This window comes from Anas acuta, chromosome 3 (genome assembly GCF_963932015.1).
Source record: "Anas acuta chromosome 3, bAnaAcu1.1, whole genome shotgun sequence".
In the NCBI taxonomy this organism is placed as follows: Eukaryota; Metazoa; Chordata; class Aves; order Anseriformes; family Anatidae; genus Anas; species Anas acuta.
Genome location: NC_088981.1, coordinates 63,635,828 through 63,769,937, shown reverse-complemented (window position 1 = coordinate 63,769,937; position 134,110 = coordinate 63,635,828). Strand labels below are relative to the sequence as shown.

General features: G+C 40.0%; 2 protein-coding genes and 1 long non-coding RNA gene across 4 annotated transcripts; 1 reads left to right on the top strand and 2 right to left on the bottom strand.

The window, feature by feature from the left end:
* The first annotated feature begins 17,380 nt into the window (after positions 1-17,380).
* TPD52L1 (TPD52 like 1) lies at positions 17,381-72,575 on the top strand. Of its 2 annotated transcripts, XM_068677533.1 has the most exons (8): positions 17,381-17,518; positions 38,343-38,458; positions 44,263-44,411; positions 55,416-55,517; positions 61,918-61,932; positions 64,611-64,649; positions 66,553-66,613; positions 70,762-72,575. In XM_068677533.1, the coding sequence occupies exons 1-8, from the start codon at positions 17,500-17,502 to the stop codon at positions 70,891-70,893; spliced, it is 633 nt and encodes a 210-aa protein (XP_068533634.1). In that variant the 5' UTR covers positions 17,381-17,499; the 3' UTR covers positions 70,894-72,575. The 2 variants fall into 2 exon arrangements, with proteins under 2 accessions (XP_068533634.1, XP_068533635.1); XM_068677534.1 differs by lacking the exon at positions 61,918-61,932.
* A 2,586-nt stretch (positions 72,576-75,161) lies between these two features.
* Positions 75,162-84,745, bottom strand: HDDC2 (HD domain containing 2). Its single transcript, XM_068677535.1, has 6 exons — positions 84,604-84,745; positions 84,261-84,382; positions 83,244-83,346; positions 80,860-80,928; positions 76,505-76,643; positions 75,162-75,301 (listed from the first exon to the last, which is right to left on the bottom strand). The coding sequence occupies exons 1-6, from the start codon at positions 84,664-84,666 to the stop codon at positions 75,207-75,209; spliced, it is 591 nt and encodes a 196-aa protein (XP_068533636.1). The 5' UTR covers positions 84,667-84,745; the 3' UTR covers positions 75,162-75,206.
* A 995-nt stretch (positions 84,746-85,740) lies between these two features.
* On the bottom strand, positions 85,741-102,443 carry LOC137854289 (uncharacterized). Its single transcript, XR_011095072.1, has 4 exons — positions 100,484-102,443; positions 99,986-100,036; positions 89,172-89,918; positions 85,741-87,219 (listed from the first exon to the last, which is right to left on the bottom strand). It is a non-coding gene; the product is annotated as an uncharacterized lncRNA (long non-coding RNA).
* Positions 102,444-134,110: the final 31,667 nt, after the last annotated feature.

Genomic DNA, 134,110 nt, shown 5'->3' with positions numbered 1-134,110 from the left:
CTGGAGAGAAGATAATGGGGGCGGGGGAGGATCACTGGAGTGAAATACACAGCTTGAGGTACATGCTAGGTGCCTCTTGGCAATGATTAATCTGTCTGCTTTCTCTCTAAGCCCCTCCAAAACAGCCCAGACTTGCAACCAAATGTCAAGGGCATCATACTTGAGATTCATTATCTGCAGGAATTTTAGCGTGCAATCTACAGTAATGAAAGGATGGTCAGGAGTCCAAGCGAGGTAATATTCCTACAGCTGAAACTGAAGTTAGACTTGCATCTCATTTGCAGTCTCAAACTGTTCGACAAGAGACAGAAAAGCAGGTTTTGATTATAAATCTGATACTTTTCTAATAGGACAAATTTGCTCTCCAGAAATTATAGAAACACAGCCATAACTTTAGATACTTCCCTTCCAATGATTGACAAGTACTTTTGTGGGTGCTTCAAATAGTGAGTAAAGGAAATAGATGTGTAATGATAATGAATGGATTTATACCTACTTGTAAGAAATTACATTTAACTATTAATAATTAAATTAACATTCAAAAAACTTTGAATAAATCCATTTGAATTTGTCACGTGTTTGCTTAGTACTTTGGTTTTAGCAGCACAAACAGGCACCGATGTGTTGGAATGCAGGACACATGAAATACTGGTTAATGAGAACAGAATTAAAAAGAAGAATTAGCAGCCCCATGGGTAAAATTGTCATGCTTTGGAAAAATCAACATCCTCATCAACCTATCAAGTTTATTTGGCAGGGTCAGCAAGTATGCATTTAAGTCATCTTGTTTATATACCCTATTTGGATTTCTAAAATTCTTTGTTGGAGTTCCTCAAATGAAACTAAGTAGATGTGGGCTAGAGAAGAGTATCTCATGTGGACATCGTATTGTCAGAAGATAAACAGGGCAGGAGTAAGTAGCTCTTGCAGTGAAGGAGGATGTCAATTAAATTCTGCAGAGATCTCTGCTTGGATTTGGCTCTCAAATACATTTGTAAAGCAATCTGAAGAAAGGGGCAAGTGATGGGGTAACAAAATGCTGATGACTGAGAGAGTAAAGATGAGAGAAATGATCGACAATGCTTTTTGACAACAGTGAAGTAGAGGAAGGCTTGCACCACTGAAATGACACAACTGATACATAATTATGATTGTATGAAATGGCTCTGTATTTGAGTGTAGCAGCAAAGATAAACTACTGACGGTATTCCTTTATCAGATGAACTAGGAAGCATCAAATGAGTCTAGCAGGAGTTGTTAAAAAGAAAAGATCAGTCTTTATGCAAACAGCAAAAGACTGATGGAATTTTGTACATGTTGACATGGACAGCAGAACAAGTTATAAGAGAAATCTGTGGCAAGTCACTGTACAGATATCCATTTTTGACTTGAGTGTTTGGGGGCCTGGACAGGAGCGTTCAGTTGTGTTAACTTGCATGCTTTCCCAGACATCTAGTTTTGCTGTCAGAGGTAGGATGTTGAGCTCCCTGGATCCAGCCTAGTATTTCTAGATCATTCTCTTTTTATCATTATAAAAATGATAATGACGTGACAGTAACCTACAGCAGTTATCCATTGGGCATGGCCTCCCCTATCCTACTTGCCTATGGGAAACACTATCCCACTTCTCAGGCAGACATGCTGACACATAAGACACTGATTTGCAAAGTTGAGAAGTGGTTTGAGCCTATCCACTTTGTAGTGTGCTGTTCTCACCATCATCTCATTTTGTGTCCTGATCTGAGCAATGTTTTTGCCTCAACCTAATTTTTACCTAGGTTGCCCCCTTAGCCTCTTTTGGATCCACTCATCACCTCAGCCTTTCCCAGGCTGTTTTTCTCCCTCCTCCGTAACAATTACTCTATTGTAATATTAAATGATCTGAAGCCAAGCTTTGTTTTCATTATTCCTTAAGAGTGATAGACTCATCCAAGTCCATGTTCTGTAGTGATTTACACTTCACCTCCTTGACCTACCTGCATATAAGTAATACTGCTGGTCTCTAGAAGCCATTGTCTCTTAGCTGCAATTTTAGATGCCCACTGTTCACTTTTGTCTACCTTCTGTCTCATCAATCAGATTTTATTTACAAAATGAAGATTTCTATTTTTTCATGTTGAAAAATACTGGACACTACCCAATCTCCTTAATGGATAGTAGGAAAAGCAAAGTATATCAAAATGAAATCATAAAGCCAATTAAGACTAGAAAGAATCCTTGCGTGAGTGAATAGAGAATGCTCTGCTGATCACTCGTACACTCTTCATTTTATGATTTTTTTTTTAGTACATTTATAGTGCATCTAGTTGCCTGCATGGTGGTTTGGGGTGGCTCGTGGGGGTGGGTAAAGAAATACTACGTTAGTGAAGGGTAGCATTAAGTCTGAAGTCTCACTGTGGATGGATTTTAATGATGATACTGGTGACACGCTGTCTTCTGAACCCTGGTCCCAACAACACTGCATGACCCAACTCGTGCTACCCATTGCCCTTGGCAAAGCTGACAGATGTGGCCACAGGAATGCGGCACCTGTAAAGAGCGGGGCAGAGCCAGGAGTTGCCAGCAGTGGCCAAGTGGCCACACCACCCAGCCTAGGCACCCACTGCCCAGCCTGGCTCCCAGCCGCGGGGTGCCTGCTGCTTCCTGGGGACTGCCCAGGACAAGAAACCCGAGCTAGAGAAGGGAGGGCAGGGTCTGGTGCAGGCCCAAGGCTGGCTGCAGCCATTCAGTGTTCCCCCTGTGACAGGAAGGCCTCGCCACCCCTGAGGGGACCTTGGCCCAGCGGGTTTGGGGTTGGTGAATGCAGCACAGGCCTGGCCCTGGGTTTTACCTAGCTGATAGCTCCGCCCTGAGCTCCCTGCCTAACCCAGGAGATCTTCCCCATCTGCCCTCCTCCTTACCCCATCTGCTTGGAAACCTGAATGCAGATTTTATTCTTTTAACTCTTATCTTGTCAAATATCAGTAATGGGAGTCTCAAGTGTTCGGTGTGTTGCACCAAAATAACTTTACGAAGCAGAAAACGTTTAAGCCTGTGAACTGCTGGAAAGGCTGCACATATGCTGCAGCAGCACACTGCTGGGGCAGGCCCCTTGCTTCTCAGAGCTTCCCTCAAGGCTTCTTGATTTCAACTTTTTTATTTTCAAACAATATGTACTGTAACTTTTAGTTTTACTATATGTTTATTATTTATTAAAAGTACTTCTAAAAACATGTCTTTGTCATAATTTCATGTGGTTTTTATGAGGTGGTGGACAAGTCAAAGCTCATAATATACTGCCTAGTGGCGCAGCTTTGCCAAATCAAACATTAATTTGGTATAGCTTTCGAATAAAGCCTTCAGTGTTTCTGACCTGCAGTGTCTGCCATTGCCTTTTTTCTCAAATTCCTTTACAACAAGAACTTTATGTCACCACTCTTCTTACAATGATATTTTTACAGAACAGGTTATTTAGATGACAGGCAACATGTGGCCTCCATTTAACTATCATTTATTAAATCATGTTTATCTGCTATCTTTCTTATAGCAGTAAAAGGAGACCAGACAGAGAAAAAAATGACTTTTCTTCACCAACAATGAGCATTCGAGGACTAGACGTGATTATCATAACTATAATTCATAAACACTGATCTTCTACAGGGTTCCCTTGTGAGCCTGTGGCATGCCTCTGCCTGAGCAGGGGATAAGCAAGGACCAGCTGCCTTTACCAAAGCTATTAATTCAGCTGATAGCCTGACAGATGAAGAGTGCCCCAAAAAAGGCAGCTGCAGTAACTGCTCTGGTGATGGCTGCCTGTCCTTAGCTTCCATTTTCCCTCACCACCTGAGGGGTCAGCATGGGCACACAGGAAGCCAGAGATGTCATGTTTTCAGACCACTGTATTACATTATGTTTTCATATATAGCTAGATAAAAGTTACAGACTGGTATCATTTTTCATTCCTTGATGGTTTAGCATGGTACATAACAAAATAATCATTATGAAATAATTTCACCATTGTTTTCTTACCCATATACTTTTCTAGCTGTTTGAAGTCATTATTATTTTGCTAGTTAGCTCATCTCAATGGCAGTCTTTGACACTGAATTATCTGCATTCTAGTGTGGAAATGTATTTATTTGCTTAAGCAGTTGCATTTTTATATAACTATTATCCACTACCTTTAATATAAGAACAAGAACTGGAAGATTGTTGTGGATGTGAATATACAGATACTTTAACGTGAAACAAGAACTACAAAAAGGATTCAAAGTTATGAAGTTGGTGGCAACAGATGATTTCCAAGAAAGGAAAATGACTGTTGTGAAGGCAGATCCCATAAAAATTGTACATTGTTGTTTAGGTTAGAGACCAACCATATTAGACATGAAAAACTTAACACAACTCACTGATGAGAAGCAGAGACCAGCCATTGTTTCTGCTGGTTCTGCTGGTTCCTCCACTATAATACATCCTATATGACCTTATTCCTCCTCATTAAATCTCTAAAACCTGACAGTTCTCACCTGACACCATCTCCAGCTGAGCAAGAAGTAGCAAGTGCTCTACCTTTTTCAGAAGTATATATGTGCCAGCTGATCATCTAGTACAGCTCTGCTGGTTGCCAGATCAGTTTTCAGGAGTGGGCAGGCTGGCTGGCCAGGTAATGGTGACCTGGTGCTGCAGTCTTTCTTTCTATTGAAAGCACTCCTACTATAGTCTCTCGTGCCTAGGTACTGATTTTTCACAAATCATGTAGGAACTTGACACCTTCAAGGTTCGTTATTCTAGACCACTGTGCAATGTGGTGTTACAAGCCCCATTTCTTTAGAATCCCAAGGAAATATGTAGATTTCCATACATGGTCTTTTTCTGCATGTATAAGCATTCCTTTTAACCTTGGTGTGAAATTTCGTTTTTTGAACATTAGCCCTAAAGCATAGAAATGGTAATTAGATCATTGAAAATATGCCAACTGTGTACTGGATACCACTATGACTGGTGGGTATGAACACATATAAAGATGAGAAGAGGTAAATAGAAAAACACAATGAGAATAAATCCTTGATCTAGGAACTGAAAAGTATAGATAGCTTTGATCTGATCTTTCACAGTTATGGAGGCTATTTCTTCAAGCATAGGGTCTGAATATATCAAGAATCTCCAGTAACAATTTCTGGAACTAGAATTTTCTAATTCCTTTGTGGTGCTTTGGATGTCACCAGCCAAAAAGTTGCTAGAGAAAGATATCAAAGAAAAGTTGGTGATAAAATATATATTTAATTTATTATTAATATTTTTCTTTAGATTTAAGCAACAACAAAATTGAAATCTAGGTAAAAAATTAAAAGTTGCTTAACAAACTTCACTTTTAGGCATCATTGCACAGACTAAAAGACCCATATATTTTCAGCCATGGATTGTTTCTGAAGCTGAAAAAATAATAAAAGACTAAAGACTCCAGTCTTCCCCTGGAGTATATCTGTTGTCATAAGCATAAATGTTACAAACAATATTGCCAACATGTGTTTTTAAATTTCCTTATTTTTTTTTCTGTCATCATAACAGTTTCCTCTGAAATTTTCTGATGCTGGAGAAAGAGACAGATTTCAGCTATCTCCCCTGATGTTCTCTTAAGGCATTTCTCTCATTAAAAGAAAAACCCACAGTTAATTACTAGGGACTTAAAGACACTGAGGGAAAAGCAATAGACCAGCATAGCTAAAAATGAGCAGTTATTTTCTTTAGCTATGCCCTTGTAAGTGCTCCTTGTGGGCATTCTGTTCTGGAGTAGTTACTTTATCTTGGAAATATCTTGGAAAAATCTTTATTTTTTATTTTTTATTTTATTTTATTTTATTTTATTTTATTTTATTTTATTTTATTTTATTTTATTTTATTTTATTTTATTTTATTTTATTTTATTTTATTTGTAATATTGATCCTGAAGCAAGTGCTCACTTGCATGTTCTATTTCAGCCTGGTGACAGTGGAATTATTAGGTGACGGTAGCCTCACCCTTCATTTTCACCTAGCAGTATAGTATCCGCAAAATATCCAAGAATCCACCCATGAGCCATGTGGTCCACTTAAGTCTGTTCCCTTACTTAGGAGGGTCTTAACATCAGTAAGGAAAGCAGATCACTTTCAAAAGCCCCAATATAGTTAAATATAACTATATATGGAAAAAGCTTTCTGATTCAGTCTGGTTATGTTGGCAAAGATATGAAGCCTTAAGAGACAAAACACTTCATTTTGCTAAATCTGTCATGTTCGTGCCTGCTTATTTTATTGACAGCCCACCATGCCAGAAAAAGGAAATGATCAAGTGGGTTAAGAGACGTGACATGAGATTTATTGTGTGTTAGTGGTTTACATCATGTTTAAGTGATATTGTATGACACGGTCTTCTGTTACCAGGCACTTAATGAATTTGTGCAGGAGTTAACGAAAGTTAAAAATGAACTAGTAGAACAGCACATCAAGCATATTTGTTATTATAAATCAAATTAAGGAATTTTTATGAGACATTCTGCATGTAATGAAAAGGAAAGAATGCAGCCATTTCACTGAATAAGGATATTGTGCTCTTTGCCCAAGAACAGAAAACTAAATTGGAGTAGACATAATCACTGGAGTACTGTTCAGAAATGCATTGAAATGGGATAGTGTCTCCATGCAACCTCAGTGGGTCTGATGGATGTGAGGTATCTTTGAAAAGATGCCACGTACTTGGAAGCCTAGCATCAGCTTGTCTTTTTCAGGAATGCTGCCCAGACTCACAATTTAAAGGAGAAGGAGCTGTTTGAAAAATGTTGGGTAAAAGCATACATCTTCAACAGATTTTGTAAAGAGACTATAATTATGTTTTCAAAATAGATTTTAGCCAGATGCATACTCTGCATTTTATTGTGCATGAGTTCAAAGGTAGCTGAAGTTAGAACTACCTCCCTTTTTTATGCATAACTGAACAAGAAAGATATTTTCACCCACTACGTGTTTCTGTTGACTTTCATTGGGGGCAATGTAGCCCTGTCACTCAATGTCCTTGGTATATTGCTGCCTCAGCACAGAGTCCATCACAAGAATAATTGACTTAGTCCATCACAAGACTAATTTTTTCCTGCTTTGCCTTTGGATAAAGTATATTAAACAGGTATTAATACAGGTATTTCTTAAGTGAAGTTTCCCAATCATTTGTGAACAAATTTTGAACAAATTTTTTTTTTTTTGGAACGGGCTGCCCAGGGAGGTGGTGGAGTCACCATCCCTGGAGGTCTTCAAAAGACGTTTAGATGTAGAGCTTAGGGATATGGTTTAGTGGGGACTGTTAGTTTTAGGTCAGAGGTTGGACTCGATGATCTTGAGGTCTCTTCCAACCTAGAAATTCTGTGTGATTCTGTGATTCTGTGAAATTTTCATTAATAACAATATCTTGTGGCAAAGAGTTGCACAGCTCAGTACATGTTACTTGAAACAGTATTTACTCATGTTTATTTGCAATTTGTGACCTTATACTAAGCTTAGTTGCCAATACTCATTATATGGGAATGGACAGTGAACTATCAGCCCCATGTCACTCGTGAGACTTCCCTGCTGTATGTAACATTTTGTATCCCTGTTCTCCCTCACCCAACATGGCTTTTCCAAGCTGAAGAATCCCAACCTGTGAGATGTTCACAGAACAGATGGTCTCACAATGCTCTTACTGTCCTTATTGCTCTTCTCCATACCTTTTCTAGTTCCATCAGATTGTTTTTGAGATAGGTGGTATAATACAAAAGGTCGATGAGAAGTACACATAGTATTGAAGTTCTGGGAAACTGGAATTTTATAATGGCTTAATCTTCATGTATGGTTGGCTTTTTTGACTGCTAATGAGCAAGAAAGTGAAAGTTTGAAAACATCTGCTGTAACACCAAGATCTTATTTCTGAATCCTAGTTAGTCTTTACTAGACTGAGAACTGGACAGGATGCTTAACACAGTGAAGAGACGATAGAGAAAGGAGGTTGTTTCAATTTCCTTCACTGAATCTTCTATTTCCCCTGTGCAAAATGAACAAAATAAGTTTTGACCATTTTTAATGAAGTTATTTGTTACTAAGTTTCCTGAAATGTAGATTATTTCAATATATATGCACATATCCTGTCTTCGCAGTATTACGATCTAAGGAATAGCTGTAATAGATTAAAGCAATTATTCCTTCTATTTTACTATTCCTTTCCCAGCAGAGATAAACCCTCTTGATTATTACTTCCAGAAGAGCAGGAAGAAACTCTGCAGTGGGGAGCTGATACATCATCTGATAAAAGGAAAAATCCTTCCAAAGAGCAGTAACTAAAAGACTGGAATGTGCTCAGATGGAAGAGAGCTTGGGTCCTTCCCAGTTCTTTTTCGGAGTTCTGATATTCTTGTTTATTCAAACAGTTTTCAAACCCCACTTATCTCTCATCTATAGGAATAAAGATTGTTTAAATGAGCGATTCAAAAAGTTCTCTTTTTACCTATCCACAGACTTTTTATACAGCCTTACAGATTTTTTTTCCAAAAGGAAAATTCCCTGCTTGTCTTTTTCTCCACCCACATTAGGAAGTTAACTCATCGGAAAAACTTCTAGCCTGCTTATTGACATTGTGGACATATACATACAGTAAAACTCAGACTGAGCAATTTGTTTTGCTTTGAATGTTATGCAAATTAGTAAAATAATGAAATAACATATTTCTTATGTGCAGATTATTTTCCCCTCTAGGTTATATCTATATTCTTATTACATGTTTTAGTATTCATTAAAATATTAAAATATGTTACTACATAACTATTATATGTGTATGTATGTAATTTGAATCCTGTTAATTGTTGAACCCTTTTTTTTAGTCGTATCTATCTGATTGCACTACATTTGTAGGGGTTATGTTTGTTGTCCCTCGTGTTTAAGCAGCAGCTCTGGCAACAAGGCTGCATCGAACTGTACGCTGAAACATTTATGCTAACTGATCCTCCCCACCGCAGATGACCTAAGGTTAGGCCAGCTCTATTTATTAGTTGAGAACAGAAGCTTTTCATGTCAGTGCCTATTGCAAGTGCGAGCCTGAACTGAGGATCCTGTCTGAGCTAAGCAGGGTGGATGCTGAAAGGCAGAATTGGGTAGGAAAGTAGCAACAGTGGAGGTCTTGCACTGAACAGACAGAAGTGTTCTTTTAATAAAATGCAGAGAAGTAAAGCCTCAGGGACTGAGCTTGTCATTACTACACGCTGTTTTCAGCGCAGCAGATTGAAAAGCAGACCTACCTGAACAGTTAGAAGCTGGAAGCGAGAACTGTTTTCCAGGAAAACCTGCCTTGAAAAGTGCTTTGTGTGCGTGTCAGGGTTTGGGAGGCAGTAGTGTGATTTTGCAATTTGATTCTAATTGTGCTCTGGCAGGCTTGTGTGTCTTCAAGCTCTTGGGCTGGGGCAGTGCTTGAGAACAGACACATTTTAATATGGTTCAATTAGACTTCCATGAAGCAGTTTAGTCATACAAAAGTAGCAGACAGATACAGTGTGTAATGGTAGTGAGAATATTGTGCTAACGTATGTTTTGCAGATACTCCAAAAGTTGTGCAAGTTATTGTTGTTTCTGAATATGGTTTCTGATAACAAAATCTTAAGTAAATCAGAGTAAAGATGATTGCAGACACATGGCTGAGACACCTCTACCTTAGTGGAGAGGTCAGAAAGTGCAGTCATGCATCCTTTTCCCAAATTGCAGTAAGTCATAGGTCTTATCTTTCACAGGTCTGATAGACAATTTCACCTTGTGTATAGAATGGTGCACACACATCTAGGCCTGCACCTGAGTGTAAGTCTTTTTCAGCTAGACAGCATCCTAACATCTTCAAGGCATCCTCAAGACAGTAGCCTTCTGCACCTTCCTGCATTACATTTCTTTGTTTTCCTTCATCTGCACTCACATAGCTTTCACAGTTTCCCTTTACAGTTATTGTAAACATGTTGTTCATGTTCTACTGAAGCAGAGCAAGCCTGTGGACACCTTTTCTCTTAGATCTAATATAAAAAAGCTATGAGTAGCAGAACCTGGGCAGTCTCTTTCCAGTAACATCTCCAAAGAGCACCCACCCTACAGCAAAATGTCAGCTTGTCCATAAATCCTGCCTCCAGCCTCCCTAACATGAGTACATACAAGATCCTTCTCTTGCTTCCATCCTTGCTGTCTTTTTTAACACACCCAAATCTTACAAGACAAGCATGGATCCCCACCCATACCTTTTCTAATTACCACGACTGTTGCTCTTCTAATGCTGAATTGCCCCTAAACTCTAGTACCGCTCACTGTCCCATATCAAATCTATCCAACAGATTTTGCTAACCAAGACTAAGAGCTCCCTGAAAAATCTTGCTCTGTTCTCTTCCAATGCTGCTCAAGCTAATTGCTAAGCCAAGGACTCAGAGTCAGCCTCCTTCCACGGGTGAGTCAAGCTGCCCAGGTAAGTTTATTTTGTCCTAGACTTAAATATAAATAAGAGCCTTGCAAATGGTGAGGACATGATGCTGATCTTGGAAATGAGATGATAACTATGTGGTAGACGTGCTGGCAGGGATGCGTATGAGCAAAAGGAGCACATTAGAGAGCTGTACGTGCCTGGCTGTCATTACCTACTGGATGTAAATACCCAGTCGGTGGGGAATCGAGAGGGGGAGGCCAGATGAATCACTGGCACACATACCCATTTAAAACAGCTTTCAGTGCTAAAGTTACAACAGGTGAACTGTAATGCTAAATCTTTAAATACCCATGATATCAAATGATAAGTGTATGTTTCCTACAAAAATGAAATACGACTCAAGCTTCAACTTAAACTGTATTTCAAACAGTGACTCCGTTTGTAAAGTGTGTTTATAGCATTGCTTAAGAGTGTAAAACATTTAGCACCATCAAGTGGTAAAACGGTGTACTGCTTATTCATAACAGTCTTGATAAATTAAAAAGCAGGCAACCATATAGTTGAATATTACAAATATGCCTAGAGAATCTTTGAATACAGTTTACTGAGGTTATATGAAGAAGTTCCTGAGCTTTTCTCAGAAAAATTTCCTGATTTAAATACTTGTGCTTCCAGCCAATCTAACTTGGATCAATCATTGTTTCAGCTTTAATGTATTACAGTATTCAGTATTGGTGTTTTTCAGCCTAAAGGCCTGAGGTTGAGTTTATTTACAGGTGATCAACGTGGAAATAAGGTTTGTTAAGCTGGTATCGATTTCTCAGGTATTCTGCTCTTTGTGATGCCTTAAAAATGAAGTTATATAAAATGGGAACAGAACTAGTAGCCTAATGGTCATTAGTCTCAATTTTTCCCCACTGGCCACAGAATGTGCTTGAATGCAGACAGCTACTGGTAAAGGACATCGGTCTGCAAAAGAGACAACTGTAGACAGACAAAAGGAGTAGAAATGAAATATAGAATTTAAATCAGCACAGTTAATTTGGCTGCAGAGGAATAACAACAAAGTCCTTTGCTAGACCAAACCCAATTCTGAAATCTGATGAGATTTTAAAGTATGCAGTAATCATGAATCATTTCAATTAGCACCAGCCTGGATACAGGTAGCACTTAATATATGCATAACTTGATTAAAGAAATAATTGACCTACCTGTGGGGTAAAATGATCTATAATTATCATGGTTGATTGTTTCATAAATGTTTGTAATTTTGTCAGTGTGTGCTTATCAAATAAGAATGAAAAAGACCTTTTTGTGCTAAAAAAAAAAAAAAAAAAAAGCTTTACTCCCATTAAAATAACATTTTTCATTTCTGAAAAATTCATTTTAATGAGAAACAGACCTTAGTGGATGAGATCACGCAACCAAAGACAAAGAAACAGACAGGCAGATCTCTGACAAGGAGATGGAGATAATTTGTGCTAGGCAGGAATTAAAATTGTGGCAAACCAACCTGAATAACAGTGAACAGAAAATCCTTACGTTACATCAAAGGTAGTTTTCCTGATATCGCTGAGTAACTCAAGGAATTTAATTGGACTGACTCCTCATGCTTATCTGAGGAGAAATATCTGATGCAGGAAAAATTTCAACATTTTGCTGTGGATATAAAAGGAAAGAAAATGATTTTTGTTACGGTTTAAATTCCTTTCTGTAAATGTACTCTTCAGTCACATAAGCACAATATCTTATTAACAGGTGAAAACTTAGTTCTCTATTTCTTATTCTTAACTCAACCTAGGATTCTGATAATGGGAAGTAGAGAGCATGCAAAGCCTTTATACACTCTTTGAAAGCTAGGCAAATCAGTTTTTCTTGTCTGCCTTGGAAAGCTTTTGCAGGAATACTCTAGGAATTGACATGCCTCATTTCAGGCCTTAGAGAGGAGAGTGCTTTATAGATCACACATCCTCCAATTTGATCCTCACATCATCGTGACTCTTCCTGCATGCAGAATTCACAACGCCAGGGAGCGTGCAGGGGTGTCACATTTATTGCATGGATAAAAACATGGATTAACAACAGGAACCTGCTTCCACTAAGAAAAACACAAAAGTACACAGACATCTCAAAAATAAAGATGTAGCCTGTGATGTAATTGTACTATATTTTGGCTTTAGTGATCCAGATAATAGGCAGGAATGTTTTCCGGTTGGTTCAGTCACTCCTCATCATGTGGCAGGACACATTTCCACTTCAGTCTGGAGATGCAGGATTTAAACCCCAGAAATGTACATTAAATCCATCAATACAGCAATAATTAAATGTGTTAGGCATTCCATCAGTATCAAGATTGCTTCAAAGAGAGAACTCCTTTAAGAGGCTGAATTAAATGCTTCCCAAACGTATCTTGTGTACCAGCTTCCCAGTGCATACATATAGATGAATGCTTTCTAATCCCATAAAGAATCTAAACAGTCCCAGTCACGAATTCCACTTCTTAGCTACATATGAAAAATAAATTGTACCCTTGCTTTCAGGAAAGCTTATTTTTTGGATATTAACAAAAAGATGCAAATAACTGTATGAGTTATGCTGAACTAAAAATCAATTGCGTTGGATCTCTTTGTGTCAGAGATTAGTTTTGACCCATTAAAATCTTAATTCTAATATGGATTCACCATTTTGCAGTATTTTTCAAAACAGCAAGTTTTTTGTATAGCAAGAGTGACACATTGCTAGGTAAATGGACACAAAGGTGGACTGAAAACTGTCTGAGCTGCTGGCCTTGAGGTGGTGTGACCAGCAGCACGAAGCACGGGGACACCACAGGACAATGGTGGTGTCCTGGGCTGCCTGAGACAGTGTGGTGCCAGCAGGTCCAGGCAAGGGATCCTTCCCCTCTAATTAGCACTATCAACGCCACACTCGGAGTGCTGCCCCTGCAGTGCTGCACCCAGTGCTGGGCATGGTGCTGCAGAACACAGCCAACCACAACTGCAAAACTGGAAAACACAGACAAGTAAGAAACACAGACACTTAAGAACATGTGCATGGGGACAGTGCAGGGAAACGCAACGGGGATACCAAGAAAAAGATGACATGAAGCAGGAGATCCAACCACTGGGGCCATGAATTGGAAGTTATGCTTCAGGTTTCACAGAGGGTGCTTGGTAGGGGGACCTTCCTCTGCCCCTAGCTGTGGGGGGAACGTACAGCTACCTGTGAGACTACTACAGGGTGCAAGCTGGGGCTAGGTGTGCTTCATTACCCTTAGGTCAGTATGCACAAAGGTTTTGTCTGCCTGAGTTAAATTGATTGGTGTTTCCTTTCTGATGTATGTAGCAGCGGTGTGTCAGTAGACACATCTATGCCACCACTTCTGTTAAAGGATATTTACTGTGCTCTCGAGGACCCTTGTGGGGACCCTTGGGGAGACTTGGGGGTCAATTGCTGGTCTGACCAGAAGCCCAGTGACAACCTGACTGGCAAACCATGACACCTACATTTTACACAAGGTGGCCAGAATACTTTTGAAAAGAAACGAGGTGACTGTAGCAGAGGTAGATGCACGATGACTGGCAGACTTGGTGAATATGTAAGTTTTCCAAACAAAGCAAGGCATTAAATACATCTTGACAGTGCTAGACATATTTTCCAAGTGTGCCTGGACCACTGATCTAAAAGGTAAACTGGGTTCAATATAATCAGGGTTTTAAAACAATCTGTAGCAGGGGACACATGCCTCAAATTGCAGACTAAACAGGGAAAATAATTTTTGAAACAACCTTTAAACAGTTAAAGCATCTTTCTGCTCTGTGAAGGTGTCTCAGATCCCCCAGGTACTGCCAGATGACACTGGATATTTATCTGTAGGTAACTAAATTTTCTCTGTATGGAATAACTCAAGTGCCTAAAGTTGGACATCTAGTGGCATTTCAGATATCTTAGGGTATCCTGCCTGTCCCAAGATGCCACTTCATAGATCTCCCATAGATAGCATGGCAGCTCTGTGTAGGCATCTCAGGCACCAGTTTTGAAGCTCCTCCCCACATTTTGTGGGTTCTTAGGTGTGTGCTGATTTTGGATGTCTTATCACACCCTTCATGAATGACTGTGATTAATCTCTCTCTCTCTTGTCCAACCTCTGTGAGTCACTGGGATTTAGTCATTGTTTCTATTTCAGATCTGACACCCATAGGTGTCAGCCACACATGCCATTTTAATAGCCCTTATCTTGATCATATTTTGCATTTATGCATTCACATTTGCTCTCCATCCATATAAAAATATTTGTAATACAATTTTCAACAGCCCAAGATTTCTGAGCTTCTATATTCTAATGTATTGTAGGCATAATGGTACCTTCTGGAAAAATTATCACCTTTCAGCATTCATAGCTTTTCTTTCCAAAAGGTTCCAAGCTTTAGTATTTCAACAATAAATTATGGTTAAATTCCCACTTCCTCAAAATTACAAATGCAAATTAGAATTCAACTCTATATAATCACTCTGCCTAAAAATTGTAGTCTGATACAATCTTCACATTTTATCTCTCTATTTTATTGGATTCTGGTGAGCTTTCTGGTGTGCTTAGCTACTTGCTCAACATCCATCATTCACCTTATGTTTTATCTAAGAAAAACTGGGAAAAAATTGAGAAGGTGGGGAAGAGACCTTCCATTGACAGGACAGTCAGAAATCTGTTGAGTGGTGGAAAAAAATATTTATTTCACTTCTAAATATGAGTTGCCATAATACTCTGTTATTGACTGTCATACTGGCCATTTATCACAGACTACCTCAATGGCTAATCAGAATATTATTGGTTATAATAGAGATGTCAGTTGACATCAGATAAAGATCTTGATCCAGGTTCTTTATGCAGCATTTATAGTTGGAAGCAGCTGCTGATTTTCTCCTGATAGCAGCATAGTGATCAATGCCAAATAGCCAATATGAAGTTAAGATCCACAGACCCCTGTTATGAGAAAGTCAGGATGTTGAAAAGAAAATTGAGCTATAGAAGAATCATACAGGCATTTTTATTTCTTATTAATAAGAAGAAAATAACTTTCTGCATATGGTTCTACCACGGATCATGCTTCATACAATGCTGAACACTGGAACAACTTCAAATCAACAGAAGGTTTTTATCTTCATCTTACATTCTGCTAGTAGCAGCTGGAGAAAATACATTTCATAGGAAGAAAAAAATAAACTACTTGAATACTTTGTCACCAGACCATTAAACTAATTCTGAAAGGAGTTCTGTAACTATTAGAACAGTCATGAAAATTTGCTGATAAAAGTGTAAGAATGTAAGATTTCAAAGACAGATTAAATCACTGAAGAGCAACTTTTTCAGGCATTTTTATTGGTTAGAATTGTTGACATCCACTTCTAGGTATTACAGGTTCACATGAAGGTAAAATAAATATATATTTTGAATGCATTCTGTATGATCTTACATGTCCCTAGCACTTCCCTTGCAGCCTGGAAGAAACTTTAGGAAACTGTGGTAGACAGATAAGAAAATTCCGTGCTGCAGAATTGCAACTTCTTAACAAAATCTTATGAATCAGGTACTCAGGTAAGAGACAATGTTGTCCCAAGGTAGATAAACCAGTATGAGAAAATTAATGTAATACATCTAGTTTCCACTGTGCCTTTGGCCCCTGCCCTGTCTTTCCTGCATCCCTGAGGAAGGGCTTAGTATTTGGTTAATGTGGTGGGCTCACCTTATCTCGGTGCCAGGCACCCACCCAGCTGCTTTCTCACTCCCCTTCCTCAACAGGGCAAGGGAGAGAAATAAGATGGGAAAACAAAACAAAACAATAATGACAACAAACAAACAAAACAAAACAAACACCACCACCACCACCAACAACAAAAAAACTTGTGGTAATGGTAAAGACAGGGAGATCACTTACCAAGTAATATCACTGTTGTTATAGCCCTGTTAGTAAATCCCCTACTCAGTTTCCATCACACTTCATAGAAGTGTACTTTACAGACAAGTACATGTTGTAATTATACCAATAGTTTCACCTGTTGAGAGAAACTTCTCCAGCTGTTTCATACATTTATTGCTGGACTTGGGATTGAGTTTTTTAATGCAGAAGCTGATGGCATTTCCAAGCTCAAATCTTGTCACGGTAGGATGTCTCATTATTTGAAATGATACGAGTACAGGAATTCATTCTTCTGACAACCTCTGATATGCTTTCGTAAGTGCTAAATTCCAGCCTAAGGAGATGTCAAATCACAATGAAGAGAGGCTTGCCTAGAGAAATTAATTCATGTTTTACAATAATTCAAATTCAAAACCACCAGCACACGCATATTAAAGCAAAACATTTTTAAATATATAGAGAAATCAAGGTTGCCTTGGCCTTAATTTTGTAAATTGTTAGAAAAACGAAGCTGGGAAATAAGTAAAGTTGACACTGTGCAATGTTCTGCAGTGTTTTAAGGCAAAGGGCGTATTTTCTACCTCTTTAACCTCACTGCATAATCATTTTCTTTTGGATTTAACTTCTCTTCACCTAAAATGTTACCTGTTAGAATAAATTCACAAAAAAAATGCCGAATGCTTCCTTGGTGTCTTTACTCTCTTCCTTGGTCACTTTTGACGTTAAAGGTGTCAAGAAGCTAGGTGTGCTCAGTGTGCCCTGGAAGGCGGCTGGAAGCATCCGACACACAACGGGCTGCCCAGGGAGGTGATGGAGTCACCATTCCTGGGGGTGTTCAAGGAAAGGTTGGACGTGGTGCTTGGGGACATGGTTCAGTGGGTGACATTGGCGGTAGGGGGCTGGTTGGACTGATCTTGGAGGGCTTTTGGAACCCTAATGATTCTATGACACGGAGGCCTCGGGGTGCAGGCAGGGTTCCAGGAGGCTCCTGGGCTGTGCCGGGCTGTGCCGAGCCGTGCCCTCACAAGCCGTGCGGTGCCGTGCGGTGCCGGCAGGTGTCGCCGCCCGGCTCCGCGGCGCGGGGGCGGGGAGCGGCGGCCCGGCGCCGGCAGAGAGCCGCTGCTCGGCGCGGGGCGACGGCGGCTGCGGTGCGGGGCCATGGAGCCGCAGGCACGGGGTGAGTCCGGCCGGCAGCGGGACAGCGGGGACAGCGGGGACAGCGGGGACAGCGGGCGGGGGGGAGGCTCGGCCCGGTGCCGGGGGAGCTCAGCCCGGAGCCGCGGTCCCCACGGGGGAAGGCAGGCAGCGAGCAGCTCCTTTGGGGACTGCGGCTCTTGGGTACTCAGGGCAGCCGCTCGTCCCTCTCTGGGTGAAACTGATCGGAGGAGAAAGTTTTCCTGCCAGGTTTGAGTGAGGGGTGGGTCGGACGGAGGTGTGCTGCCTGCACAGATCTCGTTCTCCTCGAGGTCTCGGTTGTGTTTTCGGAAGAGCCCTTTGGCTTCGTCGCCCGTGTCCGCAAGCCCACAGCACTAAACAGGTGGTGGAACAAATATTTCCTTAAAAGTGGGATGCTTGGAAACTGCGTTATCTCATCTGTAAAATAAATAGGGGGAAAAAGGAAGGGGGGAGACATCTGTCTACTGAAATTAAGTGTCAAAGCATTCCTCCAGGATAGGTAAAAAGAACTGCATTAAACAAAAACAAAGCAGGCAAATGGGTATGCTGTTGTACGTGAAGGTTTTCCATCGGGAAGGTGCAGCTCCTGGTGCTGGGGAAGGAGAAGGGCTTTCTGGCTAAAGCAGGCTGCGTGTGCCATCCTCGTGGCTACATTGGCAGAATAAATAGATGTGTTGCTCGGTTCCTGGTGGTTCTAGAAGTCAGCATAAACATTATAGCGAAAGGCTGTTATCTAAACCAAATGCATCTGTGCAGACAGCAGCGGGAGATCCTGTTCTTTAAGCAGGAGCTTCGCATGGTAAAAGTTCTGCTTGTTTCTTGTTTTGTAGAGTTGGTGGAAAATGCTATCGGATTCCAAATAGCCAGATAGGGGTATATACTCATTTGAATTGCCTTTCCCTGACTAATAAGCATGTAAGTAAATATGTTAGAATCATAGAATCAGGGGGTTGGAACTAGGTGATCTTGGAGGTCCCTTCCAACTCCAGCCATTCTATGATTATGGTTGGAAAAGTCCTTCAAGATCATCTGGTCCAACCAACCCCCTACCACCACTGTTACCCACTAAACCTAAGCACCATGTCCAACCTTTCCTTGAACACCCCCAGGGACAGTGATTCCACCACCTCCGTGGGCAACCCATCCCAATGCCCAGCTGCTCTTTCTGAGAAGAAATTTATCCTAATATCCAACCTGAAATGTTCTTACTTGTGTTAGTATTCTTAATAGTCTTAGTATGTGTTAAAATTCAAGCCAATAAACGTGTCTTGCTAATCTATGTTTTGGTCAGTAGCTCTGTTACTGCCACAGGAAGGTCTTTGTCTTTAATAACTTCATATGAATGAGTATCTGAAGAGAATATAAAAGCATTTTGTGTTGCTTGGCTTCATCTAGTTAGAGATTATTAATTCCCAGTGCAGGATTTTTTTCCTCCTTTTTTTTTTTTTTGTTGGTAATCTTCAACTTAGTTTTAGTTGACAGTTGACAGAAGGGTGAATACAGGACTTTTCAAGGCTATGCAGTCAGTTCTTCTCACTTCTTAAGTCACTTTTTTTCTTCTATTTCTCAACTCTTTGTTTTATTCCTCTAGTTTCTAAGAACAGTCTTCCATTACTTAAAAAAAAAAAATTATAATCTTTCTTTGATACACTAGCTGCACAAGCTAAGAGTTTTGTAGTAGGTATTTGCAAGTCAGCAAGTTTCTGTTCCAAAATGTCCTTTTTTCCTTGTAGACTTAATTCAGCGCATGCTACTGCAGTTATGGAGCCTTTTGGCAAAAAGAGTTTAATATATATGTCTCTAATGTAGTTGAATTCAATGAAGTACATCTAAGCACCAGGCAGAAATGTGAATTTTTCAATTCCACTATGCCATTTGCAGACCACAGTTATGGGAGGTTACTAGCAAAACAGTAGCAATTTGCTTTGGAAAAAACAACAACAACAACAAACAAACAAAAAAACTGTTGAATTCAAGTAGCTGCTTAAGCAGCTGGAGAAATATTTATACATTTTAATGAGTTTATGAATTACTTCTAAAGAACCTTCAAATACCCACAGAGAAATGAATCCTGAATAGTTTGTTCCAGTGTGCTCCGCTGGGGGATTGCATTGCAATTGAAAAGACAAAATAAAATCTATACATTTGAAAGCACTGCTGAATTGCTCCTATTTAGCATTTTGAAGGCTTTCTTCAAAAGGACTTTTCTAAATAATTCTCTTTGTGCCATTTTATATCCTCATGAAGGGAGGCCATGCCTGGGTAGATCAACTTCATGTTCAGGAAATACGAAACATGGATTTCTTCAGAACAGGAAAATATGTTTTGTCAGAATTTTCACATACTGGCATGAATCAGCCTTATAAATCTTACTCCAACTGTGTGTGGGGAAAAAAAGTATTGTTCCATGTAACTGAGTCAAGGTACTGCATAGAGGTCACAGCAACTATCAGGAGGTTGTGTGGTGCAAGGCACAGCGCGTTTGCCTATGGTCCAAAGATTGTGGAAGTTAAATGCTCTGATATTGAGCTAAAAGAAATAGAGAGGTTTCATGGAGTGAAATGGAATTACCGTTATACTTAAATGTATTAAATATGTCTTGCAGCATTTGATGCCAGCTAGATAAGACAGACTACCAGGTGGAGCATATTAGTAATTAATGTTAAAATTATTTTCTAAAGAAATAACCATACCTTCTGTGTGAACAAATTCACACATAATAAACATAAATTGTACTTTACGGAAGTTGTACCTTTAAGCCTCTGGCTGCTTGTCTTACATCACTTTTTCCTCTGAATGGTCATTGGAGCTAGGTGATCCTGGGAATGTCAGCTATACTTAGGTACATGCTAAAAAATCAGTAACAATTTATTTGTTTTTCTTCTGGCTATCACGCATTTTTAAAGAGAAAACTTTGGAAGTCAGAAGAGCAGTGCTTCTGTCTGAGAGACAGGAAGATCAGAACTGTGTATTTGCATCTCTTGATACTTGTACTGCTTCATGTCTAGATTAACTCACTATCCTGTGTTGTCCTGCTTTCTAGGTTACAATTGTAAATGTCCTCCAATTATGATAATACCAGGGATGTTTTTGTCTGTCCTTTATCAGAGGATTCCATGTTACTCAACACACTGAAGCTTTGCTCTTAATACTTTTCTCTCCTTTTGCATTGCTTCTCCTTTTTTTTTTTTTTTGTATCCAGCTATAGTCTTACCTCCTGTCATACCCCCCTCGTGTCCTCTCTTGACTCAAACACTGATGAAGGTTTGAGGTACAGCTTTCTGCTCTTTGCCCTTCTACCTACTCAACATCCTTGTAGCTGTTGCTGTTAAATCTCTGGCAAAACCTGGTCAAATGATAAAATCTTGTATGAAGTACATAACATGCACAGCTAAACTGGGAACTTGCAACAAGGAAGACAGGTAATAGCTCCATTGAAAGATGGAAAGATTGAAAACTGCAGCTAAATTTCCTTTTCAGTTTTCTCCTAGCTTGCAATTTATTCTACCGTATAGGTGTTCTTTCCCACCGCTGAAAAGTATTTGCGTATCCTTGACAAGGCATCTCCCTGTCCTAGGAACTCTTCTTACAGCTGTTCTTGGCACATCAACTGCCAGTAGTTGCGCATTTTAGCCATAGTGGTGTGCCCATCTAGAGTAATATACAGTACCCATGAAGTACTGGGGTGAGAGCTGTAGTAAGGTTAAAAGTTAGACTCATCCTCATTGAGTCCTATGTCTCATAAGCCTGTAGCACTGCATTGCTTTCCTCTGCTGATGTAGCTGATGTGCTCCACCTGTGGTCCTCAGGCCAGTCACATCTGGCACATGAGGTTACAGGGCAGGACAGGCAGTACCTGGGCATATGCCCTTTGTCTGGAGCTTATGATCAGAACAAAGTTTTTAGAGCGTGCAGCATTAGCACCATGCCCTTACCCTGTCATACTGGCACATGCCATCACACAGTCTGATGGTGTTAGCCTGGTATGGTGTACAACTCCCTGGGACAGGGCATTGGCAGCTTGGTCAGCATTCTTTTTCCCTCTTGCTCCTAAACAGAATCACAGAGTCATTAAGGTTGGAAAAGACCTCAAAGATCATCTGGTCCAACCATTACCCTACTAGCTCTACCAAGGAGCGTTGACTTTTGTTCTGTGTTAACCTTTCTTGCTGGCTTGGGGCTGATTTACTGCAGAATAAAATCCCTCTACCCTGTGAAGTCCATCAGCGTATAGGTTTATCAGTGTTGATACATGAGCTGAGGCAAGGGGAACCTCAGTTTTCTTGCCCAGCAGAAGCTCCTAGTTCCTTCTGTTGGGAGCAGTGTGTTTACGTTCCCCACCTACCTTTACAAGGTTTGGGTGTGCCTGCCTCTGAGGCTTCAGCATCAAATCTGTTAACCAGGAGTTTGTGCTATCTCCTTGCTGCCTCTGGAGCTCATCATTGCCTAGTTTTGGAAAGCAGGAGAGAGGATGTACCAAAAAGGTCAGGAGGATATTGGGATAATTGGGCTGGCCAATGATAACCTGTATATATGACTGCTTGGTGGAAGTCTCAGCTGCTGTCTTAATAAGTTGGCTTGACGATGAGGTCGAGTGAAAACGATAGGGCTGTAAGTTACAGTGAGATTCTTAAATATTTAATGAGAGTGCCCAGAGCTTGAGATAATTGATCTTCTATCATTCATCCATTTTTATGCTAAATGGAGGGGAATGCATGGAATGATTTATCAGAAATAACAGATTTTAAGCAAATAAATGTCTGAAATAAAATGCAGTGCTGCTATTTTACCCTTTTGAACCTGTACTACTTGCAGCATAATGACACTTGTCACAAGAAGAGATTCTGTTCGCTGAGGCTGAGAAAAGCTGAGTGGTTTCATGCTACGCAAGAGAACTGAGAATAGAACAACGGTGGGATTTGGAAAAGAAAAAAAGACACCTCCTCTAAAATCCGTGGCCAATCTTATGAGGCATTGTAACCTTGTCACTTTTACAATGATGAAGATATAAAATGCAGAATATAGGAAACCAAACATATCAGACCTCAAAACAAGTTTTTAAATGCTTGCTCATTTTTTTTTCTCCTATACTTTTTTATTTTCACTGGACTGCTGATATGAGTCCTACTATGAGGCAGCTCAAGTACAGTCTGAGTCTGCTTTCTGTCAGTCTTCTCAAATGCATTTGTGGAGAGATTAATTTGTATTAGTTAGTATTCTGATGCGCCTTGCTGGCTTGTCCAGTACAGTACGGGAAAGTGTGGAGCTTTTAAGGAGCTGTGCTTAGGGCACATGTTGCTTGAAGCTCAAGGATGTAGCACAAGTTTGTCGGAAGACTACAGAGTGGTTGAAGTATATTTTGTATGGACATATCTAGGAATATAGATGCGGTTCAGTAGTTTGTTCTAGGGTAATCCTGAAATTTGGTTTTAGAAAAACTATAGTCAGCTTTTGTTTCAGAAAGTGTTTTAAGGGTAAAATTAGATCTTTCTTACTAATCAGAAAATACCTCTTGGAGTAATACGTAAGTACTAAACCTGGGCAGGCTAATTTTGTCTGGTATTATTTTTATCTTGTAGAAACACAGTTACAATGCCAAATTTTAGAAATGAGGTCTACTGTAGTCATACTGTTGCTCTTTAAAGTATTTTCACTGCAGCATTCTCTAAACCCCTAACATATTAGAAATAGTGAGAGGGAACTGAAAAATCTGGGTTCTAATATAAGACATTGCATCGACCTTCTCCAAAATCTTGGGCACATTAGTTGATTTGTTTGATTCACTTGCCTGGACATCTTTGATATCCATGGATCAAAGTCATATTATAATATTCGGGTAGGCTATCATTAATTTTCTGAATCCAAGTATGGTTTACTGTTGCAGGTAGATAACTGTAAAAGACACGGTAACTTGGCAAGTGCCTGTGCTGCACTTTAGCATTAAATCTACTTCTCTCTCGTGTCATGTCTCATTCCCTTTCTCTTTTGATTTGTAAAACGTTGCTGAATATTCGCAGTGAGGATCTTTCTACAAATGATATGAAAATGCAAAATAAATGCAAAGAGCTGGACATGCGTGAAGTAACAGTGCCCCAAGTACAGTCTTTATGATGATGATAAAGGTCTTACACTGGGTCTCCCATTCTCCCTCTTCTGCTTGTCACATTTTACTTGCTTGTAGGACTTAAACCATCTGGATAATAATAAATGTTTCTAAAATGCTGTTCTCGTTAATTACCTTTGTGTAGGTTTTCTTGTAATTCTTGATCTTCTTTCACTTATTCCAGTAACAAGGTGTTGTTTGTTTTTGTTTTTTTTTTTTAATAATGGCACAATAAAATGAATGATCCGCTACTGGATCCCCTTTATGTTAAGCAAACCATAAAGTTCCCACTGTAAACAGTTGTATAAAATACTAGTTTTGGACTTCTCTCCACATTATCTGTCAGGGAATATTTTTACTTAAGGCTGGTTGCTGAAAGACGTGTAATTTCTGAAGCTGGGGCTTTTAAAACAGCTAAATAAGAATAATACAGCAGTAACATTAATAAATGCAGGTTTACAGAAATAAGGGAAAGGCATGGTTAAATGTGTATGTCCTGTGACCAGATATAATAGCTTCTCTCGTTTAGTCCAGCTAATGGGCTAACAGATGGTTAGGAACTGCCTGGTCAGGGATCCAGTTCTTATGCAATTTTTACATCTTTGTCTTTTAGTCACAGAAGGAGAATCGAGGGAAGCTCAGCTAAGTAGGTAGTGGGTAGCTCAGATGTAGCTCAGATACCTTGTGTCACATCCAGAAAAGGGAAGGTGACAGCATGCCTTGAGCAGTTGGCTCTTTCTGAAGCAGGGAGGGCTGTCAGGACAAAGTGTTTGCTTCTATTTTTAGTGTTGTGTTTGGTTTTGTTTTTAATTTATTTTTTTTTTTTGTAAAGTTGCTCTGCTGTCACCATTAATTTACCTTATCATGCCATCATCTTTGCTGTCTATCAAGAACCTACTCATTAAAGTGTTTTAAAGCAGTACAGTACTTAAAATCTATAAAGGAAGACAGTCACTCTAGCTTTGTTCTAGAGGAAAAACTGGACTTTTAACATTTTTGTAAGTTAATAGAATTTAAAGTAATTTTAACAGCAATAGATTCCTCAAAATGCAAACTCATGATTTGGCATTTAGTGTGACACAAGAACTGAAGGCTCTAGTGGAGCTTTTAGCAGAGAGAGATAAAATTACACCGGAAACCTTGATACATATATTTATTTATGCAAGAATATTATTTTATTGATCTGGTGTTGGTTTACCCAGTAAAAAGTGTTTGTTCAAAATGTTTTTGTAGCAGGCAGTGCAATTTTAATTTATTTTCACATGCTTTCTTGCTGAGAGGACTACTTTTGTTTGCTGGTAAGTGAAATTATTATTTGCTTTCCCAGGCCCCCAGGGACCAGATCTTGCCAGTACTATTTCTTCGTCTTTTAAGAGCTATCCTTTCTGTTTTCTCTTTTCATTTGTATGGCCTGACTTCTGCCTTGGTTTTGCTTTAACTTGTGAAACACTGTTCCTCTTTAGCCATCCAAACATATGTTGTCTCTCCCTTTAGTAACTGTGCCTCATTGTAAAGATACATTAATAGTTGCCAGTTACTAATTTATAAATCACAAGTAAAGTATGAAAACATGGTAAAAACTACATATCAGATGGATTTAAAAGGCTGTATGATTTATATTCTGTAAATGTTTATAAATGGTGTCTGAAGGGAGCTGATGCTTTCCATGTTTGCTTCTTCAGGAAAAATGTAGGTGGGTCTGTTTATTCAGGTGTTCTGTGTTCACCAGTTTGTTCCCTGGACAATTGCCTTGTCACCTGGGTGAGACTAAGGTGGTGGATGCTTGTGGTTAAAAAAGGGTTGCTCATAACCTTCTTAAAGTTTTACAATACTTTTTCATAATTTCCTTGGAATAGTTGCTTTCAGTATGTTGTAGGTGAATTTGCTAATAATTTGTGCTGATGTTGCTTTAAGCATTTTAGGAGCTTGTCTAATTCCTCTTTCTATGTTTAACACTTTAATTAAATGTTATTAACTCCACTGAGTAGATCTCAGGTCAGTCACTCTAGGGAAAGCCAACAGATTTTTAGAGGATGACTAGTTCTTTCTTTACTGGGTTGGTACATGGTAAATTTTAATTAAAAAGTGATCAGAGAGAGTTGTATTTAAACACAAGCAGATTTTCCTTAGAGAAGAATAAAATGTATGTACATTGCAGAGTTAGAGTGGCAATTATGCCAGGAACAGAAGATTATCTTCTGTTCAAAGTATTTTAATAGGCAGATGGCAGCTATTAACTTATTATTGTGGGAGGAAGGAATCAAAGTCATAATCAGGGAGAATGATGTTTGCCATGTAATTAAACTATCTAACCGGTGCTGTACACTATTATGTGCCTCTGAGCATACTGAAGAACCAGTGAAACCATGTGGTCTTGAAGGAGTAGGTCCTTCAGTCATGTTGGGGGTCAGATTGTGCAGAAACATTGATTAGAGGGGGGAAAAATGATGGTGAAGAATGAACAATTACTTGAATGGCCTGATTTAATAATAATAAAAAAAAGTCTGTTGAATGTTGTTATTCCTGTAAACTGATTCATGGTTCAGTTTAGAAGATTTAAGTAAGGTCTTTGCAGAGTTAAATAACATACATTGTCAGGAAAGTGGAAGACATATACTATGGGTAGATAAAAATATTTCTGTCCTCTGCGGTTTTAAATTGCTTCAAAAAATAGAGAAGCGTAGATCATGACCAATGTATGCAAAGTCTGCATTAAGCAAAAGGAAAGGAGGAGTGTGTATAATGGTCTGTACCATTCCAGAGAGGTTCAACGATGGTCTAGATCCAGAACTCAAAGGCTAGTTAGTTGTGTCCATGTGAACACAGAAATATGAGGGGAGTGGTATTCTTGTTGTAGTGAAGTGCCACAGGTGGGAACTGGACTGGAGAAAGGTGAGCAAGCAAGAATGCAGTGTTAACATGTAAGATGAATAGAAATGAAGGCATGAATGGAAGCTATTAGCAGAGATGCAAGCATTGGAATAGGTTTATTTCAGAAAATGACATTGTGTTATGCCCATCCTACAACAACATCTTTAGAAGAATGTTTGTACATGTATATGAGGCAGCAGAAGAGTGCAGAAAAGACCAAGACTCTCCTTTGGTCTCTTCTCAGACTTTCTTAAGGTACAGAAGGTGCAATAGGGATGATAGCAGACAGGTAATGTGTGTGGCTTGGGGCAGAGGTTTGGGTGATGCTCTTACAACTGTGATCTAATGCAATCGTGAGGGCGTAGAATCTCTGGTGATATTCCCAACCCCCTTCCTTCTCTTGTCAATGTGCTTGCCATTACCTGTACCCAGAGCAGCTGTCAGAGAAGCTGACCCTTTTTGGTTCAGGGTTTATCTTCCCTGTTGATCCACTGTGGCCACAGTGGCTCATACCTGAGTGTGAATCAGGGACCTGAAAGATGGAGGCTGCATGGTGTGGCTGGAAGCGCCTGCCAGTCTCCGTATCCTGGCCTGGTAGGTGGTCACTCATCCTGGAAAACATCATTTGTGTGACCCAGCCTGCCTACAGAGGCCTATCTCCTGTCCTCAAACCCTACCCAAGAGAAAAGGCCGAGCAACCTGTTTCTATGGGAACTTCACAGACACCCAGGGCCCTAAGCCCCAGATGCCTCCACCCACAGGCTCACAAAGCCAACACATTTCTTGGTAATTGCGTGCTACAAAGCACTGAGTGGGCAAAGGCACAAAGTGCTGATGCCAAAAACTGTGAGGACCTTAGCATGGAGCTGAACATTAGGAGCAAAATAGTAAATACCTCATTTCACAGTTCAAGGTGCTAGCTGAAAGACTACAGGAAAAACAAATGAAACTTTGGTTTGAACAGGCCCAGCTATAAATGGTACTGTTCTGGTTGAGGAGTGTTTTGTGGGGACTGTGTCCAAAGAAGTCATGCCACTAACTCCAGGGATAAACTTGAGGTTTATCAGGTCAGCCAGCAGTAGGAATGGCTGCCTGGCTGTAAGGCCATGAATTTGCAAGCAGTGAGGTGGCACAGATTAAAGCTACTTTTCAGTAGATTTGGAGTATTTGTTTTAACAAATAATGCTATTTTAAAGGGCCTGTGTAAGGGAATGCAAGATAAAATGTATAGTTTTAAAATAATATTGACAAAATAAGCTTTATTTTTGTTGGTTTTAACGGGAGTGCCTTTCTATTGTAGATAGATGCTTCCAAGAGTAGGTCAAGTTCCTGCAGGTAAGCCTGGTGGAAGTCTGCCCTATCAGATAATGATCCCTTTGGAAGGCAAAAGTGAACTGGCACCATGTAGCTCATTGTAATCCCAGGGGGATTAAGGGTTATTACAAACCAAAGCAGGCGATGCTTAAAAACGGGTTTGTGGAAGGAAGGACACAAGAGCTGCCTGGTTTGTGGCCTGTGTTGATTCACTACTGCTTCGGGATAGCCGTGAGCTCTTATGTAGTTTAACATCAGCCTTTAAGGAATTTTGGTGGCAAGGTATGTGCCTTTATCCCAACTTTGTGGGTGAGTTATTGTCAGTAATTTATAACTGCGATGCTGCCTACTAGGCTGAGTCACAGGTCACGGACCTTTTGTGCCAAGAAGTATGCAAAAGGCAGTCCTGGTCCTTAAAAACTGTAATCTTTACTCTCCCAACATGAGAGACTTAGCAGATGTCAGGAGGGATAATTTGTCCCTTTTATTTCAGCACTCCTAATTCTGTATTTTAGCGTTTGTAAAAGAGCTGAGATTTAATCTGTATTAAAGCAATGGGAATTATGAATTTGAGCCTGAAGTGAATAAGACTCTGTCATGTACCCAGTTATAATTGTTTGCTGTGTATTTTCCATAGGAAGTTTATGAGATCAGACGTGGCATATCTGCCTTATAGGTTAAGATAGCTAGTTTTGTTTAAAAAAAAAAAAAAAAAAAGCTGCTGGCTGCAAGATTCTTCTCATTTCTAATTAGACTTCTAAAGATCTTGTTACTTATGCTTTCTGTGATCTAAAGGATACAAATTACAGCTACTTGAGGAATTTCTTCTTTAATTAAAAAATAACACTTCATCGCTTCTTGTAACACAGATACTTTGTTGGAAATTAATTGAGGAGACTCGTGTGTTTAATTATACTGCAGTTAGATTGCTATCTAGTGATACTCTTTTGCACCTGGATTTGGGAAAATACAGCAAACTGATCCTTTCTTGGGAGAGGAAGGTTATTAAATCATGCCATTAAGCTTCTGTGATTTTTGATTCAGTGAAGCAGATGTGTGAGCTTAATTATACAGTTGGTGGCATCACAGTCACTTCTGCCAGCTGAGGATGGCACCCAAGATGCCTGTCTGTTCTGAGATTGGAAAAACGCACCTCTCTGTATTTTTAGTGTGAAAGGGTGGGTTTAAAATTTTAACTGACAACTTCCACCTCTGACTGCCAGCGTTTCCATGTCATAGCTCTTATCTTCCCCTACATTTCTTATTCTTGAGTCTGATTATATATGCTTTATTCCTTCATTTGTGCTATGCAGTCTTAGAGCTTCTAGAGTACCTAATTTGTAGAGAACAAGTCTCCTTTGTGACTCAGTGTCATCCACTTTCTCATTCCCTATTATTCCATCGTGACTTCATCTTCTTTCTTTTTTTTTTTCTTTTTTTTTTTTTTTCTGTTCTGCCTAAAGAAAGGGAAGAGATGATAGCCCTTCCACTTGTGGCATCTTTTTCTCTCCCTTGACCTCATGGAAGGTTGTGCAGAATGATCAATAGAATGCACAGTAAGTGGTACAATACTGTCATTACTTTCAGTATTGACATAATAGAGGCATCTGCTGTCTTTAAACTGTTGCATTTCACAACAATTGCTTTGTATTTCCATAGCTACAGCATAGAAAGCAATGTCCCCGTTGTCTTCCCCGGGTAGACAGGATTATTATTTTATACAAAGCAAGCTAGATATTTTTGGATAAAATGCTTAATAACATGACAGCCAAACATTTCTGGATGTTTCAGCTAATTATTTTGTTTGGAAAATCAGTTTCTAGGTTGAAGCTTGGTACCTACTTTTAGTAAGTGATATGTGTATATATATATTTCTGCTATTATTGCTGTTCTCACTTATGTATTGCATTTTGTTTTTTTAGGATGATTATCAAATCCTTTACCAATGTGTGTGGCTTCTCAGTGTAGTGGTCAAGCTGTGGAGATGGTTCTCTGCCAATTAATTTTTGCGCAGGTTGTCTTCCTCCACTGGCCAACTGTGTTAGTGGGGAAAAATAACATAGTGAGATCCTCAAACTATAATTACTTTTCTGTTTTAGAAAAAAAATGAAAGTGAAGAATTAGCACATTACAACTGGCTGCTTAACCAGGGACTTCAAATAAAAGTGTTCCTTTGGAAACCTGACAGACTGTTTCATGGTTAGGGATAGATGCCTGGTTTGAGGGAGTTAAGAGATGGGATGGAAAGCCTAAGATCTGTAGTGAGCTGCTCCAGAGTGACTGAGAACATTTTTTCTAAGATAGTCAGCTGTGTCCAAGAGCTCTTGAACACCCAAAAGCTGTGCTCCCTCCTTCTTCTTCACACTATGCTGGGCCAAAAGCCCAGTGGAGAGAGGAAATGAAGAGATTTGCCCATCCATATCTACTGCTATGGGGAGCATACTTGAAGAAGGGAGATTGAACCTCCTTGCTCACAGGAAGGTGGCTTTATGCCTTTGGTCAATGTGACCAGTGTGGCTTGAGTTCTTCCCTCTCTGAACCAAGATAAACCCAGCCTCTAGTTTTATTTCCCAGTCATAGCTTCAAAACCAGTCTTCCTTCTCCTTTGAGTTCTAAGTCCTCTAGGAGAAAGACAGTCTGCATGGTAATTGTGAAGTTCAAGCAGTTTTAGACTTTTCCACAGATTGAACCAAACACAGAAGAGATCTTCCATCATGTTCTGTCTTTTCTAGTTGGATTAAATGAAAGTGTATCTTCCCATTTAGATCCTCCTGTAGTAACAGAAGCATAGAAGAGGTCCTGGAAATCTTTGCAATATTTTTTTTCTGATTTTTTTTTTTTATTTATTGTACAGGCTTCTAGGCCCCCTTTCTTCCTCCCCCCCCCCCCCATTAATCTATACATCTGGCATTAATTCTACATTATAAAGAAGATCAAAGACACTAATGCAGTGTCTGGACAGTGCCTTTGTTCTACTTACCATTTCATCCCTTTGAAGTTTTAATTGCAATTTAAATTTGTAAACAAGTTTTTTCTAATATTAAATAAGGCAGAGTTGTGCATACCTTGCTATGCTGTTAGCTGCAATGTAATGACATGGCAAAAGAAGCTGAAATGTTGTTTTGCTTAGTCCAAGAGTTACGTAATTAGAAGATGTTTTCTTCCTCTGATATGAATACTAGATAACAAGGTAGGTATGCTATTTTTAACAGGTCAAGAAACAAAAAATTCGAGCAGTAAGAGGACTTCAATACTCGACTGTTTTGTTAGAGTAAAGGATCATGTTCTATTTATTTCCCTGAAATAAATGCTGGGGAATATACACAAGCAAAAAAATTGTTGTTCTTGCCTTTAACTTTGTTGACACTGTGGTTAATACAGCAGACATCACTGCCAATAATGTGATGTTGTGTTTCTAACAAGGTCAGTGTATAAGAATTAGCCTGATAGTTATCCTGTAATAGTGCCTGTAATGTTGCCTCCCAGAGTTGAGCCTTGATTGGGCTTCTGTGTTGAGCCTGACAGTAATCAGAAGTACAGAGGAGACAGTGAGGTCTTGTTAGCTGACCATGGAGTATGATAGGTGGTAGGTTTGTAGAATAGGTTCCAAGATTGCTTCTGCTCCTTCAATGTCTCTCTGTGTGATTGACTGATTGATATTTTTTCCCATGAAGGAGAATTGCTGGGCACCAGACACAGCAACTAAGATTGAATTCAGGAGAAACACGAATGGCTTGATCTGGACAAGATAGAGTAGCAAGGAGATGCTACTAAGTGGTGTTGTGTGGACTCCCCCTACCTCTTTTCTCATGTCCAACCTGTTAGTGGCCTACTGGAATGAGACTTTACATTAGCTGAATGCTCAGAGATCAATGTGTAAAATATTGTTATGCTGGGAAAGGACATGAGATACAGGATGCTGTGAGTTCCAGTGATGGCTGGTAATCTGCTAGGTAAAGCTCCAAATTAATCCTGGGAAGCTTGCAACACCTGTGCTATGAAGTGAAGTAAAAAGGCATTCAGCCTCCCAATAACCTCTGCTATTCTACACAAGTGGAAATTTCATTCCCAGGTCCAAATCTGGGTATTGGTATGATTTTGGAATTATACCAGCTGTGCATCTGAACGTATTTAATAACCTTAACAATCCTACCAGTTTTTTATTATTTTTTTTTCTTAAACCATGGCTAGAAACAAGGCATGGTATTTGGTATTTCTTGGAAAAGTGGGGAAGGAGAGCTGGGAATTCAGCATGAATGCAATTCCTCCAAGAAGAAACACATATATTCTAGTTGGGAAAAGGAAGAACATTGGGAACGTCAGAGCAATCCAGACCAGTCTTTTTTTTTTTTTTTCTCTCTCTGATTCTGCTGTGAAGTATCCCTCAAATTAGATTTCAATCTTAGCTGTGTTCAGCTCACTCCCCATAGTGACCAATACTCCATGGCTCATAACTATGAGCTGTGCATCCTTATGAGAGTAGTACTTGTGGATGGGCTTACAGGCTTATATGACACCCTTAGAGTGCACTGGGGGGTAATAGGCTGCTTCTTGGAAAGCTGCCCTTGGAGGATAGCTCAGTCATCATCAGACACTCACAGTATTTCCCTCTGTGTGGAGGCTCTAGTTGCAAATGTGAGAGACGGCAGAATCTGTAGAGAGAAAGCAATAATTGGGAGAAATTTTCTGCTATCCTTTGCAGAGCAGTACAATGCAGAGATGCCCACAAACTCCAAACAACTGGTATATGCCTTGATCCAAAGCAGAAGTACTAGTTCAAGGCTCAAGAGCAGTATATTATGTGATGATAATATATGTGCCTGAGCTGATAAGTATCGCTAACTACAAGAAAGGAAGTCTATTGATGCAGCTGTAGCCTGAATTTAAGCTGGCTGATAGAGCCATATGTTGAGCTCCATTTCAAAAATAAATATGTCCTAATTGTAACAACTCTGCTTGTGGTAGCTGTGTAATCGATGGCATTGTGAATGCAGACCTTGACTTTCATTTAGCAGGATTAATCCTTCAGCATAATGCATTATTATGGACTGGTCTGGGGACAATCAGATGTCTTATGGTCGTAGAATTATGTTAGATTCAGGCCAGTGAAATCAGTTTGTCCTGGTGTCAGCTGGGATAGAGTTAGTTTTCTTCCTAGTAGCTGCTGTGCTGCTGGGTTTTGGAATTGGGAAGAGCACAGTGCTGATACAAGAGGGATGTTTCAGGTGGTGCAGAGCAGTGCTTGCACAGAGCCAAGGCCTCTCCTGCTCCTGGTGCTGCCTGGCCAGCGAGGAGGCTTGGGGTGCCCCAGGAGCTGGGAGGGGACACGGCCAGGACAGCTGGCCCAGGCTGCCCAAAGGGATATCCCACAGCATGTGGCATCATATGGAACAATAAAACTGGGGGTTGGCTGGGGTGGGGGTAGGGAGCTGCTTGTGCTCTGGGTGGGCATTGGTCCATGGCTGGTGAGCAACTGCATTGTGCATCACTTGCCTTGTATATTCTTTATTATTATTATTATTATTATTTGTCCTATTAAACAGTCTTTATCTCAACCCACAAGCTTTTACTTTTTTTTTTTTTTCCTGATTCTCTCCACCATCCCACTGGGTGAGGGGGAGTGAGTGAATGGCTGTGTGCTGCTTAGCTGCCTGCCAGCTTAAACCACAACGCAGTTAACTTCAACAATCAGAGTAGGAATCCTAGTAGAGTAGGGTTATTTTAGTGTGCCTACTTTTGTGAGCGTGCTGTTTTCAGCTTTAGTTTCCTGCACATAAAACCAGTTGGCAAGTTGTTAATAATAATTCTGACTAGGCATTTATTTATCACTTCATGTGGAAAACTGTTGGCTGTTGGGAAATTTTGCAACTTTGAAATTTTATGCTTTCTATCTTTTGTCAGATAGGGTCCTCGCTGGAAGTTAATGAGTAATAAGTATTTCTCTAATTCTGTAAATTAGGAGAAGGAGTAACTTACATTAACTTTATAGCTTCCCCATACTTTCAGTGGGCTGTTGTGAAAACAGAGCCTTGAAATGTTACCTGACTGGATTTGTGACCTCCCAACAAGTGGTCTTTTTGTCTGCATTTTGCACAACCGAAATCAAAGCAAACCATTCAGGGCCTGGGATTCCACTGCAAGGGAATGAGACTTGACGGGGTCTCCAGAGACTTGAGAGCAAACATGGGTAGTTTAATAGAAAATAGCCTGCCTGTACGTTGAACAAACTGTTCGTTGTGGTCATATAAAATAACCAATAAAAATGATATTTTAGTAAGCAGCTAGTGATCATTTAAAGTACTCTAAAGTTAAAGGAACAGATGGGTTTTACGTAGTGGTCAGCAAATGAAAATCTAAGTGCACAGCAAAGACTAGCATATCTCAGTGCTGCAGCCTTCTGGCGAGAAAGATTTGCCTGATATATCAGTATAGTATATATATAGATATTGATATGTTTAATTCCAGGTGAATTAGAAACCAACTAAGTTCTTTCTACCGACAAAGAAAAAAAACATGAAACAACCAAGAAAAGCTCTGTGTTTGTCTACTTGGTTGCAGCAATTTTCTATAAAGTGTATGTCTGCACATGCATACAGGTGAAGGTCTGGATTAATAAAATGCCTTTTTTTTTTTTCTTGGGCAAAGTACATAATTGCTGGAATTGAATGTACGTGGTCAAGTATAAAAATGCAATTTTATCGTAAAATTCTAGCTTTAGATGACTAAATATAGCACTTTATATTGTAGAATAATACTAGATTCTAGGATTCGGCTCTAACTGTTTAGATCAATCAGCTCATCCTTGTGTATGTTTTCATGAGTTGCTAGATTAAGTGCGTTTAACAAAATGTATAGCTAGATTAAACACACTAAATAGTATCGTACCTCGTTCCTTGATTCTTAATTACTCAGGCAGTTAATTGGAGAATACAGGAGCTCACTGAGATTCCTAATTCCATTATGCTTCTGTATCTGGTACATCTGTAACCGATGTCTGAAAGGTGTATTGCTGCCTACTTGAAAGGACCCTACAGGCAAGGTGGGCTGAATGCTGAGCTTCTTGCACAGAGCAGAAGGTGGAAGAGTGCTTTGTGCTAGCAATACTAGCAATAGAAGCTGTTTTACTACCAAAATCAAAAGTCACCCTTACTTGTATCAGTGTGAATCTCGCTGCAGGTTCCTTTTCTCCCTGGGGGCCACAACATTAAGCTGTTTTATGAATAGGAAAATCTCTGTAGCATAATTTCCTGTGAATCAAGCTAATGCTGTAGTTTCCCCAGGGGCTGTGATGAACTCCCCTGGTCAGGTGCTGTAGGAACCTGGCAGGAGGCATGCTCTGGTGGAATGGAAGCCATGGTGCTCAGAAGTGCAAACTTGGCCATTTTTTCTGTTGTAAAAGAGATACTACGAATGGCCTTTCTTCTCTGGTTTCTCTGATAACTCATAAAAGAATGAGCACATCTAGTATTCTGTCTGTCTGTGAAATCACTTTACATCTTCTCTACCACCTGACTGTTTTCATTAAGCTTGTTATAAGAGAGCTCTAACTCTGTCTGAGGTCTAACACAGGAGTCAGTAGTTATTAGAGGGGAAATAGGGACGGGCACTTAAAAAAAAGAAAAGAAGGAACAAATTCTTGTGAACCCTACTTGCAGACTGCCTTGCAATTGCTTGTGGACACTCAAATCTCTAGGGGTTAAGTTCCTTTATTCTTTATTCCTCCATTTCCTAAGCTGAAGACTAAGAGAGACAAACTAGAGAGAGTCTGTGAGGGCAGCCCCAGACACTGAAGAGATCAGGTCAGATTCAAGAAAGGAGTTTCTGTTGCTCAGGTGGGGAATAAACTGGGAAGTTCAGATGAGGTAGCACCAGAACTGGAACATCCTACCTGTGCTGATAGGCCTGCCCCAGGACTGAAGTGGTTTGTCATAAATGGTGAGGGGATACCAGTGAAGATGTCCTCAGCATAGAGTGGAGTGGCAGGTGAAGTTGAAGACTGAAAGCAGCTTCTTGGGGGGTGAACAAGAAAAAACAACCAAGGATTGTGAAGGAAAGGCAGAGACTGAGAAGAGCAATGGAGGAGTCAGAGAGTAGGTTGCTAGTAGGTTCCTTGTGCTCATGTGGGAAGTTTAAGAATTGAGATTAGTTGAAAGAAGACCAAGACACACAGTATGGTGGAGAGGTGTTCAGACTGGAAGGTGAACAAGGTGACTGAAATAAAGCCGATGCAGAAGGACAGTGACCATTAGGGAGGACTGTGGTAGAGGCTTTAGAAAGAAGGTGGAGGCTGAGGGATCAGAATAGATTTTAGGGGACTTGATGCTTGTGCGAGACACAAGATCAGAATTGTGACAGGCACTGGGTAAGGTTGCAGAGGGTCATTAAGAAGATTGACATGCATGTGCATTTTTTTTTTTTTTGAATGGATTTTTATTTCAGTAGTATTTTGAAGATCAAACTTGACCATTTGGTCTAATGAAATCTTACTCGATCTTTGGTGATTTTGGTCCGTGCTGGCTTCCACGTATCTGTCTATCCATTGTCTAACAGTTCTGGCCTCTTAACCTAGGCAATCCCAAACTAATACTGTCCCTTAAGTACAGATCTGTCTCCTTTTTAGCTTAAGTATCAGCTGGTCCTAGATCTCCTTTATCTCATGTCTTTTACTAATTCAGCCCCAAGATTTTCCTTAAGGGTTTTCAACCTTAAGCCTGTTGGCCCTAAGATTCACCCCAGTATTTCCAAGAGCTGTACTTGGACTGCTGCTCCCCCAGTCTGTGAAGAAAAGGAAACTGCTGCCAGGACCTTGGGGGAGTAAGCTTAGCCTGATTCCCATAGCAACTCTGTTAATCCTCAAAAAAACTAAATCAAACAATTGTGTTTAGGATGGAGTGGGGCTAATGAAGGTAATTTGGGAGCATTCCTACTGAATAAATATGCTTTTCTTTTGTTGTGACTTTGGCAATCTAGGATATCCTGGCAAGTTGATTTTTTGGGTAATAGCAAAGGTAAGAACTTCTTTTAAATGCTTTCTTCTTTTTAAAAGATTTTTGTGCCTATGGGTGGTGCTCAACTTTTGCGTATGGTGCCAGACAGGGGTTCAGCACCTGTGTTACTTCCCTTTCTCTTCCCACTCATGGGAGGTTGTAATTAGTAAGACTGAGTTTGCCACATTGTGCTCTGCGGTGAAGCTGCTGCTAAGAATCAAATCTGTTCTATTCTGTTAAATAGGAGGAAATCCAGGTACGCTGTGGGAGTCTATATGGAAGAAATGATGAAAGGCTGGAGGGAGTTTTGCTTTCTTCTTTTTCTTTTTACATACTGAATGAAGTACTTGGTTTCACGTTGTTGAATACTCTTGGCTTGCTGCTTGTAACCTCTACTCCCTAATGTCAAAACTTAGTTAAAGTCTAATCTCTGTGGAAAAGAGTATATGGATGTCTGTGGAGGCCTGAAATAAGTTAGTCTCTCCTGTATTAAAGAGCACACAGATGTCAGGAGTCAACTGAGATGGCTGGTTAGCCAGCTGAAGAACTGAAATACAGGGAAAAATGTTGTTTGATTTGTAGCCTGGAAGAAAACTTCCTTCTACAACAGGAACAGATTAAGAACTTCAAAACAAGTTCTAAAGGATTGTTTTCTGTTATGCTTTGCATTGTTTTGTTTGCAGACAATGAAGAATGAGAGGCTGCTATTTAGTGAGATCCCAGCTGCCACTCTTCTCTTCACTGAGTGTTTGGGAGATAGGTTATATTGTGGTTCTTCTGAATGTAATATACCAATTCCAGGTCTCGCAGACATTTTTTATGAATAGTTTGGTTATCATACATACTGATGCTGATCTTGGACACACAGAAGAAGGTGGTGACTGGAGATACAATATAATTATTCCTCCTTTACAGGTTTAGATGAGGAATCAAGGTAAGTTTCTCTCTAACATTTAGAAATTTGCAAGCAGGAGGTATGGCATTTCCTTCTGCAAACTATGGCCACCTGCAAGGTTCTCAAATTGTCGCAGAGGTATTCTTAAAGCAAATCCTGCTTGGTAATAGACTTACTGTATTGCTCAATGTGCTATTGCCACTATTCACATAAGTGATACACATTAATCAACTTTATTTTTTTTTTGAAGAAAACCAGGGCTTTTTAGTTATTGTTTTGTTTGGATTTGGTTGGTTGGTTTGGTTTATGCTTTTTTGTTTGTTTGTTTTGTTTTTCTGTATTAGAAAAAAAAAAAAAAGATGTCTTGCTATGGACTGGTGGGATCCAAGGTGATTGCCTTCTTGGAATGAGTGGTGCTTTAACATATTAAGTTGCTTTTATTAAAGCAGTTACCATCTAATGCTTCCAATTGTTTTTCAAAAGTAAGAAGAAACAGAATGCTCATGACCTTTAGCAGGCAAGCATTGTTTTGTAGTTAACTTCTTTTTTTCCTAGTGGGTGAATATTACAGCATTCTTTGCTTTTAGAGGATGTCAATATTACAGTTGAAATAACTGATAGCAATTGTTTTAACTTTTTAACTCTTTACTTTAAGGTCTATTGGAAACCCAGGCTTTGAATGAGGCAGATGAAGACATGGTCACTGATGTTGATTTCACCAATATGATCTCTGAAGAAGAAAAAGAAGAGTTAAAAATTGAGCTGGCCAAGGTAATGAATTTGAATTTCTGTGAGTATTAATGTTTCTACTTCCTTTAACTGAAATATATTCATTGTAGGGTGAAGTACACATCATAAAAATTGCTCTTCCTTTGTGTAAAACTCTTCTAGGGTACAATAATGTGAAATAATTCTTTTCCTTAGATATTTTTGAAATGTTAGCTATCTTTTACCTGATGATTATAAAGCTAAATATGCCATTTTAGTCAACAAAAGCCATTTTTCTTTATTTATAAACCTTCTACAAAAACTGGAAGGTGTTCCTCTTATCAGATCTATGAAATTGTTGTTATGGTGGTGTGACACCTGATAGAAAAGATTCTTTGTATGGTGCTCAAAGGAAAAGATGCTGCTGCTGGTTACAGACAAGACTGATGATGATTGGCACAGTAATTTCACTGTGGTTCTGTTTTCTTCGTCACCGATGTGTCTGGAGACAGTTGCAATTTTGATTTGCAATTACTGTTTGCCTAATTAAAGAACTTCGGGACACCATGAAAAGGTTTAAAAGTAGTACTTAATGAAAAAAATAATGGGAGAAAAAAGGTGTGAGCTCTGTGGTCTTTTGATTACAAAGGTTAAGGTGATTGTCTAGATTCAGCCTCTGATCAGAGTGCTCTGTGAAGTGTTTGCTGCTATTGCACATGGAATGGGCTCATCCAGGAGACAGCTCTTTTGCTGAGAATAGCTCCTGTCTTTTGTATGACAGAAATATTTAAATTACTGTTATAATATTAAGTACTCTAAGAAGTCATATTCCTAGTGACTCTGAAGTCATTTACCTTCAGTGCTGATTTAGGATTTTCTAGTGAAACAAAAAACAAAAGATTTTTTTCACCTCAATGTTACATTGAGCCTTGTTTCTGAGTTGTTAGTTACTTTTTACTTCTGTGCTGATCCTGTTACTTCAGTAAATTACAAGAGGATGCTGAAATTTTATGTACTCAGTTCATCACATAGCAATGAGGTAGGAATTGGCATGTTCATTATTGGCCTTTTGTCAGGATGAGAGGCACTGGGCACAACCTGGAGCACAGGAGGTTCTGTCTGAACATCGGGAAGCATTTCTTTAACTGGTGGGTGACTGAGCACTGGCACAGGTTGCCTATAGAGGCTGTGGAGCTTCCCTCTTTGGAGATCTTCAAAAGCCACCAGGACATGGTCCTGGGCAACCTGCTCTGGGTGGCCCTGCTTGAGCTGAGGGGACCACGGGGGCTGGACCAGTTGACCTCCAGAGGTCTCTTGCAATCTTAACCCTTCTTTTATTCTCTTCCCTTTTCTGAAAGGGACAGATGAGGTATATTAGAGAAGCAAGGAAGAAAAAACACTTCCAGCAGACATCTGAGAAAGATATGCTGCTCTCAAGGGAATTTGTCTGTAGCGTTTCTAGTTATATCTTGTGCATGCGGATTCCTGTGGGAGCTGAGAGTGCTCAGTGGCTCATGATAGAAATGCTTTAATTCCTGTACCAACACACAAATGAGAGATTGCCTTTCAAATATTGTAATCTTGGCTGACCTAGAAATATTTTTTTTTGAATTTGCTCACAGCAGTTTACTGGTATACAACTTATGCTTAAAACCAAAATAAAACTGATAATTATGCTAAGAAAGGTTTGGAAAACTTCAGCTCAGTGAACAAAGTCAATATTTAAGTGATGCTTATGATTCTCAGAAAAGACTTACAAAAACTGGTAAGACTCTTTCAGAAAGAAACCTCTGTGGCAATTGGGTAATGTTTCCTTTTGAAAAGCTGCTTGTCTTTACTTTCAAGCCCTGAGCTACCGCTACCAGTGGTAGTTTTGTTTTCTTCCACGTCCATATATGTTGGATAAGACTGTCTTTTTGAGCCTGTGGGATCACCCTTTCCTCTTAGTGCTCTGAAAGGTCCAAATCTTCCTTAATGCTGCAATCACTTAATACTTGATACAATGGGGAGCTGTTGTGAGGACCTGTTATGCTTGTATTTAAACAGCAAAATAAGCATCCGTGTTGTGTATCTGCTGTATATATTCTCCGTGTTTCATAACTTATTCTCTTTCCCCTCTGGAATTATGAGGGGAGCTAAAACTACTGTTTTTCTGACAGGTTTATTGTGTCCTCTTTTCTCCTGCTAGTAGTCTTTTTGTGCTGGAAGCTTTTCAGAGCGTGGACTAACTCTGTTCTTCTATTTGTAGCATGGCTAATACAGCAGGGTTCTGAGTCTAATCGGGCTTTGGCATTTCTACAATACAAGTAAAATGAATACCTGTTGTAGGAATTTATAACAAGCATGTGAATTAATGGAGGTCAGTCTTGCACTTCAGAATAATAGCAGAAAATTGTAGCCCAAAAATTTTATGTACGGCCAGAAGCTTGTTTGAAGAACAGATTTTTCTTTTCCTTCCTTGGTGTGAGGAGTGTGGTACAGTGACTCCTGACTCATGACGAAGGCTGAGGGTTTGAGCTATTCCACTCACTGCTGTCTGTTGTCTTTCCATTAAATTTATCATTCATCTCCAGCTACTTGTTTCTGCCCCTCGTGCTGCACAGGCACAGGTATTTGTGCACCTCTCAGCAATGGATGTAGAAACTGGTGTGACTGAAAACAGCAGCTCATATTTTCAGTCTGATGGCCTTTACATAGTTCAGTTCGCTCTGATGAGGAGGGCTGTGCAAATACCCAGAACAGGATACTATGCATTGGGTGGTGGTGTGGTAGGAAAAAAGGATGCTTAGTCTAACTTAGAAATACATGATTAATTATGCTGTCTTGTCTTTTCTGCAGGGGCCCCTTAATATTTAATCACTTACTGCCTTGATTGTTAAAGCTAGCATAATAAATATTCAGCTTACTATTCAATTTACCATTCAAGCCTTTCATCTGTATTCTTACAAACAATGGCTGAATCTTTCCACCTCCACATTTTACATAGTACTATGTATGTTTCAGAATACAGATAATGCTAATTTACATAATTCCTTATTAATAGCAGTTTATCCAAAATGTTCTGTTTTACTGCCTAAGTACTTTTTTTGAGCTGTTCTATGAATCTTTACTTAAAAAAAAAAATGAGAAAGGGTATATATTGGAAAATTAGTTTGCTGTTTTTTCTAGCATTCCACCATCTTAAAAGGATGTTAAACCCTTAAAATGTACAGAATCATAGAATCATTTAGTTTGGAAAAGACCTTCAAGATCAAGAAGTTCAACCATCAACCTGACCTACCAAATCCTATCAGCAAATAATTTGCCCTTAAATAATCAAGAAAGGCAAAACAAAAGAAAATGTTTTCTTGTGTTTCTTTGCTGGAATTTACCATCTTCCTTCTATATTATTAGCCAGTCCCAGATTTCAGAGAGATGTCTGTTTTTGTAGATCTATTCCTGAGATCACACCTTTGTGTGATTTACATGTCAGCTACCCATGGGAACTGTAATTTCTTAGGTGGTCAACTCTGTTTTTATGCACGATCAATACAATAATACAGGAAAGGAAAAACAGTTATTAACTGTGTTTCTTAAGACCACAAAAAGGGAGAAGGGAACATAGTCCCCATAGGATGCATCTGTATCCTTCTGACTGTTGCACTTAGAAAGAAGGGAAGCATAAGGACTTGAAGCTTGTGTTTCTGTTGACTTAAGCGCTATTTTCATAATACAACCTGCATTTATAGTAAGGACTTTTCAAAAAAAGTGATTCCTGACTTTCATGAGAGTTAAGTTTGTAACCTGCTTAAATGCTTTCAAGATCCCACTGTAACTCCCTAATCCTTTCTACCTACTCCTGTTTTCAATCACTAATATCTGAGCACTTCAGGCCTTGTGTCCACTATTAGTTTAAAATGATGGAACTTGAGGAGGGCTTTGTCGGTTTTAAACCAGTCTCTAATCTCTACAGAAAAATAATTTGTTATCTTTAACACAGTCAAAAACATTCACAGTCTCTCCATTGAGCACAGGGTTAATGCTTGATTAGGGCTTTACAGCTTTGTGTGTCTGTTCAAGTGAACAGATGGAAGGACATTTTAATAGAAACCTTTGAATGTTTATATATCCAGGTACCTAGTGATCAGCCTAGTGCTACCCCAAATGGAAAGCATTAATGTTAAATTCTTTAACAATGTTATTCAGGCAAACTTGTGAGAAACAAATAAAGGGAGTTGCCAACTGCCATCTTAGGTGTGCTGAAACTTGTGATTTCTCCTTCCTGTAAGAATTGTACCAGTTATCCTCATAGAATAGAAACTCATGCTGCCTTCTTGACAGCATTTTATTTGCAGGTTAGGGATATAATGCAGCATAAAGGATATGGGGAAAGAATAAAGCAATTTTGGGTTGTTTGGTATTCTATCAGTGAAGTATTGGCCTCACAAGACTTGGTGTATGCTGCTATCTGCTTTGCTGAGGTCATGATTTTGCTTTGTGTTCATAGTCTTGCTGCTTAATTTTCCTGAGCTTCTTGAATAATTTAGATAGCAGGTAGTGACAAAGGAGAAGCTGATAGCTGGTGGATTAAAGGGTGAGATTTTTCAAAGAACAATGAGTTTGCAGCCAGTTTTACAGGGAAACAGAATGCATGAGTGTGTGAGATAAAAATAATGCTGGTATTGACATCCTAAACATAGCCCTGGAGGTCACAACTGATTTTACTGCTGCTTGCCTCATTCATTCCCTGCAGCCTATGGAGTTAAATCACAGGAAAACTGTCATTCCAGGGAACTTAACATAAGGTAATCAGACACGTTACCATATGTTATCCTATTAACACATGGAGGAAGGAGCACAGTTGGTAAGGGAACTTACAAACCTGAAGTGAAAGGCAGCTGCTCTCATGTCACTTACCCTTGTTAACTCCAGTACCTCTGAGTGCTGCTTGTACAATTGGCTTAGGAGAATTCACACCTGTGCTTTCAGGAGTGCTGTCCAAGTGATAGGCATCCTGAGTCAATAGCTGACTGTTTCAGTGGTCCCTCTTCTTAGTCAAGTGTTCTGGTTATTGCCATGCTAAAGCTCAATTTTGTTTTAAACATGATTGAAATAACATCCACTGCATGGAGAATTGTTTGGGTTGAATGTCATCGTTACAACTTGAATTTACATGGTTAGGTTAATGACTATGAGCTCTGAAAATATTAATTTGCTGTGTTTTTTAAACGATTCTATACTTCAAGTAGTGCCTGTTTCTTCTTGTTAACAGTCTGCCTGCTATATATTTTCAATTTAATTTTCAAGTATGTAAGGCCTAAGCTATAGGGATAAAACATATGATACTCATGATACTCTTAACTCATATGGTATGATATGATTTTTTTAACCTGCTCCTAAGAATTTGTATCAATTTTTACATAAGTGCAAGACTAGAAAAATGCACATTTGAAGTTAAAAGCCTGTGCATTCAAAGAGAAATAGCTACCTGAATTATCCAGTCTTCTTTTGTCCTGCTGATTCCCATTCCGTTTGTGAATGATAGGCTGATGTTTGAGATTCCTGATGCTCCTAAGGCAGATCTTGGTCAAGTTGCTGAATAATGAATTCCGGACTGGAGAATTATTTCTGTCTTAACAGGTGCATGGGTACAGTAGTGCACGTGGGTGGCACAGTTAGAGTAAGTTACTTAGAGCAGTAGTGCCAAACTTGTTCTGGACACTTGTGATCTACACAAGTACTTGAATCTATCTGCCTCTCTAGGCATCTACAAAAAAAAAGCATGTTTGCGCAAAATTCATTTAATCTCCTAGCATAATCTGTGTTTATTTTGCCGTGAGAAAAGGCTAACATTTCTTTCCTTTCTCCTTCCTCTTTGTTTCTCTCAGCTAGAGGATGAAATTTCAACTTTGCGGCAAGTATTAGCAGCCAAAGAAAAGCACCTGGTTGAAATTAAACAAAAGCTTGGCATAAGCCTGATGAATGAACTGAAGCAGAACTTTAGCAAAAGCTGGCATGACATGCAGACAACTTCTGCGTGAGTACAGACTGCACAAATTCCTTGTGATGTGTTGTGTAGCATGTTGTGGGTATTGCCTTGATGAGCCCTGGTATGAAATGTATCAATAGGAATACCTGCCAAAAGGGGTAGATGACAGGAACAAATCCTTCAGGCTTCTCAGACCAAAGAGACTTGAAAAAAAGCCTTCCACAGCAGCAACATGCTTTGCTACTGTGTCACACCTCACCCTTGCAAAATCACAGTAACTGAAGCTGTCATGGAACTGAGAAGGTCATCTGCATGTCCCATGACATGTTCCTACAGAGTCCTTACTAAGGAGAGAAAGAATACTTCTTTATCTCAGTGTGTTATATATTTTGAACTTCCAAGACAGACAACATAAAAGAAAGACTACTAAAATATTAGCAACCATTAAAAAAAATAGTACCATCATCTGAATTCTAAGGAACAACTGACAGAATCAGCTGATGTATGACCGTTGAATTCCTGGTTTTGTCTGTGCAAAAGAAACAACAAAAAAGGTTTTGGGGTAACTGTGCTATCTTTGAGGTTTTCTTAAGTCCTATGCACATCATTTTTTTTGTTATTTGCTAGCATTGTGGTCTTTGGCAAGTTGCGTATCCCAGCCTTGGCTTACCACTGTACAGAGTGGGTAACTAGTCCACAAGAGTTCAATGAAACTCGTATGTGTAAGCAGCTTTAGGTTCCCAGGGTGAAAGGTAATGTAGAAATGTGAATTGTTAGTCCACTGCTGATGTTGAAATGCTTTTAACTTGATTTTTTTTCTTCTAGAACAAGACCAATTATACTGTGGCAGTCTCTAGTCTAACCCAGTTACTGCCTTCCAGGAAGGTGCATTTGAAAAAAGTCTGAAATCTTGGGTGAGGAAGCTGGGGAGGGATGTTATTTGAGTTGCATAAGAACTCTTAGCACAAACCTTTTGTCTAGGTTAAAGAAGGAGTTAAAAATACACATATGGAAATAATGATAAGACCTGTCCTGAATCTACCACAAAAATGTTTGAGCCTGGAATAAGTAGTGTTTTTTCTAAGTTTCAAACAATTTCTGTTCTGTGTCACTTATGTTAAAGCTGATTGAGAAATAGAGCATCACTGAGAGAGATGGCAAATAAAACTGTGAGTTCCAAAGATACAAGAAATCCATCATAACTACTGAGGCGTTGGTCTCAGCCAGTACTGATCTTCGAAAATGTGAAAACACCATATTCTATATTCCTCTAAAACTTTTTTGTCCAAATTAATAACAACATTGGTAGAAAGAAGAACTTAACTTTCATGAATTGCTGTCTGAAAAGGTACTTGTTTTTATTTTTTTCGCAATTGACAACTGGATTTGAGATTCTTAGGGAGAAGAAAGAGTGAGTTGCTTCACACCAGAGGTGAGCTGGGAGTGAACAGCAAGGCAGGTAGGGCAGTGGCATCTCCCATGATGGAGCAGTCCCACAGGACCTGAAGAAACAGTGCAGAGCAGGTGCAGTGACATTAAATATGATTTAGCAGATAGCAAAGTTTCAAAATCAAAATATTTTACTTTAAATTGATTTTTTTTTTTTACCAAATTCCAAGACAACTTTTCATTTTCCTTTCACAGTGTTGACATTTTACAGAAGGATAAAGTGACTTTAATACTTTATTAGTATGGTATTTGCTACTCTTTAAGATGAGCTTTAGAAACAGCAAGCCATTAGGTGGTCAGTGACCACCTCAAGACCACCAACATTTAGGACTGAGCAGCAGGAGTTCATATGTGCCCTTGAAAGTCCTATTATCCATAGTCCAACTGCTCTATAATTCTGGCTGACACTTACTGTATAAGTCATGGTAGTTCAGCATTCTTGAGAACGGATGTGTTAAGTAATAGAGGTGATTCATTGTTGTTACACCAAAATAGTAATGGGGTAGTGTTACTCACCAATATTCTCTGACTTACTAAGGTTGAAAAGCTTGCTTTAAAAAATAAAAGTTCAAAATATTTACATTCTTTTATTTTAGGCTTCTAAATCCACAATTAGTCATTTTAAATTCTGAAGAGATGTGGTTTTAAGGAGTCTAGTTTTGCTTTCACTGAATCTTACTGGGTTTTGTAGTTGCTATGTTTTTATAGAAATTAAAACCACTTTTCTTTAATGGAGAGCTTTTCAAACCCACAAGGAACAATTAGGCACTTTTTTTTTTTTTTTTTTTTTTTTTCCCGCCAATAGTATTAATACTTCTTTAAAGCCCTCTATTTAGGGATGTATTCTTAGGGCTAAAGTGGACTTAGAGACTCAGTACCTAACTCAAAGGATGGATGCCACCTGGAATGACTGAATATAACTGAATATAAACTTGAGATCCTGACTATTTTTAAGCATTTACAATTTAAAAGGTTGGCCAGGTAGTTTAAAAGTTAACATAGTGTTACGTATGTACGTCAGAAATTATCATTAAAGAATTCTGTTATGACTAAAAAAGGGGAAAAAAAAAGTTTTCATGAAAAGGGGAGACAACTTGAGGTCAAGTAGGCTGATGTCCTTCATTCAAGATTATGGCAGGCTCAACATACGGTTCTGCACAAAGTCTGTTTCCTTGTCATTAATGCATGCTTTGGCGTATCCAAAAGCAATTCTAACCACTTCTGGTAAGACATTGTATTTGCATTGTATTACCAAAAGTAATGTGCAGCTTCTTCTGTATTGACCCAGGGTTTTTAGCCAGCTTTAGAGAAAAACAAAGAAAATCTTTGTTACAAATGTTGTTTGTAATGTTTGCATTTTTCAATCTTGTGTGAAATACACATGGAAGTCATTCACTTATGATGTTGACCAGAATCATAATAAATTTTTCATGCTCCTTGTTCATTTCCTCTGCCATTCATCAATGCGCTGATATTTAGTATAACGCATGTTAGGGAAGGTAGCAGGCTCAGCTGGTATGATTTCCCACACACGCCTTTTTAAAGATCAGGTTTTCAGTGAATAGAGGTGGGTGGATATTGTGTTAACTTCAAGCAATTCAGGTTTTTATTTACATTTTAAACATAGGTAATTCATTTATTTAGATGCTAGAAGCAGGATAATGTTGGTAGATTTCCAGGTTATTTATTTTAGCTTAAGGAATCATTAAAAATATCTTTGCAGTGATAGTTAGAGACCACAATTGAGCTTTTCTAATTAACATCCTGCTACAAAGGAAAGGTTTTATCTAACCTAAATACAGTGTGTTCACTTAGCTAAATCTTTTTTTTATTGGTGGTGCTTCAATAAAGGTTTCACAGTGCTTTCTAGTCTTCGGTACTTCAGATTTTCACTGTGTAGTGCATACAGGTAAGATGACTGCCTCAAACCTCAACTATTCTGTGATCCTGTACAAAATTAGGTTAAATATTTACAAAGTCAAAGTATAAAGATTTAGTCCAACTCCCCCTCTCAGAGCACAGTGAACTAGAACAGGGTGCTCAGGACTATATCCCTATATCCAGTCAAGTTCTGAATATATCCACAGCTGGAGGCTCTACAGCCTCTCAGGGCAACCTATTCCAGTGTTTAATCACCCTTACTGTGAGGAACCTTTTTCTTATTTTTAAATTGGCCTTTCCCTACTGAAACAGAGTAAGGATCTCGTCTTCAGCTACTCACTGAAAACTCCATGCGCAAGCTTAGTTCTGCTGGTAGGGAACCTGAGGACAATTGTATGGATTTCCACAAATAGTGGGAACTCGTGTTTTGTAATTCAAAGTTCTGCCAGGTGATGAGAAAATAGAAAGTAATAGTTAACTGCATGCGTTTTGGACTTGAAATCTACAGTACTTGGAGTCTCCACTAATATAACATTAAATATATAGCAAAGTGTGCCAGAGGATCAGAATCTTCTCAGGAAGTTGGCTATAATTTGTGGGCAGCCACAGGCCTACTGTGACTTTTAAGAACTTGGTATACTGTGTTCCCACACACATGCTTGTTATGAGTGGTAGTAATGGAAATGTGGGTGTTTCTGTTCATTGCAATATGTAATCACCTTTTGACATTTTCTTCTCTAAATTTGCAAGTAAATGCACTGGTTGTGTAAGTGAAGAAATAGGCGTGTTGGCTTTAGCAAGCGCATTACCTGTGTGTGGGTGTGAACTGTATGGAAGTAAAGAGAGCCTTTAACTTCCAGTATTTTTTGGTGTCTTTTGGGTCAGGCCATTCAATGTTCGTGCCTTTTTCAAAGATGTTCTTTTTTTGGCCACTTTTCTACATATACCTATGGCCTTGAAGTTGGAAGGGAGCCATAATGGAAAGTAAGGTTGGAGAAAGGACTTCAGCAAGTTAACATAGTCTATTCTCATTGTCCCATTCCTGAAAAATATATGGCCATTTGTTTACACCAGAAGCTTCATCTAATGGAAATTCCATAATGACTTCAGGTGATCTGGAACAGATCATTAAATGTAATGTTAGCTTCTCAGAGAAAAATCCAATCTGATTATGGTTTTGACCCAGAAAACGTATACACATGTATTGCAGATATCTGTAAATTTTATATCTCTCTAAAAGAAGAGGAGGTCCAACTGTAAACTGGAATCTCTGGAATGACCAGGATTTAAAATATCCAGGGTCAAGGGAAGGAAAGGGAAGGTCAAGGGAAAAAGGGGTAGAAAAAATAAAGCAAGGGGAGTGAATGAAAATGGAGAGATGAGAAGAAAAAAAAAAAAAGAGAAACAAAATGAGAAGAAAGGAAAAGGGAGGCAGAGATACGTTTAATCTGCAGGTTTTTTTTTTCTTTTTTTTTTTTTCTCTTTTTTGATGTAGTTTACAGTACAGAGCCCACAGACGGTATTACTGGTGCAATTTAAGGTGTGATAAACTGTGAAATTTTGTCCTGGAATGTCCTAAGCTCATCTGTGCTTAAACCAACATATTATGGCTTTTCTAACCAAGTATTAACTGTATCAGAACTGCTTGTTTTTCTCTCATTCTATGCTACACCACACAAGTAATGCCTTTCACAGTTGTATCCCTAGTGTTTTCCATGGTTTTGAAGACTACAGTGCAGGACAGCGCAGAATATTTGTCATCGTTGCCTGGAATCTTTCCTGACTCTTCTCCAGCCTGCTGAACAGCCAAATCTTCTGTGCTGCATGCAGATTTCTGGCTTGAGGCAGGTCCCCTGTGACCTGCAGTGGGTCGGTTCCCTCAGCTCTGCCCTTCCTCTCTCTGTGCAAGAGGAACTACCTGGGGCGTAGTTCCTTTGGCTGGTTTAGGCATACACACTCAACCAGGTGCCAGCACAGTTTCAATTCTCAGTGTATCTAGGAAAAGAAAGAATGTCTATAAAATACATCTGTTGTTGTTTTTGAAGTTGGAATGAATTTCATGTGATAAATTAAAGAAAGTAGACACTTCAGAGTGAATTTGGGAATATGAATGCTCGTAGAGTATGTTTTAAGTATATGTTATCACATACACATTTATTTCATTTGAGCATTAGAATAATTTAATTAACACTGAGCTTTGCTTTCACAGAAAATTAGCAGAAAAAGATTTTTCTAGTAGAGAGTTCCACAGAGAGTTAGATGCTTTACGTTGATTCCAGAAAATATCATTCTTAAGCTGACTAGTTTGAAAAGTAAAAAGAAGCAAGCTCCATGGGACATGACTTGTGCCACCAGGCTCTGCTCTACAATATGGTTTTGTTGCTAATTGTTTGCATTTTATTGCATCTAATGTAATCTCTATAATAGAAGTGGGTTTCACAAATTGATTAATTTTGCAAGCAAGCATTGATGGAGAAGAACAACGCTTAGTGAAGATATGCTAATTAGCTGTATGTGTTGTCATATTTTACAGAAGCTGATTTTAAAATCTTTATTATTCACTGTAATAGGTCAAATACGCAGCTTGCCATGCAAAATACGAATATTATCTTTGTAGCCTACTTCTGTCAGTAGACCGTGTATTGTGCTTATGACGGAAGGTTAGATTTAACTCTGCCATGTAAAGGGCAGCTCTGTACTGAGCTGAGATCAAATAGCATACAATATGATTATCCTGTCTTATCCTGCAGATGATGTTGGTCATTTAAAAATCCAGTTCCCTGACCTCTCTATACGTCTGTTGTTTGGCTGTATTTTATATGAAACACCATTTCGTAAAAGCTAATATGAGAAGTAATAATCTTCCTTAATTTGCTTTAAGTGGCTGTAAAAAATGAGGCAGTGAGACTTGGTTGTCATAAGATAATACAACCTAAATGCTATATACAAAGCTGTCAGGTAAAAATGCAGTCAAAATATGCTGCAAATCTGTTTTGTCAACAGTGTACATAATGATACTAGAGATGTGAGTTCTCTTAAAAGCTTCTTTTAAATGTGTTGAGGAGAGCATATTGTCAGAATATAACTGTGTTATGTCAATGTATTTTATGATAATTTCTAATAATATTGGTTTTATAGACATTTTCTTTCTTAAAAGGAATTCCTTGTTTTTAAAAAATAAATAAATAAATAATCAAAGTCAACGGATACATTTTTTACTTGAAAGTCATCTGAAAAAGATAATATTTGAAATGACAATGAGTTTGATTTACAATTTTACAGTTGTGCCAGCAATTCACATATACCATATCTGTTTAAACCTTTTTTTGTCTACAAAATACACTGTAGGTATTAGGAAGTGCTAAATGAAAAGCATGAACCTGGATCCTTGTTAGTCACTATAACTAATTTTCCTGTGCTATAGAATATGTTTAGATGCCACAAAAACAGAGCAGACATTCCTACTCTAACTGCCTAAATCAAGAGTCTCTTGTACCAAGTTAGCCTGTTTCTGCTTTTACTAATGCTACTGGGCATCTGGCATAATCCTTTAAAACTCACGACCATGGTGGTGACATTGTATGACTGTTAGAAAGAAAGGAATGGAGCCTGATGATGTATTTGTGTAAAATGTGCCACACTGGTGGTATTTCTGGAACCTCTGTGCCCTAAATTCATGGAGTTCCAATTCCTGCTGGAGCCTTTTTGCATTGTGGTTCAGGGTCACAAACCTTATTTTAGCCAATGGCTGACTATTGAGATGCTTTCACCTGTCCTGATGAGCTCAGTGATCAGTACTTGCCTAATGTTTGCCACTAACGGGTGCCAAAAGGATGAGAATCTGAAGGTATTGTACATCACTTGGCACATCAGAGCAGTTGGTGTTGGCAGGAGGCCTTGAGAAAAGACATTCTTACAACACTTTTTTCCCAGGAATGAATTTCAGTAGTTCTTAACTGGAATAACAAACATAATTTCTACACTTAGATGCTTCTGAAAATTATGTAAGCTGTTCAATGTGTTAAAACTACAAACTGCTGTGTGTTACCTGCAAATATGAGAATTGCTGGCTCAGGTTATTGATATTATGTGCAATTGACAAGGTTCCCAGAGATCAGAAAGGATATGTTGGAGGTCACTGATAACAGGGAGGTAACAAGGGGAAGGTATTGAATGAATGCTGTAAATACAGTACAATTATAATAAAAATATCTGAACCAAAATGCTGTGCTATGTGTCAATACGGAGTATAACTAAATGTAGTGAGGCAGTGTACTCTGGAAAGGTCATTAATTTATGAAGAAGACATAGTAATACGAGTAATGGTGGAGAGGCAGGGATGGCGTGTTGATTTTTAAGCTAGTTATCTGCAAGGTCTACCAAGATGCTAGTTATTTGTTGTCTCTGCTGGCAGGCATTACAAGTTGCACAGCATTTTTACCTGTGTTCATTTTGTTCCTTAAAGCTGTTCTTCAGTGTTGCTGGTGGGGGGAGGCATGCCAAAGGTCATTTTTGCAAGTTGATGCTGAAAAAAGACCAGTTGCATAACAGTCTTATCTGGATTTACGCTGTTGTGTAACATCAAAAGTATTAGAAACATAAATGCAGTCTCCCGGTCTTTCTTGCTGGTAAAAATACTGGGGAGGACATTGCATTTAGGGGTTTTACAGGGAAAACACAAATCAGAGTCATTTTAGCCAATTCCCAGAAGGTGTATTCTGACCAAAGTAATGTTCAGAACCACGTAAGGGGATCCACTGTTTCCCAGTTGAAGTGATGTCTGTCTGTTGTGTGGGGACATTTGGGACTATTCTCTTAATGGTTTTATGTGGTGTGAAGAACCTGCAGCACAAAGGCAGGACATGGAGATACCATCTCATAAAGCTAAGCATGCCCTTGCATAAAATGAACTATGAAGTGTATTGAACAACAACAAAAACTCAGAATGAAGGCTGCAAAAAACTTCACTATGTACAATCAGCCTCTACTTAAATAGTGTTTGTTCCTATATAAATTTTTACATGATTATCAACTTCATTAAACATATATATATATATATGTGGAATACATATATATATATATATATATAGTATATATATATATGCAAATATATATATATATATATTTGCATATACTTTTGTATGGCTAATGGGACACTGATCTTGACAATATTCTAATCCTTATTATGGTCTCAGTTCTCAGAGCATCCCTGTGGTGTTTTCTGATTTCCAACTCTGAGCCCCCCTAGAAGGTTGGGGAGGTGGCAGGGGAAGGGAAGTGTTGGGGGTGGATCTACTTCTGCAAATGCAACTTAGGGTAAGAGTTCAACTTCATAAAAATTTGTCTGATGGTTAAGATTTGGATTGAACATTTCTTAATCTTAATGGGCTTAAGATTTGAACTGAATATCAACACAGTAATTTGCAGAAAGATCCATGCTCCCTCTTGCCTGTCTTCTCATAGAACTAGCTGAGCCAACTGTCATCCTGAAGTCTGTGACAAGGCTAGGTGAGTTTGGTTACAGGTGTTGTGACCAGACTGGATGGAGTGTAGATGAAACGAGCTTTGCCCTGCTACCAAGGACCTTTCAGACCTGGAAGTCAAATTTTGGCCTTCATTTTTGTCATCAACAGAATTGTGCTGAATAGACTTAGAAACTTCTTCTTTAAGAAGATGTCTAAAGACATGTAAGCAATAACGTGGGCATTTTAACAAATGCCCATATGCATGTATAAGCTAGCAGGTAATGGAAAGTTTTGTGTTTGTTTTTTTTTTTTATTATTATTATTCTCATAGGCAACACTTACGTTTGTAGTTTGAGTGAGGTATCATCAACACCTATTTTAGGGTCTCATTGCACTCTGAGATGAGAGTGTGTCCAATGACAGCAAGAAAAAGGACAGAGATTTAACTAGTCAAGCTAGAGAATGAGGCCTCAGTGAAATAAGAGCATTGCAACCTTGCTTTGTCCTGTGATAAATGGCAGGGCAGAGGAGAAAGGACACCCAGTAAAAAACATCTCTTAGGTCTTGTCTGTGCTCTGCAGTTGAAAAAGACAGAAAATGGGCATAACCAGCGCTTCTTCCTTTCTAATTACACTTTGTGCTCCCTCTGTTACTTTTGCAGTGTTTTAGCCTTTCTTGCCATTTAGTGGTTGAGATTAATTCAAGATATCCAACCAACTCCAGGTTTCTGGAGATCTGGTACCCTCAGCTGCCTCCTTTAAACTGCCATCCTAGTCAGTGGAGACAGAGAAGAACACCCTCACAGACGGACACATTTTGCTTGGCAGTTTTAGAACTTGTTAGGCAGTCTTCAAGGTTTTTGGGGGGTTAGGATCATAAAATCAGAGTATTTGTGCTGAGGAAAAAAAATGTTGATAGAATTCTGTCACAGAGAGTAAAGCATTACCTGGCATCTGCTTCTAGCCCATGGTTTGTACAGCAGAGGCCTCATCGTCGGACTTCCAGCTGTAGGTACTACCAGGGCTAAAAGGACCTGACATAAAATGTGATGTGCCCAATAGCAAATGTTAATCTTTTCTTATTTCTCCTCTTATCTCTACCAAGTTATATTGCATTCATATATCTAAAAGTTAGAAGAAAATACTCTGTTACTGTTGCAAGAATTAGGCAGTGGGATTTTTGTATTAATCTCTGGTGTATTTTGGTACACATTTGCAATCTTACAGAACTTGTTCAAAGGAGAAATAGGACCAAAGGAGTTGTACTTCTGAATTTTTCATGATCGTTTCTGCAGTCCTTGTCTGCCAAGGCACACCACAGGATACAAGGCTGATTGTAATATGCTCTCCTTCTCTTACTAGGCCAGTACTTCTAATTATGAACTTGTCTGCGTCACTGCTCCCAGTGCCAGATGATTTCCTTGGAAGGAGGTCTCTGACACATTCAGAGTTAGTTTATTGAGCAAAAAAAAGCATCTGTACAGAAAAGCTTATTGATTACTCTGAGAACATAACTATACTGAAGGATCTGTGTGATCAGAGCATATAGTCCAAATCAGTAAATTAAGATGATTCTGTGTTTGAATGTGTATGCTACACGTGAAATGAATAACGTCAAAAAGGGATCAGTGATCGATGCTATTTAGAATATGCATTCACTGTCTAGATTGTTTTCATCTTTTTTTTTCTTTCCTAAAACCTTCTTCCTTTACATTTAAAAAATAAAAAGGTAGAGTTGTAGCATATGGAAACAGATTTGATCAATGTTGTCTAATTTGAAATACCAATAAATAATTTTGAAGTGCATCTTTGAAATGTATCTAATTTGTATGTATGCATGGAAGAGCACGTATGTTAGCTGATTCTTTCTGTGCTTTAGACCGCAGGTTGTGCCAGAAAGTCATTGTCTGCTGACAGAATGGTTATTTGATGTAAATTTACAGAAATTGTATCAAACTAGTATTCAACAAATCATGACATTCTGCTTTTAACCTTTTGGAAGATGTTATCTTCAAGGAGGACAGACAGTGAAGGATTGTTCTGAAGAGTGCTTTGCTCACATTAGGATTAGACTGCACTTACAAAGCTGTGCAGAAGTGGACATCTTTGTAATTTGATTTGTGTTACAGTTACTATTTTTCTTAAATTTTTGATGGGTGGGACCTTAAGATGCAGAAATAAGGAAAAATAATTGCAGGGGATTCTAGCCTCTCTTTTTTAAACTTATCATTATTTCTGTTCTTTGTTTTTGTTTCTAGTTACAAGAAAACACATGAGACCCTGAGCCATGCAGGACATAAAGCAACAGCAGCTATCAGCAATGTAGGAACTGCCATCAGCAAGAAGTTCGGAGATATGAGGTACAAGGATCTGCTGCTTCTCTGTTCTTTCTTTGACAGAATTGTTATGTTTTTTCTCCCCAGCCTTTCTTTTCCACCTACATTAGTGTTCTAAGCTTTCAAATAGTTGGTAATTGAAGTATTTTATAACATTAATAGTTCTGAACCAAAAAAGGGGAAAATGATGAATGAAAATGTAATTTTAATTGAGTCCTATTTTTAAATAAATAAAAATTCTTTTTGGAACAGCTTTGCAAGCTCAAGGAAATATACCAATAAAATGGGACTAAATACTGCAGTTAGATCTTTATTAACCCAGTTTTATTCATACATGGATTCTGGAGACAAAGATCATCTGAAGAAAACAAGCTTGCCTTGGAGCTGTTCCTGGAAAGATAAATTAAAAAAGAAAAAACATTTCAGACTATTTTATATCATCTCTTTCAAGTGTACAAAAGATAAAACAAAAGTAGTGCCACATTCTGAAGGCAGGCTTTATTAGTTAGCAAATTCTTACTCCCTTGTCTTTTCTTTTTCTTTATTTTTTTATTTTTTATTTTATCTGTTTCCCACTATCTGCATACTTTCCATATATTTGTTTCTAGGTGTTTTCAACTTTTAATGTTTTACTAATCCGAAAGGTATTTGACTATTGCCCTTGAGCTTCATTCACTCTGGTAGTCCAGGCCTCCTAAAATAGCAAGCAAATTTTATTCTGTGGTTGTGTTGCATTAAAAAAATAAATAAATAAATGAAAATGACAGGAATAGAGGGTAATAATTCCCATTTAAGTACAACTTAAATGCTGAGCTGTATATGTTGGTGTATCTTTAAAAGTGTTCAACTTAAAATTCCTCAAAATGGAAGCATAAATGAAGAAATTGTACTCAGCAAACCACCACTTAAGTTTTCAGCTTAATAGCAGCATTATAGAATTGCTTCTCAGGTGTTTCAGGGAGTTTATGTTTTGTGATGAAATAAATGGACTTGAATAACTACAATATACTGTCCAAGCTGCAGAATTAGGGTCTCATTTATTAACAATAATGGTATATGTTCACTTTTTGGTGATTTTCACTGTGTGAATTCATTTTACAGTATTTCAAATACTTTATTGTTTTTTAATACAAATGGATTTTTTACCACTCTCATTTTTAATTTGAATCTTCAGAAATCTTTAGAGTTGTATCTGCCTTTTACATACAGTTAACACACCCTGTGCAGAATTATTGCTGTTTTTCTAGTTGCAGGTGAAAAAAGGAAAAACTTCATCATGGTATGGTCTGCTTTACAGTGTCTTTTTCCACATTACAGTTTAAAACAGAAATCTAGTGAGTGACTTAACAACCAGCTTATGAACATAAGCTAAGAACTTTTTGACTTAATAAAGCTAGATATATATTGATAGTATATGCCTCGGAAAGGTTATAAGAGTAAAATGGCATGCAATTACATTTTCCTGGTACATTTGTTTGGCATCCAGCAATCTAAGCTGAAAATTCACTGAAACAGAGATGGAAGCTTTCATTTAAGAGTCTTTGACAGGTTGTTTTTCATAAATTTACTATTTATTTGTTTGACTTGCATGAGCTTTTGACATTCATAACACCTCATGTTCCTCCAGATTAACAGATAGTTATGTGATAAAGAGGTGTGTGAGGTGTGTTCATTTGTTCATTCATTCCCTATTTTGGATCTACTTGGTTTTTCCTTTGATGCCTTCTGGCTCTTCTATTATAAGAAATACTGAATGTAGTCCTACTGCTGTCCTTCAATGTCATTCGCTATTTCCCGAGATTTTATCCTGTTGTTCAGTTCCCTCTTTCCAGGCTGAGGTTCCAGCTGCATGATTTGTTTTCACAATTCTTTTTTATGCCTTTGCTTATTCTTACCGCCTTCCCTTTTACAGTTGTATTGTGTATTTTTGAGAAATTCACAATGAGAAGTTTGTGCAGCATGTGGCATACATCTATTCTGTTTTCTCTTCTGCTCTTTCTAACACTTCCTCATGTAAGGAAGACAAGGTCAGTGCTCAGTGAACAGATCATCATACTGCTTCATCGCTTTGGATCCTACAGCAGTGATCGAAGAGTTGGTGTGCAAATACCTAGAACACTGGTTTTTGATGGTGGAGGGAAGGATGACTAACAATTTAGTACTTCTCAGGTCATATCACTTGTGCTTTGCATAGCATGTGAGATTTCTCCCAAGGCAGAAATGTCTTCACTGTAATAAATGACATCTTTCCTTTAATATTTCCCTTAATTAATGGCTGCTTTCTTTCACCTATGTATCAGTGCCAGCCCCTATCCCCATGGTGATCACGCTTCTGATTCGCACATGGAAAGCAGATGGGTGGTATTTAACCCATTAGCCCTTTAGCCAAGGGCTCTAAGTAGAAGCTAAGTCCATAAATGTTTCAATTAATTGAGAAGCTTGTTTCTAGTAGCTTTCTTTGATCAAAATGAGTATCTTCAAACATTTTTCAGGAAGATACAAACTTACTAGCACTGCCATTTTTTGTGGAAGCATGCTGTTTTCGGGTAGGAGAGTTTTCTTGGCACATGGCAATGAAGAAGCAGGTGGTGTAGCCAGTGTCCCCTAGTTACATAAAGCACGGCATGAATTGGGCATTCTACATCTGCTGAAAACCCTAAATCTGGAGTAATACTTTGTATGTTTACCCCAGTAATGAAACTGGTATAAGATCTTGGAGCAGGTACAGTTCTGCGAGGGGTCACACTGTAAATGTTACCACATAAATGGCTGTGTTTAAATTCTACTCTTCTCCCACTCCAGCGCTTGCCATGGTTGGAGGAATAAGCTGTAAGGAGGCATGCGTCCTTTGTTTCATTGTTTGCCTTGTTGCTAATCCATATGTTTTTATCTCAGTGATCACGCATAAGGATTATCATGGCCCCTTCCCTAAATGCTGGTTTAAACACACATCAGACTCTGGCTTAATTCTATTGTTTAGACATTAAGGCTGATGCTCACCAGTGGTGTCCAGATGCAAATCCCTGTTCTGCTGCTGTTCAGAATGGATACTTGAAGCTGCTTTCTGAAATCCAGATGATCATCATAATTCCCCATATGTTGGGAGGTCTGGTGTGTTTGGCCTTTACCCCTGCCGGGGTGGTGACGGTTTTGAAAGAGCTTACAGTTATCCTGATGCCATCATTTTTTTTTCTTGCCTTCCACTCCCAGCTCTTATAATCTCTGTTAACATTTTCTGACATGGAGAAGGAAGGCAAACAAGAAGAGAGGAGTCCCAGGTCACTCGCAGGGTAGTAATGTGGAGCTAGATCTCTAAGAAACAGAGGTTACACGTTTCAACATGTTATTACATTTCAGCATGTCTCTTGCCATGTTGAGCAGATACGACATGTGGCTGAGGGTCTTTATCCCCAGCTCCTTTATATAATGGAGAACTTGGGATCTTGCCCTGCAATACTAATGGACTGCTCCACAGCTGTCTGTGCAGATCCAAGAGTTTCAGATCTGCTTATGGCCTATCTAGAAACAAGTCGTCATACCAAGTGGGAGAATTTCTGTTTTTATTTTTTGTTTTTTTGTTTGTTTGTTTTGTTTTAAAGAAGAAAAATAAATAATGAAACTACAAAGTAAGGAAACTACATACATTACTACTATGTGTACACTACCACTTACATTACTATCCAAGTAAATGCATTTTAAAGATTAATCTAACAAAGGTATACATGCAAATTAGGATGTCAGCAGCTATACTGCTTATACATCCTTCATTCAGTTGTCCCATACATTCTCTTTAATTACATGATCACGCAGACCTCTTTCAAATTCATTGTCTGGGATAAGCAAACTCTGTAAATGAGTGAAGGTAATATAATTCCTCAGTCCTGCCAGGAGCTGAAAGGCATGTGTGGAAAGAGACAGAGGGCAGGCAGGGAGAGCTTGGTGGTGTGAATGAGGCAGATGAATGTGCCTCTCAGAGAAGACTGGAGCCAGCAGGGAAAGCACAAGAGGTCCCAGAGAGGTGGAGGAAAGCAAAGTTCATCCCTCAAGAAAGGGACAAGGGAAGTTCTGGGAAATGTAAACCAGATACAGGAGGAAAGCATTAACCTTTTGCCTTCTAAGCATCTAGAAGACAACACAATGACAAACACAAAAAAAGGTTTGTCAAGAAGATTATTTTGAACTGGCACCACCTGTAGTAGAGGATGGAGTGGAAGCACAGGATAGTGTTACTGTTTTAGCAGGAAGAGGGCATAGGGAATGGAAAACTACATTCAAGGAATTGGTCTCAGCATAATACAGGATTTTGCAGGCATCTGACATGAGTCCATTGCTCTTCATCACTTTACTACTAGTTTAGGTGATGGCATCGTGTATGCACTTAACCCCAAGATGGCTGCAGTGGGAGGGAACGCAGGCAACTTTAGACAGCAGGAGTAGGATTCAAAATGAAATGCTGAAATAAAAACTGATGAAGGAAAGTAAGGTGCTGTACTGACAGAGGGCAAAAAAACACAGAGGTGTACAGACCATCCAGCTGATAGTGGCTCTGCAGATAAGGGCCTAACACATGCCAGGCTAGTGGCTCACAAATGTGGCATGATTCAATGTTGTCATGCTACTTCTGCTACTACAAGCTTAATTCCAACCTCCATGGGAGTGTTGCCTATAAGATCTGGGGGAGGACTGCTTTGCTCTGCTCAGTTCAGATAAGGTCTAAGCTGGAGTATTCAGGGCTGTGCAGGGTGTGCACATGAACTGGAAGAAACGTGGAGAATATCACAGTGATATTCAGAGCTTCAGAAAATACAGCCAGTAACAGTATGTGAATACAGAAAAATGGGACTGAATAAAGAAAGAAGAGGGATAATGTAGTAACGTAGTAAGTTTTATGTGCAAGTTCAGGAAAGCATTCAGCTATAAAACTGAACAGTGGCACAGGTTACTTCTGAAGGCTGTGAACTCTCTCTCATTGGATGTTTGTAGAAGCAGGTTAGGCCAATATCTGTTGGAGATGGCTCAGAAATCATTAACCTGTTAGTGCTGTGGGAGAGGATGCTTGCTGTGCATTCTCTTTGTGCATTTCCATCACCTAGGGGTGTTCTGGACACTCAAGAACCGTTGCTGAAGTCACTGAGAGCAAAATTCCCTGAAACATTGTAGCTGTCATACACCAAGCTATCATCCTTAAACCTCAGTGTCTCTTAATATCCCCTCTAAAGGAGATGTTGATATTATCTTATTTGAAAATATAATTTCATAAGTATTTCTTTTGGTGACAGGTGAAACAGCTGTTTTCTCTCATTTCTACTGTCACTTGCCCCTCCAGTCAAGCTGATTTTTAGAGCTCTGCAGTAGTACAGATTCCCTTATCACCTGGCTGTGCAGATATCTGTGTTAGCATGGAGCAGGGGGTGGCTGGTACTGGGAGGCAGCAGGTAGTAGAAGGAGGTTATGACTGGTAACAATACTGCTGAAGCTGCTCAAAGCAGAAACGTGTTGTGGAGATAAATCCATATGTGTATGAGAAGTGCATGTATACATGGTGATGAGCCCTGTAAATAACCGTGAATAAATCCTTGCTTTTCTTCAGAGCACAGTGTGAGTAGTGTGCAGTAAATAATGCATCACACCACACACTGGAAAAGGATGTGAGGAATAACTATTGGAGAGATGTTCATTAAGCGTGTGCCACCTATCTGGCTCACTGCGTGAGGCAGGTGTTGCCTTGAAGTGGGCATTAATTAAGGCTACATCAATAATACACTGATGAAGGAGAGGCTGTCTGCCTCATTTCGTGACTTCGGCACCTTAATGACATCCTTTAGATATTGCATATCAGTGTGACTGTCCCAGTGCTGCTACCTTCATTAAGTTTCATGTGAGGTGGAAAACAGTGTCAGAGTGTTTCAAGTATTAATTTAAACAAGGAAGAAGTATTTTAGAAAATGCAATTTTAGGAATTAAAAAGCTTTTTATTTTTTGCCAAATCTATCTCAACTTAGATGATTAAAAAATATAGAGGGAGGAGTGAGGAAGACATTCACTGATGTACATGTAAATTTCCAGTTAGCCTGTACTTCCTCCTTAATGAGGGTAAGGTAGGACTTTGGGAGGGAAACTGGCTAACGTTGATTAAATCTGATCTAATGAAGAGGACACATGGTTTAGCAGACAGAGCTTCCATTCATTGCTGAGCTGAGAGTATACGACTGTGTGTAGTGAAGAAGTGTGTGAAAAATCTTGTCTTGAAGGAATCTGAACTGATCTACGGCCTAGTGTGATTTCCAGCAACTAGATTTGAATGCAAATGATTTTATTTTTCTCTTTGGGCAGTTTGGCATACTACAGATACATATGTAATTTTTTGTTGCATTTTCATAATACTTCTAACTCTTGCTTTTCTTTTCTTGTGCATCCACCAAAGATCGCATTCAATTAGGTAAGACACATTATTGTCCTCAAAAACTGCCTCTGTATTTAACAGGATGTGTTTTATGAAATGTAACACAGTAAACTCTCTCCTTTCAACTTCGTTATGTATGATAAAAGCATTTGCTACGCTACTAAGTGTAATGCCTCATTTTTACAGCATGGTGAGTACAATGAAGGAAGGACTGGGCAAAGTGGCTAGAGTATGTTTACCTTGCTCTTGAGTAGATTAGTCTCAAATTCAAATAATGAATGCGTTCAAAAGATGCTCTTGGGGAAACCTGCTTATATGTAACACCGTTCTCCTAACCGTTGTTTTCTGTCAGAGGTTGGAACTCTGCACACCACAAAACTTCTATTCAGCCAGTACAGTTTTATAAAAATCCATTTAAAAGAAAAAATTACCACCTCATCACTAAAGCAAAATTATATTAGTCATGAAGCCTACGTGCTGACGCTTAAAAGTCTTTACCCCTGGGGAAATTTCCAGTGGTAAGACTGATTCTTAACCTAATTAAAAAAAAGAAGGTATTTGTATTTTTTGGAGCTTGACTATAATGATGCTGTAAAGCACTTCACCATATGATGAATTATGGATGCTGAGAGATTCTATACGCAGTTTGGCTTTACGTCAGTACACCCAGCAGAGAGGCTGAACAGCCCTCAGTCCCTGCAGTCCATCTGGCCTGGTAGTACTGCCAGTGCATGGGGCAGTTTGAGAAAAACTTCGCTCTTCAGCTAAGTGTCATCCTAATGAGGGCTTTTACTTCACTGAGAAAACTTCAAAATGTGGTATATAGATTGACCTTACTATCTCACTCTGACATGAAGCCAAAATGTAGTATCTGGCAGTTTTTGTCATGAAAGATCTCTGTCCTCTGCAGCTGCACTGAGCCTCTGAAATCTTTCACCATCACAGACAGGGATGTCTTTAAAAAAGCTTAGTATTATAAGTTTCCATTAAAACATTGTATGTATTGTCACTGTTCTTACAACTTGCATCCTCACCTTTTTAAGGAAATTAAAAGATGAACTTAGTAAAATATTCACTTAGTATTCAGATCGTCTGTCACATGCCATCTCTCAGCTGTGCAAATTTAATTTGGCACAATATAATCTTATTCAGAGCTTCATATTTGAAATGTTTTGCTGCTAGAAGAGGAGCAGTCTATGCTGAAATACTTCCAAACTCTTATTTTCTGCCTGTTCATCATGTGTTGCCAGACTAACATGACAAGCATGCTTGTTTCAATTAACTAGAATTTTTAAAGATCTGCACTCATGAAATGTTTGGGCTAGTCTTTCATAAATCTTAAATGTGATGTGAAAAATTGAACGTGAAAACTTTGTGTTGTCTGGTGTCAGTTTCTGTCCATCTGAGTTTAGCAAAAGCTTGAAATGCACACAACAAAAAATGGTTCGTTTACATCTCACTGCCCCACCTTCTTGACAAATAGCTTCCCCCACCTTGAATCTGGAAAAAAAAAAGTTGTTGTGTATTTATCAACACAGTGCCTCTCTGAATTTGTATAATTCAGAACAAGCACGTGCTGTTTATATGAGAGCTCTCCATTTTTTAATGTTATGATCATGCATTGCTTAATTGCAGCCAAATGTTGCTGTCCCTTAATGCTCTTAAGGGACAGAAACAGCTCGAATCAGACCAATCTGTGGCTGTCACTCAACACTGAAAGTAGCCACACATGAATTTTGGAAACAGCACTCTTGTACTCTTGTAGGGTGCAACTTACTCATAATTTTCAGTTGTAAATGTAGTTATGGAGAGTTCTTGTACTTCAAATAAAGATTATTCAGAACAGACTTCCCAGCAGTAGTGAAATTAGGACAGCGGATTTGACTTTGGTGGCTCGGGTAGAAGAAAGTGGCGAGTTAAGTCAAGAGGTTAGGATGGGAAGCCAGTTGCAGGGGTAGAGGTGCAGAAGAGGATTAGGAGATTTTTTGAATGTTGTAGAGACTCCGTCATCTGCCTTCCAACATCCTGATACACACACTGCTGGGAAGCCTGAGGAGGGAAGAAGAGAGTGTGGCAAGGAAAGGTGGACGAGAGCTTTGGAGAAGAGTGCTTTCTATGCTTGGTGATCCCAGAAGAGATAGGAAACTTCTACAGCTGAGTGGCTTTGTTTTCTGTTGAAGAAACCTCTTGTGTTAGGCTATACAAACTGGTGGCTAGTGCAGTCCATTTATATGCATTGTACATGCAACAGAGGCAGGCAGCTGCCTGCCTACCTACTGCTTCCAACCAGCTCTGATCAGGCTCACAGACATGAGGTGTGCTGTATTCACCAAGCACACAGCTTATAGTCTGTGACCGAGGAACATGAAGGTAGCTTTCTGTTCCTCTGTCATATCATGAACGTCTGTGTTAGATGGCGGGGTTAGTTCTGTGTCCTTTAAATGGACATTGCCAGGAACTTTATGGTTCTTTGAGCCCTATGCAACTGCAGTTTAGTTTGACATGAGAGTGTGGTGGCAAGATCTTCAGTGCTGAACGTGAGCTGGAATTCACAGGTAAGTTTGACAAGCTGTTGCCCTCGAGAGTGGAGTACCAGTATTTTTATGTGAACTTTAAAAATAGATATATTCAAATAATAAAAACAGTATGTTGTGATCGTTTTGCAAACTGGATTTCACAACTTTTTTTCCTTATCTTTTGCTTTCATCCCACAGTTACTCTATTCGCCATTCCATAAGCATGCCTGCAATGAGGTAATACGCTACCCATATTGTACTTGATGTTGATGTTCAGCATTGTAATGAGGGGGAATTGCATACCTTGATCCTAGTCATGCAGTTTTTTAGTCACATGACTTCAGTCAATTAAGGTTATTCACGTAGATAAGGTCTGTAGGACTGGCCATCTGTGGCTTTCTTTTTTTTTTTTCCTTTTAATTGTATTAACTGCTTAACCTCTTGTTTGATCTTTTTGAATAAATGATAAATGGAGCACTTCTGAGATGTATTTGGGTAGTTGAGTGTTATCAGATTTGTATTACTGCACCTGAAATTCAGTTGTTTTGCTGTCTCTAGAATATTATCCAAAGCCCATTAATGTCAGCGATGCTTTCCACTCCAGCAGCTTTGGATCATGCTCCTATGCAGGGATTTTATGAGTGCTTTCATATTTTAATGGCTATAATCATGCTTTACTTGACTGTCGCCAAATATCAATGTCTCTTCAAGTAAAGCTCTTACTGTTTTCAATAAAATTAGGATCCAGCTTCCTTTTTACCCTCCCAGTCTCTAAATATATTAGTATTTCGACTCCCTGCCAAGCATATGGGGAAAACAAACCTCTTAACCACGCAATGGATGCTAATTCATTCAGCTTCAGCAGGTGAATAGTTTAAGGCAAACACTCACCAGAGTGACCCATGGGTCAAACAGAAATCATAAAACAATTTCTCAAAGGGTCCTTTTGACCCTTCAACAGAGACCCTTTGACCCTTTAACAGAAACCAAAAGTAAATAGGCATTATTTTTCCAACTGGCTTCTGCTTGCCCTGTCCTTAAATTAGAGCCAATTTAACTCTAATCTGATGAGGGATATGATGTAAACGTGCTTGCAGAAATAGAGGTCACTGTCATGCTCTTGGTAAGTTCCCAGTGCATGTAAACAGGAACATGCAAGTTTTAGCAGCCATTGGCTTCATCATTTTGCAGAGTAAACCACAGGCTGCTACATATGTTTGCCATTCCCTGTGGATGGCAAAAGTGTATGGATGGGCACCTGACAGGGAAAGGTAGTTCCTGGCATCGTTTTGTGTTGTGTGGTGAAGAAAGTATAAGAGGAAGCCTGCAGGACAGCAGTTTCTGAGGTGCAGACTATTCACTAATCATGAAGTACAAAGCGCGCTGTAATTGAGAACATTAGGACAGTATATATGTTATGTTCATAATATTAAGAGATAGATAATAGTTGTGGTCAGTGTGTTCTGTCTGCAGGAAGAAATGCAAAAACGGTTGCATGCATTTAAAATTAGAGAGAAGCTATGTTTCAAGTCATGGAGAAAAGAATGAGGTTGTAAAGCAAGCTAGCAAACCAGGTATGCCACATGCTTTAAGAAGGAAAATCACAGCTGTTGCTCTTTTTAAGATATGTTCAGCTCACAGTTCTCCCACAACCAGAGCTGTGTTCTTTTCTATGGGAAGTGAAAGCTAAGCAATGCTTAGCTTTGTTAGACAGGCACACTAGGAACACAGTCTCCCTAACATCTTTGAAAAAAACAGGTTAGACCTAGGTCACAAAATCATAGGCACAGGCAAGGTTCCTCAAAGGCATTTGGGACCCACTTCCTATGTAGTTTTAATCTCCTTCATCATAGCCTCTGCAATGTTAAAGTTTGAACAACCATCTTTTTAATCATATTAATTATAAACTTACTCATCAGATGAAAAAAAATTGTTAATTGCACTATGGCAAAAACACAAATGGATAAAACTATAGAAATGCAGGATTTAGGCCACTGTTCACTGGTTCTTCCTTCTGAGAACGTCTGTGCTGCCAGCCAGTCTTCATTTAGTCCATTGTTGCTTGGTGAAAATTGATGAAATTGTGACATTACCTCCTTAAGTTTGCAACTGACTTGCTTCAACTTTCTTCTTCTCTTAGGAATTCTCCAACTTTCAAGTCATTCGAAGAGAAGGTTGAGACCACTGTCACAAGCCTTAAGGTAATGGTTAAAGGCTGTTATATGGCTATGCTTGAAGTGTGATGGCTTCATTGTCCCTGTCATTTGCACAGAAAGGTGATTGAATTTGCTGTTGAATCAAGAATTCCATGCAAATTTCATGCAACTTCAGAAGCATTATTAGAAAGTGAAGACAAATCAGAAAAATCATCTTTCTCTGCTTTATTGCTGTGAAACTGCTTCTGTGGTCTGCCAAAGTAAACAAGTGGTCTCAAAAATGCCAAAAATATGCCCATACTAAACTGGATAACAGAGACATCTCAGGTGTAACCACAGTTGAGTATGCTGTATGAGGCAGAGTCATGCGGAGACACAAAGTCCAGTTTTGCAAGCAGTGTAGTCTCACGAGCTTTGTGCTGTGCCATGCTAGGCAGAAACAACTGTTTGTCTACAGACTGAAATTAGGTCCTGGCTGGAGCTACTCTCCTTGCAGCACTAGAGATGTACTCACTGAGTGCCCCTGACTCAGCTGATGGGAGCTGTCATGTAACTCTGTTTCGTCATACCACCTATGCTCTCAGCACTGAAGTAGTCTTTCCTTAATGCAGGTGTCCATTTTCTCTCTAATATCAATATTTTGTCTGTATTTAAAATTTCAAAACCATATTAACATATTTGCTGTGGGACAGAAACATCTGATGAGAAAGTTACCAGGCATCACTAATAACACCTGTTAATGCAGGAAAGAGAATGGCAAATTTGCATCAAAAGTGGGAACAAAATGATGGTTCTTATTCATCTGGTAAGTGTGCCCATGAAATGGCATTTTACTGCTATAGAAAGATTCTAACATCTTATGTACAGTCTGTTAGTGATAAAGGGCCAAATGCAGCACCTCATTTTATGGGGAACTGACAATACTGGATTAATGTCAGTGGGCACTGCAGTTTGTAAAAGATTAAAGTGGCAAGAAGATGGCCATCCACTGGGGAAGGGGCATTCCTTGTTACATAAAATGCAAATTACCACTAGAACTGAAGCAGCAGGTGCATGGTCAAGGTCTGTCTTTCCAAACCTCTGCAAAATCATACAACAGGTAATATTTTCCAGTCAGTGTCTGAGGAAAATACAGAGCAGTAGAGAACTTAATTTATTTTCATGTTCCTAAATCAGCATGTGCATCAAAGACTGCTGAGCTGCACTATCATATTCAGCTTTTTCATGTTCACTTTTATTAGGAGATAGTCTGCTTTGACAGCTTTAAGTCATGATAATGTAGGGTGATGGCATCTCCATTGCACCCCGTCAGAGAGGGAAACATCATTCCAAGGTGGGAGTCAGCATCCCAAGGAAGTCTAGTGGCAGAGCTAGAACAAAACTCTGACCTCTTGGGACTCAGCTCAGTACCTTTACATACATTCCTGCTCATTCTTTCAACCTTAGCTGAAAATACTTTTTATGCTCGATCTCCTTGTAAGAAAAGCTATTCATGCAGTGGGGTGCCGCAGCTTGAAAGATCCAAATTCCTGCCTGTTGCAGCTGGGTGTTATCACTTGCTTATGATTTTGTGTTCCCTCTACTTATGCCCATTTAGATAAGGGATGCAGCTCACTGGAATGCCTGAGGTCTGAAGTGGATTATTTTTTTTTCCACCACTTGTCAGTTAGAAGAAACCATGTTGAAGAAGTGCAGCACTTTCTTTTAGTCATTCAGTCACTAAACCTACTCTCAGGGCTTTTAGTGCTGTCAGTACATTTAGCTCCCAAGCTTGCTCTTGGACTCCTCCAGTCCACTCTTCTTACAGTTATGGCTAACCTGTGAGAAGGCACCCCAAAGCCTTTTCACCTCGCATTGAGGGCTAAAGAAGAATTGTGAGTGATGCTGTTTCTGTGTCAGGGGTGGGGTGGGGTGTCTGTTTCCATGTGTCACTTAGAAAGAGGAAAATCTGATTCGAACTGCTTGGCTCTGAAGACCGTTTCTTCTCACAGTGATAAACTTTAGGAGCCTGATCGTATTTTGCTGATTGAGCCAAGGCATTCTTCTAGAGGAATTCCTTGTCATGCCAGCTCTGGTCCTGCCAGGTGCTCAGGGTGCCCTTAGATCCCCCTTTACGGAATCTTTAGTTAAGCAAGGCAAAACAAGAAGTCTTGAGTCTGAAGTCAGCTTCTGCATACCATGTAACTTTCATTTCATTGTCCAGCTTTATTGGCAAACCCACTGACATTTTCTCTAATATTTTTTTGTCTGTCTTCTCTTTCTTTCGTTTCTTTGGGCAAATGGAGGAAGGAGGATGGAGTCATAGACCTAGGTTGCGACCAACACAGGCAGTAGACAACTGGGAATGCCTCAGAACTGTTCATCCTTTTTTATTTCTCTTCTGAGGACTTGAGGAAGTCCTGTGAGGGAAAAGGATTGTCTTTTCAATTCTAGGGTCCTCCTGTGATCTGAAAAGGGGGAGAATATTCTAGAGAGGCTTCTGGCAAAAGAGACTAGCCTCAGCATTACATTTATTTATTTATTTGTCAGATCTTCAGGGTCCTATAGTGTTCTGTTGTTAATGAAAACTGCCTTTCACATTTCATTCATTTAGAAACTTCAAATTCGATTTCATTTGCTTTTGAGAGTGGATTTTGGGTTGGCGCTTTCTTAGGAGAGTGAATTAGTTCACCTTCCTGTGGAAATTAACAGGAACTGGATGCCTGACTCTTAAACTTTTCTGAAAATCAGAATGCTGAAGAACTACGTGTTTGTTGTAAATACTGGGGTGTTGGCCAGAGGCATTCAGTAATTGACTTGCATCATTCTTGTTTTCTCATGGAAGAGCAGGCAGAAATGTAAACAGAAAATGAAACCTCATTAATAGTTTTTAGGTACCCAAATTTAGATGCACCTTATTGGAATCATTTGAAATAGTGCAGGAATAGTCTCTACCTTCATGCTCACTATGATCAGTTTGAATCGATGTTATTTTTGTGGAGAATTTTAATTAGGAAACAGTCATGAGCTCTTCTATGAAAACTTAACAGCTTTACTAGGCAGTGGCTTCATATTCATTGCAAGTTCTGGGCCTGCCAGCTTTTATCAATATATATATATATTATTCTGTTACTAGAAAAAAACAAGGATAACCTGATACCTTCTAGTGGGCTGTGCTGACTCGCAGAATGGATACAGACTTACCTGTTGAGACAGGAACTTTTAATAATTGTGACTCAAACTGTGAGAGGAAATCATCAAGCATTCTACTACGTTATTGAAATTTCAAACCAGGCAAGCTCCTGTGCTAGCTGATGAAACAAAGGATTACATGGGATTAACCCTTTGGAAACTTAGTCCACAGTGTTCATTTAATTAAAATAATCTTCCTAAGCATTCGGTGGCTGGCAAGCTGGAAAAATGCCATCTTTTCTTTAAATCCTGCTGCAGTTGTAGGATGGAGTGAAAAGTTCTGTCCTATTTTCAGGCATGAATCAACTTAGATCAGGCTTGTCAGCAAGACAAAACCACAAAAGAATGCTCTCTTACCAAGACAACCTGGTCAAACCTGCTTTGTCTCCTCTTATAGTCTTTATCATTTCCAAATATTTAGGTAAAGTTTTTTTTTTGGTTTAGGAAAACTATATTTCAGACTTTCAGCCATATTTTTTATTATTATTATTTTTATTTTTTATTTTACTTCTTATATTCACCAATTCAGCAAACTTTAGCATTTTGAAAGTAGATGACTTGTGAGCACAGTCATACCCATTAACGTTTTTTTTTTTTTTTTCTCTCAGGAAGATGCCGTATATATACCAGTCCATTTTAATACCCATCCCTTATTCAGCCTGTGCAGAACTGGAAAAACAGAAAAGCAAGTGTGAGGCACTCATAAAGAACCACACTAAGGTCACTGGCACGATACAGGATCCTAATTCAAATCTACTTAGGGGAACAGTTCCTTTAGGTTTATGGTAATTCTAGACAGATTTGACAATTGCAGCTGAGAAGTTTAAAAGCTGCTGGAGGAAAGGGGTTGCTTTATTTGACTGACAAAAAAAAAAAAAAAAGCAACAACAAAACAACACCACCCATGTTTTTTGCCTGCTTTAAACATTTCCCAGCCCTCCGTAGTCATGGGGTGAAATGCAAATGGGACTTGCTACAGCACAAGCAGAGGAACTCACTGTTCTTTCTTTGCCTTGTTTCAGACCAAGGTTGGTGGGACAAGCCACACTGGGGGCAGTTTTGAAGAAGTTCTCAGCTCTACAGCCCACGCCAGTGCCCAGAGCTCTCTCGCTGGCACCCGGCTTCCCGAGAGCGAAGAAGAGCTCCAGTGCTAGGCTGACGGCCTTGCTCAGAGACTTTCCCGGACCATGGCTTCTAGGCCTCTCTCACTGCCTGACTTGTGCAATGAGGTTTTGTCAGTTTTGGAAAATTGCCTCCCTAGGCTAGCGCCAGGGAAGCGTTTCTTCTCTCTATTTGTATTTTGGATATGCCATTTTATCATCGGGTATTTTGTACGCCATAGAAACCATACATAAGTAATTGACTCATAACGCTCTAAAAGCTATAATGTGACCAAAATAATTTTCATTTTAATATCCTTCCAAAAATTGCTCATTCTCTCTTACTTAGTTAGGTATACTGTTTTCTACCTGCTGGTTTCTAACACTCCTCTCAGTGCCACATCAGACAGATGGACCTAGAGCTGTGCAAAGATTGCTGCCAGCAGTAGGCCATAGCCCAGCTGTCTACCAGCCATACCAGGTGCCCTTTGATCAGGAGTGTCTGTACATGATCTGTTTCCTAATGGAATTAAAATCACTTATTGTCACCCCCAAAAAGTTCTTTGTCCTTCACTGATAGTGAAGGACTGTCTGGCGTTGCCCTTCTCCATCCGCTGCTCAGTGGAGCTAAGGACAGGAAGGCACACCTGGTTATTCATACAGAAATCAAGCTGATCACAGCTGCTGATGTAAGCTGAACGTTGTAGCTGGAAAAGCTTCTATTTAAAAATATGTTCTGTTGCTTACTCTCTGTGGTTTGATAAGACTTAATGGTGTAAGCTAATTACAAAGGGAAGTGGAGCGGGGGGAGCCTCTATAATTTTCCCTCCCTATCTTCCCCTTAAAAAGAAAGGAAGGTAAATTAATTACAACTGAACAGCATGAGCCTCAGTCAAGACACAGCCTTAAGTGAAATACAAACCCAACAATTGAATAAAAATGTGCCATAGGTTAGAGAGTCCATGCCTTCAGTCCACATTTCAGAGCTGCTAGCTTGACTGTAGTATCTTACAATGCACACAAGGAGTAAGCGCTTCACTTTTTGCACCAAATTTTGTCCTGCTTCATTCTCGGGCATAATTCTATCAGCTGCATTACATCTACTTAATCACCGAGAGCCAGTCATCTCTCAGCTTTGATTCAGCATGTTTTCTTGCTTCCTTTTAGCACTTCTTTTTAAGAAAAGAGCAGCACACTTGTGACAGTGTCTTGCTGTCTTAATGAGCACTTGTCAGTCTGCATGTTGCATTACTCAGTTCGCCAGACTGAGATGAGCACAACTTCATCAAAAGCATAAACAAAATGGAAAACAGTCTGGCTACTTTCAAAATGGATGCTTGTTTTGAGCATAAGCCAAAGTTTCAAATCAGTGTTAGTGAGTTTGACATTACAGACTGCTTAAAATCTTGTGAGGAAATGTGGCTTTAAGTGATTTTTTTTCCTGTGTGGCTTTTGTTACAGTTTTCGCAAAGTTAGAAGTCCTTTAACTTATGCCTAGTAGAACATTAAGAACTTTGGACAGCTATCTCAAATGCCTCTTTAGTGAGATTTTTAGCATGGAAGCGAATTTAATTAGGTCTTTAGTAGTTTTCTTGTGTGTTTATTAGCTTATTTTGCAGTGGTTTTGTGCACAAACATGACTTTATTTAAATAAATAAAAATATTAATGGTCACTTAGTTTGTGTAAATGAAATTATTGATATTCTTAGCAAAAATAAATTTCTCTTACTCTTTTACTCCGTGATGTTTTCTTTTTAATTCTATGTATTCACAATTAATATTGCACATCTCTTTTCTAAGCCTTGTTGTCACAGCAGAGTATCAAGGTAAATTGCAAAATATAAATTGCCATTCCTCCAGTTTTTAAAATCTGTTCACTCCCATACAGATCTGAATTTCCCATGGAAATCTGCAGCCCAACTTTTGAAAACTTTGAGATTCAAAGGAGAAAAATGATTCAACTGTGTTCAGTAAAAAAAACATTGAACATTTGAGCAGGGTCAGTAAAGGCAAAAGGTAGGAACGTGGACTGGACAGGGAATTAGCCCTCATTTTTGTTTGTGTGTGGATATATATATATATATATATATATATATATATATATATAATATTTTTGGAAAAGCAGTAAATTGTTTTTTAGCTACATTCATTAAGAGCACAATTTAAAGACCTCGTATCAACTAGTTGAGGTAGGTTGCCCAGAAAGGCTTCTCTTCCATATTAGTCTTTATGTGTTACTGTCATTACAACAGCTACCACCCTGAGTAGACTCCGTCCTGATAGGAATGGGTCACAAGAAAGATACGAGAGAAGGAGATTTCCACACAGGTCACACATCCAGGCTGTAGCACGCTCTTCCTACATGTGAACGATACACTTCAGTAGTGCATTAGGAAGCCTGAAGCCACTGGCCTTTCTTTCACCCTGTCATCATGGCTCAGGCTTCCTGATTGCACTTTCTTCTCCAGCCTCTTTCCAACTAATTTCCTATTTCTATTAAAATGCAATGCCCAAAAAGCTGACATATGACTGCAGCAAGTAGATGGGAATGTAGCGTTACATAGAGTACATGCTAGATGTATTTAAGCAAAAACAAAATCCCACACAACACACTCAAACTATGGCTGTTTCCCAGGATAATATTTACCTTTCTTACAACAGTGTGCTGCTGACTCAGGCTCAGTCCCCCAGATCCCCTGCAGCATTGGGTATCGCCAGCCAGGAAAGCCTCCGGCTGCGTTGGAGGAACTGACTGTTCCTGCTGGGGCAGCACTTGCTGTGTGTTCTCAAACGTCTTTTCAAGACCACTTTTCTGGTTTGTCAGGATTGCTCTCCATTCTGTCCTCCAGTGCATCTGGAGCGCTTTTATGCTCAGCATTCAATACAAACTAATAAAGACTATGATTGCACGCACCTCAGTGGGATAAAAATACTGAAGAACAGTGGGACCTGGACAAAGCTCCACAGGCCTCACTCCACCTTCCTTGCAGTGCAATGATCAGCTACCAGTAACTACTATTCAGTGCTCAGTAAAGTGCAGACTGTTCCTTCAGTGTCTCCACAGGGCACAACTGCTGCCCTGTGAGGTTCCCTGAGCAGAGCAGGCATCCCACACCTCATCCGGCCCAAGATACTCTGCAGCTCTTGTGAATTGCACAGGTCGCTTGAGGCAAAAGCTCCCAGCCCCTCAGGGAAGCACTCTGTGTCTCTGCCACAGGCACCAGCTGCAGAATGCAGTGCGAGGTTCAGTCAGGCCCAAAGGTTTGCATCAAGGAGACATCTCCTGGAGTCACGGTGCCTGAAGACATGCGCTCAGCTAAATCACCTGCCTTAAAAGGGGATTACAATTCAATTTATTTTCATGCTGCCTCATCTGACATGAGGCTGAAGATAGAAAAGCTCACTCCAGGTCTCTACCATATAATTTTTCCAGGGGCAAACTTTCATTATCTGGTACATCACCCTAATCTCCAGCTGCATACTCAGTGCAACAGATAATAACACATACACTGGTCTTGCTTTGGCATTTAACACCACTACAGCTTTACTTTAACGTACTGTACTTGAGCATTGTTGCTTCTGTTAATAACTGTCACCTGCAGCAGAATTGGTACTGGTGTGCAACCGTGTGAAGGGAAGGCAAGCTTTACTCTGAAGTGGAGGTATCTGCACTAGACAGCAGCATCCTCAAAGGCCCCTTCCAATCTCAACTGTTCTTTCATTATCAATTACCTCTGCAAGCGTCCGTAAAGTCACCAGCTTGAGGTGAGTGGGAGTTAGGCATACTGGTCTGATGTAAACCTCAGCACCAGTCCCTGATAAAACACATAGTAGAAAAAAAAAATGTATGAACAATAAATACATTGAGAAAATGTAACCGTGAGATTACCAAGGTTTTATCCATCATCACTTAAGGATTGTACACATCAAAGAAAATCTCATCTTTAACTTTGTCAAGAGCTTCCAGAGAAACGTGCTAACTGGTCTTGCTTCCAAGTAGCACAATGAACAGGTATTAACTTCTGTTTTGCAGTGTCCTTAAATCCACACATACTTAGAAGCCACAGAACAAGACTACCTGTCCCAGTCAGTGCGCTGCATGAAAAGATTTGTTTGCAATCAGCTAAATTTTGAACTTATCTGAATTTTGCCAGCAGGGAGCCTATTTGTGAGGCTGCATAGATCAAAACTTATTAAAACAACAACAAAACCTGTTCCTAGCCAGGTGGTCTCAGGATTTTCAGCAGTGAATACATATTAAAAAAAAAAAATCTGCTGGCAGAATTATTTATGTTATTGGAGGAAACACAGCACACAGAACGTAAAACAAAAAGTATTTTAATATAGCTACAGTATTTAGGAACACCTCAGGAATGTGGATGACATGTAGTAGCTGTTTTTTTATTCCTTTCTGTGTTGATCAGAGATACCAGCTGGAGTATTTCTGGGTGAACAAACTTTCCTGCAAAATAAAGAGAAAGTTAATGACAAATGCTCTCATTTTTCTGCATGTGAAAGGTTGGCAGTGATGCTGTATAAGGCTCAGAATAAAGTCTAAATCATTCTTTTAAGAAAAACAACAGTCCCATTTTATTTCTACTGTGGAATAACTATTGAACTAGTTATGGTCATTTCCTCCTGTCCCTCAACCCCTCCAAAAAAAGCTTATACAGATATTTTTTCTCTATTAAGAAATTTAAGAACTAAAAAAGGGATGCTCCCTGACCAGGACAATCCTATGCTACATACCCTGCTACAAGTAACTACTCCAATTACAGCTGCACTTAGTGAATATGCTCTAGGCTCTACTGAGAAACTAGCTTAGTTTAAGTTACTGAAATCTAATAGAAGGGCAAAGATGCTGCTAAGAATACAAAGTGTTCCAGGTCTGTTGATATTGAAGTTACATCATTTTTCTGAGAGCTTATTTCCGTGAGGAGTCACCAAGGTATAAATGGGACTTGGCAGTGACACTGGCCAGTCTGGAGAGTGTATTAGGTCCTCTCCATACATTTGTTTGTTGTTTTTCCCCAGGACAGGATTACTTGTAGCCAGTCTTTTCATGGTGTTCAAGTCCCTTGGTAAAATTGTAAAGACAACTATTTTACCTATGTTTCCTTTTAACAATTAGTTTATTTTAGGAAGGATGAGAAGTAGAATAAAAAGTAGCACAACTGTACTTAAGATTTTTCATTGAGCTAGTTCTCACACATACCTTGGGCAGGTCACAGCTCATGAACAAATTATACTTCACTAGTTTGTGAAACACTAAATAAATAGGAACAACCTGCTCAGAGCACCAGTGACAACTGAAGCCTTCTTTACACCCCTCTGATGATACAAGGAGATCCTTAAACACATCCTAGTATAATAAAAACTGAGCCTCTCACTAGGACCAAAGCAATGTAAAAGGAACTTGGCATAAATGAGATTCGGGTTCAATACATACAGATTAATGCAAGGTCTCTTCAGTCTGCAATAAGTTCCCCCAGTATACTTAGGGTATTTGAGCAATGAGTAAAATAACTAGTTCGCATTTGCTTTGCACGTCTATCAGAAAAGAAGGCAATTCATATATTTCATTTACAAAAACAAACAAACCCCACAAAATAGAAATAAAAAACAACAACCCAACCCACAACAAACACACAGACAGGTGTCATACCAGCAGTTGAATCATAAAAATCCTGCAGCCTGCCAGGTGTGTTTTCCAATTCTTCGTACTCAAACGCTTGCAGTATCATCTCACACTGATCCAACTGTTTCACGAACTTGGCTTCTGCAGTACACTGGTTTTCGTACTCCTGAACAGATTTGCAGATTACCAGTTATAAGAAAAAGTTGTTATAGTCTGAAACAGTGTCAGAAACCCTTCATAGATCTAGAATTTTCTTCACTAGTACAAGACACTCCATAAATATTCAGTTACCCCTTTCACACTCAAATTTAAGAAAGCTATTCAGCAAAACACTTACCTACATGGTAAACGTCTATTAAATGTAATAGTATTTAAGGACAAATTCTTTTTGCATACTTTAGCTTAACATATTGGTTCTCCTTGCAGTAACATATTGGTTTTGTTTGCAGTGGGGCTGCAGGGGTGGCCTCTGTGAGCAGAGCCCAGCAACTGCCCTGTGTCAGATCAGAGCCAGCACCAGATGGCTCCAAAAGGGACCTGCTGCTGGCCAGAGCCGAGCCAGAGAGTGATGCTGGGTGGGCCTCTGGGAGAGCAGATTTAAGCAAGGGCAAAAAAAATCCCCTGCAGCCTGTGGAGAGGCCCCTGGTGGAGCAGGCTGTCCCCCTGCAGCCCATGGGTCCCACATGGAGCAGATCTCCATGCTGCAGCCCCCCCGTGGGTAGAGGAGCCCCCGGTGGAGCAGGTGGATGTGGCCTGGAGGAGGCTGCGGCCCATTGAGAGCCCCCGCAGGAGCAGGCCCTGGGCTGGAGCTGCAGCCCGTGCAGGAGCCCACGCAGGAGTGGGGGCAGAGAGGGACCATAAGGAAGCGGTGGAGACAGAGCATCAGGGACTGTCTGCAGCACCCCATCGCCTGTTCCCTTGTGCCGCTCAGAGGGAGGATGTAGAACAGCGCAGACCGGAGGGAGCAGGAGAAGGTGTTTATAGTTTGCTTTTAGTACTCACTGCTTGTCTGTTTTAACAGGCAATAAATAACATTAATCTCCATATGCTCAGGGTCTTTTACCCATGATGGTAATTGTGGAGTGATCTCCCTGTCCTCATCTCAACCCTTGAGCCCTTCTCCATCATATTTTCTCCTGCTCTTCCTTTGAGGGTGGGGAGTGAAAGAGTGGCTGTGGTTGTGTTTAGCTGCCCCTCACAGCGAAACCACCACACTTAAATATGTACCAAAGTGCTTTGCTGAATCAGGGAGAATACGGAGACAGCCCTATAGGACACACAAGCTAATTAACAGGTTCCATTTAACAATGTTTTCTGCATAAAGATCTTTTTATGCCTTGCTAAGGCTATGAATTACCATGGTGTGTGCCTATGCATTACTATTACCTATTTTCAGGACCTATTTTGCACTTCTCTTCACTGCTTGCTCTTTTTATAAGGAGTTGTTCTTCACATTTTTCCTGTCACTCCTCCTTAATCTCTTTGGTCTAATCCGTCTGAGCTGTTTGTCTTTATCTCTCTCCTAGGAGATGGGGAGGGCATTAATTTACGGGTTTCCTCCCCTTCAGACTTTAGGTCCTTTAATCTCTCTGCTGTCTTTACCCTCACCCCATTCATTGTCAGTATGTATCTGTGAGTCATTCACATTTCTAGGCAACTCGAACAATTTTGCTGTCATTTGCCGCTAGTGATGGTTGCAGACAGGCTCACCTGTCTTTTCTAAATCTACTGTGTTGAATTTGAATCCACCATTGAATCTACTGGTCTTCTCCTGACTTTAGCTGCAGGAAAAGGCTTCTTTCTGTACAAGTTATCATTGCCATGACACCCTCAGCAGGTCTGACCCCACTCATCATCCCCACCACGGATAATCAGACCAGAGGCTTCAGTACATACCAGGCCCACCTGTGCTGCCACATTTATTTATTACACTTACTGCTTTACAGTTGAAAATCAGAAATCCAGATTTTAATAGCCACAATTGGTTAAATACACCACTCAAACTTAAATTATCCTTTAAGTTTTCAATTTCATTTTTATCATTATTTTAATGATCAATTTTGTTAGTGTTTTTATTTTCCTCTCCTCCATTCAGCCTGAATTTTACCCCATATTTTACTTGTTTAAATACTGCAGGTTATTTTCTATTTATTTCTACCTTTTTTTTTTTTTGGCCACTGAAAAGAACAAACACTTCTAGCAGCATTAAAAAGGACAACTTCAGGAGGAGAACGATGGCTTGTAAAGGTCTGTTCCACCTCCAGCAATTAACTGGGAGTATCAACCTCTTACTGATCTTTGTGCCACACAACTCACCCGATCTCATTCATACCTCAGCTTACATTAACCTCAAGAAACACCAGCTATTATATGTGCAGCTGCGCACAGTGCTCAAATAAACACTTACTTTTTCTTCCCCACAGATGTTTAAGAATGTGAAATAAAAGCATACTTGGGAAAAAGAGTACCTGGTTCTTCAAACACCACAGCCTGGCTTTTAAAATGACTCCTGTGATTTTGTTCTTGAAAATAAAAAAGCAGGACAGAGCTGAACCATGCACACCCATTTACTTTAATGTTTTTTTCCAAACATATCCTGAACTAAGCTAGGAAATAAAATTATCTCAGGGGCATCTTTCTGCTACCTCTCCCCTGCACTACACAGATGCACTTGAAAACTGCCCACCAGTACAAACCAAAGCAGCAGTCTTCCCAGGGCTGAAGGGGAGCCCTAGAGATGGGCTGAGCAGTACAGGAATTCCTCAGTAAGAGTCTCAACAGATCTTGTCCCAGCCACTGTTCTGCTCTGGGCTATAACTTTCTTCACTCACAAAGAGAGAAGAAAATGCCTCTGGCTACCTAAGAGCAACATATCAAACCCAGTGATCATGGGCTTCTTATTTTCTGCCTTTAAACAATAAAGTTTTCTTTTTAAAAAGTACCTAGTTGCACTTAAAATAAGACTAGAGGGACTGCATGTGAATATTAGATTTTTAGGTTGCACTCATTGCTATAGGTTACACTCATACTGCTACATTGGAGATGCAAAACCAATAAGTTATCCTAAAGGTAGGAATAAAGAACAAAAGATCAAAAGCATGCATATGTTAAATTACAGCTAGTGAGCATGATATCAAGCTAACATGCTGAAGAACTAACTGAATAGAGAATCAGCTCCTATACAGTCAGAAGCCTGAGGCAAAGAAAAACAGTACGGAAAAGAAATTCTATAAGACTAATCTTATCTAGCCTAAACTCCTGTTCTTCAATTTTAGCAGCTTCCCGAGGAAGAAGGAACCAGTGCTTACTAACCAAATGCACATATTTCCTAGATCTGGTTGTGCTGATTTATGCCCTTTACCTTGAAGTACAACACCAAAAACCCAGCCCTGCTGCCAGCTTCACCACACAACAACAGCAAGGAAAATGAAGTAAAACAAGCAGGTGGTTATAAGCCAAGGCAGAAATTGGCTGTCAGCATCTGGAACTTAAATACAGCCCAAGTGGAAAGGTAAGAATGCCAGCACAAAATACATGTACAGCTTCAGATACAGAGGCCAATTAACATAGCTGTTTGCAACACACTGTGAACAAGAGTTTGTGAATGCATTTGTCTTCATGCGATTGCATGCCAGGAGAATATAAAGCACAGTAATTACAAACATGAAGTCTTTGGAAATAATCTAATCAACCCTAGTTTTTAACAGATCTTATCAATTAACTTTCTGATGCTTGAGTTCACATCAGAAAGTTAAATCACTTTCAAATCCAGAAGAAACTTTCCAATACAAACATTTAAGGTATACAAGACCAGCCAGCAATTTGCACTGCTTATAGAAAAGCACTATTCTTTTGTCAGTACTTCACAGTTAAGTTTAAGCCAAAATCTACTAGCAAATATTTTAGCTTAATGGGATGTCTAATAAAGAAATGGATGCCACATGAACCATTACATGCATAAAAAGCAGAAAATACTCCAAGACATAATCAGTTGTCATTGTTTTTTTCCTCTATCATGAGCTGAAAAGAGCCAGATGTCAACAAAAGAGATAATGTGGTTAAAATAAATAAATACATAAATAGATCTTCCTCCAAGAGTGCTGGATGCAGAAGACATACCCTTTTTTCAGTTGTACAAACCATGCCCAGGGCAGGTCCATCTGGAAGTTTGAGAGGCCAAAGGCAGAGACTGGTTATTCTACCAAAGTTTGGGGTTCCCTCTTAAAAGAAATTTGTAAGTGACCTTGATTCACACTGTTAACTTCACCTCCAAAGCAAATCTATCTACCTTGTTTGAGACCAAAATAAGGGATGACAGAAACAGAAAGAGCATAATGGGTTACCGTCAATTTTAGCAAAGGATTAAAAGAATGCGAACTTACTTCCCAGAGTTCATAGATTTCTTTTTTGAGGTCCTCTGATAGAAGTTGGGTCAGCTGTTTCATAGCTGCCTGAAAAATAAAAGCCATTTGTACATAGCCATTTTTGAGTGAAAATATACTCAATTTATCAATTTATCTTTTTCCCTGAAGAATGAATTACCTATTACCAAGTTTGTAGAAACATATACTACACAACGTATTACTTGGAAGTGCATGTGAACATGAAATCTTCTACAGGAACAGCAGGACCCCTTGGTATAGGAAACTGTTTAAGTGAATTGCTAGAGAACTAATCTGAAAAACTAAAAAAAAAAAATAATAAAAAAATCTTAAAGAATCCAAAAAGAAGTCCAGAGCAAAACAGAGTGAGTCAAATGCCAGGCAACTGCCACCAGCCAACAGCTCTGCCTTCCAAATTTAACAAGTCAAGGCAACATTTGTACTTACTAGGTAGGTTATAGGTACAGTTCATAGATGTAGCTTCAAAATCCAAACTCCTAGTGCTGACAAACAACTGTCCTCACCCAAACTCGCCACTAGCACATTTGCAATAGTACGGCTGAGAACAGCTACTGACAAAGGCAATGCAATATAAGCCTTTAAAAAATCTCTGATTTTGAAAAACAGACAACAAAAATCCGTTTAATACTCTGCAGCAATAAAACACCGTACTCCCAGACTGAAATACCATCTGTTCAATAACAGTTTTGGTAGAAGATTTAACACAATATCGAACTGATGGCATAACTAGCAAGCAGAAATTGTTCTGCACGCTCTTTGTATTCTCCCAGCTAATCAGCCTCATTTCTACTGTTTTCCTAGCAACACTTAGGGCTGCTTCTGAAATGACCAACATCACAGGGAAGACAAAGGTTTTATGCCATAATTGCTTCTCCACTTGAAATATAGGACACAGTTATACGATATGACTGAGCTGCATCAGCTGCTCCCCAACACTGGGGAGCTCCTTTCAGCTCAGATTTCATCAAAATTCGAGGTTAGCAGGTAATGACAGGTAAGGCCAAAAAAAAAAAAAAAAGGTAGTTTTTTTTGTTTGTTGGTTTGTGATTTTTGGTTTGTTTGCTTCTTTTAATTTTCTGCTGCCTTAGCCTTAGTGAGACTAGCTGATTAAACAATGCACAAGCAGACCAGCTTGCTCTACAGCTTACACTGAGCTGGTTGTGAAAGGGAAAAAGAGAAGTCAGAAGCAGCAGCAGCATATGGATAATTCAGTTCAAGCTATCTAAGCTCATAAAGCTGTTACACTTACTGTATTTTTACAGCAAAGTACTTCAGAGTTAATCTAAATGTTTAATGCTTGATGCTGCTTCCCACTAAGTCAACAACAACAACAAAAAAGTCTTCAGTGAGCTAAATGAGAGCTGCAAGGAGCTGCAAATACTGAAGAAAAAAAAAATAACATTCTTAGGCATCAAGACATTTTTTTCATTTTCTAAATACAAATTAGAATTTCCTCTATTGAAATGTGAGCCCTGAAGGCTTTAGGGAAAGAGGTGTTTTTTTGTTCAGTGTAAGGGCACACTAGAAAGTACACTGAAATAAAGAAAAACTAAAATTACAGTCAGTGTAGATAGTACTTCAAGAACACTGAACACTGCTTTGATCTTTAAGTTCCATTTCCTTAGCAAAAAGCTTACTCCTAGAATTAGTCATAACCCTCACTCCCAAGTTTTAAAAAGGTATGCAGAAAAGTGGAAAGAAAAAAAATCATTGCAACATTTTTTACACTTTGAAGAGCTAATGGTAGCCTCACAAGAAATTCCAAGGCATCATGTTGCCCTCTAGCTGTGACTGAAGGAGCAGTTTACATTTTCGTCAAATAAAACATTAAAGTAGAAATGACAAGCCAAGTGTTTAGATATGTACAAGGCCAAAAATAAAATAATTCTGGCCACACAGCACTCAGGAATGAAAGACAAAAGAAAATGATACCCATGTTTGGAGTCCTGTGCAAATTGTTTAAAGCAAAAAGACAAAAAAAAAAAACAGTGTATGTCACAATCAAATTTTCTGGCACCACATGTCTGCCATTAACCACCATATGCTGTACTCAGTGAACCTACTCCCTGCTCCTTCCTGCTTGATAAGGCTGTCAGCAGGACTAACTCAGGCTACCAAAAAGCCTGCTAGCTTGGAAACAAATTATCAATATGATTCAAACATTCTCCTTCCGTAACTTTGTACTTTGTTATGTTACACGTTAAAAAAATATTTAAACAAGCTGAAAACTGTGGTTGTTAGTGGCCTATTTGTGCAATGCCAATGGCAGTATTAGGTTGCTTAGAGGGTCTCTTCACTACCACCAGAGCATTTAAAACATTTGAAACGCTTGGCAGATGTGGTTTCACAGCTCATGTCTATACCTCTTCTCTCCTGTGTTTCTCCTCTTTTGAGATGTTGTCTGCAGGAGCAATATCTCCAACAATGCATTCAGCCATATCGTGAACCAACGCTAATCGTATGCATCTGACAAAAAGCAAAGACAGAACAATCATTTTTTCATCATTTTAAGTTATGTCTTATTATTCATAAAGCTAAGGGGCCCCATAATTTATCCCCTTCATTTATAGAGAAAGATTTTACATAATACATTTCACTTCTTTGCTAAGGGCCTAAGGGTCTTGTTTTCCATTTAGACATGATTTTAATTCCCAGTTTCTGTCTCCTGCTGCATATAAATATAGATTTAAGTAAAAATATAGTTTGCACAAGAGCACAGCATTCAAAAGTAATGGATGTAGTTTTCACATCTCAGAAAATCAAGCACACAAGAGCTACCTACATTATATACTTTACATTCTACCTGCTGCAGGGATAACATGATCTGCCACCACCCCAAATTCAATTTATAAGCTGACAAAACATGCTTGCAGCTAAGCAGCTACATCAGCCTGTAGCACAATACTCAAGAAAGCCCTCACTGCTTTCATCAGCTCCTGAAGTGACAGAGCCAATATGATCCCACGCTGTCCCTGACAACTCGTTCAATGCTAATGATGCTCTCTCTTCTATGCTGTATGATTTATGAGGCTCTGATTGCTGCTGAGTACTAACTCAGCCTGCCCAAACCCACCGAGCATGCCTTTGCCTTTGCTGCCTGTTGCTTCAAGCTGCCTTTTACCTGGCCGCCTTCAGCTTGCTTATCTCTGGCTTGAGGGAAAGCCGGCTCAGAGCCTCAGCACTCTGGTTTTAGTGATAAAAAGCCTTCCTCCCGCTCACCTCTCCAGGTAAACAGCTCAAAGGATGGAGGGCAGGGATGTGGGGAAAGCGCTCCAAGCGCCGCCCGCGGGCCTTGGGAGCCCCTCCTCAGCAGGGCGGCTGCTCCCAGCGCCGTGCCCGCAGCTCCCCCGCGGCCAGGGGAACCAGGGGGTCTCTCTCACCTGTCCTTGTTAAGGTTTTTGTCCTCGCTCACCAAGGCCATCACCGCCATCCTGTACATGTGATCCGACACGCTCTCCGGCTTTGCCACGTTCCTGTACACCCACCCCGTCCGCGGCACCCTCTGCGGGAGGAGAGCACCCCGGTCACTCGGAGGGGCAAACCTCGGGCTCTGAAGCCACACGTGGGGAAATCCCGCCCCGCTGCCACCTCGGCGCTCCGGGGCGCATGGATGCAGCCAGCAAGCCCTCGGCAAGCCCCCGGCACCCCCCGGCCCCGGGCACCTCTCCCCCGCCGCCCAGCCCAGCCCAGCCCAGCCCAGCCCTGCCCTCCCCGGCCCGGCACCTTGAGCTGCCCCAGCAGCCGCAGGAAGGCGAGCAGCCCGCCCCCGCTGCCCCCCGCCGCCATGGGCTGCCTGCTCCGCCTCCCGGGCGTCCTCCTCTTCCTCCTCCTCCTCTTCCTCCTAGGTCTGTGCCGGGGGGGCTGTCCCGGCAGCTGGCCGGCGCCTCCCCGAAGCCGCCTGGCGGGGTGGGTGTGAGGTGCAGCGGGGAGTTGTTACACACAGCTCCCCGGCTCCTCTGTGGTGATTAGCTGTTTGATTAACCCCAAGGAAGACTGATAATAACAGCTCAGGCCGCGGTTACGAGGAGGAAAGCAACGGGAGAAGTCCGGGTGCTTGCGGCCATGGCTGCTGTAAGAACGGGAGCATGGTGGCCACAAAAAAAAAAAAAAATAATAATAATAAAAAAAAAAAGATCCTTCCACGTGCAGGAAAGAACAGGAGTAGATAAGATTACAAGGGGATAATTACTGGTGGTGATGAGAGAGGGGACAGGAGCCTAGATTACTCCAACAATGTGACACAAGTATACACACAGGTCACATAACTCTCTGTTGCGATGAAAGAGTCAAAATGAAGCGTAATAACAGGCTGCACAATATTTGCTCACCAGCATGTTTTCTTCTGATTAAATTCCACATACTCCAGAAGCTTTTCTTTAAATCTTAAAATTGCCACAAATGTAGAGAAGTAGAAGCTGGGCTGTTACAGGCAACAGCAAGAACTGCTGGTGAGGCCTTCTCTGGTCAAAACTGATCACATCAATGACCATTTAAGCATGTAGTATGCTTTTTTTTTTTTTTTAATTTATTACCCCCCCCCCAAAAAAAAAAAAAAAAAAAAGAGCAGCATCATAGTAAATGGAAAGAAGCTAATGTAATTATTCAGAGAAAAGCGTGTGGTTATCCCAGTTTCTGCAATAAATTTTAAGGTAAGAGACTCCTGAAATGTGGCTACAGGCCCTTCCCCTCACTTTTGCAAGTTAAATAAATACACTACATTACTTTAAAATCTGTAACTTTTCAAAATGCATTGCATTTCTTTGCTATTTTTATGTTACCAGTTGAAATAGCAGACAATGGCTTAAATGTGGCAATTAAATATTCTGCTTTCAGAAAAGAACATCTGCAGTTTGCCAGATATCAACAGATGGCAGAGTATTTTTATTTTTTGCTCCCATGTATACTTAAACACACTCCCAAATAAATAATACAGCCCAGGCGCATTTTGATCACACTTTAAAAGCTATCTTCCCACAATAAACAAGGGAAGACATCAGTTTTACATTTGTATACAATCACAGAAATGTTGGTTGGAAGGGCCCTTTGAACATGGCATAGTCCAGCCTCCCCACTGAAAGTAGGTCTGATTACAGTGTTGCCTTGACAGCTCTCAAAACCATCCAGTCCCTAGTTCTCCCCTCCAAAACAAAACAAAACAGGACAACATTTTATTTATCTGGGTTAACTGTCTTCCAAGTAAATAATATCCTCCTTGGACATCCCAAGCCATTTCTGGCCATTGTGCATTGTTCTATTGCCTAGTATTACCAAGAAGCGTTTAGCTGCCTTATTTATAAACCCCTTCAAGTAGCTGTAGGCTGTTACTATGTGACCCCTTGCATTCTTCAACAGACAAGATAGGCCCAGCTCCGTCAGCCTCTGTGGGAAGTGATTTAGACGGTGATCATCTTGGCAGACCTTCTCTGTAGACACTCCACTTGAACTGAAGCAGCACCCAACTGGACACTGTCCTGGCAGGGCCTCACCACCACCAAGCAAAGGGGGACAGGTCAACTGTCCCCCTCTGTCAGCTGGCCATGCCCCTAATGTAGGCCTACTCTGTGGTTTGCCTTCTTTGGGATGAGCATGCTGTTGCTCATATTGGCCTTGGGTTTCACATAACCCCAGGTTCTTCTCAGCAGAGCTGATCACCAGCTCCATTCTTCACAGCTGGTACCAACAGAAGGGCTTATTCTACCTTAGGTGCAGGGTTGCATATTTCTCCTTGAACCTGTTAAGCCTTCTGGCAGCCCAGCCCTTAAATTTCTCAAAGTCCTTCAGAACTGAAGCTCTATTTTTTAGTGTGTCAATCATTCCCCCTACCCTAGCATTATCTGAAAGTAGGCTGAGGGTATGTCCTGTCTCACTGTCCAGGTTTCTGATGAAGATAACGAACCATGTGAGCCCTAGTATCAACCCCTAGAGTATTCAACTTGCTGTAGGCATCCAGGCAGGTTATCAAGCTATCAATTGCTACCCACTGAGCCCAGCAGTACAGGAGGTTTTCAATTCATCCAACAGCCAGCTTGCTCATGCCATATTTCCTCAGTTTGTGAGTGAAAATGCTGCTGGAAATGATTTCAAAAGCTTGACTGAAGTCAAGATCTGTTATATCCACTTGCTCTTTCCTTCTCCATGTAGCCAGCTACTTCATCATAGGATGCAGTCAGGTTGGTCAAATATGATTTGTCCTTCATAAATTCATACCAGCTGTTTTTGATTGCCTTCTTGTCCTTCACAGGTCGCTTTCCACCAGAGCTTCATCAACTTTCTTTATCTTGCAGTCTTTGTGGCTACAAATGAATTCTTTCTGGTTTCTGAGCAGTAGTTGCATACCTTCTGAACTTAGACAAATACAAAAATAACACAGAGTAATTTAATTTGTATTTTAAATAAGATGTCGTGTCTAGTTCAACAGTGCTATTTTTAAGTCTAACTAATAGCAGATATTTTGTCTTTTAACTCTTTCTGAAGGTTTCTATATACTATGTTAAGTATATATAGCTCTTTAAATCTTATAACCCACTTGTTTTTGCAATTTCTTTAACACTTTTTTAACACGGATCAGTCTTGTACTATACACATGAGGAAGCATATTTTTCAGTTTTGTGTGATAATTTCTTTGCCACCAGTGTCCTTAAGATACATTTCTGGAACCAATTCTCCTGTGACATTAACGAGGCTATGCTGCAGTCCCCAGCTGTAGCTGTCCTATAGGTTTAGAAAATGCTGCCAAACTCAGCATGTCCACATACACAGTTTGATTTTCTATTGCACTTAAGAACTCTGCTCCATTTGAAGCCTTTGGAGCTGTGAATGCTCTGGAGACCTGAAGTTTCCAGCCATGTTCAGAAGAACAGAAAGCTGCTATGTAACAGTTGCTGAACACAGCAACAACATGATTTTACATATTGATGGGGAACAATTCCCTAGGCATCAGCTAAAAATAATGCCTTGAATTACTTTTTACAGCATGCAATAGATTTATTTAAATATATACATTAGAACATACTGCTTAAGTGGATAAAATATACATGAGATACACTTGTACTTAATACAACCATTGTAACTCTTTACAATTTTTAGGCAAACAGAACTGCTTATTTACAGTATTTTGCTACCCTGTCAGTACTTGCTCCCAGGTTTCTACCCTGGGACAGTACTAGAGATATAATTCATGAGTATTTTCAAGTACTAATCATATGTATTGTGTGTAGTATTAAATACATACAACTTCTGTAGGGCTGGGGGACCATAATATGGTACAGATTTTATCTCTCTTAAAATCTGACATAATTTTATTCTTGACTAAGTAGCCTGAAACAGCAACAAATTTGGGATACCCAGCTCCTTACAATTTTAATTGTTTATTATTATTATTATTATTATTATTATTATTATTATTATTATTATTATTATTATTATTATTATTATTATTATTATTATTATTTAATTAAGAAAATTTAGCAATGATTTGCCAAGTCTCCGTACAGGATATTCAGATAAGGTTTAAGGATATTGATGTTAAGATTTAAGTCTTAATCTTCCACCAGATGGCTTTCTTTCCCCATCTTTCACTGTAACAGATGGCAATCCAAAGGAGAAATGCTAAATTATTTGCTGCTGAGTAAATATTATTTGGTATCGGGAGATGGCGTACTTTGCCCACAAATCCTTACTTCGACCACGTTGTGCTGTCAAATGCCAGGATAAAAATATGTTTTAATTTCTTTAAGGAAATAGCACTGGGGAAAAGGGATGTTTTACACACTTGGCACAGTAATATGAAAATTATCTCCACAAATGCCAGATGACTGGAGAAAGAAATTTTAACTACTTTGAAGGTGTATCTTAATCAGCTTGTGCTTCACTTAACGTAATGCTGATAGTAGCACTTGGGATTTTGAAACCTCTTGTGTGTTCTGCCAGTTTGGATTCTGCAAGCTCCATGTTGGTGAAATATTTTGAGAAAAATTAATTAATTGATTAGATTCATTTGACATCTTCTGGCAGATTAAAAAAAAAAAAAAAAGTTGTGTAGTTCACTAGATGTAAGATGATTACGTATCACAGACCATTGAGCAGGAACAATAAACCCTGGTGTCCTCTTTAAGAGAAAAAATGTTGATAAACACTTGACAGATGCTGTAAAATGTTTTATTTTTTCCAAACCTTATTTCCAAACCTTCCTTTACATGAGGTAATCTTAGCAACAATGTAGAAGTAGATAGTAAAAATCCTAGCAAGAATCCTGAGTAATGCTACAGACAAGACCAAACAGATGAACTTACCTGTGTGTGTGCCATGGGGCTCTTTCCTCTCTGCCACGTATTTTAGCTGTGACTTGCTCTATAGTTCAAGCAGGCAAGGTTCATAGGAAGGAGTTCAACACTGATGGTGTTGACTACTGGCTTGTTATTATGTGAAAATATTGACTAAGTCCAGCCCAGAGGTAAGCAAAAGGGGTAAGAATTCAATTGTGCTAGTCATTAACACTCAAGACTGCACTTGACCAGAGAGCTGCATGTTTCAGGAGGTTCTAGCCTTTGGATTTGTGCAGAAACTCAGATGTCCGTGTGTTGCCTGTAGGAGTAAAGGCCATGTTCAGGCTTTGTAGAGTTTTCGTTCCACATGCATGAAGGGAAGTGGTTAATGCAGTTAAATGCATGTGGCCTAACAAATTGGTTAGGATCTGCTCATTCAGCTTTCCTTACTGAAAACTGCTGTGGAGGTCAGTAGACACAACCTGTGCTGATGGTCCGTCTGTTGGTGCTTGGATAGCTCAGGAGCTCTCCCAGTGTTAATGTCAGCAAACCTGCCAAGTCTGACAAGCTGTGTTTGCGGGTCACCCAGCTGCACCCTTATGCATGCCTGCATGAGGCAATGTCCACCGTCAGGTATGCAGCAGGCTGTTTTCCCTCTTGTGGTCCTGCACGTCTGGTGTGGCTGCAATCTGCCAGCTACCTGCAGATGCACAGAGCTGAGGGACATTGCATATGGGATTCAGCTATTGGGAGTGTAGACGACCTGTAGGACCACTACAAAAATAAAAATACTCCCCTTGATGCTGTTGTATAACATCTTAGTCTTTTTTTTTTTTTTTTTTTTTTTTTTTTTTTTTTTTTTTTTTTTTTCTGATTTTCTGTCAGAACCCTTAGGAACGGCCTACCTAAACCTGCAAAATGAAGAAAAGACAATCTTCCTTTATTTGCATAGAAGTAACAGATGTGAGAAGCATGGAACAGAACTTTGAGAATAGCACATTTAACAGAAAAAAAAAAAAAAAAAGTCAGTTTAAAAGCAAACTGATCTTACATGAGCAGAACATTTCTAATGTAAAAAGGCATCTGAATTAGAGGATTAGGTCACACTGGCTGATTAACATCATTTGATCTTCAGCTATTGAAAAGCCACTGGGCTTCTCAGAGAATGGAAGCATTCAAACTTTAAATGAAACCACAAGCCTGGCTTAGAAAAAACCTGCTAAACTGAAAACAACTTGCCTTGCTTCAGTAATTGTCATTTTTTCTCTGCTGCTAGGGGATGCATCCAAATCAGGATTTAGAAATCCCTCACATTTCAGCGTAACAAAGAAGAAATGCAAAACTGAATAAGTGCATCTCAGACACTACCTGGGAGAGGCTTGTAGCATGTGAAGCTTGCCTTGCTTTGCCATATCATATTTATTTCTTGTTTCAGAATGGAAGAAAGATACTCAATGATATCTCTTTTGTTCATTTACTTTGTAATACATTCATTATAATCTGCCTTTTTAATTGTTTTTGGGGGGAGTTGAAAAAAAAAAATGAAGCTCACCCTGGACCACAAGGTCCATTAAGGATCTGAGAGCAACACACTGTTGACATTTGATAAGAAAGCAAGAAAGGAAGGGAGTTTTCGTTATTTGTTATTTTCTAAAATTATATTTGTTTTAATATGAATGACTGTTGAGCATTTTTAATGAAGAAAAGTTTTGTGAATGTTTTAACTTTTGCTTGGGAACCTCCAAGCAAAATCATAACAGACCAGCCTTGATCTTCTGGAATTCTCTAAGGTAAAGCAAGAAGAAAGGAGCCTTTATATGGTATAATTAAGCCCTTTGTCATTGAAAACACCAAGAACAACATGAAAATCCATGTTTAAAAAAAAAAATACTCTGGCTACCTCTCATTTCTTTTCTGTTAAAAAGCTTATAATGTTTTCACTTATTAAACTTAAATGAGTTTTGAAGGGATTTTTACAGTCCCTTGCTACTGTCAACACTTAGTAAGCAGACAGAAATTAAAGAATTTATTTCCTATCTCTAATGACCTGATGATCAGATTGCTCAAAGGTTTTTTCTCTGATCTTTAGAAAGTATTAACTAGTACGGATGAGCATTCTCTCTCTCTCTCCTTTTTTTTTTTTTTTTTTTTTGTAAATTTGAAAAAATGCTTATTTAAGAATCATGATATTATTTTTGGCCATGGTTGTTATCTCAGTTGCTTAATCTGGAGCAAAGCAGTATTTAAAAATATGGAAAAACAGTGAATATTCTTGTTTGTACCCCCTCCCAGAGTCATGCTGTTGGGTCCTGTGCATTCATATAGTGAGTTTAGTTTAAGCTCTAAGTTTACAGCATTTTCAGCAGTCTCCCAAATGCCAGCCAAGTCAGACCCTGCTTAACTTCCAAAATCAGATGTGATCAGGCATGTAACAATGTAAAGAAAAATAAACCCTCAAAGGCACCCTGAATTATAATGTATTTTTTTTTTCTGACATACAAGAAAGTACAAAATGGAAGTTTTATCACAGCTTCGCTTCCTGCTGAGTTCCCCCACCCACCCTTATTACTGTGAGCAACATTTTTCAAAATAAAGGCACACTGATTTGTTTGTTATTTTAGGCTCTGAGAAGGAGGTCAGACTGGAACACTGTCCAAATATATGCCTCCAGTCCCACTAAGGACCTATAAGCACGCTTATCTTCATCCGCTGTAAACCAGTTCATTGTCTTCTAGGGAGAGCTCACAATACCATATAGCTTTGCATGCAGCATTATAGCTGTAAGTGCACGTGCATGTTTGCAGGACCTGAAACTGCTTCATTCCTCGTGCTTCTCACAAACAGAGCTGCACGCAATTAGCCGCAGCCGCACGCTCTCCTACTGCCGGGCTATTATTTTGCAGAGCAGGGAGTGAGGCAGCTCCAAATCCTCCCTTCCCTTCTGCGACCCCACATGGCAGCCACAGTTGGATGGCCTGATCTGTGCTCCACCAGTCCTGTGGGTCTACAGCCCCGTGGCCACCATGCCCTACTGCGGGGCTGCAGCCTGGAAGGAGACTGCTAAGGGCACAATCTGCAGCGACAGCTCGGGGCTGTGGTCCCTCCTCTCTCATGTGACTAAAGCATCATGTGCACTAATAATAAAAATAATAATAATAATAAAAAAATCCACTTGCTATATTTGTCCGAATATTTGAGCTCCTCAAATATCCCAGGAAGAAATGCACCAGCTCCTGGCATTCTCTTGCTAATCCAAGGAAACCTTTTGCACGGGCCTCTGCTTTCTAACCTGAGATTGACTTTAATTATCCATTATTTTGTCTTCCTCTCTGTGAGCCTCCAGCTGAATGCATTGTGCCACCCAGCATATTAGTCAATCATCACAGCTTACGGAGTGCTCTACTTTACATCTTGGCTTCAGTGTCATTCATGTGCACTGAGTGGAGACAGCAAGCAGTTTTAAGACGCTGGGTAGATTTAAGCATGCTAGGGCCTGTCTGCCCCGATAGTAAATAGCTTTGCTGACATTTAAGCTGCACATGGCTTGATGTTAGGTCAAACAAAAATGTCACATTATAATCACTTTTTAAATAGCTGTTTCCGGCTCAGTTAGTACTGTATAGTTCCAGAAGAGAAAGCACTTACAAGCTGACAGACAGAAAGAGGAACCGTCTGTATAGGATGTTTGCCTAATCCCATCCCTGCCCTTGCCTGTCAGACTCAGAGGCTTTGTTTGTTTAAAAAAAAATATCTGTGTATACAGTTTAATGCCACCGCACTTTTCAGCCGGGCAAACTCTGAAGACAACTCGTGAATGAGCTCTGGGAAGAGCCCTTTGATGTAGCTGAGAGGGGTTTGGGTGGCCCAGGCAGCACAGTGGCCTCAGCAGCATGGGGCACCCATGCTGTGTCTTGACGCGGGGACCCTGCACTGCTGAGATGCCGCTGCTTGGAGGATACTTGTAGGCAAAATCCTAATGAGCTCTGACAGCAGAAAATGCGAGAGTTTTCACATTCCATAACACCACTCCTTAAATTAGGCTCTGCCTCTGAATCTCCCTGTGGAGGACGTGGACCACAGGGGAAGCCATGCGAGACTAACTTCCTCTCCCAGCCACCTCAGCTCAGTGGCTAAAGTTAGATGGTGTGACCGTCTGCATACCGTTTCAGTGAGGCTCTGGCATCCTGTGCTGCCCTAAACGGCCCCTGTCATCCCCACAGGGCACAGCCATGACTTGCCAAAGCACACAGCAGTACTCCCTGAGGGCCTGCCCCAGCCCACCCAGACCAGGCAATGCATTGGAGGAGCCAGTGAGGAGGCAGAGATGTGGGCATGGCTTCCCTCTCCACAGCCCCCAAATGGCTGGAAGCGAGGCCTGCACCCCGCCACCTGGAAGTGTGCCTGAGGCGGCTCCTTCTTGTCTCTCTCTCCCACTTCTCCAAAACCTGATGTGTGAAAAGCTGCCCACCTGTGTCTTTTGTCCACTGTGTTACAAGCCCTGATGGGGGTTATGGGTGGTTTGTTTTGTTGCAATGGATGGCACCTTTCAGAAGGTGACAGCATTTTCCAATATAGAACAAGTCTAGAAGGTAAAGCATGCTCCAGAAGTACCTGCCTGCCACCCAGAGAGTCCTGCCCAAGCACCGCATGCCCCTGATGCTGCTTCAGCGGGGCTGCTGACCCCAGCCTGTAAGCCTTTCTCATAAGGCATTTCCTTCCCCAATTAGATCATAACTGTGGCACCAATCTGAGCTTGTCAGCATGGAAATTTCCTGCTATGGTGATTTTCCTCAGTATTCTGAAGCCATGCATACTCGATACTAAGTCAAAAATCAAGTTTATTTCTGTAGAAATATATTTCCAAGCTTCATTTAGACATTCAGCTGTAAATCTTCACAAATTCCTCATTTCACTTCAGAATTACAGAGTGTGGTGGCTACTGTCTAATCACATAATAATGAATGTGAGAGATAAGCGAAATTCTTCCACTTTCAGACTGAAAAATAAGCTTTTGCCAAATGTGGTCACAAACTACAGGGCATTATAAAAGGGGAGCTGGGAAGAATATTATAGCCACAGAAAGGTTGGGATATGATGATCTTTTGTTTACAGCCCTCCAAGATTTCTTTGCTGAGAAGTAACTTTGGTTATGCCTCAAATTTGTATGAAGAATTCCTTCTCTTTTTGGCACAGTTTAACATCTGTGAATGAGGAGTGCACCCACTCTGCCATGGACATGAAGACAAGTAGTTGCAGCTGCATGTGAGCTCGGGGCAGATACTTTGGGGCTGGTGGAGAATTCAGCCCAACTAGGAGATGGGAAAGGAAGACATGGGGGCTAGGTGAGGATTATGAAACAGAGGATATATGGTGCACAGTATGTTTATTAAAAATAATTATGCATTCGAAGTCCAGGCACTTCTCCACGGTTTAAGCCATCTGCCAATACAACGAATGAAATGGGATGAGAGGAGCCAACCATGGGTGAGGGCTCCTGAGACAGCATGAAAAATAGCATGCACTGAAAAACAAATGTGATTTGTGATCTTATGTGGTACAGATTAGCTGACCAACAGAACTCGAACTGGGAAAAAGGAAAGGCCTCATGGATGGTTCAGATACAAACTTTCTAAATATGAGTTTACATTTTGTTTTGTGTGATTCTTTCTTCTAAAAAACACAGTGCAGATAGTAGTGAGGGAAAGGGAAGAACAGCTTCTTGCATTACTTTTTTAATGACCTTTGAGGTGAGATCACTGTGATCACGAACTTCAGCTGTTCAGCTGATCACACCTAAGTGGATTGTAGTTTGTTTGTGTGCTTCATACACTCTGTTGGTTGCAAATGCTTAGCAAAACTCCCTGGGTTTCACATATGTCATGAAGACATATTTGATAGCTCAAGACACAAATTACCTCACCCTTAGGCTGTGATCTAGCGTTACTACCTGACAATGGCAGTTTTGTTACGTTACATATAAAATCAGATCTCATGTCCAGGTTTTCACTAGACAATTAAAATCTGTACTATGACACCATAGGTATGAGAATATACACATGTGAATGTGTGTGAGAGGACAAAAAGCATTTTTTTTCACCATTTATGATGTCCGATATTGTGGTATTAACACCTGACAAAACGTGCCAATCACTGAATAATCAACTTCTGTGTCTACATTTCTACAGATTTGCTTAGACTTAGTTGTTTGATACCAGCATCAAGGCCTGGAGAAACCAGTAGAAAGATGCACAGGGAATTTTTGGGGTATCACTTCAAAAATCTTAGTGGTAGAATTAAGCTCCATATTTCTTTGTGTTGTGAACACAAAAATTGTATTTATCATAACTGGTGATAATTATTGAAATTCAGTTCAGCTTAATAGAAAGATGTGAGTTCAACAGGTGACCAGAAGTATAATGTATATTTTGGAATAACAAATCTTCATACACTTTGTAAATTTAATGATACAATGACATGGCCATCGTTGATTAGATGATGATGATGATGATGATGATGATGATGATGATGATAAAAGTTATCATGGGATTTAAAGTTACCTACATGGGAAAGGAGATCTTTTTCCTGTGTACATTTTGAATTAAGTTAACAAGACACACACACACAAAATCAGCATGTGTGTCTTCAAAGGCATAATATCACCCCTTTGTCTCATCTTTAAAAACAGAGGAACTTCCCATACGGTGCTGTTTAAATTAGAAAAAGTCACGCTAGAATGAGAAAGAAAAAGATGTTAACATTTCCACGTTTTGCTTTGCTGACTGCACATTCTTTAGGTATATGTAAAAAATTATGCAAGGATTTTATGAAGTGCTTCTTTACACCCACAATTTTACTGTTTCTTTGCAAGTGGATCATAAATCCTCCAAAATTTTTAAGCTAAGACATGCAGCCATGCACCATTGAAATTTCCTGGGATTTTTCAGTATTATGAATTGTCTTCTGTAGTAGATCTGAGGTACCATTCATTTCATATCCCATATTTTTTATACGAGGAATCAAATACTGTAGTACCATAATGAGTTTCTGCTGTGCAGAAACATACTGATTTTAACTTACCTGCCTTTTAAACTAACTTTTTATTTTAGGCGAGGAAAACGTTCAGACATTTTCAGGGTCTTTTTCTTTCCTTCCTTCCTTCCTTCCTTCCTTCCTTCCTTCCTTCCTTCCTTCCTTCCTTCCTTCCTTCCTTCCTTCCTTCCTTCCTTCTTTCCTTCCTTCCTTCCTTCCTTCCTTCCTTCCTTCCTTCCTTCCTTCCTTCCTTCCTTCCTTCCTTCCTTCCTTCCTTCCTTCCTTCCTTCCTTCCTTCCTTCCTTCCTTCCTTCCTTCCTTCCTTCCTTCCTTCCTTCTCCCCCCCCCCCACCAAAAAAATAAGACTCTTTATTTGGACACCAGTAGGCTGTTTCCAATTTCTTGGTCTTGAATATTTTTTCTATTTTAATGCAAATTTATAGTCATTTTACAAGGTTCTCTGGACAGATATATCTACCTATACCTATACCTATACCTATACCTATACCTATACCTATACCTATACCTATACCTATACCTATACCTATACCTATACCTATACCTATACCTATCTATCTATCTATCTATTCTATATATATATATAAAAATACAAGCTGTTTTGTGAAGTGCCTATCTCATTGGCTGAGCAAATTGGCAGGTGTCATATATGCCTTCCTGTGTGCACTTGCTGAGAATATGCTTTTTTTTTTTTATTGTTTTCCTAAGTGTGAAATTACTGAACGTTTTCATAAGCACAGGAGCAAGATTCCTGTTAGAGAGCTCTCTGAATGTGAAAATGGCATAGCAAGAATACAAAGACTCAAGAAAGCATGTCAAGACTGCTGGTAGTTACAATATTCCAGTGCAAGGCACTCTGATAAACCGCCATGCAAAAGTGTTCCTTTACAGCACACTGACACGTCAGTGTGGTGACATTAGGAAGAAGACAGCAATGCTTAGATGATGATCCAACATGAAAAATATTCATTGCTTTTTGGCTATTTGGAGGGGATTCCACATAATGCTGCAAAAGAGGCACGTTATCAAATTGTTGGGGTGAGATTTGCAATTGTCTTGGATAACGTGGTTGGCTGACCTTTGTAAGCTTGTTACTGTGCAATTCACAATTCAATAAGCCCACCCCAATAAAATGTCTATCTGTTGGCTTCTTTGTGGAGTGCTTTTTTTTTTTTTTTTTTTTTTTTTTTTAATAGGTTTGATTTTTACAAGGCTTGTCAGTAAGACTCCTGCTGTCTCAAAGTTCTGGATTTTTATTTTTATTTTTTTTACTATGTGAACATTTCAATCAAACCAAATATGACAACTTAAAGAGGTGCAGATGGCTGTCAAGGAGGAGAGGACTAACTGTCTGAATTAACTGGTAGAAAGGGGAGTCTTGGCTGACTAAAGTTCGGCTCTGCTAATTTAGTAATGACTTTCTACTTGGCCTCAGTTCATGGCTTAAAGTTTTATGCCTTCCCTGGTGTGGATTATTACTCTACTAGTGGTAAGCTTTTCTTTTTTGTTGTTTAATTTATCCTAAGGAACAACTGTAAATTCCTGCCCAAATTCCCAATTTCATAAGTATTTTTAATGTTACTTTTGACACTAGGGTGTCAGTTATTCATTGCTGTTATTTGACTTTATCTCTCTTGTACAGCTATAAAAAGGAAAGAAAGAAAAGCATTCATTGAAAGATGCAAGTTAAATTCTTACTTTCCCGCTAGCCTTGTTTTTCAGAATCTGAGATTTATCTGCTTTTTCATGCTGACTCACCATCGTTCTTGTTGATTCATAACTTAGTTCTTAGTAGTTATGTTGTAAGGTTGATCATTTAGGTAGGTGTTATTTTGAAAGGAAAAAGTCTCCTGCTCAAGAAAAGCTGCAGTTGGGTTTGTCGGCAAAGGAAAAAATGTTGGTCTCATCCTTCATCATTAAGGAACACCATGAGTGTTTTAGCATCCAAATTAGAAGCCTAAAGAACTAGCAAGCAATATTGTTATTTACAATCTTTTTCCTTTCCTTTCCTTTCCTTTCCTTTCCTTTCCTTTCCTTTCCTTTCCTTTCCCTTTCCTTTCCTTTCCTTTCCTTTCCTTTCCTTTCCTTTTCCTTTCCTTTCCTTTTCCTTTCCTTTCCTTTCCTTTCCTTTCCTTTCCTTTCCTTTCCTTTCCTTTCCTTTCCTTTCCTTTCCTTTCCTTTCCTTTCCTTTCCTTTCCTTTCCTTTCCTTTCCTTTCTTTTTTTCTTTTTCTTTTTCTTTTTCTTTTTTTTTTCTTTTTCTTTTTCTTTTCTTTTTCTTTTTCCTTTTTCTTTTTCTTTTTCTTTTTCTTTTTCTTTTTCTTTTTCTTTTTCTTTTTCTTTTTCTTTTTCTTTTTCTTTTTTCCTTTGTCAGCATTGGGTTACAATTAAGGGCAGGTCTTTGATTTTTATTTTTCAGTGTTTCAATATGAACTCTTTTTATACATGGATTAATTGAACATTCCTTCTCTTCTGGCCAGTGGCCAAGATACTCAGTTTATAATTGAATTACATATTTAGATATAGAGTTACAGCTCCATTTCATGCAACTTTTTGCTTTGAATTTGTGATTTGCTGCTATGAAAGGGGAATACCTTCTACGGCAAGCTACTTCCATATGATCCCATATTTCACTGCTATCATGTGCTTGCATAGAGAAGTTAACCTCACTGCTTTAAGCTCATTCCCTTTTGAGGAGCCCTTACAAGTTTCCCGACAGTACTCCAAGACCTCACCGAGGGAAACATTTTCTTTACCTCTGGACAGAGCTATAAGAAACAGGCTGTACTGTACTATATGCAGTTTTTGCTTGATTCTGCTTATTTTTCTGTTTTCTACATGGAAACATTTTAGCAAACCTTCCTGTTGGCTTCTTGGCTATAATACTCCTGAAAACAGTTGACATTTGGTGGCTTGCAGAAAGCAGAGATGAGAAATTTCAGTTAACACAAGTTAACTCCAGTGCCTCCAAAATCTTGATTGCAGGTGTTAAGTCAGCCACAAAGCAGATGCCACAATCATTGTCTGCGATGAACGCAGCTCAGATAGAGCCTGGACAATACTCACAGTTTGTCGTAATCTCCTGACCAAAAACATTTTCGAAAAGAGGCTAGGAGTAATTTTTAGTCTATGTGAACTGAATGGTTCACAACAACAAAAGACAAATGTGTCACTTTTTGAAACCAGTCATTGGAAATCATTTTCAATCAGTCAGCCTTGTCAAAAATAGCCTATGAAAATAATGCTAAGAAACACTTTTATTTTGGGAATGGTCTTCACTCCCTGGCCATCCCATATTTTCAAAAAAATGTCATAAAGAAGGATCCAAAGCCAAAATCTTCAGGATGCTTCCAGTCCCACTGGAGTTGTGCAAGTTTAATTCAGTGCTATTCTATTATTATACACAGCATAATACTCACAAATGAAATAATACATTTAAATGCTTTGTCCAAAGCATTGCCATGTATTTTTCTTCGCTGTCCAGATGCCTCTGTTTAAATATCTCCTTCATTCTGTCCTTAAAAACTTTTTATGTTCTGGAGAGGACAGACACTGGCAGCATGTGCTATCTATTACCACTCTAGCGGGGTGTGAGAACTGGAAAAAATATTTATCTTCAAATCAACAGAGTACTTTGGACTCAGGAATTTATTTTTATTTTTCAATTAAAATAGGAACATTAGGTCATGATCTTGAGTTCCAAAATTAAATACATCTTTCTGAAAATACATTTTTCTTTCTCAATTCTATCTCTGTTTTTTCATCCAAATCTATTTGCCAAATATGATGTACATACCTGCATAGTTTCAAAATGTGTCTGCTTGTACTGACAGGTAAACTCTTTAGGCTAAAAAAAAATAAAAAAATAAAAAATAAAAATTTGACTCATTTTAAAGGTATCACTAGCATATTAGATATGTACCTGTTGCTTAAACAATTTTTAAAATGACAGTCAAATTTTCACTAAGTCCTACGACACAAAACCACATTATCTTTTTTGAGAAACGTATATATATATATATATTTATATATGGTTTGCTATTTGCTTTTCGAATCATCCATCACTGATGCTTGGTCACAAATTTTAATTACAGAGACAGTCTCCCAGACCCTGCTAGTAATTAATTGCTGTAACTCGTGTGTGCCTTTGTGAAGCCTGCGGCATGCCTTCAGATAAACAACTAATTAACGCTTTTATACAAGTGAAATGGATTTCCAATTATTACTGTCTTCCCTCTCCCCCCTGTTTTCCACAGGCATTTTGCTCAGGAATTACGGATGCCTCATTGCTTACCAAACTAGATAGTCTCGTGTTTCTTCCTCCACCATTCAGAAACGGCTTAATCAAAGCCAGAGCTGCTGCACCTGCCCCCGTGCTGTTCTGGTTATGAGAGAAGCCTTTTGAGTGGTAGAAAGAGCTTTTTATATAAAACTAGGGAATCATAAAGAGGGCTGGGGGCAAGAATAGCAGTAGCAGTTTATAGTCAGTGTAACAGTGCCAGGGAATCTGCGGTGATGTTGGGAGTCTGTAGAAGTATCTCGGGTCACTAGATTAGCTCAGGCGACTAAAGTGAAAAAATGTGACCACAAGCATCCAGTGCGTATGGGTACAACCCAGGAAATACAGAGGAATCTGTAACACGGTGTATTACAAGCAGCAAATAGGTGCAAACTAATCCTGTGACCTGCTTATCTGCAGAAAGCTGGGACTCAATCCAGCAGCTTTGATCCTCTGAGAAATGAGGGAATGCAGCACCGTGTACAGCTAATTTGGTCGAGTTCACCCGGAGTACAGCTGGAGCCCCAGTGTGGCCGGGCTGCTGACCCCAGCTGCTGGGCAGCCCCAGCTCAACTCCTCTGTCAGGAGCTCAGGCACCTTTCAATCAGGGCAGGTTTTGCTTTCAGAGCTGCGTGACGGAGAAAAAATGAAAGCCCTGCACTCCTTTTGCTCCAAAGAGGGACCCACCTCTCTAGCACAGTAGTTCTCTGTTTCCACCAATGTGTTTGGAAACCTTGACAGCGTTGCACTGGAGCCAGGGGAACTTCGATGCTTTATTTCTCCAACGCACGGCGAGTATGGAACATATTACCTTACCGGGGAAAATCCTGACTTGTAATACTGCTTTGGCACTTCCCGAGTGGTCTTCATGCGCTGTATCCCAAAGCACCTCCCAGGGTAATAAATTACATTACCCGCAACCATTATGACCTCGGTAAGATCCACCTACAGTCCAGAATAGCTGCATGTTACTGTCAGCTAATTAGTGGTGGGATTCATTAAGTGAGGAAGTGAGAGCCAGGAAGCTATCCCTTACTCTCTGTGGTGCTATGGGATGCACAAAAGCCATCAAAACAGTCACTGACAGGAGCTCAGACACCCCCAGGAGCTCATTCCCCTGGCCCAGCGAAGGGGCGCAGGCATAGACAGTCACCCCTAACACACACCACGTGTGTGGGGCTTTCATCTCGCCCTCCTGCAGCTGTGGCCAGAGCAGCCAGCACATTAAATTGACCTTAGACCCTAACCCTGAGTAATCTCTGAAGGTGACCACCCTATCTGACTGCCCAGTCCTGCAGCCTGGCACCCTCCCGGCTCGGGATAAAGCTCACGCAGGGCATGTTCCCGGCACAGCCAGGGGCTGTTATGTCCAAGCACACTTGGTGGCTTAATATAGCACTAGGCAAACCCAGCTAAGCTGTTTGCTGCCTTTCTGTGAGTCATCCAAGGAGCCCTTCTGGAAAAGGAAATCAAATCGTCCATATTCAGATGTGGAGTGAAAAAAGCATTTGTGCTTGTGCGTGCTGACATTGTTAGTGCCTGGCCTTGATACTTACATGCCCAAGTGATTGATGAAAAGAGGCTGATGCAGGGCTGGAGGGGAAGCATTCAGTTTCTTGTGCTCCAGAGGAAAAGCACTGCCAGCAGCGCACAATGGGGGTGATGCTGCTCATGTCCCCCACAGGACATAGCCAGTGCCCCATGATACCCTTCTGGCTGAGAGTGCCCTTCCCTGCAGCCAGAACTGGAGCTGAGACATGAGGGGGATTAGGGGCCATGTGAAAGGCAGGCAGAGAGCAGGGCAGGGACAGGTGTGAGCCTGAACAGCTGTCAGTTGCAAGATATCACAGATATGCAAGATATGCTCTGGTGGATTGCTCCCTTCATGATTTTGTCTTTCTTCTCCTTCCCAACTTTTGACACCTCTCTGACAGCCTGCAGGGCTCTTTGGTATCACTCCTTCTTGAATTCAGAGTCCATCCACTTCTCTTACCCTCCTTTACTCTGTCAGCAACCTTCCCCACCCTCCCACAGGCAGCAGATACCCAGATCCCTGCTAGAGCATTTGTTTTCTCCACATATTAAAAATGCCTTCGTGCTTTTTCTTCTCTTCCTCCACTCCGCTCCGCACTGCATATTCTGGAAGTCACCTTCAGACTGCACTTGAGTGTTACCTCTATTGCACAGGACCGGGATCACGTTACAGCTTTCCCCTTCTCACTGAAGATGTGTGCTCTGATTTGAACTTCTCCAGAGTTCAGGGATGTTTGGAATCCAGGCTTTTGGCTTGGGTGCCTCTCAGTGCCTCGTGTCAGCATCTGGGAGCTGATAGAAGTTGGTCATGGGCTGGGAAGCTGGGCCTGCAGGATGGACGTGACAACAAATCAAAAAATAAAAATCCTACTACTTTTACAGACAAATTAAATCTGGCCTCACACTGAACTGTGTGGCTTTTTTAAGCACTTTTTAGAGCACCAGCAGTGCCCACCTGGTTGCTGGAAATCCCAACAAGCAAAAAGATCTGGGAGGGTGTGTAGGGGGGTGAGGCCATGCACCCTGGCCTGATGGCAAAGGCTTTCATGGTCCAGTACAGGAGAAGGTGGCGGAGATTGTCACAGAGAGACAATACCAGGCTCCCGGGGATGTAGTCACAGCACCAAGCCTCTCAGAGTTTAAGAAGAGTTTGGACTGTGCACTTAGTCACATGGTCTGAATTTTTGGGTAGACCTGTGTGGTGCCAGGAGTTGGACTCAATGATCCTTGTGGGTCCCTTCCAACTCTATGGTTCTAAGCGAGAAGGCAATGGGCAGAGCCAGCATTTTGGTTTCACCAAGGCAGGGTTGGACAGCTCAGCTTTGCCCTCAGCTCAGGACCCAACAGGAACATGGGAGGAAGAGGAGACGCATTTCCACACACCTTTCAAGCCACAGGCTGCAGGCCCTTTTGGGCACACCCAGCCTGGGCACTGTGGGGTGGCTGGAGCACTGCTGCCCCACGAGGTGCTGGCCCTGTGCCCCCAGCCCAGGCGGTGTCCGTCAGGATGCTGAGCAAACACCTGCCAGCCCAGACAAGCAGAGCTGCAGTTTTCTCTCCTCCTGCTCACAGGAAAGGAAAGCTTCCTTCCTGCCCCTTTCCTCATCACAGAAAATAGGCAGCAGCCAAGATACTGCCCTGAGACAGCAGAGCACACCGGCGCCCACACAGAGCTGTTGCACCACAGGCTATTTTTAACCTATTTTTAACCTATTTTTGTTGTACGCTGGCAGACGCATCCCCTGCTACTTTCTTCCTTCTCTGTGTCTCTGTATGTCTTTGCATCTCCTTCCTGCTACTGTGAGATGTGTGAACTATATATGGCCTGGGAAATCTGTGGCAGCCAGTATTTTTAACCCGCCCAGGCCCCCAGTTTGCACGCTGCTGTGACGCAGATTATCCAGCTTTGCAAGTTTCTCATGGGAATCCAGGGTGCCCAGCAGCAGCCTGTGATGCTCGGGTGTTTATTTTTTACCCTCAGTGACACAGCCCGTCAGCCCCAGGCTGACATCTCGAGACCTGAGTAGCAGCAGCCCTTGTGCATGACCGGGCAAGGGATGAAGCCTGGCTGCTGCAGAGATGTGAAAGGAGGTGGCTTTTCCATCTGGCCACTTGTAACCAGCTCACCTGGCAGGCTGCAGGCACCCAGAAGTGCTTGGTCCGTAGTCTGCCCTCTTGCACATTTGCTCTGCTCAAACCTGACAGAAATATGGGTGATGAAAGCCTGGTCAAGATGCATTCAGCATATAAAAGACTGAATAAAAATGTAAGAGGAAATATTTGGGAGTCAATCCTTTGAGGAGCTGCACTTGCACAACAGGGCTTAGTTCTTGTTCCTTCTTCCACAACTAAAATTCTCCCCGAGTAAAAAAAAAAAAATGTGCTGATGAGAGCAAAAAGTTTCCATATATTTTTTTTTCTTGTTGTCACCTTCCCACTTCTAGTTTATATTAAACGGAGAGAAAGTAAAAGACTGTTTTGAGACTCCATCCTGTCCAAAAGTATTCTTCCTGAATTTTCACTGTAAGAAAGGGCAAGAGCCACTTATATACAGCATGAAAACACATCCTTCTCATGGTGTTATTTCTTTGTTGAAGTTCTTTGAGAAAATAGTGTTTTAGTCATTCACAACCTTGTACATTAACAGTCCCTATCAGATTTTATTCTGTGGATAAATGTTGTCTCTCTTTTTCTTTTAATGTTTTTGATGCATAGAGACTCAGATTAAATAACTGCTATCTGAAGTACCTTGTGCATGAATTTACTACTATAGAAGAATGAACTTGCCTGCCAGCATATATTTGCACATATCTCTCAGTTCCTGTATAAACATGTGCCTTTATCTGCTATTGTCTTCCATACTGTGTTTCCTCAGCAAGCTTCATAACTCTGGTGATGAGGAAACAATTCCCAGTTTCCTCTAAGCCTTTGGGATGCAGGAGATTCTCATAAAGTTTAGTGGGCTTTTGACCAGGCCCTTCTAAAAGCTAATTTTATTTGAGACATTTGATTCTAGGTTCATGAAAGCAACTGCAATTTGTTAAGATTATCCGTTCAAGCTTTAAGGATTTACACAGTTTAAGGAATGCTAATCAGTGTTTATATGGTAATAATTTGACCCCTGCACTGCTCCATTCAATTTATTTTAATTGCGAGTAAGGCACAATATTTCAGTCTGCCAAAAAGTGAAGGGTCCCAGTTATTTTCAGAAAAACCCTAGTTTTAGTACAGTTACACTAGGCAGTATTATGCTGAAGGCTAATTTCTCAGGGTCTCAATTGGACCTGTTCAGGAAAGCCTCTTGTCCAGGAAACTGTTTTTCATGGGTGATTAACTCCTTGGATTTATAAGCATTCAGGTAAAACAACATTGAGGACAAGAGTTTAGCAGGATTAAAAGAAAGCGTGAGGTGAGGGTACCTGACCCCAGCAGGTGAGGAACAGGAGACAGATCAGTCCTTGGGATTGTGCTGGCAAATGATACCCCCAGGAATGACATGGGTGTACTGAGTAAAATGCACTCCCAGGTTAGTAAAGAAAATTCAGGATAATATTCTGTCAAAGCTGGAATACATGATTAGATAAAGCAAGGATATTATCTTGGGAAGTGATGATTTTCAAGTGATATTTGCTCATGAAAACTGAAGTTTTTCTTGCTGTATTGAAAGTTGCCTCTAATTGTCATCTTTCTATCAGAGAAGCCCTTAGTTTAAGCACACATTATTTTGGGATCAAAATGGTTTTATCATTCCAGAGATACTTTCCCAAGTGTTCCCATGACATGGAGTGGTCAGTGGACTTTTAATTCTGCGGATGCCAATTATAAAACAAGGCACAAGAGGAAGTTCATTTCTGGGCAGAGAGAGCACATCGTGGGTGGCCGCAGACGCCACAAAGCCTAAGACTTCAGCCACCTGAGAAATTAAATAATGAACCCTGACTGAGGAAGCTTGTGGGCATTACATCATTTGCACATAAAAACAAAAAATAGATTTATAGGGCACACGGGTGGCTGTGACATCACCAGCAGCCAATCTAGAAGCCTTAGCTACATCCAGCAGTCTAATGCCCTTTAATACCAGTCTTTGTAGACGGGTATCCCGCAGACCTACCTCTGCTTCGGGTGTCTGCTTTTCAGTCGTAGCTGCAGATTGGCTGTGACACGTTGACTCGGGGCTGAATTGCCTAAGCCGCAGCTGCGTGGAGCGTGCTTCGCATCGGAGGCATAGGATGTGTGCCGAGTGTTTTTCAAAGCAAGCATAGCCCTGGAGAGATGAACCGCTGCTGCAATTTTAATGGGGATTGGGAACCGACTAAAGGGGTTTCTGGAGATCTGATGTGCTCGAGACATTTTATTACAGTGGTACTGGCTGCTCAGAAGTGGCAATAGGAGCACTATGGTTCATAAATTAACCTAAAGAGTTTCTAACAGCATGAAAAGCAATTATCTGAAAGAAAGGATTGCCTGTTACGGAAGCCAGAGAGCAGTGCCGGGCAGCGTCCAGCCCACAGCCAGCGGTGGCAGACGGCATTGCTGCGGTGCTGCTGCTGGCAGCAGAGAGAGGGGAGCCCTAGGACAGGCGTGGAGTGAAGGAGGAATGGTGGGGGAACCACAAGGTTTCCGGAGAAGGGGCATCATCAGTCATGGGGTAGCTGCTGGCAACAAGAGGAGGGAGGTGGGAAGCACTGCGGTTCTTGGGGACTGTGGTTATTGCTCCACGCACACAGAGGGCAGCTGTAGAGTCCACGTGCAACATGTCTGTGCCACTTTAGGCTCTGCACAAGTGTGCCCTCGCCCCAAAACACACCCTTCATCTGAGAGAGCGTGCTGGACCACGACAAGTTCATATTCCTGAAAAAGCCCCCCCGCACACTGACCCCCGGCCGTCTTGCTGAAAGCGTCTCCGAGCTTTCTTTAATTAAGACTTTGATTTGGGCTCCAGCAAGAGAAAACAGACACGGTCCAGTTCCAGCGCCCAGATCCCCGTGCGCTGCCGATGCAAACCAGATGTCAGGGCTGGCTCGCGGCATGCTTGCCGTGCGGCAGCCATGGCCTCCTCCCGCACGCCACCGCAGGGCAGCAGGCAGGGCCCGAACCACTCGCTGCTGCCGGGATGCGTCTCCCTGTCACAGTTAGCCTCAAAATACATCCTCTGGCCGTTGATGTCCTAATGCCTCTCTCCTCACAGTACCAAAAAATAAAAAATAAAAATAAAGGAGGAAAGAGAAAAGGAAGCGCAGTGCCACGGCCTGCGGGTACCCCATGGGGCCTGGCGGCAGGCCACCCACGATCTTGCAGGGTGGCTGAAGGCTGGCTCGGGGACAGGAGGGTGACACACGTGTCTCAGGGGGCCAACTGAGTGGCCAGGACATGCTCAAAACAACGGGATGTGAAATAAATGAAATAAATGACTTCCTCCTGCCAGGGCTGCTGCTGGGTCACGCAGGAAGGGGGACAGGATTATCACTGCAGGAAGGAGAAGATGCATTTGCTGGTTACAAATTTTACAGGAATAGATAAAAGAAAAGGCTTTTCCTTCAGTTTTCCTGAACTTCCTCCACCTGCCTCCATCCTTTTTAAATAACCATCACAGAAGGGCCCATAAAGCCGGGGTCACAGTCCAGTGATCAGGGCAGGAGGACACCCAGAACAAAGTGAGGTGAGGGTGGGCAGAGCTGAATGCAGCTGAGCTGTGCAGGTGCTGCTGGAGCCATCCTGGTGATCCTCCAGAGGCTTTCCAGGCTTTCCTCCAGGTTAGGGTTGGGGAACATTTTTGTGGTAGAGGAGGTAGCTGTCAGTAGGGCTGCTGGCACAATCAGGAACATGGCAAAAGAAGATGAAGTCTGGGACCAAACTGCGCTGGAAGTGTATGAGGCAAGAGGAGACTGATTAGCGGCAGGCTGTGGGGGCTTCACCCCTTCCCTGCCTTTCCTTCTCTTGCCCACTCCAGCACCATGTGATGTGGGCACACAGACAGCCTCTACCCCATTAGATGGAGGTCGGCATCACTGTCTGTCTCACTGACTGTGACCTTCATGCTCCAATCCTGGAATTGTCTGCATGCTTCTGATTTTTTTTTGAAAATTTATTTGGAAAGGTTTCATTGGGCTGACCTACCTCCATCTTCAGAAAAAAAAAAAACAACCAGTTTCCTCGTCACTTTTTAACAATAAATTCATTTTCACCTGGCTCTAGTTGATGTCAGCAGAACCACCAATGCCTGCAAGAAAACTAAGTAGTTTGTAGGATCCATAGGGAATGCAGGAATACAATGCCCAGCAATAAGTAATTACATGTCCAGACATTGCTGGGTAATCTATGAAAACAGAAGGTTAATGCTTACATGCTGGAGTTCTCTGACTGCAAGTCGCTGTGGCTTCAGAAGCTGCAGTAGGAGCCTCTCCATAGGCAGGTGTGCTGAAATCCTAGAGTTACTGTCAGGGAACTGGAACACTCTTGCAATGCCTGACAATATTCCTTTCCTAGATTATGATGGATAAATTGAAGCATGAGGCTAATAAGTCACATTTTACCCAGTCTACCCAGTCTACTTTAGGCTTCCATATTTAATAATGACTTTTGCAGGCAGACAGGTTTAGGTTTTGGTAATGAATAACTGGCAGAAAATTTTCCAAGATTGTATCTGTATATGGATGTGTGACCATGGCTGTGTGTCTGGAAGGTGTGAAGCACGTGTGAATTTGTGCTTGCTACAGGGGGTATTTAATGGAAGCAGTGGCAATAACAGCATGAAAAAGAAATACCCTCTAGGTGAAAATTATAGAGATCCACCTACAAAGCTGCACATACATGCTCTTCTAGGGCTTGCTATTATGGATGTTGTACCCAGGCTAAATTAAAATTAATTGGTTGTAACTAACCTTATAACCAACTGACCTTATACAAATAGAGAAAAACACCATTTTTATTTATTTTTTATTACATTTACTTATCATTCTTTGATATATGTTAGAAAGGTCAACAAGTAATTCTTGGACCAGTAAAACTTGGTTTATTTTAGAAGTTTACTTGTCTTACCAATGTAATGCCTTCTATTTCTAATTTAACGCTAAAAAGACATACTTGAATATAAATTTTAAAACTCCATTAGGCCAAGTTACTTGTATTTATGAATTAGAAGCAAGGACATAACACGACTTTATTCAGGCTCCAGATATAGTTTAGCAAGCTTCTTCAGAAAGTCAATAGATTTGTAAGAACAGCCTATTGCTCACAGAGATCTAGAACTTCAATTGATTGGCAATAAAACATAAAATGCTAAGATGTAGTGATTTTGTTTGTTTGTTTGGTAGTACTGTTTTGTTGCTGTTGTTTTGTGTGTGGGGGGGGTGGGGGGGTTAATAACATTTTGTAGATAATGTGTCCCATATCTGTTGCACCTCATCTTTATTTCCATCCAAAACTCATGTTTCTGTGAATCTGTTATTTTGTAGTGTGTCTTCTTTTGAAAGAAGCGTGATAAGAGAAAAGTGAAACCCTCATACCCTCTAGTTGTCAGAGGTAAAAAATGTTAGTTTTTATTTATGGAGCATGATTGCCTCACAGAACAGTTTACAGCACTGAGCTTTCTTACATTCACACTCTCTTTGCCTCTGTTTTTCACTTTCTGCCATGGGATTGTTTTAGAATTTCCCATTTTCTAAAAAATCTGCATGTTGCAGACATGTTGCAAACACTGCCTGCACCAAAACAAACAAAAAAATTCACAAGCTGATTTTCCTTTACAAGACATATAAAAGTAATTCAGGGACAAATGTGCTAAGCAGTAACAATATAATTGGAAAAAATGTGATGTTTTACATGGTAAGAGGTAAATTAAAAATTAGTCTTTGCCCAAAACAATACTCACAAGAGACACTTGCAGAACTCCTGTGCAGGTCTGCTTGGGGATCAGGCAGAGGACTTCACGCCTGTGCTATCCCATTCCCGAGAGACTCCAGCATAACCTGAGCAGCTCTGAGTTTCTGTTTTCCATGGCATGAAGAGAGGTAGGAACTGGCTTTATGACTCCAAACTGAGGAAAATGTTGAAGTGTGTCCCAAGTTAAGCACTTGAATAATCATGTTACAAGTCAAATGTTCATACAGAACTGCTTTACAGTTCTCATAATATTTGGCTCATAATATTCGGTGTTTGGCCAAATGCATAAATTAAAAATAACTTATCCTGACTCCTAAGGACACTTTATTATTATTATTATTATTTTTCAGAGTAGATATAATTTATATATCTTTTGATTGCCTCAAAGACCTGTCTTTAAGAGATGCTGATTCAAGGCGTGGCTTCATTTTCACAAATAAGGTGACACAGGAGGGCTCGCTATGAATCCACTGTACAAGCACCAGTGTGTTAAGGTCACTGCCTGTACAATGACCATAATAGAAAAAAGGTTTAGGGAGAACCACTGCTTCTAAGACAATTCCCCTTCAAAGTCTGTTAAGAGTCGAGAGTGTCTGCTGGTCTTCTTAAACCAAGGAGAGTTGCTCAAAAGTCTCCACGAGCAGTGCCTCACAGCTGCCCGGGGTGGGGGGGGGGTTGTCCTCTCTCTTACTCTGGGCAGTGGTGTCGGGGCTGAGGACTCTTTGTGATGCACAGTATAAGCAGCATTACTGCTCCTGCCAGCTGTGGGGCTGTGCAGACCCCATGGCCAGCTCAGAGGTAGCTCCTAGGATGCTCCAGCAATGGCTGGGAACCCCGAGCTAACATGCCCATAGCACCAGTGTTTTTTTGTTTTTGTTTTTGTTTTTTTCCCAGTGAAGACAAGGCACAGTACAGAATGTCACCCAGAAGGATCAGCCCAAGAACATCATTCCCCTGAGAACTGAATAGCCTTTTGAGCTAGACAAGTGCCTTTGGCTGGAAATGCCCTGGCAAGCACATTACCAGCAGTCTGCTCCCACACTGGCAATGGGACCATCGCTAACAGAAGGACAGCCCCCTCCCCCTGCCCCCTGCACGTCCTGCTTTAGGTTTCACTGTAATAGAAGAAAACTTTAAACTCTTTTAAGAGTTAAAATAATTTCCGGATCTTGAAAGATGAGAAGATGAGAGACCAGAGTCTAGTAACTAAGGCAAATGCAGCAGCAGGACTTGCTTTTGCCCCTTCTTGCCCTTGAGTCTCCACCTGAGCTACAGGGAAGAGCTCTGAGAATGAAAGCCCACTGGTGTTTCCATCACTGCTTTGTATCAGCTGAGCTCTCTCTGAAGGGACAGGGGGAAGGCAAAACAACTTCAGCTACTATTATGCTTGTTACAGGGATTTTCAGAAACTTGAATGGCTGTTTCTTCACTCTATAAATTGCCTTCTATTGCCAGATTATAAATTACCAGTATTATTATACCTCTCCTTTCAACATTGACTATACTCTTTGCCCACTGAAATGAAGATGGAAAAATAGGGGGAGGCACAAACACTGTTTTCCAAGGCCTGTTCTCATGTTCTCAGGATTTTGTGCCCAATAGCTTTCTACTCAGTGAGGCATTAAAATGCTGAGCTTTCAAGCCAGTAAGTTGCAGAAATGATCCGCTAGTCCCCTCGGCACAGAATGAGCCTGTCCAGCTGGACCGTTTCTGCATATGCTGTCAGGCAGAGAAAGATGTCCACCAATTGTCACCTCCTCCTTTGGCTTCTGAGGCAACTCTGCATAATTCACTGAGTGTGCATAGATGCTGCTGGCACTCACAGCAGTGCAAACATCAGGGAGGAAGGCAGGCACTACCAGAGGAAACAGAGCATAATGAGAGCAAAGCTTAGCACCCTCCCACATATGTGTACGCACGCACACGTATACACCCGCGTTGTGAAATATAAGAAAGGAGGAATGGGAGGGCAATGAAGCATAGCGGGTGTCCAGGGAGAAGGGGCTTGACTGTTGTGGCTTCTTTTCAGCCGCGAGGATTTAATGCAACGTTAATCTTTGGTGCTCTTGACGTCTCTGATCACAGTGGTCTAATTGCATTCGAGTCGGCGTTCCTAGCGCAAACATCTTTTTTTCTGTGGGAGAATTGGTTCCACAGGAAGAAAGACCCTGCAACTCTGCTGGATACTGATTTTTATTCTCCAGTTAATTAAAGCAGAAAACTCTTTCCACCCTTGAATGACAGGGGGAAGAAAAAAAAAAAAAAAAAAAAAAAAGCTCAGGAACTCAGAGATCCCTGAGGTTGTTTTTAATTTGCTTGATCTCTGGCATTTAAAAAGAAACATAAAAGTTACCAACTTAAGTGTTTTTAAAAAAATAAGAAATTGAACACAAGGAAAAGATTTCAAATAGATTATCAGCCAACTGCCTGAGAATCAAACCTTCAATCAAAGCCAATTTGGCTCAGCAGCAGTAAGCAGCAGTCTTTCTGGATGGACACAACCTGGTACCTGTTGCTGCGATCACATCATATTCCCCAATTTATCCAGGACAAAATAGATCCAATACTTCACAAAAGTCACCAGCGAAGCCCGAGGCTCCTGCCTTGCCTTGCTGTGACACCTGTCTCTGCCAGCAGTAGGCTTGCACTTTCAGGGCTGTGTGCTGAAGCAGCTGCTGCATTTTGCACAAGGTGTAAAAAGTGCTTTTTCTTTAGAAAAGCCACTGTAATGGTTGGAAACACAGGTTTGCAGCTTCTTTTCAGCCACAAGAACACTGACCAGAAGTGTGACCAAAAGAAGACCTCAAGCCTTTTAATTGTTTTCCAAAGCAGTACTATTGTCCTGTAAGTTTGTCATTGTCATTGAAGAAAACAGAACCGTAAGGTCTAATTTAAAAGCAGGCAATGTGTAGATATGCTGAGCTGTCAGATAAAATGAGAGGAAACCAGTTACTCTAATTTTATCTTCCTAAAATGTTTTTCTCTGCCTGATTTTAAATAGGACAGCTGTAAGGCAGCAAAGCTGGATGCCCATCTAGCTGTGCTCTGACTCCCTGCTCTTTGAGAGCTTGTGGCAGCGGGCTTTGGAGTTAAGAAGCTGCGTCCCTACTTCAAGGGATGAAATACTCATCAATATGTTTCTGCTGCATGTGAGAACTGATGAGCAAAGTGACATTTCTTAGCACCTCTGAAACATGACTGGTAACTGTTTGCAAAATCTCAGTGGAAGGAGCAACTTATTGGGAATATTATACAGCAATAACAAAACATGAGCACTTGCCTAAACCATAATCTTCTTCTTTGATCCAAAATATTGCCAGTAAATATGGTTTATCCATCAACATGGTTGTTATGCATGGTTGACAGTGGAAGTCCAACTGCTGGAAAATATCCTCCATGCATGCTAAATGGCAGCTATGTATAAGGTAAAATTGTTTATTGTTGAAACAGTCATAGAAAAATGTCCAAATATTTATTGTCCAGAAAAATGTACTTATTACAATGTATTTACTATGCAGCTTAATGTTGTTTTAGCATGGTCATATGAATAGGATTTAAAGCCACATGGAAAAAAGTTCAAATGAGACAAAAAATCGTTACTGTATAGAATAAATTGAGAGTGCAAAATCATTATTTGTCCCTTCAAGCTGTGGTTTCTTATGGCCTGCTGGAGCTGACTAGTAACCTGAAAGCTGAAAAAAAATACCATGCAAACTTAAAACGTGTATCTGAACACTTGGGGTAAGCTGTCCCTTGTGCCAAGTTCTCTTTCACATATGTTTCATGAGAATTGATTGCCTTTGTGATTTTTATCCTAGCTGAAACAAATGCACATGTTGTTCTTATTTGTATGAATGGCTAATCCATTTTAATATGCTGTTTTGACACATGTACATGACTTTTGCAAGTTAATAGAGGTGACTCACATCTGTCATGCCTTCCCTTTGGTACTTTTTCCTCCATACTGGATTGTATTAAGGATAACAGGGAACTATGTCCTTGTGCCAATGCTAGTGATGTGATTTTTTTTGAGGCCTGATATGAATCAGCTTGGTACAGTACCAGTAACCCCAACTTGCATCCCTTCTGGAATGACCCTTTACAAAATCACCAGTGTACGAAATTCCTTTAGGCATTTTATCTCGCTTCCTCAGCTTGCCCCCAGAATGCCTTCTGCTGGAACTTCCTGCATGGGGGTAAGGATGGGGATAACTTTTTGTACAGGGAATAGGGAGATTCATAGTGACTCTGCAGAATTGTTTCTTGCCTCAAGGCAAGGGTCAATCAGACATAAAGTGGCAGCTGAGAACATTTCTTTCATGTTTTATTTGTACGTGTCTATACCACCTCTCTGGACATTAAGTGTTTTCTCTGAGAATAACTATCTGTCCTAGCAAATCTCCCTCAAGTTGGTCCATTAGCCAATGGAAAGAGCCAAAGAAAAATGCTTGCTTGGCCTTATGCACCTAATTTTGGTGTCAGATTCAGAGCAGGAGCCTGCAGTGGGAGCTGTGAATCAATATTTGGAGGATCATCTGCCAGTCCCCAGATTACAGTGGGAGTCTGTGGAGATTCACCTTGGGCAAGACGTGGGTTTCCTCTCTGAAGAAGTCAACAGTTTGACTGAATTCAAACCCGTGCTCCTAAACTTGTAATCAAGATATTCTCAGGGAAGAAGGTAATCTCATGCTACAAGGGATTGGAGAACATCAAAATAAGAGTAATCAAACTATAAGCTTTGGGGGGGAAAAAACTGCTAATGGAAACTGAATATTTTCCTGAGCCCTGATTGTTTCCATCTGCACTACACCCTGGCCATCCCATGTAATTGTAACCGATTAGCAGGGAGGAGGAAAACAATTTTCCAGAAATATTTTGCTTCACTCATGCAATAAGTACATTCCGGTTCACGATTACTTTGTATGTAAAAGCCAGATCCTTCTGTATTTGTATGAAAAGAGTTATCTAAACAGGGGCTGCGTATAATGTATCCGCCAAGGTGCTGACCACATGAATACCCTGTGACACAGATTTGGCAAGAATGAGATTAGCCCTATTATCTTGGCTAGGTTCCAGAGTAAGTAACTAAATCTGGACAAACTAATTTTCTCCCAGTTTTTGTAGGAAAGACGCAGAGCATGATGTGCTGCTTCATGTTTTATGTAGTTGTTCTCAGTATGCGTGGAGATCTAGAATACTGCAGCTCTCCAGTAGTAGAAATGACAATGTCACAACAGGGCAAACACACCTTCACGTATGCATCCTCTGACACTTTCCTAGTGCTGCTTAATAGCTGCTTCTGCCCAGTCACACAAGGGGAAGGTCTCTGTTCCCAAAGCAGCCTTCACCCTGGAGTACTTTCTACTGACTTCAGCAAATTACCTACTTGCAAAGTTGCCGAACGGATCTAAGGGTAAGTTTGTCCTAGGACTCTTCAGTATAAGAGATAGCTTACAGTGTGCTGAAACTCATAATAATATAAGATACATAATATACACTACTAGATTTGAGGTTTCCATTTAATTTTTTCCTGGTGCTGTTGGGCATCTGTCAGTTGGATAGGTTGTTAATGTTGTGGTAGGTGGCATTAAGTGTCTGCACAGGGGGGTCTAGGATCCTTTAGGCAAAAGGTCCACCCCCAAAACACACCCTGCATGTGCCTTTGTGTAGGTGAAGACTTCATGCTAACAGCACATGCAATTGGCTCTGTTAGTTCTTTTAAGAGAGCTGCTGGATAAATGGAGCTGGGCATGAACAAGGGAGACTCTGCGTTGGTCCCTGATTAGAATCAGTGCTTGAGACAATGCTAGTCTTGGAGAGCAGGCACTGGCATTGAGTTAGGATTCCTAGGAGATGGAAATGACTTTTTTTCCCAGGGCTACCACTCCCATTTGCTGGAGACACGAACCCCTCCCCCCCCCCCCCCTTACTATAAATTTGACTTGATATCAGACTCGTTATTCAAGTTTCCTTCATTCAGGCAGTTTGACAGGCAGCAGAATACTGGCCAAAAATCAAGCAGTGGGTATAACCACCCTGCAGCTAGGATCACCAAGTTTACTAGCCAGTCTCTCTCCGTAAACAAAACACTTCCAAAAGCATAGTGTTATGCCTTTGCCAATTAGCTACATAGATAACTGTACATATTTCATATGTATGCACAGTAACCATTGTGCTACAAAAATTGTTGACCACACAAACATCCTCATCAATGCTACTGGAGCTCATCCAGTTCGCAGGCATTTTCAGCTAAAGCTGCAGGTCTTGGGCTAGCTGGTTTGTAGACCTCTTGCTTTCATTAACCTGTCAACATCCACAGGACTCAGCATTACTTGGCATCGCTGCTTCACGCAGAGCCTGTAGTAGCTGACAGGTTCCCTGCTAGTTGTCACATACCATTTTCCTGCGCAGCAATGCCTCAGCTTATGTCCCAGCTGGTCTTTTACCAAACTAGTGTTTTCTGTGCAAATAAAGCCTAAATTTTATCCCAAACCTGTACTATTTGAAAACCAAATTGCCATTGGATGCAATGCTGCAGCACAGCATGGGACAGCCTTGTCATGTCTGGCACAGGCTGCTGCTCTGTAAATCCCTCTGTTCTGGAGGACGAGTGCTCATTTCAGGGCAGGTCAGCAGTGGCTCTCCCTCTAAATGTCCCCGAAGGGAAGGAAGCACGGGGCTCCTGCCAAGCCTCCCATATGAATGCTGCACAAGAGCCTGGAGCAGGCTGCTAGAAATCAGCCCACACTCGAGGTGGACTCTACCAAATGTTTCTTGTACACTGATGAGTACCCTGGGCTAAGCAGCAGGAAAAGCTGGGGAAAAAAAAAAAAAAAAAAAAAAAAAAAAAAAAAAAAAAAAAAAAAAAAAACAGTAAACAGGAACCATGCAAGATTCACTGTTCCGTACAGTTTGGTTAAGCTTCGTCCTGACAGTGAATTTGTTTTAATATGATGCCAAAGAGGAAATGCAGAGGTACAAGTTCACATGAACCGAAGTGAAAGAAAGAATCACAGAATCTGAGAAAAGCCCAGGTTGGAAGGGGCCTCAGAGCTCAGCTGGTCCAACCTTCCCTGGTGAAGAATGAAGTTTGGTTTTAGCAGTAATGATGATAAATATCACACTTTAGCACAAAACTTTCCTAAACTCCCTCTGAAATGAAACTAAGTATTAAAAAAAGTCTATTTTAAATGTAGGTTTTAAAAACTTGGAAGTGGCCCTAAACCAGGATATGCTATAGCTTTTTAGTAAAGAAACTTTTGGCTTAACTCTATATATTTCTTAATATTAAATCAGTCAAGGCTTTCACTGGGAATTGTCCTGAAAAGTCATTTTACAAAGGCTGTAGAATCTGTTTGATTTGATTAATTTTAATTACAAATAAAATAAAATAAAAGTCATCTAAGTCATCTTTGCTTCAGTCGTGTTGTAACCATTAGTACTTCTTAATGCTGCTTAAGCAGGGATTTAGATGAAAGACCGTATGGAATATGGCTTTTGTTAACATTAGGAGAGCCACTGAAATTCCATTCTTTCAGTTTTAGATCTGACACTTCGTGCAGGCTAATACAAACGTGTACATGCAAGTACATGCAAAAAACAATGCAGTCAAAAGAACTGGATTGCAGATTAGTTAAAAATTACTTTTTAAAAGTAGAGCAACTGTGTCAGTTCATGCCCATTTAGTTTCCCACCCCTTCCATTCATATATTTTATTTGCAGTTCAGGCTCTCTGCTTTTTTATTTAGTTAAATAGAATGTTTTATTCAAAAATTATCCATGTGCCAACAACTAATGAAATCCAAAGCTTTTCCAGCTATGGACAAACATCCCATTTTCAACGGGCCAAATTCACCTTCTGATGAAAACCCAGGATGAAATTACACTACACATAAATGTTATCCAATATACACAGCAATTTTGCCTCAGTGTCATCAATTCTAAGAGGCTTGTGCCAAACACAAAAACACAAAAAAGGAACTGATGTAAAAAAGGCAGTTTTCCAAACGTCCTAAAAGTTTATGATGTCAATTTATTATACAACCAATAACAGAGAGCATTTCCTTGGCCATATTATTTTAACTTCTGGGGGCACGTGTTGCATACTCGAATCTCAGCCACCATCTCAAGTCAGAGATGTGGCATGATTTAGATAAATAATGTTCAAAATACTGTTGGCCACTTTTTCTCTGACTTTATCTTAATGGTATGCTATACTTATTGGTGAAAGAAACATCACACTTTTCCAAGTGCTAAATACCTCTGTGGTGCACATCTATCCCCTGTGTATTATTTCCTGCTTTGCTATTCTTTGTTTCAAGCAATATTCCCTTGTAGCTGCTGGAAACCCCAGCAGACTGGTAAGATACATCTCATGCTTTTTTTTTTTTCTCCTTTTAACTATGAAATTATGGTCATTTTTAATGCATAATTTCTTTATGTGAAAAGGCAATTCCAAATACTGAAAATATGATTTTGGGTATGATAAAAAAGTTCATAAGTCTTACTCGAGGCTGAAAGTGACAAAGCATATTTGGAAGCTGACTTTTCTAAGCTTTGCTTTTTTTTTTTTCTGGTGGAAGAGAAATCAACCACAGACTTCTGACTTTTGCAGAGGGAACACACTTGTAAGTTCTCTTTTCTTCTGCTGATATATGTTTTCTTTTTCAGCCCACTATCAACAATTTCAGATTAAAATTAAGCCTTATAAGAACTTAATTTTTATAAGGCTTTTATTTATTTATTTATTACTTATCTTTTGGTTCTATGAAAGCATGCTACCAAATCAGATCTCCACAATAAATCAAAAAATATACATTGTAATAATTACTCATCTGTTTAGTTTTTCTCAGAGTTCAGGAACACATTGATTACTATTAGCATGCAATTGTTAATGCACAGAGAGACAGACACGCAGAGGAGAAGCATGTAAAGACAATAAGGAATACAATTATTCATAGTATCAAAGTGGCTGAGCCATAGCAATCAGAGAGCAAAACCACATCATGGTCCATGTTTCCATATTAATAACCAGAATAAAATAGATAGAAGGGTTGCTTGGGCCATGTCTAATTGAGTTTTGACTACAAGGGTGGAGATTTCACTTCTCCAGTCACCTGTTTCAATGTTTGATGGCACTCAAGGGAAGGGAAGGGAAGGGAAGGGAAGGGAAGGGAAGGGAAGGGAAGGGAAGGGAAGGGAAGGGAAGGGAAGGGAAGGGAAGGGAAGGGAAGGGAAGGGAAGGGAAGGGAAGGGAAGGGAAGGGAAGGGAAGGGAAGGGAAGGGAAGGGAAGGGAAGGGAAGGGAAGGGAAGGGAAGGGAAGGGAAGGGAAGGGAAGGGAAGGGAAGGGAAGGGAAGGGAAGGGAAGGGAAGGGAAGGGAAGGGAAGGGAGAAAAGAAAAGAAAAGAAAAGAAAAGAAAAGAAAAGAAAAGAAAAGAAAAGAAAAGAAAAGAAAAGAAAAGAAAAGAAAAGAAAAGAAAAGAAAAGAAAAGAAAAGAAAAGAAAAGAAAAGAAAAGAAAAGAAAAGAAAAGAAGAAAAAAGAAAAAAGGAAAACACAACTCCTAAATGGAACTTTTCTTCTTACAATTTGAATCTGTTGCCTCTCATCCTACCAGATGTCCTGTGCTCCAGTCCTTGACCAGCTTGGTGGCTTTTGCTGGACTCGCTCCAGCACATCCATGTCTCCCTTGTACTGGGGAGCCCAGAACCAGACCGAGCCCTCCAGGTGCCTCATCAGTTCTCAGCAAAGGGGAAGGACCACCTCCCTCAACCACTTTGCCTAAGACAGCTCTGTACGAGGTAGAGACATTTATGTACAACTGCAGAAGTCAAAGGGTCTATTGAACTGTTCTTTACTTAGGTAAAATGATTAAGCAAGGGCAAAAAGTAGGGGTGAAAAATGACGTTGAAAACAAGACAGAGTAGGATTACTGGAAATATAAACAAAAATGTATTTGCAACAAAAAAAAAATGTTTTGAATACCTCTCAAAATCACTTCAGAAAAAATAGTAATGTTACGTAAAAACAATATTGCAAAAGTCTGATGGACATATAAATTTTATTCTGATTTCAACATAATAGTATCAGAAGATGAAAGAACGATACTGTAGTGAAATTGGCATCAGGATGATCACAGCTGCAAAATATCCAATAATTCAAGTAGAAAATATAGGCCAGAATCTTAATGAGCAATTTCAAAGCAAAAATATGAAACCTGACAAATCAAGAAACAAACAAAACATACTTTCTACGTACATACAAGAAATGTGTAATTTTCCTCATGAGTTTTACCTGGAAAAATCAGAAGTTTCAATGTCTCTTTTTTCCTGCTTTCAAAGAAAATCTTCTAGGTCATCCCATTCAACTGTTTACAGAGAGTTTGTGCTAAACAGATGTTAATGACAAAAAAATACACAATGAATTAAAATCAGCCCCTTCAAATTGCTGAGACGCCTTAGAGATGCCTTACAATATTTGTTCTCCATTCACACAGATGGTCTTGGGGAAAAAAATATAGTCAACTCTGAGTTGGTAATGTGGAAAACGTGCATGTGTACACACTTGTGCACACGCAAACATATTTAATGAACCTTTTAATATTGGCTTAACTGTCCTTTTCCCTCTTTGCCTCAGAACACATAGGGAAAAAAAAAAAATTACAAACCTTTTAATTTCATTTTGCCTCAGAACACATAGGGAAAAAAAAAAATTACAAACCTTTTAATTTCATTACACAATGATGACCTCTACCATCACCTCTCTGTTGCCCTCCAAAATAGAAGGCAAAACTCTAATCAGGTTTGCAAACCCCTTAGAAATGTCTGAGAGTTACTGAAATCACTGGTGGTAGAATCATTGCACAACCAAATTACATGAACTAAGATCCCTCTTAGCCCCAAAAATCCTGGCTTAGGGAGGGCTTGCCTGCTTTCCATGAGACTTCACACTTTCACCAGCTGTCAATATCAATTTGCCATTGCAGCGATATGAAAGACTGTGAGAGCCCTGTATGCATGTCAGTGCATAGTGAACGAGGCAAGGAGGGGGGGATTGGGAATTATATAGAAAACGTCCCTTACGTGGACAAGGATTTGGAAAGTGAAATGACTGGCCTGGGGTTACAAACCAAAGGCAGCCCAGTCCCACTGCTGGCTGGGCCTGTGTTCAAGCCTACAGTCACATATTTCTTGCAGGAGAAGCTCCTCCACTATGGTCTAGAGACTCTCGCAGACTCTTTGATTCAACCAGTATGGTTGCTCATAACAATTTCATTAAACTATTTCTGTGCTGTCTCTTGCTTGTTAGCCTTTCCCCTGGTAGAAGACTATGTTGAAAATAGCATGTTCTGTGCTCCACTCCTAAAACAAACAACATGCAGATAAATATGGTGCAAAGCACTTACCACAACTGAAAAATAAACTTCTAACCACAGTGAGGGAGGGGAAAAGAGCTGGGTATTTTGTGGTCCTTGAAGGAAATTGAAATCTGCTTTTTGGTGGAGACATGCTTCAAAGGATGAAACCCATCAAATGGGGAAAAATGTCTCTTTTTCTTGGGTATGCACACAGCACATATTAATGGTTGCCATAAGTTAAATGGGAAGTATTATTGATATTATTGTCTGTTTGTTATTAAATAAAAACATTTAAGCTTTGTTCTCTTCTCCAGTGGATTAAAGAAAGACATCACCCTGAATCAAATCCGATCAAGTTGCTTTTTAGCATATCATGCCTTTCTAAAATACACTTCAGACAGTGGCTGCTGCAAAACATTTTGTTTAGTGCCTTGTTTATTATTGTTTTTCTAGAGGAAAAATTGTCCCAACTGTAATTTATTTTTCTCCAGAATTCCAATGGTCTGCTATACTTTAAAAGAAAGCAGATGATAAAGCCTTCTTATAAAATTTTGGGTCTTCTTTAAGATACTTCACAAGCAAACCGAAAGAGGGAAAGAAATAGAAAGAGAGAGAAACACAGGGAAGGAAGGAAGGAAGGAGAGGAGAGGAGAGGAGAGGAGAGGAGAGGAGAGGAGAGGAGAGGAGAGGAGAGGAGAGGAGAGGAGAGGAGAGGAGAGGAGAGGAGAGGAGAGGAGAGGAGAGGAGAGGAGAGGAGAGGAGAGGAGAGGAGAGGAGAGGAGAGGAGAGGAGAGGAGAGGAGAGGAGAGGAGAGGAGAGGAGAGGAGAGGAGAGGAGAGGAGAGGAGAGGAGAGGAGATTTTAGTTCAGTTGATATAGTTAATGAGGTTAGTTTTTTTTAAATCTAAAATGACTAGGTTTTCTAGACTAGCATTCATGTAAACATTCAGAAAGATGTTTGTGTGTGTACTTCAGAAATCCCCAAAAGGATTATAAGAAAATAATTTATATATGTTATTGAACCAGACATTCTCATGTCTCCACAGACTCTCGGATGATTCATGTCCTTTCCTAATTACAATAATGCAGTAGACTTTTAGCCACTAGTCAGCAGGGCTGGCTTGGGTTGGTGACCTGGAGATGAAATGTTTACTGCCAATCTCCTGGGCAACCATCTCCCCCTACAGGCACCTTTAAATAAATCTTCCATTCCGTATTTTCAAAAGACACTGGAAATATGTCATTTGAGGCTACCAAGAATACTTCCAAAAATCCTTTTGTGTAAAGTTTGTTTTCACAAGTATTCTGCATAATGCAGTCAAAGTTTTCTTTCCTTAAATTTTAAGTAACTTGCAGATCTTAACATGGTTTTCTTCTTTTCATTTCTCAATGTCTTATGCCATAGACTGTGGCATGGCACTTTGCCCGTGAGCATTCCTGCTTTAGACACCGCTTAGGCGCATGAATCCCAGCTGTCATCTCTGCTACAGGGAGGAACCCAAAAGGCTCTACATGCTCCCCTTCCAGCTTCCTTTCCATACTGTCTCCCACACTGCAGGTAACCATACATCTGCAAACCCCATATTAAAACTGAATGTTAAGAGAAGAAGAAAAAAAAAAAAAAAAAAAAGGAAATATAAAAGAGCTTCTAGTCTAAGCTACTAAATACAATTTTAAATGAGGTGTTATGGGAGTAAATTGTTCTAGCCCAGCATACATGCACACAGAGTATTTATGCATAGAAAAATCAACATGAGAAAACAGAACCTGGCACCAAGATATGTTCTTGGAGATCAGCTCATAATCTCCATGTTTAATATTCCCGAAAGGCGATGCTTAATGTTCCTATTGGTTTCATTTGAAGACGTACCCAACTGTTTGCAAAACTGTCATATAAAAACTATGGTTCCCGTTCTCAATGCCTTACTCAGGCCTTTGTGAAACTAGTTACTGGATTTTTTTCTATCTCTGTTAAGGAATTCAAAACAGAAAATTCATTTTATATGTGCAATCCACTCACAGCTTTGTTTTTTCTTAAACTTTTGAACCATAGATACCTATCACAGACAACTGTAACTCTGTGTGACTATGGTAAAAGCAACAGCAATGCTCCTTCTGCCATGTGCAGTGAGCTCGTCCCTGGGTAGAGGAATGTCTCCTCAGACATTCCCCCATCAGGAACTGAACTTTGAGTTGACACCCATCATGTTTCCCTTGCCAGTTCAAAACCTGTGTTCTAGTCTCATCACATCGCTGCATCAGGACTATCCATGGCATCATCTCCATACACTAGTCAAGCTTGTCTGAGGCAATGCAGCTCATCAACCAGTCAAATGGATGACAGCTCCACACTTGGAGGATTTGGGCTTGGCTGGTGCCCGAAAATCCAAAGTCTTTACATGACTTTCATTGATAACAACCACCAGCACAGACTTGCACATCCCTCATCTCAGATAAAAACAGGACATTTAAACCAGAGGGAGAAGGAAAGAAAAGCTCTTGCTTTTCCCTCGCCTCCCAGCCAGATGTTTTCAGACTCCCATGGGGAAGTCAAAGAGCTCTCCTAAAGAGAAGGTTCTTCAGAAAGTTCTCTTGAAGAGACCCTGTTCTCATCAGGGTCTGGGTAACCTGGTGCTGCTTCCTTGCAGCTGGAGGCAGAAATTACTTCCCAAATGTGGCTGAACTCACTAATTTACCCTCCCAGGTTATGAGCATTGCTGCTGTAACAAGTGGTTCATACCCTGTGGTGAGCAGGAACTCAGAGGCATCAAGGAGCAAGGGAACCAGGAGGAGTGAGCTGAAGGGAAAGGAAGATCCAGAGCAAACCTCATTTTGTTTGCTACCTGCGAGTGGTAACTGGGGAGTGCTGCTGGAAAACTGGAATTGTTTCTAGTGGTCTGATACTCCTAGGAAACACCATATGTGTCTTTATAAAGTGAGCAGTGATCTCCACCAGCACCATAACATGCCAGAAATGTATGCACACACACACAAAACACACACACAAACAAACACAAATAAATAAAAAAGTTTGCCTGCTTTTTGTCTATAAGCATGACCATATCCACTGTAGGGAATCTACATGAAGTTGGCTCCTCTACTCAAGAGGTTATGAGAGCCACCAGCATCCTGAAGCAGGAGATTCTCAGAATACGAATTGGATTCCTTGTTTTCATTCAATTCTCTGTACTAAAATGAGAAACCATGAGACCCAAAGCCTGATATCCTGTTGTGAGTAAGCATCAGAGATGGCAAACAGCATCTGAGTCTTCCCTTAGATATGTAAGAGATGCCAGAAAGAACTCTTGAGCAGAATATCGCACTCTGGTTTATGGTTATTTCAGCAGAAAAGTTCTCGTAGGATGTTGTTGCACAAATGCATGACCTGATTCCACTACCCAGGGACATGGATGCAAATCCTATTTGTGTTTTCTTCCTGTGACTCATTTGCTGAAATTATTAGGAGTCTCTCCTGGTGTAGAAACACAAGTAGGTGGCAAAGAATTCAAGGCCTACTCTACTGTTATTTTCTCTGGATCCGATTTCTAGGATGATAAAGCAACCATATCTTTAATTCACATTTCTTCACTTCTGACGACTTTTACAACCTCTCTGACAGATCTGGGTGTAGAACAGAGCTTTTCTATGATAGCACAACACAGAGTCTTCTGATGAATTCCCAGACTATTTCTATTAGTCACCTAGACTGTACAGACCTGTTTAATCTGCTGTTCTGCTGAGCATTGTCTATGCCGGATATTCTGGAGTGAGACAATTCATTGAGGAGGCCTTTGATATAAAGAATATGGAAATGGAGATTTGTGGAATATGTGGATACATCATTTGAATTGACAATAATTTTTAGAGTTCACTTCATAAGGATCATTTCTGTACTTCAAGGTGACCTATTTCTGAGCAAATGGCAACCACTGATCAAGGTCCCATTCTGAATGAGAAGATCTCTGTCAAACACAGAGGAAAAGATTTTTGCTGATACAGTGGAGTGTGAATGCTGCTGAAAAGAGGGAGCAGGGGACAGAGAGTAAGACTACTACAGAGAATCCAGAAGAGTGGTAGAGTGGAGAAGACTGACAGGTAGCTAGTCAAGAAAACAAAGAATAAAATGTGAAAAAAACTTCCACAGAGAAATTGTACAGGAATCTCAAATCCTAAAGATGAATGGATGGGCTATAGGAAATTTTTCATCTTGACAGACCCATTTTCATGTATTGGAGCATGCTCTGAGGTAAAAAAGAAAGGAGGAAAAACAAGGAAAATGTGGCATATAGTTACTGTGAGCAATTTTTTGCCTACAGTGAGGTGGCAGTAATACAGCAACACATTAAGGATTTTGAAATGATGAATCAAATATAGCATCCAAGGGCAGAAAGCTACAGAATGTGCTTGAATGCTGCCTCTGGAAAAAAGGTAATGGATTTTACATTTTAGGGGAGAATCAGGTATTTCATTAAACTTCCTGTGTATATCATGATCGAATGAAGAGTTGTGCAACCTACAGCTTGCTTGAAGGAAAATTTGAAGAGATTGGGCCAATGGCTGTTGGCTGGGTTTATTAGAAATCCCATACTTGATTGCTTAACAATGCAGTTGTAATTAGAAGAGTAAAGACAACTTTATGGAATAAGAAACAATTTAAATGTTTTATTCCCCCCAAAGGGATGGTGAGAACTGACAAAGCAGAGCTTGGTGGCCTCCCTGCATTCTTTCTCATGAAGCATTCCTGCATACTCTGTTATAGGCCCGGTGTGGGACTGCAGAGCCTTTTGAGGCATCCTCAAGACTCACTGCAAGCCAGGAAAGCATGGACACAGGTGGGTATCAAAGATGGAAAGGAAGACAATAGCTGAATTTTGAATGAGAGAATTGGAATCAGTCCTATTCACAAAGAATATCAGGAACTCCTCTAATCAGGCAAGTCATCAGGGATCTGGATGCATGGAAGGTAGCTGAAGGATATTCAGTGATCTGCACTAGTGACAAGTTTCTTTTCAACACTTCTTTGTTCCTTTTTGACCAGCAATACTAGATTTTGGTCAAATTTCTGTATTAATAGGTTTTCTGGGTTTTGGTAAGTAAAGAACAGGTCTGTTTTTGAGGTTACTAGAGAGAAGGAAGACCTAGGAAGAGAAAGACACAATTCTCAAAAAAAAATCTTTCTTTATTGACCCTCAGGACTTGAAAACCAAACAATTTCCTTGGCTCCAAGTTCAGTTTTTTCTAACTGTGCAGAAAGTAGAGGAGCATGAGATTCCTCCTTTACACAGGGCATTTTTGATATTTTTTTTTTTTGCAATAAGTCATAGTATTGGTAAGACAGTAGAAAATTGAAGCCATAAAATGTAGGTTTTCATTCTAGGCAGAAGTCTGGATAAAGCAGCAGGAAAATCTTTTTGTCCTAGTTAGATGAATGTGGTCAAGGCTTCTACAGATGCTGGATGTAATTTCTAAGAAGGCTTTCAAGATGGACAACCAGAAGAATAGGTTTTGTTCACATCCTGTGTCCTGCCATGCTGTTTGTAGATTAAAAGAATAAGGTTCTAGCTGGCTGTCTCAAAATTCCATCCTCATGAATTTTATTATGCATCTGTGGGTCTTTTGTACGTAGTCTTTCACAGGTGGTTGAAGAGAAAAGATTTATAGGGCTGCAAAGTACCACAGTGGGTTATCTGTGCCATCCTTTTACTCAGACATAGGATGACATTTACCAAGACAATCTGAGTGGGGGGTTTATCTTCCCTTCTTTCAGAGATCTCCAATGGATGAAACCCTCTACTCTCTCTAGTCTGTCTGCTCCAGTGTTTCAATATTTCTATATTGGAAAGTGTTTTTTCCTATTGTCTAACTTAAACCTCTTCACTTAATATTAATCTGATTATTTCTTGTGTTAAGTCCAATGGATATGGGGAACAATTAATTTATCTTCTTTATAACTGTTTACATATTAGAAAACTGCCATGATGTCCTCCCTCACTTTTGCCAATTCTAGACTAAACAAATCCCTTCCTCTGACCCTTCACATAGGTCAAGTTTCTTTAACTTCATTTTTTTTTCTCTTTTGTATTCTTACTAATTCCTTTACAGGGGCCAGTGGGGTCCCAGGTTCCTTCCATTTTCCTCAGTGTGGTCTGGACAGCTGAGGTCTCACCAGAGGAAGAGGACACAATAAACTCTTACCTTTGACAAATGCAATCTGAAGTTGCATTCCAGGTGTATTACACATTTGCAATAACACTGTTTATCTATGACACATAACAACAAATTGTTGTAGGTGGGAGTTCAGAGATCCTCCTTTGTCTTGCTGGGAGATGTAAGGACCTTAATGAACTCTTCTCAAATTGGGTTGTAATTTTGTAATATGTATTGGTCACATTAATATTTTAGGACTTATCTTCAGTTGTGGGTCAGGAACTGAACTGTACTGTGAAAATATTTTTGCCTGCAGGTGGGGTAAGATGGTAGAATGACAGAGATATAGACTGGTAATACTTTCATGAAGTCAGTCGATGTTGTCTTACTTCTTCATATTCCTATAGCGTCCTACACACAACCACCATAAACATGCTGCCCGAATTTGTGGGGGGTTTGATTATTTTTCAGGTTCTCTCTGTCAGTACAGGTAACACAGTAAGGAAAGATACAATCTATCTGGCAGTTAAGGAAGGAATGGCATGCAGCTTGGACTTTTATTTTCAGACAATTCATATGGCAAAGAGTAAGAAATGGGCATTCAAAAAAAAAAAAAAAAGGAATTTCTACAGAGAACAGCTCCTCATACAAAGGTTTTTGTCCTCCAGTAGCTCACCAGGCTACTTTTACAGGGGACTTTTTTACAAGAGGTTTCTCTTTTGGAAAAATTCAGGCAATTGTATTCTACCACAGGGAGCAAGTTCAAGAAATAGCTATACTCAACAATCCTCAAGGAATATTTTTCAGAGCGCCATCAGGCAGCCTGGTATTGACTACATGGCTGTCTCAGTGGGGCATTTTGTGCATTCAAAATGTAAGTGCAGGGATAATAGTGACAGACATTTTTAAGGCAAACTGTTTACCAGAAACAGCCTATGAGAAAAGTGCATAATAGACAAGACTGTCCCTAGGGCAGTTGCTGTGGATTGAAAAAGACTCAGAAGGTTTTGTTTTGTTTTGTGTTTTTGTTAGTTCTGCTTCTTTACTACCCAGGATGAAACTGAGAGATCCGAGACTCAACTTGTAACTTTTGGACTTTTTGAGCTCTCACAGGACACCTTCTGCGCATTCAATGAAGGAGATATTTTTGCCAAGTACTTTCTTTCAGATCCTCACAGTTATTACGGAATTTATCTTACCTGTGGCTGTGTTGTTTTAGTTCAACTTGGGTGTTAGGTTAGCGGCTAGATAAATCTGGCAAAAAACAACTCCAAAGAGGTTGGAAGACATAGGAGTAGAGAAAAAGGGCAACAGATTTTTACACTCTCAGTGTGAAAACAGAAAGTATTTGACACGCTGCCCTGGCATCTGTGTAGTGTCCATAGCTGCAGTTTTGTCTGGGGCATTATGTTTCCATGAATGTGAAAAAGAGGGAGGGAGGAAGAGAGGGAAAAGAGAGAAATATTCTAATCAGAGCCTCCTACAGTAGGAAAGAGAAGCAGAAGACATGCAATAAAAGCCTGTTTCAAAAGCAAATTTTTAAAATCCACAGAATGCTCCCATTTACAGCAGTTGATGCTGGGCCATGTCCTGAGCACATTGATACAGGGATTTATTCATGAGTGATTTACAAAATCTCAAACATCATAAATTAACTAATCTACCAATAAATCACCCAGATGGGAGAAGTGGGTATTTATCTGTTTTCTATGATTAGTTGTGTTGTCAATCTGCAGTAATTTCAGGTTTAACCTTACAGAATTGAAATTAGTGATAGTTCTTGTCATTAGTGATAAAGGAGGTGGGGATTGAGTTTTCCTCAATTCAGAACCTGGGCAAAGGCCATGTAATAGAGAGACATTAAGCAGGATGGATGGGAACAGTCTGAAGAGTGTAAATTACAGAGTCCCATTTAAGCCCCTGCATGATTGCTTTTTATTTTAAGAATTTTCTGTTTAAACAACATGAAGGTTGTGAGACTAGAGGAAAGACACTCAAAGGAGGGATGTAAATTTTTTTCCTCTGCTAAAGTTTCTCTGGAAAAACAAAATTCCTGCAGTAACATAAAGTGAGTCTTTATTTTCAATTTCTTACATTTTCCTTACATTTCCTACATCGTAGTCTTTTATATTATTATATATCATGATGTTTACCAGAAATCAACATATTAGTAGAAAAGTTGCCTCCTGTTGTTCTACTAAAGATGCTGGTGTATCTGGTAAGAACCCCATAACCAAAACTCACCTTCTTTTTCTAGAACCCCACATGTACACTTCTATCAGACATACACATTTGCATGTAGATTGGCAAAGATGGGGTAAAACTGACTTTCAGTGCTACATTCAGATTTTCTTTTGCACTCATGAAATTTGCATAGAGGAAACACTGGTTTTCAGGTTGGTGGGTTAGACAATTTTGCTTTTACCATATATTACACTTACCAAGATTTAAGGTAATGTTGTTTTGAGCTATTTAATGCCAAGTGATTTACAGTAGGGTATGAAGGGAGTACTGAGTTTTCATGCATTTTTAAAATTAAGTTTTTAGCCTTTTCAGTACAAAGAAAGACAATGAAAATATAAATTATTCCCCCAGGGAGAGGCATAAACAAAGAAATGGGAATAGAGCATTAATTACAATGGTAATATTAAAAGATAATTAGCATTTGTAAACCAAGGGTGAGGTTTCATGACTGGCTTAGTTCAGTCTATAAAGAAACCTGTGCCAAAGCCACGGTCCCTCCTTCACTACCTCCTATGTGTTTCCCAACCTCCCTTTACTGCCAACAGAGGTCACACACCAACTTGGATCATTTAGGTAAGCAAAATAAAGTGAGAAAAAAAATATATCTGCATTAACTCTGCTCCCTACATAATGATTTTTGAGGGTGAAGGAAAATCTGCGGAGCTTAAAGAAAAGCATGAAGAGGGAGAAAAATGTTGAACCATTCAGGCAAACAACTTTGGCTGATATAAATCTAACACCCATAGATTCAAGTATATTTGTATCAACTGAAGCTGACAAAAAAAAAAAAAATAAAAAAAAAAATAAAAAAAATAAAACAAAAAAACAGCCATTGTTGTCAAATGACTCCTGCAGCTAATCTCTACTAAGTACTGCCTTTATCAGAGCAGTAATTTCACATGCTTCTACACATGGTGATGTGTTTTAATGTCTTTCTTTACCTAATATCACTTCTTTTCCAAACTGATTGAGAAAGCAGCATTGGATTATTTGACAGTGAAATGAATCTAAGTATAGCAATCTCACCATGAGTCATCTAACCTAATACCTAAGTTATTCACCTAGATCCCCAGGTAGCCCTGGTAGAAACCATCACATGAAGGTGGTAGATCCAGGTTTGGAGCAAACAAAAGGAGATGGTTCCTCATGCAACACAGATGTATAGCACTGTCCTTACTAATGTTTTAGTCATCCATTTATGGATTGTGCAGAAGGAAGACCAACAATAGGTACATTCGCTCTCAACTAGTAATGACATTTCTGTGGCCACTTCTATATCCCACATTGATAAAATGTCAAGAAGGCACTACACAAGTGCCTTCTAATTTAATTTTTTAGTTTTTTTTTTTTTTTACACAAATAAAGTAGGTGAGGTGAAGCTCTTGTCTTTTGTCTGTAAGATGCAGAAATCTGCCTTTTTTTTAAAAACAAAACAAAACAAAACAAAACAAAACAAAACAAAACAAAAACCTGGTGATTCTCTCTTGAAAAATAAATTAATCCTTCCATTTCAAGCAGTTCACAGGGTCACAGGATCTTGGACTGTCCTTCCTATCTATTTTCCTCATGTTTTCTTGTTAGGCTTTGGGAGATATTTTTTTTTTTTTGCATTGTTTTTGTTTTCTCAGGAGAGTAATTTTCTGTTTCCAAATTTTCCACTTCCAATTGACAAATATTATTTCAAGCAGTATCTATTTTTTTATACACAAGGCAGTCTGATGCTCTTGGTTTTCTAGTGGTTCAGCCCTAAGGATTCTAACAGCATGGTTCAAAAGATGTACCTGTTTAAATGTGTTCTTCCTCTCCATGAAGTAGAGAGTGTGAGTGTGTGTATATACACCTGCATGAATCTGCAGAAGATTTCTTCTTCAGCTCTTGCAGCATCAACATGTAGATGCATAATTGTGTTTGAAAACTGTCAAGATTCTAGATTGTGAGGTGACAGAAGTTTTCTCACAGAATCACAGAATGGCTGGAAGGGACCGCTGGAGGTCATCTTGTCCAATCCCTTGCTCAAGAAGGGCCACCTAGAGCAGCTTGCCCAGGACCATTATCTCTGCTATGATATAATTAAAAAAGTCATTTATATTCAAAATTCTGCATATTAAAGTCACTTTTTTCTACAGGTTGTCAGAACAGGAAACACCAGCTACTTGAAAGCAGTGTCAGAGTCAGGACACGTTTTTGTTTTTTTTTATGATAGATTTGTCAACAAGTCATAAAATCTAATTTCTAACCCCAATAGACTATATCATGAAAAAGCACTGATTAGTTAACTATATACACATGTGTAGGCAGATGACTGTCAATGAGGAAATGTATTTTAAAGAACACTGCAGGTACACCATAAAGAATATGACATGACTGCTGAGCTGAACAAATGTACAGCGGGTCTTAAATCATTAAAAAGAACTCCAACTTCACTTAATGGTTCAGGTGTTTTTTTTTCCATTCATTTCTTGTGTGGGTGCATGTGTGTTTATTTCATTAGTTCTGGTTGGAAATATTTTTGAAAACTGAGGACTGTATCTCCTTGATAAACGCATACACTCTCCAGACACAGTGAAAGTTTATAAAGCTTGAGGTGTTTCTTTCCCTAGCCCTAAATTTCTCCATCTTTCTTCTGCTGCTAAGAAAGTCAGAATTCTAGCACAGAGATGTTGATAGTATACGGTAAATAGGTAAAGTCAGTAAAAGCCTATGCATACGGTTAGTTGACGTCAGCAACAGTTCTCATGCTCAAAGTATGTGCAAATAATGTGCATAGGACTGTGCAGACATCTGGTAGAGAGAAATTTTTTTATTTACATCCAGTACTGAGACAGACAGTAAGATTGCTGTCTTCAGAGCTATAAAAAAGAACTCATATGGTTATGCTGAACATGTGGTTGCTCAAGGAAGATGTTTCTCAAAGACTGCCAGGACAGGGAAAACACAACCAGGAATTCTTTCGTATTTCCATGTTTAGTGGTTCACAATAGTGGAATTCAGAGCCTGCTATCTATTATAATGGAAGGAGAATGTAAGTCATGGCATCATCTGGTTTAAAGACCCATGGCTGTTGTTCTTTTCCATCTAGGATCAGACAAAGCGGCATGAGGCTCCACATAATTAAGAGCAACCATCCCACAGCAGCAAGGAAAGCAGAAGAGATTTCATTGGGAAGCAGAACTGAGTACAGTACTTTAGAGACGTGATTGTAAACAGAAGAAGCAAACCAGAGAACGTTTAACAGGAAAATAGTACCCTGACCCTCTCTGGATTAAACGCTATCAATCAAGTTTAAATTTAGCTCCTACATGGTCCCAGATGAGAAGAAGGCAGTCAGGGCAAGGAAAGCTTAACGCCTGAGAATATTTGTATTGCATGGCAAAGAAAACAAGCCTAATGTCAACAAAGGGCAGCCTGTAAAAACAAATAGGCCTGATGAGAACGGTGCTGCCACCAGAAAGCTCATTAGCAGCCAGAAGCAGGAGAACTGTCTCTCCACTGTTTCGTTGCTGACTGCCCCTAGCCCAGCGCTACCACACTGCTTCTGACTCAGCTGCTGCCTCCCTCCTAGTGTATCCCCTGAGCACTTGCCAGTACCCACACAATGCACGCCCTCAGCATGAGAAGTGTTTCCCCAGGGTGGGCTGGGCTGGGCTATAGTGGGAGGCAGGAGTGGAAAAAGTGCAGAAAATATCTAAGCTTTTTTTTTTTTTTTCCCAAATAATACTAATATATATACATATATATACACATATATGTACACATAGTAATTGCCTTTATCTTTTCTAAGATAAACCAGCAGAGGGAAAACCTTGGTGTAAAACGATGAGAATAAACACTGCCATGCCCACCAACAAGCATATGGGATTTCAAAAATCATGTGAATTCCAAAACCAATGTCCCATCTGTCATCACCTATTCACTGCAGGGGGAGTCACAGCTGCAGGGCAATGAGACGCTCCATTTCCTCCCGGTGCATGGGAAAACACAGTCACGCATTTGGACAGGGCTGAGATATTTGGTGAGCAGTTAGGAACAAAACACATATTTTTTAGCCTTGAGAGACAAAATATAATTTTCACAAATCTGCATTCAGATGTCACCTGAAAATGAGCAGTTTGATGATGTCAGAGCCCATTTATACAGCAGTTTAAGATTTTGCACCTGTGGTTCTCATGCTGGTCACAAAACTCCATGTCAGAGACCAAGTTCATCTTACCATGTGGTGGTGAGTTATGTCTCCCAGGCTAAGAAGTCATACCTGCAAAGGTTATAAAGGACATCCTACATCATGTTTTTGTTTGCAGATCCCATTCTGCCCTCTGTTCAGACCACCAAACTGGACAAATGGACAAAAAGGCAAAATTTCCTAGGAAGTTCCTCCCATGTACCATCTTTGACCTACCCATCTCTACTGTACTACTTTACTCCTTTCCTACTCCAAGCCCACTCCCTCACATTAAGCAGCTAACACCTGGGAAGTGTCCAAGT

Excerpts from the sequence above, each read along its gene's own strand:
- HDDC2 (XM_068677535.1), bottom strand. The coding sequence starts at position 84,666 with ATGGCGGCGGGGGGCAGCGGGGGCGGGCTGCTCGCCTTCCTGCGGCTG. Across the intron at positions 84,383-84,603 it reads GGCTGCTGGGGCAGCTCAAG|AGGGTGCCGCGGACGGGGTG; the intron begins GTGCCGGGCCGG and ends CTCCTCCCGCAG. Across the intron at positions 80,929-83,243 it reads AGAAACACAGGAGAGAAGAG|GCAGCTATGAAACAGCTGAC; the intron begins GTATAGACATGA and ends TTTATTTTTCAG.
- TPD52L1 (XM_068677533.1), top strand. Across the intron at positions 38,459-44,262 it reads TAAAAATTGAGCTGGCCAAG|CTAGAGGATGAAATTTCAAC; the intron begins GTAATGAATTTG and ends TGTTTCTCTCAG. Across the intron at positions 44,412-55,415 it reads GACATGCAGACAACTTCTGC|TTACAAGAAAACACATGAGA; the intron begins GTGAGTACAGAC and ends TTTTGTTTCTAG.